Source organism: Pristiophorus japonicus, unplaced genomic scaffold (genome assembly GCF_044704955.1).
Source record: "Pristiophorus japonicus isolate sPriJap1 unplaced genomic scaffold, sPriJap1.hap1 HAP1_SCAFFOLD_30, whole genome shotgun sequence".
Classification (NCBI taxonomy): Eukaryota; Metazoa; Chordata; class Chondrichthyes; family Pristiophoridae; genus Pristiophorus; species Pristiophorus japonicus.
In genome coordinates, this window is record NW_027252779.1 from 7,032,099 (window position 1) to 7,176,277 (window position 144,179).

Consider the following 144,179-nt stretch of genomic DNA (forward strand, 5'->3'; position numbering starts at 1 on the left):
GAGACCCTTTACTCTGAGACATCAAATGCAGGGACACCTTACACTGAGGCATCAAATCCAGGACTACTTGCACTGAGACATCAAATTCAGGGACCCCTAACACTGAGGCACCAAATCCAGGGACCCCTAACACTGAGACATCAAATGAAGGGACGCCTTACACTGAGGCAACAAATCCAGGGACACCTGACACTGAGACATCAAATCCAGGGAACCCTTACACTGAGGCATCAAATCCAGGGGCCTTTTACACTGATGATCAAATCCAGGGACCCCTTACAGTGAGGCATCAAATCCAGGAAGCCCATACACTGAGGCATAAAATCCAGGGAGCCCATACACTGAGGCACCAAATCTACGGAACCCTTAATCTGAGGCACCAAATCCAGGGACACCATTACACTGAGGCATCAAATCTCAGGGACGACTTACACTGACGCACCAAGTGCAGGGACCCATTACACTGAGACACCAAATCCTGGGATCCCTTGCACTGCGGCATCAAATCCAGGGACCCCTTACACTGAGGCTTCAAATGCAGGTACCCCTACACTGAGGCACCAAATCCAGCGACCCCTTAGTGAGAAACCAAATCCAGGGAACCCTTGCACTGAGACATCAAATGCAGGGACACCTTACACTGAGGCATCATATCCAGGACTACTTGCACTGAGACATCAAATCCAGGGACCCCTTAAACTGAGGCATCAAATCCAGGGACACCTTACACTGAGGCATCAAATCCAGGCATCCCTTACACTGAGACACCAAATCCAGGGAACCCTTACACTGAGGCATCAAAACAGGAGCCTTTTACACTGATGCATGAAATCCAGGGACCCCTTACACTGAGGCATCAAATCCAGGGAGTCCATAGACTGAGGCATCAAATCCAGGGAGCCCTTACACTGAGACACCAAATCCAGGGACCACATTACACTGCGACATCAAATCCAGGGGCCCCTTGCACTGAGGGATCAAATCCAGGGACTCCTTACACTGTGGCATCAAATCCAGGGACCACTTACACTGAGACACCAAATCCAGGGACCTGACACTGAGGCAACAAATCCAGGGATCACTTACATTTAGGCATCAAATGCAGGTACCCCTTACCCTGAGGCATCATATCTAAGAGCCCTTACAATGAGTCATCAAATCCTGGGACCCCTTACAATGAGGCTTCAAATCCTGGGACCCCTCACACTGAGGCATCAAATCCAGGGACCCCTTACACTGAGGCTTCAAATGCAGGTACCCCTACACTGAGGCACCAAATCCAGCGACCCCTTAGTGAGAAACCAAATCCAGGGAACCCTTGCACTGAGACATCAAATGCAGGGACACCTTACACTGAGGCATCAAATCCAGGGACCCCTTACAATGAGGCGTCAAATCCAGGGAACATTTACACTGAGACACCAAATCAAGGGACAACTTACACTGAGGCATCAAATCCAGGGACTCCTTTCACTGAGGCATCAAATCGAGAAACCCCTTACGAAGAGGCACCAAATCTAGTGACCCCTACATTGCTACACCAAATCCAGGGACCCTTTACACTGAGGCATCAAATCCAGGGAACCCTTAAACCGAGGCATCAAATCCAGGGAACCCTAACACCGAGGCATCAAATCCAGGGACCACTGACACTGAGACATCAAATCCAGGGACCATTTACACTGAGGCATCAAATCCAGGGACCACTTACACTGAGACGTCAAATCCAGGGACCCCTTGCACTGAGACTCCAAATCCAGGGCCCCCTTGCACTGAGACACCAAATCCAGAGACCCTTTACTCTGAGACATCAAATGCAGGGACACCTTACACTGAGGCATCAAATCCAGGACTGCTTGCACTGAGACATCAAATCCAGGGACACCTTACACTGAGGCATCAGATCCAGGGACACCTTACACTGAGGCATCAAATCCAGAGAACCCTTACACTGAGGCATCAAAACAGGGGCCTTTTACACTGATGCATGAAATCCAGGGACCCCTTACACTGAGGCATCAAATCCAGGGAGCCCATACACTGAGGCATCAAATCCAGGGAGCCCATACACTGAGGCATCAAATCCAAGGACCCCTTACACTGAGGCATCAAATCCAGGGAGCCCTTACACAGAGGCAACACATCTAGGGACCCCTTACACTGATGCATCAAATGCAGGGACCTCTTACACCGACATCAAATCAAGGGAACCCTTACACTGAGACATCAAATACAGGAACCCCTGAGTCTGAGGCATCAAATCCAGGGATCCCATTACACTGAGGCATCAAATCCTGGGACCCCTTACACTGAGATACCACATCCAGGGACCCCTTACAGTGAGGCATCAAATCCACGGACCACTTACACTGAGGCACAAAATCCAGGGACCCCTTACACTGAGGCATGATAACCTGGACCGCTTACACTGAGGCACCAAATCCAGGGACCCTTTACAACGAGGCACCAAACCCAGGGACCCCTTAAAATGTGGCATTAAATCAAGGGACCCGTTACTCTGAGCATCATATCAATGGGCCCCTTACACAGAAGCATCAAATCCAGGGACGCCTTACACTGAGACATCAAATCCAGAGACCCCTTACACTGATGCATCAAATCCAGGGACCCCTGACGCTGAGGCACCAAATCTAGTGACCCCTACATTGCGACACCAAATCTAGGGACCCTTTACACTGAGGCAGCAAATACAGGGAGCCCATACACTGAGACACCAAATCCAGGTACCCCATTACACTGATGCATCAAATCCTGGGACCCCTTACACTGAGGCATCAAATTCAGGGACCCCTTACACTGAGGCATCAAGTGCAGGGACCCCTTACACTGAGACATCCAATCCAGGGACCCCTTACACTGAGGCATCAAATCCAGGGAACCCTTAAACCGAGGCATCAAATCCAGGGAACCCTAACACCGAGGCATCAAATCCAGGGACCACTGACACTGAGACATCAAATCCAGGGACCATTTACACTGAGGCATCAAATCCAGGGACCCCTTGCACTGAGACACCAAATCCAGGGAACTCTTACACTGAGACATCAAATCCAGGGACCACTTACACTGAGGCACAAAATCAAGGGACCCCTTAAACTGAGACATCAAATCCAGGGACCCATTACACTGAGGCATCAAATCCAGTGACCCCTTACACTGAGGCAACAAATCGAGGGACACCTTACATTGAGACACCAAATCAAGGGGCAATTGACACTGAGGCATCAAATGCAGGGACCCTTTCCGAGGCATCAAATCCAGGACCCCTTACACTGAGGCAACAAATCCAGGGACCCCTTACACTCAGGCACCTAATCCAGGGAGCCCATACACTGAGGCACCAAATCGATGGAACCCTTAATCTGAGGCACCAAATCCAGGGACACCATTACACTGAGGCATCAAATCTCAGGGACGACTTACACTGACGCACCAAGTGCAGGGACCCATTACACTGAGACACCAAATCCTGGGACCCCTTGCACTGCGGCATCAAATCCAGGGACCACTTACACTGAGGCACAAAATCAAGGGACCCCTTAAACTGAGACATCAAATCCAGGGACCACTTACACTGGGCATCAAATCCACAGACCCCTTACACTGAGGCACCAAATCCAGGGACTCCTTACACTGAGACACCAAATCCAGGGATCCCTGAGACTGAGACACCAAATCCATGGACAACTTACACTGAGGCATAAAATCCAGGGACTTCTTATACTGAAGCATCAAATCCAGGGACCCCTTACATTGCGACACAAAATCAAGGGAACCTGAACATTGAGGCAGCAAGTCCAGGGACCCCTTACAATGAGGCATCAAATCCAGGGACCATTTATACTGAAGCATCAAATCCAGGGACCCCTTACACTGAGGCATCAAATCCAGGGATCCGTTACACTGAGACACCAAAACAAGGGACAACTTACACTGAGGCATCAAATCCAGGGAGCCCTTACACTGAGGCATCAAATGGAGGGAACCCTTACCCTGAAGCATCAATTCCAGGCACCCATTACACTGAGGGATCAAATCCAGGGACCACTACACTAATGCATCAAATCCAGGGACCACTTACACTGAGGCACCAAATCCAGGGACTCCTTTCACTGAGGCATCAAATCGAGAAACCCCTTACACTGATGCATCAAATCCAGGGACCCCTTACGCAGAGGCACCAAATCTAGTGACCCCGACATTGCTACACCAAATCCAGGGTCCCTTTACACTGAGGCAGCAAATCCAGGGAGCCCTTACACTGAGACACCAAATCCAGGGACCCCTTACACTGAGGCATAAAATTCAGGGACCCCTTACACTGAGGCATCAAGTGCAGGGACCCCTTAAACTGAGACATCCAATCCAGGGACCCCTTACACTGAGGCATCAAATCCAGGGAACCCTTAAACCGAGGCATCAAATCCAGTGAACCCTTAAACCGAGGCATCAAATCCAGGGACCACTGACACTGAGACATCAAATCCAGGGACCATTTACACTGAGGCATCAAATCCAGGGACACCTTGCACTGAGACACCAAATCCAGGGCCCCCTTGCACTGAGACACCAAATCCAGAGACCCTTTACACTGAGACATCAAATCCAGGGACCCCTGACACTGAGACATCAAATCCAGGGAGCACTTGCACTGAGACATCAATCCAGGGACCCCTTACACTGAGACATCAAATTCAGGGACCCCTAACACTGAGGCACCAAATCCAGGGACCGCTAACACTGATACATCAAATGAAGGGACGCCTTACACTGAGGCAACAAATCCAGGGACCCCTTACACTGAGGCATCAAATCCAGGGGCCTTTCACACTGATGCATCAAATCCAGGGACCCCTTACACTGAGGCATCAAATCCAGGAAGCCCATACACTGAGGCATAAAATCCAGGGAGCCCATACGCTGAGGCATCAAGTCCAGGGAGCCCTTACACTGAGATACCAAATCCAGGGACCCCATTACACTGCGACATCAAATCCAGGGACCCCTTACACTGAGGCACAAAATCCAGGGACCCCTTACACAGAGGCAGCATATTCAGGGACCCCTTACACTGAGGCATCAAATCGAGGGACCACTTCCACTGAGACAGAAAACCCAGGGACCACTGACACTGATGCATCAAATCCAGGGACCCCTTACACTAAGACACCTAATGGAGGGACCCCTTATACTGAGGCATCAAATCCAGGGACCCCTTACTCTGAGCATCATATCAATCAATGGGCCCCTTACACAGACGCATCAAATCCATGGACCCCTTTCACTGAGACATCAAATCCAGGGTCCCCTTGCACTGAGACTTCAAATCCAAGGACCCCTGACACTGAGACAGCAAATCCAGGGACTCCTTTCACTGAGGCATCAAATCTAGGGAACCCTTACACTGAGGCATCAAATCAATGGAACCCTTACACTGAGGCTTCAAATCCACGGACCACTACACTGTGGCACAAAATCCAGGGACCCTTTACACTGATATATCAAATCAAGGGAACACTTACACTGAGGCACCAAATCCAGGGACCCCATTACACTGATGCATCAAATCCTGGGACCCCTGACACTGAGGCATCAAATCCACGGACTACTTACACTGAGGCACAAAATCCAGGGACCACTTACACTGATGCATCAAATCCAGGGACCCCTTACACTGAGTCATCAAGTAAAGGGAACCCTTACACTGAGGCACCAAATCCAGGGACCCCTTACACTGAGGCATTAAATCCAGGGACCCCTTACACTGAGGCATCAAATCTAGGGAACCCTTACACTGGGGCATCAAATCCAGGGGCCTTTTACACTGAGACATCAAATCCAGGTACACCTTACATTGAGACACCAAATCCAGGGACCCCTTCCACTGAGGCATCAAATCCAGCGACCACTTACACTGAGACACTAAATCCAGGGACCACTTACATTGAGACATCAATCCAGGGAACCCTGACACTGAGGCATCAAATTCAAAAATCCCTTACACTGAGACATCAAATCCAGGGACCCCTTAAACTGAGGCACCAAATCCAGAGACCCCTTACACCGAGGCATCAAATCCAGCGATCCCTTACACTGAGCCATCATATCCAGCGACCTCTTACACTGAGGCATCAAATTCAGGGACCACTTACACTGAAGCATCAAATTCAAGGACCCCTTACACTGAGGCACCAAATCCAGGGACCCCTTACACTGACACATCAAATCCAGGGAGCCCTCACACTGAGGCATCAAATGCAGGGACACCTTACATTGAGACACCAAATCCAGGGACCCCTTTCACTGAGGGATCAAATCCAGGGATCACTTACACGAAGGCACCAAATCCAGGGAGCCCTGACACTGAGACACCAAATCCAGTAACCCCTTACACAGCGACACCAAATCCAGGGACCCTTTACACTGAGGCATCAAATCCAGTGACCAGTTACAATGATGCACCAAATCCAGGGACCACTTACAATGAGGCAACACATGCTGGGACCCCTTAAACTGAGACATCAAATCCAGGGACCCCTTACACTGAGACACCAAATCCAGGGAACCCTCACACTGATGCATCAAATCCAGGGACACCTTACATTGAGACACCAAATCCAGGGACCCCTTTCACTGAGGCACAAAATCCAGTGACCCCTTACACTGATGCATCAGATCCAGGGACCCCTTACACTGAGGCATCAAATCCAGGGAATCCTTACACTGAGGCATCAAATCCAGGGACAACTTACACTGAGGCATCAAATCCAGGGACCCTTTACAACGAGGCACCAAATCCATGGACCCCTTACTCTGAGGATCATATCAATGGGCCCCTTACACAGAGGCACCATATCCAGGGATCACTTTCACTGAAGCATCAAATCCAGCGACCCCTTACTCTGAGACACCAAATCAAGGGAAAACTTACACTTAGGCATCAAATCCATGGACCACTTACATTGAGGCATCAAATCCTGGAACCCCTTACTCTGATGCATCAAATCCAGGGACCCCTTACGCCGAGGCACCAAATCCAGTGACCCCTACATTGCCACACCAAATTCAGGCACCCCATTACATTGATGCATCAAATCCAGGGACCCCTTACACTGAGGCATCAAATTCAGGGACCCCTTAAACTGAGACATCCAATCCAGGGACACCTTACACTGAGGCATCAAATCCAGCAAACCCTTAAACCGAGGCATCAAATCCAGGGAACCCTAACACCGAGGCATCAAATCCAGGGACCACTGACACTGAGACATCAAATCTAGGGACCATTTACACTGAAGCATCAAATCCGGGGACCCCTTACACTGAGGCATCAAATTCAGGGACCCCTTAAACTGAGACATCCAATCCAGGGACACCTTACACTGAGGCATCAAACCCTTAAACCGAGGCATCAAATCCAGGGAACCCTAACACCGAGGCATCAAATCCAGGGACCACTGACACTGAGACATCAAATCTAGGGACCATATACACTGATGCATCAAATCCAGGGACCCCTTACGCTGAGGAAACAAATCTAGTGACCCCTACATTGCGACACCAAATCCAGGGACCCTTTACACTGAGGCAGCAAATCCAGGGAGCCCTTACACTGAGACACCAAATCCAGGCACCCCATTACACTGATGCATCAAATTCAGGGACCCCTTAGACTGAGGCATCAAGTGCAGAGAACCCTTAAACTGAGACATCCAATCCAGGGACCCCTTACACTGAGGCATCAAATCCAGGGAACCCTAACACCGAGGCATTAAATCCAGGGACCACAGACACCGAGACATCAAATCCAGGGACCCCTTACATTGTGGCATCAAATCCAGGGACCCCTTACATAGACATCAAATCCAGGGACCCCGAACACTGAGACATCAAATCCAGGGACGCCTTACACTGAGGCACAAAATCCAGGGACCCCTTACACTGAGGTATCAAATCCAGGGACCCCTTACACTGAGACATCAAATCAAGGGACCCCTTACACTGAGGCATCAAATCCTGGGACCGCTTACACTGAGGCACCAAATCCAGGGACCCTTTCCAACGAGGCACCAAATCCAGGGAACCCTTATAATTTGTCATTAAATCCAGGGACCCCTTACTCTAAGCATCATATCAATGGGCCCCTTACACAGACGCATCAAATCCAGGGATCCCTTACACTGAGACACCAAATCAAGGGACACCTTACACAGAGGCACCAAATTCAGGGACCCCTTACACTGAGGCATCAAATCGAGGGACCACTTCCACTGAGACAGAAAACCCAGGGACCACTGACACTGATGCATCAAATCCAGGGACCCCTTACACTGAGACACCTAATGGAGGGACCCCTTACACTGAGACACCAAATCCAGTGACCCTTACACTGAGGCAACAAATCCAAGGACCCGTTACCCTGAGGCATCAAATCCAGGACCCCTTACAATGAGGCTTCAAATCCTGGGACCACTCACACTGAGGCATCAAATCCAGGGACCCCTTACACTGTGACATCAAATCCAGGTACACCTTACATTGAGACACCAAATCCAGGGAACCCTTCCACTGAGGCATCAAATCCAGCGACCACTTACACTGAGACACTAAATCCGGGGACCACTTACATTGAGACATCAATCCAGGGAACCCTGACACTGAGGCATCAAATTCAGAGATCCCTTACACTGAGACATCCAATCCAGGGACCCCTTAAACTGAGGCATCAAATCCAAGGACCCCTTACACCGAGGCATCAAATCCAGCGATCCCTTACACTGTGCCATCAAATCCAGGAGACACTTACACTGAGGCATCAAATCCAGGTGCCCCTTACACTGAGGGATCAAATCCAGGGATCACTTACACGAAGGCACCAAGTCCAGGGACCCCTTACACTGAGGCATCAAATCCAGTGACCAGTTACAATGATGTACCAAATCCAGGGACCACTTACAATGAGGCAATAAATGCTGGGACCCCTTACACTGAGACATCAAATCCAGGGACCCCTTACACTGAGGCTTCAAATCCTGGGACAACTCACACTGAGACATCAAATCCAAGGACCCCTTACACTGAGGCATCAAATCCAGGGACCCCTTACACTCAGACACCAAATCCAGTGACACCTTACATTGAGACACCAAATCCAGGGACCCCTTTCACTGAGGCACAACATCCAGTGACCCCTTACACTAATGCATCAAATCCAGGGACCCCTTACACTGAGGCATCAAATCCAGGGAATCCTTACACTGAGGCATCAAATCCTGGGACCGCTTACACTGAGGCATCAAATCCTGGGAACGCTTACACTGAGAAACCAAATCCAGGGAACCTTTACAACGAGGCACCAAATCCAGGGACCCCCTTAAAATTTGGCATCAAATCCAGGGACCCCTTATTCTGAGCATCATATCAATGGGCCCCTTACACAGACGCATCAAATCCAGGGACCCCTTTCACTGAGACATCAAATCCAGGGACCCCTGACACTGAGACAGCAAATCCAGGGACCCCTTTCACTGAGGCATCAAATCAAGGGAACCCTTATACTGAGGCATCAAATCAAGGGAACCCTTACACTGAGGCTTCAAATCCACGGACCACTACACTGTGGCACAAAATCCAGGGACCCTTTACACTGATGTATCAAATCCAGGGAACCCTTACACTGAGAGACCAAATCCAGGGACCCCATTACACTGATGCATCAAATCCTGGGACCCCTGACACTGAGGCATCACGTAAAGGGAACCCTTACACTGAGGCACCAAATCTAGGGACTCCTTACACTGAGACACATAATCGAGGGACCCCTTATACAGAGTCATCAAATCCAGGGACCCGTTACACTGAGACACCAAATACAGGGAACCCTTACACTGAGGATTCAAATCCAAGGGCCTTTTACACTGATGCATCAAATCCAGGGCCATTTAACACTGATGCATCAAATCCAGGGACCCCTTACACTGAGGCATCAAATCCAGGGAGCCCTTACACTGAGACACCAAATCCAGGGACCCCATTGCACTGCGACATCAAATCCAGGGGCCACATACACTGAGGCATCAAATCGAGGGACCCCTTACACTGAGACACATAATCGAGGGACCCCTTATACAGAGTCATCAAATCCAGGGACCCGTTACACTGAGACACCAAATACAGGGAACCCTTACACTGAGGATTCAAATCCAAGGGCCTTTTACACTGATGCATCAAATCCAGGGCCATTTAACACTGATGCATCAAATCCAGGGACCCCTTACACTGAGGCATCAAATCCAGGGAGCCCTTACACTGAGACACCAAATCCAGGGACCCCATTGCACTGCGACATCAAATCCAGGGACCCCTTACACTGAGGCATCAAATCGAGGGACCCCTTACACTGAGACACATAATCGAGGGACCCCTTATACAGAGTCATCAAATCCAGGGACCCGTTACACTGAGACACCAAATCCAGTGACCCTTACACTCAGGCATCCAATCCTGGGACCGCTTGTACTGAGACACCAAATCCAGGGAACCCTTACTCTGAGGCATCAAATCCAGGGGCCTTTTACACTCAGACATCAAATCCAGGTACACCTTACATTGAGACACCAAATCCAGGGACCCCTTCCACTGAGGCATCAAATCCAGCAACCACTTACACTGAGACACTAAATCCAGGGACCACTTACATTGAGACATCAATCCAGTGAACCCTGACACTGAGGCATCCAATTCCGAAATCCCTTACACTGAGACATCAAATCCAGGGACCCCTTAAACTGAGGCACCAAATCCAGAGACCCCTTACATCGAGGCATCAAATCCAGCGATCCCTTACACTGAGCCATCAAATCTAGCGACCCCTTACACTGAGGCATCAAATTCAGGGACCACTTACACTGAAGCATCAAATTCAAGGACCCCTTACACTGAGGCACCAAATCCAGGGACCCCTTACACTGAGACACCAAATCCAGGGAACCCTCACACTGATGCATCAAATCCAGGGACCACTTACACTGAGACACCAAATCCAGGGACCACTAACACTGAGGCATCAAATCCAGGGACCCTTTACAACGAGGCACCAAATCCAGGGACCCCTTACTCTGAGCATCATATCAATGGGCCCCTTACACAGAGGCACCATATCCAGGGACCACTTTCACTGAAGCATCAAATCCAGGGACCCCTTACACTGAGACAACAAATCAAGGGAAAACTTACACTGAGGCATCAAATCCATGGACCACTGACATTGAGGCATCAAATCCAGGAACCCCTTACTCTGATGCATCAAATCCATGGACGCCTTACACTGAGGGCTCAAATCCAGGGACCCCTTACCCTGAGACATCAAATCCATGGAGGCCTTACACTGAGGCATCAAATCCAGGGACCCCTTACCCTGAGACATCAAATCCAGGGAACCCTTACACTGAGGCATCAAATCCAGGGAACCCTTACACTGAGGCAGCAAATCCAGGGACCCCTTACACTGAGGCATTATAAGCAGCGACCCCTTACAATGAGACATCAAATTCAGGGACCCCTTATACTGATGCATGGAACCCTGACACTGAGCCTTCAAATGCAGGGAACCCTTAAACCGAGGCATCAAATCCAGTGAACCCTAACACCGAGGCATCAAATCCAGGGACCACTGACACCGAAACATCAAATCCAGGGACCATTTACACTGAGGCATCAAATCCGGGGAACCCTGACACTGAGGCATCAAATCCAGGGACCCCTTACACTGAGACATCAAATCCAGGGACCCCTTGCACTGAGATACCAAATCCAGGGACCCCTTGCACTGAGACATCAAATCCAGGGAGCACTTACACTGAGACATCAATCCAGGGACCCCTTGCACTGAGACATCAAATCCAGGGACCCCGAACACTGAGGAACCAAATCAAGGGACCCCTAACACTGAGACATCAAATACATGGACGCCTTACACTGAGACATCAAATCCTCGGATCCCTTACACTGAGACATCAAATCCAGGGAGCACTTACACTGAGACATCAAATCCAGGGACCCCTTACACTGAGGCATCAAATCCAGAGAACCCTTACACTGAGGCATCAAATCCAGGGACCCCTTACACTGAGACATCAAATCCAGGGAGCACTTACACTGAGACATCAATCCTGGGACCCCTAACCCTGAGGCATCAAATCCATGGACGCCTTACACTGAGGCATCAAATCCAGGGACCCCTTACACTGAGACATCAAATCCAGGGACCCCTAACCCTGAGACATCAAATCCAGGGAACCCTTACACTGAGGCATCAAATCCAGGTACCCCTTACACTGAGGCATTATAAGCAGCGACCCCTTACACTGAGAAATCAAATTCAGGGACCCATTATACTGATGCATGGAACCCTTACACTGAGCCTTCAAATGCAGGGAGCCCTTACACTGAGACATAAAATCCAGGGACTCCTTACCCTGAGTCATCAAAAACAGGGACCCCTTACAATGAGGCATAAAATCCAGGGAGCCCTTACACTGAGACACCACATCTCGAAACCCCTTCCACAGATGCATCAAATCCAGGGACCCCTTACAATGAGGTACGAAATCCAGGGATCCCATTACACTGAGGCATCAAATCCTGGGACCCCTTACACTGAGGCATCAAATCAACGGACCCTTTACAACGAGGCACAAAATCCAGGGACCCCTTACACTGAGACATCAAATCAAGGGAAAACGTACACTGAGGCATCAAATCCATGGACCACTTATACTGAGACACCAAATCCAGGGACCACTAACACTGAGGCATCAAATCCAGGGACCCCTTACGCTGAGGAACCAAATCTAGTGACCCCTACATTGCGACACCAAATGCAGGGACCCTTTACACTGAGGCAGCAAATCCAGGGAGCCCTTACACTGAGACACCAAATCCAGGCACCCCATTACATTGATGCATCAAATTCAGGGACCCCTTAGACTGAGGCATCAAGTGCAGAGACCCCTTAAACTGTGGCATCAAATCCACGGAACCCGAACACCGAGGCATCAAATCCAGGGACCCCTTACACTGAGGCATCAAATCCAGGGACCCCGAACACTGAGACATCAAATCCAGGGACGCCTTACACTGAGGCACCAAATCAATGGACCACTTACACTGAGGCACAAAATCCAGGGACCCCTTACACTGAGGTATCAAATCCAGGGACCCCTCACACTGAGATATCAAATCCAGGGACCCCTGACACTGAGGCATCAAATCCAGGGAATCCTTACACTGAGGCATCAAATCCTGGGATCGCTTACACTGAGGCACCAAATCCAGGGACCCTTTCCAACGAGGCACCAAATCCAGGGACCCCTTAAAATTTGGCATCAAATCCAGGGACCCCTTACTCTGAGCATCATATCAATGGGCCCCTTACACAGACGCATCAAATCCAGGGATCCCTTACACTGAGACACCAAATCAAGGGAAAACTTACACTGAGGCATCAAATCCATGGACCACTTGCACTGAGACACCAAATCCAGGGACCACTAACACTGAGGCATCAAATCCAGGGGACCCTTTCACTGTGGCATCAAATCCAGGGACCCCTTACACTGATGCATCAAATCCTGGGACCCCTTACGGTGAGGCACCAAATCTAGTGACCCCTACATTGCGACACCAAATCCAGGGACCCTTTACACTGAGGCAGCAAATCCAGGGAGCCCTTACACTGAGAGAACAAATCCAGGCACCCCATTACACTGAAGCTTCAAATCCAGGGACCCCTTACACTGAGGCATCAAATTCAGGGACCCCTTACACCGAGGCATCAAGTGCAGGGACCCCTTAAACTGAGACATCCAATCCAGGGACCCCTTACACTGAGGCATCAAATCCAGGGAACCCTTAAACCGAGGCATCAAATCCAGTGAAACCTAACACCGAGGCATCAAATCCAGGGACCACTGACACTGAAACATCAACTCCACGGACCATTTACACTGAGGCATCATATCCGGGGAACCCTGACACTGAGGCATCAAATCCAGGGACCCCTTACACTGAGACATCAAATCCAGGGACCCCTTGCACTGAGATACCAAATCCAGGGACCCCTTGCACTGAGACATCAAATCCAGGGAGCACTTACACTGAGACATCAATCCAGGGACCCCTTACACTGAGACATCAAATCCAGGGACCCCGAACACTGAGGAACCAAATCCAGGGACCCCTAACACTGAGACATCAAATACATGGACGCCTTACACTGAGACATCAAATCCAGGGACCCCTTACACTGAGACATCAAATTCAGGGAGCACTTACACTGAGACATCAAATCGAGGGACCCCTTATACTGAGGCATCAAATCCAGAGAACCCTTACACTGAGGCATCAAATCCAGGGACCCCTTACACTGAGACATCAAATCCAGGGAGCACTTACACTGAGACATCAATCCAGGGACCCCTAACCCTGAGGCACCAAATCCAGGGAACCCTAACACTGAGACATCAAATCCATGGACGCCTTACACTGAGGCATCAAATCCAGGGACCCCTTACACTGAGACATCAAATCCAGGGACCCCTTACCCTGAGACATCAAATCCAGGGACCCCTTACACTGAGGCATCAAATCCAGGGAACCCTGAGACTGAGGGATCAAATCCAGGTACCCCTTACACTGAGGCATTATAAGCAGCGACCACTTACACTGAGAAATCAAATTCAGGGACCCATTATACTGATGCATGGAACCCTCACACTGAGCCTTCAAATGCAGGGAGCCCTTACACTGAGACATAAAATCCAGGGACCCCTTACCCTGAGGCATCAAATACAGGGACCCCTTACAATGAGGAATAAAATCCAGGGAGCCCTTACACTGAGACACCACATCTCGAAACCCCTTCCACAGATGCATCAAATCCAGGGACCCCTTACAATGAGGCACCAAATCCAGGGATCCCATTACACTGAGGCATCAAATCCTGGGACCCCTTACACTGAGACACCACATCCATGAAACCCTTACACTGAGGCATCAAATCAACGGACCCTTTACAACGAGGCACAAAATCCAGGGACCCCTTACACTGAGACATCAAATCAAGGGAAAACTTACACTGAGGCATCAAATCCATGGACCACTTATACTGAGAAACCAAATCCAGGGACCACTAACACTGAGGCATCAAATCCAGGGACCCCTTACACTGATGCATCAAATCCAGGGACCCCTTACGCTGAGGAACCAAATCTAGTGACCCCTACATTGCGACACCAAATCCAGGGACCCTTTACACTGAGGCAGCAAATCCAGGGACCCCTTACACTGAGACACCAAATCCAGGCACCCCATTACATTGATGCATCAAATTCAGGGACCCCTTAGACTGAGGCATCAAGTGCAGAGACCCCTTAAACTGAGACATCCAATCCAGGGACCCCTTACACTGAGACATCAAATCCAGGGAACCCTTAAACCGAGGCATAAAATCCACGGAACCCTAACACCGAGGCATCAAATCCAGGGACCCCTTACACTGAGGCATCAAATCCAGGGACCCCGAACATTGAGACATCAAATCCAGGGACGCCTTACACTGAGGCACCAAATCCAGGGATCCCATTACACTGAGGCATCAAATCAACGGACCACTTACACTGAGGCACAAAATCCAGGGACCCCTTACACTGAGGTATCAAATCCAGGGACCCCTCACACTGAGATATCAAATCCAGGGACCCCTTACACTGAGGCATCAAATCCAGGGAATCCTGACACTGAGGCATCAAATCCTGGGACCGCTTACACTGAGGGACCAAATCCAGGGACCCTTTCCAACGAGGCACCAAATCCAGGGACCCCTTAAAATTTGGCATCAAATCCAGGGACCCCTTACTCTGAGCATCATATCAATGGGCCCCTTACACAGACGCATCAAATCTAGGGATCCCTTACACTGAGACACCAAATCAAGGGAAAACTTACACTGAGGCATCAAATCCATGGACTACTTGCACTGAGACACCAAATCCAGGGACCACTAACACTGAGGCATCAAATCCAGGGGCCCCTTTCACTGTGGCATCAAATCCAGGGACCCCTTACACTGATGCATCAAATCCAGGGACCCCTTACGGTGAGGCACCAAATCTAGTGACCCCTACATTGCGACACCAAATCCAGGGACCCTTTACACTGAGGCAGCAAATCCAGGGAGCCCTTACACTGAGAGAACAAATCCAGGCACCCCATTACACTGAAGCTTCAAATCCAGGGACCCCTTACACTGAGGCATCAAATTCAGGGACCCCTTACACCGAGGCATCAAGTGCAGGGACCCCTTAAACTGAGACATCCAATCCAGGGACCCCTTACACTGAGGCATCAAATCCAGGGAACCCTTAAACCGAGGCATCAAATCCAGTGATCCCTAACACCGAGGCATCAAATCCAGGGACCACTGACACTGAAACGTCAAATCCACGGACCATTTACACTGAGGCATCAAATCCGGGGAACCCTGACACTGAGGCATCAAATCCAGGGACCCCTTACACTGAGACATCAAATCCAGGAACCCCTTGCACTGAGATACCAAATCCAGGGACCCCTTGCACTGAGACATCAAATCCAGGGAGCACTTACACTGAGACATCAATCCAGGGACCCCTTACACTGAGACATCAAATCCAGGGACCCCGAACACTGAGGAACCAAATCCAGGGACCCCTAACACTGAGACATCAAATACATGGACGCCTTACACTGAGACATCAAATCCAGGGACCCCTCACACTGAGACATCAAATTCAGGGAGCACTTACACTGAGACATCAAATCGAGGGACCCCTTACACTGAGGCATCAAATCCAGAGAACCCTTACACTGAGGCATCAAATCCAGGGACCCCTTACACTGAGACATCAAATCCAGGGAGCACTTACACTGAGACATCAATCCAGGGACCCCTAACCCTGAGGCACCAAATCCAGGGAACCCTAACACTGAGACATCAAATCCATGGACGCCTTACACTGAGGCATCAAATCCAGGGACCCCTTACACTGAGACATCAAATCCAGGGACCCCTTACCCTGAGACATCAAATCCAGGGACCCCTTACACTGAGGCATCAAATCCAGCGAACCCTTAGACTGAGGGATCAAATCCAGGTACCCCTTACACTGAGGCATTATAAGCAGCGACCCCTTACACTGAGAAATCAAATTCAGGGACCCATTATACTGATGCATGGAACCCTTACACTGAGCCTTCAAATGCAGGGAGCCCTTACACTGAGACATAAAATCCAGGGACCCCTTACCCTGAGGCATCAAATACAGGGACCCCTTACAATGAGGAATAAAATCCAGGGAGCCCTTACACTGAGACACCACATCTCGAAACCCCTTCCACAGATGCATCAAATCCAGGGACCCCTTACAATGAGGCACCAAATCCAGAGATCCCATTACACTGAGGCATCAAATCCTGGGACCCCTTACACTGAGACACCACATCCATGGAACCCTTACACTGAGGCATCAAATCAACGGACCCTTTACAACGAGGCACAAAATCCAGGGACCCCTTACACTGAGACATCAAATCAAGGGAAAACTTACACTGAGGCATCAAATCCATGGACCACTTATACTGAGACACCAAATCCAGGGACCACTAACACTGAGGCATCAAATCCAGGGACCCCTTACACTGATGCATCAAATCCAGGGACCCCTTACGCTGAGGAACCAAATCTAGTGACCCCTACATTGCGACACCAAATCCAGGGACCCTTTACACTGAGGCAGCAAATCCAGGGAGCCCTTACACTGAGGCACCAAATCCAGGGATCCCATTACACTGAGGCATCAAATCAACGGACCACTTACACTGAGGCACAAAATCCAGGGACCCCTTACACTGAGTTATCAAATCCAGGGACCCCTTACACTGAGGCATCAAATCCAGGGAATCCTTACACTGAGGCATCAAATCCTGGGACCCCTTACACTGAGGCATCAAATCCAGGGACCCTTTCCAAAGAGGCACCAAATCCAGGGACCCCTTAAAATTTGGCATCAAATCCAGGGACCTCTTACTCTGAGCATCATATCAATGGGCCCCTTACACAGACGTATCAAATCCAGGGAGCCCTTACACTGAGACACCAAATCCAGGCACCCCATTACACTGAAGCTTCAAATCCAGGGACCCCTTACACTGAGGCTTCAAATTCAGGGACACCTTGCACTGAGGCATCAAGTGCAGGGACCCCTTAAACTGAGACATCCAATCCAGGGACCCCTAACACTGAGGCATCAAATCCAGGGAACCCTTAAACCGAGGCATCAAATCCAGTGAACCCTAACACCGAGGCATCAAATCCAGGGACCACTGACACTGAAACTGAAACATCAAATCCAGGGACCATTTACACTGAGGCATCAAATCCGGGGAACCCTGACACTGAGGCATCAAATCCAGGGACCCCTTACACTGAGACATGAAATCCAGGGACCCCTTGCACTGAGACACCAAATCCAGGGCCCCCTTGCACTGAGACACCAAATCCAGAGAACCTTTACACTGAGACGTCAAATCCAGGGACCCCTTTCACTGAGACATCAAATCCAGGGAGCACTTACACTGCGACATCAATCCAGGGACCCCTTACACTGAGACATCAAATCCAGGGACCCCTAACACTGAGGTACCAAATCCAGGGACCCCGAACATGAGACATCAAATCCAGGCCCCCTTACACTGAGGGATGAAATCCAGGGACCCCTTACACTGAGGGATCAAATCCAGGGACCCCTTAACTGAGACATCAAATCCAGGGACCCCTGACACTGAGACAGCAAATCCAGGGACTCCTTACACTGAGGCATCAAATCTAGGGAACACTGACGTGAGGCATCAAATTCAGGGAACCCTTACACTGAGGCTTCAAATTCACGGACCACTACACTGAGGCACAACATCCAGGGACCCTTTACACTGATGCATCAAATCCAGGTACCCCTTGCACTGGAGCATCAAATCCAGGGACCACTAACACTGAGGCATCAAATCCGGGGACCCCTTACATTGAGGCACCAACTGCAGGGACCTCTTACACTGAGAAATCAAATCCAGGGATCCCATACACTGAGGCACCAAATCCAGGGACACGTTACATTGAGACACCAAATCCAGGGACACCTCACATTGAGACACCAAATCCAGGGACCCCATTACACTGAGGCATCCAATCCAGGGACCCCTTACACTGAGACATCAAATCCAGGGACCCCTTACCCTGAGATATCAAATCCAGGGACCCCTTCCACTGAGGCATCAAATGCAGGGACCCCTTACACTGAGGCTTCAAATCCAGGGCACCCTTGCACTGAGGCATCAAATCCAGGGACACCTTAACTGAGACATTCAATTCCAGTGACCCCTTGCACTGAGACATCAAATCCAGGGACCCGTTACACTGAGACAGCAAATCCAGGTACCGCTTACACTGAGGCATCAAATCAAGGGACTCCTTATACTGAGGCATCAAATCCAGGGACCCCAAATCCAGGGGCCCCTCATCAAATCCAGGGACCACTTACACTGAGACATCAATCCAGGGACCCCTTACACTGAGACATCAAATCCAGGGACCCCTAACACGGACATCAAATCCAGGGACCCCTTACATTGAGACATCCAAAACCAGGGACCACTTACACTGAGACAACAAATCCAGGGCCCCTTAACTTAGAAATCAAATCCAGGGATCCCTGGCACTGAGACATCAAATCCAGGGACCCCTTACTCTGAGACACCAAATCAAAAGAAAACTTACACTGAGGCATCAAATCCATGGACCACTTACATTGAGGCATCAAATCCAGTGACCCCTACATTGCCACACCAAATCCAGTGAACCTTTACACTGAGGCAGCAAATCCAGGGAGCCCTTACACTGAGACACCAAATTCAGGCACGCCATTACATTGATGCATCAAATCCAGGGACCCCTTACACTGAGGCATCAAATTCAGGGATCCCTTACACTGAGGCATCAAGTGCACGGACCCCTTAAACTGAGACATCCAATCCAGGGACACCTTACACTGAGGCATAAATCCAGCAAACCCTTAAACCGAGGCATCAAATCCAGGGAACCCTAACACCGACGCATCAAATCCAGGGACCACTGACACTGAGACATCAAATCTAGGGACCATTTACACTGAGGCATCAAATCCGCGGACCCCTTACACTGAGGCATCAAATCCAGGGACCCCTTACACTGAGACATCAAATCCAGGGACCCCTTGCACTGAGACACCAAATCGAGAGACCCTTTACACTGAGACATCAAATCCAGGGACCCCTTACACTGAGACATCAAATCCAGGGAGCACTTTCACTGAGACATCAATCCAGGGACTCCTTACACTGAGACATCAAATCCAGGGACCCCTAACACTGAGGCACCAAATCCAGGGACCCCTAACACTGAGACATCAAATCCATGGACGCCTTACACTGAGGCATCAAATCCAGGGACCCCTTACATTGAGACATCAAATCCAGGGACCCCTTACACTGAGGCATCAAATCCAGGGAACCCTTACACTGAGGCATCAAATCCAGGGACCCCTTACACTGAGGCATTATAATCAGCGTCCCCTTACACTGAGACATCAAATTCAGGGACCCCTTATATTGATGCATGGAACCCTTACACTGAGCCTTCAAATGCAGGGAGCCCTTACACTGAGGCATCAAATCCTGGGATCACTTAGACTGAGGCATCAAATCCAGGTTCCTCTTACAATGAGGCACCAAATTCAGGGACGCCTTACACTGAGACATCAAATACAGGGACCCCTTACACTGAGGCATTATAATCAGCGACCCCTTACACTGAGACGCCACATCTCTAAACCCCTTACACTGATGCATCAAATCCAGGGACCCTTTACAACGAGGCACAAAATCCAGGGACCTTTTACTCTGAGCATCATATCAATGTGCCCCTTACACAGAGGCATCAAATCCAGGGATCCCTTACACTGAGACACCAAATCCAGGGACCACTAACACTGAGGCATCAAATCCATGGACCCCTTACACTGATGCATCAAATCCAGGGACCCCTGACGCTGAGGCACCAAATCCAGGGACCCTTTACACTGAGGCAGCAAATCCAGGGTGCCCTTACACTGAGACACCAAATCCAGGCACCCCATTACACTGATGCATCAAATCCACGGAACCCTAACACCGAGGCATCAAATCCAGGGACCCCTTACACTGAGGCATCAAATCCAGGGACCCCTTACATAGACATCAAATCCAGGGACCCCGAACACTGAGACATCAAATCCAGGGACGCCTTACACTGAGGCATCAAATCCAAGGAAACCCTTACACTGAGGCACCAAATTCAGGGATCCCATTACACGGAGGCATCAAATCAACGGACCACTTACACTGAGGCACAAAATCCAGGGACCCCTTACACTGAGGTATCAAATCCAGGGACCCCTTACACTGAGACATCAAATCCAGGGATCCCTTACACTGAGGCATCAAATCCAGGGAATCCTTACACTGAGGCATCAAATCCATGGGACCGCTTACACTGAGGCATCAAATCCAGGGACCCTTTCCAACGAGGCACCAAATCCAGGGACCCCTTAAAATTTGGCATCAAATCCAGGGACCCCTTACTCTGAGCATCATATCAATGGGCCCCTTACACAGACGCAGCAAATCCAGGGATCCCTTACACTGAGACACCAAATCAAGGGAAAACATACACTGAGGCATCAAATCCATGGACCCCTTACACTGAGACATCAAATCCAGGGATCCCTTACACTGAGGCATCAAATCCATGGAATCCTTACACTGAGGCATCAAATCCATGGGACCGCTTACACTGAGGCATCAAATCCAGGGACCCTTTCCAACGAGGCACCAAATCCAGGGACCCCTTAAAATTTGGCATCAAATCCAGGGACCCCTTAATCTGAGCATCATATCAATGGGCCCCTTACACAGACGCAGCAAATCCAGGGATCCCTTACACTGAGACACCAAATCAAGGGAAAACATACACTGAGGCATCAAATCCATGGACCACTTGCACTGAGACACCAAATCCAGGGACCAGGAACACTGAGGCATCAAATCCAGGGACCCCGTTCACTGAGGCATCAAATCCAGGGACCCCTTACACTGATGCATCAAATCCATGGACCCCTTACGCTGAGGCATCAAATCTAGTGACCCCTACATTGCGACACCAAATCCAGGGACCCTTCACACTGAGGCAGCAAATTCAGGGAGCCCTTACACTGAGACACCAAATCCAGGCACCCCATTACACTGAAGCTTCATATCCAGGGACCCCTTACTCTGAGGCATCAAATTCCGGGACCCCTTACACTGAGGCATCAAGTGCAGGGACCCCTTAAACTGAGACATCCAATCCAGGGACCCCTTACACTGAGGCATCAAATCCAGGGAACCCTTAAACCGAGGCATCAAATCCAGGGAACCCTAACACCGAGGCATCAAATCCAGGGACCACTGACACTGAAACATCAAATCCGGGGAGCCCTGACACTGAGGCATCAAATCCAGGGACCCCTTACACTGAGACATGAAATCCGGGGACCCCTTGCACTGAGACACCAAATCCAGGGCCCCCTTGCACTGAGACATCAAATCCAGGGACCCCTTACACTGAGTCATCAAATCCAGGGACCCCTGACACTCAATCAAATCCAGGGACCCCTGACACGGAGACATCAAATCCAGGGACCACTAACACTGAGACATCAAATCCAGGGACCACTAACACTGAGACATCAAATCCAGGGACCCCTTACACTGAGGCACCAAATACAGGGACCCCTTACACTGAGACATCAAATCCAGGGACCCCTTACCCTGAGATATCAAATCCAGGGACCCCTTCCACTGAGGCATCAAATGCAGGGACCCCCTACACTGAGGCATCAAATCCAGGGATCCCTTAACTGAGACATTCAATTCCAGGGACCCCTTGCACTGAGACATCAAATCCAGGGTTCCTTTACACTGAGACAGCAAATCCAGGTACCGCTTACACTGAGGTACCAAATCCAGGGACCCCAAATCCAGGGGCCCCTCATCAAATCCAGGGACCACTTACACTGAGACATCAATCCAGGGACCCCTTACACTGAGACATCAAATCCAGGGACCCCTTACAATGAGGCATTAATCCAGGGACCCCTAACACGGACATCAAATCCAGGGACCCCTTACATTGAGACATCAAAACCAGGGACCCCTTACACTGAGACAACAAATCCAGGGCCCCTTAACTTAGAAATCAAATCCAGGGACCCCTGGCACTGAGACATCAAATCCAGTGACCCTTTACACTGAAACAGCAAATCCAGGGACCCCTTACACTGAGGCACCAAATCCATAGACCCCTTACACTGAGGCATCAAATCAAGAGACCACTTACACTGAGGTCCCAAATCCAGGGGCCCCTCACAATGAGACACCAAATCCAGCGACACTTTACACTGAGGCATCAAATCCAGTGACCCCTGACACTGAGGCAACAAATACAGGGACCCCTTACACTGAGGCACCAAATCCAGGGATCACTTACATTGAGGCATCAAATCCAGTGACCCTTTACAATGATGCACCAAATCCAGGGACCCCGAACAGTGAGGCATCACATTTAGGTACCCCTTGCACTGAGAAATCAAATGCAGGGACCCCTTGCATTGAGACATCAAATCCAGGGACCCTTACACTGAGACATCAAATCCAGGTTCCCCTTATACTAAGACACCAAATCCAGGGACCCCTTCCACTGAGGCATCAAATGAAGGGACCCCTTACACTGAGGTATCAATTCCAGGGTCCCCTTACACTGAGGCATCAAATCCAGGGACCCCTTAACTGAGACACCAAATCCAGGGACCCTTACACTGAGGCACTAAATCCAGGGACCCCATTTCACTGATGCATCAAATCCTGGGACCCCTTACACTGAGGCATCAAATCCAGGGACCACTTACATTGAGGCATCAAATCCAGGGACCACTTACAATGAGGCACCAAATGCAGGGACACCTGACACAGAGACACCAAATCCAGGAGAGCTGACACTGAGACACCACATCCAGGGTCCCCTTACACTGAGGCATCAAATCCACTGACCACTTACACTGAGGCACAAAATCCAGGGACCTCTTGCACTGAGGCACCAAATTCAGGGACCCGTTACACTGAGGCATTATAATCAGCGACCCCTTACACTGAGACACCACATCTAGCGACCCCTTACACAGACATCAAATACAGGAACCCCTGAGACTGAGGCATCAAATCCAGGGACCCCTTACACTGAGGCACCAAATCCAGGGACCGCTTACACTGAGGCACCAAATCCAGGGACCACTTAAAATGTGGCATCAAATCCAGGGTCCCCTTACACTGAGACATCAAATCCAGGGACCCCTAACACGGACATCAAATCCAGGGACCCCTTACATTGAGACATCCAAAACCAGGGACCACTTACACTGAGACAACAAATCCAGGGCCCCTTAACTTAGAAATCAAATCCAGGGATCCCTGGCACTGAGACATCAAATCCAGGGAATCCTTACACTGAGGCATCAAATCCTGGGACCGCTTACACTGAGGCACCAAATCCAGGGACCACTTACACTGAGACATCAAATCCAGGGACCCCTAACACGGACATCAAATCCAGGGACCCCTTACATTGAGACATCCAAAACCAGGGACCACTTACACTGAGACAACAAATCCAGGGCCCCTTAACTTAGAAATCAAATCCAGGGATCCCTGGCACTGAGACATCAAATCCAGGGAATCCTTACACTGAGGCATCAAATCCTGGGACCGCTTACACTGAGGCACCAAATCCAGGGACCACTTACACTGAGGCATCAAATCCAGGGACCCCTTACTCTGAGACACCAAATCAAAAGAAAACTTACACTGAGGCATCAAATCCATGGACCACTTACATTGAGGCATCAAATCCAGTGACCCCTACATTGCCACACCAAATCCAGGGACCCTTTACACTGAGGCAGCAAATCCAGGGAGCCCTTACACTGAGACACCAAATTCAGGCACGCCATTACATTGATGCATCAAATCCAGGGACCCCTTACACTGAGGCATCAAATTCAGGGATCCCTTACACTGAGGCATCAAGTGCACGGACCCCTTAAACTGAGACATCCAATCCAGGGACACCTTACACTGAGGCATCAAACCCAGCAAACCCTTAAACCGAGACATCAAATCCAGGGAACCCTAACACCGAGGCATCAAATCCAGGGACCACTGACACTGAGACATCAAATCTAGGGACCATTTACACTGAGGCATCAAATCCGCGGACCCCTTACACTGAGGCATCAAATCCAGGGACCCCTTACACTGAGACATCAAATCCAGGGACCCCTTGCACTGAGACACCAAATCCAGGGACCCCTTGCACTGAGACACCAAATCCAGAGACCCTTTACACTGAGACATCAAATCCAGGGACCCCTTACACTGAGACATCAAATCCAGGGAGCACTTACACTGAGACATCAATCCAGGGACTCCTTACACTGAGACATCAAATCCAGGGACCCCTAACACTGAGGCACCAAATCCAGGGACCCCTAACACTGAGACATCAAATCCATGGACGCCTTACACTGAGGCATCAAATCCAGGGACCCCTTACACTGAGACATCAAATCCAGGGACCCCTTACACTGAGGCATCAAATCCAGGGAACCCTTACACTGAGGCATTATAATCAGCGTCCCCTTACACTGAGACATCAAATCCTGGGACCACTTAGACTGAGGCATCATATCCAGGTTCCTCTTACAATGAGGCACCAAATTCAGGGACGCCTTACACTGAGACATCAAATACAGGGACCCCTTACACTGAGGCATTATAATCAGCGACCCCTTACACTGAGACACCACATCTCTAAACCCCTTACACAAATGCATCAAATCCAGGGACCTTTTACAACGAGGCACAAAATCCAGGGACCCTTTACTCTGAGCATCATATCAATGTGCCCCTTACACAGAGGCATCAAATCCAGGGATCCCTTACACTGAGACACCAAATCCAGGGACCACTGACACTGAGGCATCAAATCCATGGACCCCTTACACTGATGCATCAAATCCAGGGACCCCTTACGCTGAGGCACCAAATCCAGGGACCCTTTACACTGAGGCAGCAAATCCAGGGTGCCCTTACACTGAGACACCAAATCCAGGCACCCCATTACACTGATGCATCAAATCCACGGAACCCTAACACCGAGGCATCAAATCCAGGGACCACTTACACTGAGGCATCAAATCCAGGGACCCCTTACATAGACATCAAATCCAGGGACCCCGAACACTGAGACATCAAATCCAGGGACGCCTTACACTGAGGCATCAAATCCAGGGACCCCTTACACTGAGGCACCAAATTCAGGGATCCCATTACACGGAGGCATCAAATCAACGGACCACTTACACTGAGGCACAAAATCCAGGGACCCTTTACTCTGAGCATCATATCAATGTGCCCCTTACACAGAGGCATCAAATCCAGGGATCCCTTACACTGAGACAGCAAATCCAGGAACCACTGACACTGAGGCATCAAATCCATGGATCCCTTACACTGATGCATCAAATCCAGGGACCCCTTACACTGAGGCACCAAATCCAGGGACCCTTTACACTGAGGCAGCAAATCCAGGGTGCCCTTACACTGAGACACCAAATCCAGGCACCCCATTACACTGATACATCAAATCCACGGAACCCTAACACCGAGACATCAAAACCAGGGACCTCTTACACTGAGACAACAAATCCAGGGCCCCTTAACTTAGAAATCAAATCCAGGGACCCCTGGCACTGAGACATCAAATCCAGTGACCCTTTACACTGAAACAGCAAATCCAGGGACCCCTTACACTGAGGCACCAAATCCATAGACCCCTTACACTGAGGCATCAAATCAAGAGACCACTTACACTGAGGTCCCAAATCCAGGGGCCCCTCACAATGAGACACCAAATCCAGCGACACTTTACACTGAGGCATCAAATCCAGTGACCCCTGACACTGAGGCAACAAATACAGGGACCCCTTACACTGAGGCACCAAATCCAGGGATCACTTACATTGAGGCATCAAATCCAGTGACCCTTCACAATGATGCACCAAATCCAGGGACCCCGAACAATGAGGCATCACATTTAGGTACCCCTTGCACTGAGAAATCAAATGCAGGGACCCCTTGCATTGAGACATCAAATCCAGGGACCCCTTACACTGAGACATCAAATCCAGGTTCCCCTTATACTAAGACACCAAATCCAGGGACCCCTTCCACTGAGGCATCAAATGAAGGGACCCCTTACACTGAGGTATCAATTCCAGGGTCCCCTTACACTGAGGCACCAAATCCAGGGACCCTTACACTGAGGCACTAAATCCAGGGACCCCATTACACTGATGCATCAAATCCAGGGACCACTTACATTGAGGCATCAAATCCAGGGACCACTTACAATGAGGCACCAAATGCAGGGACACCTGACACAGAGACACCAAATCCAGGGAGAGCTGACACTGAGACACCACATCCAGGGTCCCCTTACACTGAGGCATCAAATCCACTGACCACTTACACTGAGGCACAAAATCCAGGGACCTCTTGCACTGAGGCACCAAATTCAGGGACCCGTTACACTGAGGCATTATAATCAGCGACCCCTTACACTGAGACACCACATCTAGCGACCCCGTACACAGACATCAAATACAGGAACCCCTGAGACTGAGGCATCAAATCCAGGGACCCCTTACACTGAGGCACCAAATCCAGGGACCGCTTACACTGAGGCACCAAATCCAGGGACCACTTACACTGAGGCATCATATCCAGGGACCCTTTACAACGAGGCACCAAATCCAGGGACCCCTTAAAATGTGGCATCAAATCCAGGGTCCCCTTACACTGAGACATCAAATCCAGGGACCCCTAACACGGACATCAAATCCAGGGACCCCTTACATTGAGACATCCAAAACCAGGGACCACTTACACTGAGACAACAAATCCAGGGCCCCTTAACTTAGAAATCAAATCCAGGGACCGCTTACACTGAGGCACCAAATCCAGGGACCACTTACACTGAGGCATCAAATCCAGGGACCCCTTACTCTGAGACACCAAATCAAAAGAAAACTTACACTGAGGCATCAAATCCATGGACCACTTACATTGAGGCATCAAATCCAGTGACCCCTACATTGCCACACCAAATCCAGGGACCCTTTACACTGAGGCAGCAAATCCAGGGACCCCTAACACTGAGACATCAAATCCATGGACGCCTTACACTGAGGCATCAAATCCAGGGACGCCTTACACTGAGACATCAAATCCAGGGACCCCTTACACTGAGGCATCAAATCCAGGGAACCCTTACACTGAGGCATCAAATCCAGGGACCCCTTACACTGAGGCATTATAATCAGCGTCCCCTTACACTGAGACATCAAATTCAGGGACCCCTTATATTGATGCATGGAACCCTTACACTGAGCCTTCAAATGCAGGGAGCCCTGACACTGAGGCATCAAATCCTGGGACCACTTAGACTGAGGCATCAAATCCAGGTTCCTCTTACAATGAGGCACCAAATTCAGGGACGCCTTACACTGAGACATCAAATACAGGGACCCCTTACACTGAGGCATTATAATCAGCGACCCCTTACACTGAGACACCACATCTCTAAACCCCTTACACTGATGCATCAAATCCAGGGGCCCTTTACAACGAGGCACAAAATCCAGGGACCCTTTACTCTGAGCATCATATCAATGTGCCCCTTACACAGAGGCATCAAATCCAGGGATCCCTTACACTGATGCATCAAATCCAGGGACCCCTTACGCTGAGGCACCAAATCCAGGGACCCTTTACACTGAGGCAGCAAATCCAGGATGCCCTTACACTGAGACACCAAATCCAGGCACCCCATTACACTGATGCATCAAATCCACGGAACCCTAACACCGAGGCATCAAATCCAGGGACCCCTTACATAGACATCAAATCCAGGGACCCCGAACACTGAGACATCAAATCCAGGGACGCCTTACACTGAGGCATCAAATCCAGGGAACCCTTACACTGAGGCACCAAATTCAGGGATCCCATTACACGGAGGCATCAAATCAACGGACCACTTACACTGAGGCACAAAATCCAGGGACCCCTTACACTGAGGTATCAAATCCAGGGACCCCTTACACTGAGATATCAAATCCAGGGACCCCTTACACTGAGGCATCAAATCCAGGGAATCCTTACACTGAGGCATCAAATCCATGGGACCGCTTACACTGAGGCATCAAATCCAGGGACCCTTTCCAACGAGGCACCAAATCCAGGGACCCCTTAAAATTTGGCATCAAATCCAGGGACCCCTTACTCTGAGCATCATATCAATGGGCCCCTTACACAGACGCATCAAATCCAGGGATCCCTTACACTGAGACACCAAATCAAGGGAAAACATACACTGAGGCATCAAATCCATGGACCACTTGCACTGAGACACCAAATCCAGGGACCACTAACACTAAGGCATCAAATCCAGGGACCCCGTTCACTGAGGCATCAAATCCAGGGACCCCTTACACTGATGCATCAAATCCAGGGACCCCTTACGCTGAGGCACCAAATCTAGTGACCCCTACATTGCGACACCAAATCCAGGGACCCTTTACACTGAGGCACCAAATCCATAGTCCCCTTACACTGAGGCATCAAATCAAGAGACCACTTATACTGAGGTACCAAATCCAGGGACCCCTTACACTGAGACATCAAATCCAGGGACCCCTTACAATGAGGCATTAATCCAGGAACCCCTAACACGGACATCAAATCCAGGGACCCCTTACATTGAGACATCAAAACCAGGGACCCCTTACACTGAGACAACAAATCCAGGGCCCCTTAACTTAGAAATCAAATCCAGGGACCCCTGGCACTGAGACATCAAATCCAGTGACCCTTTACACTGAAACAGCAAATCCAGGGACCCCTTACACTGAGGCACCAAATCCATAGACCCCTTACACTGAGGCATCAAATCAAGAGACCACTTACACTGAGGTACCAAATCCAGGGACCCCAAATCCAGGGGCCCATCACAATGAGACACCAAATCCAGCGACACTTTACACTGAGGCATCAAATCCAGTGACCCCTGACACTGAGGCAACAAATACAGGGACCCCTTACACTGAGGCACCAAATCCAGGGATCACTTACATTGAGGCATCAAATCCAGTGACCCTTTACAATGATGCACCAAATCCAGGGACCCCGAACAGTGAGGCATCACATTTAGGTACCCCTTGCACTGAGAAATCAAATGCAGGGACCCCTTGCATTGAGACATCAAATCCAGGGACCACTTACACTGAGACATCAAATCCAGGTTCCCCTTATACTAAGACACCAAATCCAGGGACCCCTTCCACTGAGGCATCAAATGAAGGGACCCCTTACACTGAGGTATCAATTCCAGGGTCCCCTTACACTGAGGCATCAAATCCAGGGTCCCCTTAACTGAGACACCAAATCCAGGGACCCTTACACTGAGGCACTAAATCCAGGGACCCCATTACACTGATGCATCAAATCCTGGGACCCCTTACACTGAGGCATCAAATCCAGGGACCACTTACATTGAGGCATCAAATCCAGGGACCACTTACAATGAGGCACCAAATCCAGGGACACCTGACACAGAGACACCAAATCCAGAAAGAGCTGACACTGAGACACCACATCCAGGGTCCCCTTACACTGAGGCATCAAATCCACTGACCACTTACACTGAGGCACAAAATCCAGGGACCTCTTGCACTGAGGCACCAAATTCAGGGACCCGTTACACTGAGGCATTATAATCAGCGACCCCTTACACTGAGACACCACATCTAGCGACCCCTTACACAGACATCAAATACAGGAACCCCTGAGACTGAGGCATCAAATCCAGGGACCCCTTACACTGAGGCACCAAATCCAGGGACCGCTTACACTGAGGCACCAAATCCAGGGACCACGTACACTGAGGCATCATATCCAGGGACTCTTTACAACGAGGCACCAAATCCAGGGACCCCTTAAAATGTGGCATCAAATCCAGGGACCCCTTACACTGAGACACCAAATCCAGGGACCCCTTACACTGATGCATCAAATCCAGGGACCCCTTACACTGAGGCAGCAAATCTAGGGAGCCCTTACACTCAGGCATCAAGTGCAGGGACCCCTTAAACTGAGACATCCAATCCAGCGACCCATTACACTGAGGCATCAAATCCAGGGAACCCGTAAACCGAGGCATCAAATCCAGGGAACCCTAACACCGAGGCATCAAATCCAGGGACGCCTTACACTGAGGCATCAAATCCAGGGAACCCTTACACTGAGGCATGAAATCCAGGGAACCCTTAAACTGAGCCTTCAAATCCAGGGAGCCCATATACTGAGGCATCAAAATCAGGGACCCCTTACACTGATGCATGAAATCCAGGGAGCCCTTACACTGAGACACCAAATCCAGAGACCACTTAAACTGTGGCATTAAATCTAAGGACTCCTTGCACTGAGGCACCAAATCCAGCGACGCCCGACACTGAGACACCAAATCCAGGGACCCGTAACACTGAGGCATCAAATCCAGCGACCCGTTGCACTGAGACACCAAATCCAGGGACCCCTTACACAGAGGCACAAAATCCAGTGACCCCTTACACTGAGACATCTAATCAAGGGAACCCTTACACTGAGGCATCAAATCCAGGGACCCCTAACACTGAGGCACCATCCCAGGGAACCCTTACACTGAGGCACCAAATCCAGGGACCCCATTACACTGATGCATCAAATCCTGGGATCCCTTACACTGAGGCATCAAATCCAGGGACCACTTACATTGAGGCATCAAATCCAGGGATCACTTACAACGAGGCACCAAATCCTGGGACACCTGACACAGAGACACCACATCCAGGGTCCCCTTACACTGAGGCATCAAATCCACGGACCATTGCACTGAGGCACCAAATCCAGGGACCACTTACACTGAGAAATCAAATCCAGGGACCCCTTACACTGAAGCATCAAATTCAAGGACCCCTTACACTGAGGCATCAAATCCAGGGAGCCCTTACACTGATGCATCAAATCCAGGGACCCCTGAGACTGAGGCATGAAATCCTGGGACCGCTTACACTGAGGCACCATATCCAGGGACCAATTACACTGAGGCATCAAATCCAGGGACCCTTTACAACGAGGCACCAAATCCAGGGACCCCCTTACTCTGAGCATCATATCAATGGGCCCCTTACACAGAGGCATCAAATCCAGGGACCCCTTACACTGAGACACCAAATCAAGGGAAAACTTACACTGAGGCATCAAATCCAGGGACCCCTTACACTGATGCATCAAATCCAGGTACCCCTTACGCTGAGCACCAAATCTAGTGACCCCTACATTGCGACACCAAATCCAGGGACTCTTTACACTGAGGCATCAAATTCAGGGACCCCTTAAACTGCGACATCCAATCCAGGGACCCCTTACACTGAGGCATCAAATCCAGGGAACCCTTAAACCGAGGCATCAAATCCAGGGAACCCTAACACCGAGGCATCAAATCCAGGGACCACTGACACTGAGACATCAACTCCACGGACCATTTACACTGAGGCATCAAATCCGGGGAACCCTTACACTGATGCATCAAATCCAGGGATCCCTAACACTGAGACATCAAATCAAGGGACGCCTTACAGTGAGGCATCAAATCCAGGGACCCCTTACACTGAGGCATTATAATCAGCGACCCCTTACACTGAGATATCAAATTCAGGGAACCCTTATACTGATGCATCAAATCCAGGGACCCCTTACACTGAGCCTTCAAATCCAGGGAGCCCATACACTGAGGCATCAAAATCAGGGACCCCTTACACTGAGGCATGAAATCCAGGGAGCCCTTACACTGAGACACCAAATCCAGAGACCCCTTAAACTGTGGCATTAAATCCAAGGACCCCTTGCACTGAGACACCAAATCCAGGGATTCCTTACACTGAGGCACGAAATCCAGGGATTTCTTACACTGAGACACCAAATCCAGGGACCCCTTACACTGAGGCATCAAATCCAGGGAGCCGAGACAGTGAGGCATCAAATCCAGCGACCCCTTACACTGAAACACCAAAACCAGGGACCGCATTACACTGAGGCATCAAATCCAGGGACCACTTACACTGAGGCACCAAATCCAGGGACCACCACACTGAGGCACAAAATCCATGGACCCCTTACACTGAGGCACAAAATCCAGTGACCCCTTACACTGATGCATCAAATCCAGGGACCCCTTACACTGAGACATCAAATCAAGGGAACCCTTACACTGAGACATCAAATCCAGGGACCCCTAACACTGAGGCACCAAATCCAGGGAACCCTTACACTGAGGCACCAAAACCAGGGACCCCATTACACTGATGCATCAAATCCTGGGACCCCTTACATTGAGGCATTAAATCCAGGGACCACTTACAATGAGGCACCAAATCCAGGGACCCCTTACACTGAGGCATCAAATCCACGGACCACTTACACTGAGGCACAAAATCCAGGGACCTCTTACACTGAGGCAGCAAATTCAGGGACGCCTTGCACTGAGACATCAAATCCAGGGATCCCTTTCACTGAGGCATTATAATCAGCGACCCCTTACACTGAGACATCAAATACAGGAACCCCTGAGTCTGAGGCATCAAATCCAGGGAACCCTTACACTGAGGCACCAAATCCAGGGACCCCATTACACTGATGCATCAAATCCAGGGACCCCTTACACTGAGACATCAAATCCAGGGACACCGTAGACTGAGGCATCAAGTCCAGGGACCCCTAACACTGAGGCACCAAATCCTGGGACCCCTTACATTGAGGCATCAAATCCAGGGACCACTTACAATGAGGCACCAAATCCAGGGACACCTGACACTGAGACACCACATCCAGGGTCCCGTTACACTGAGGCATCAAATCCACTGACCACTTACACTGAGGCATAAAATCCAGGGACCTCTTACACTGAGGCAACAAATTCAGGGACGCCTTCCACTGAGACATCAAATCCAGCGATCCCTTACACTGAGACATCAAATACACGAACCCCTGAGTCTGAGGCATCAAATCCAGGGATCCCATTACAACGAGGCACCAAATTCAGCGACCCCTTAAAATGTGGCATCAAATCCAGGGACCCCTTACACTGATGCATCAAATCCAGGGGCCCCTTAAACCGAGGCATCAAATCCAGGGACCACTGACACTGAGACATCAAATCCAGGGACCACTGACACTGAGACATCAAATCCAGGGACCCCTTACACTGAGGCATCAAATGCAGGGACCCCTTACACTGAGGGATCAACTCAAGAGACCCCTTACACTGAGGCATCAAATCTAGGGAACCCATACACTGAGGCATCAAATCCAGGGACCCCTGACACTGAGGCATCAAATCCACGGACCGCTTACACAGAGGCACAAAATCCAGGGACCACTTACACTGATGCATCAAATCCATGGACCCCTTACACTGAGGCATCAAATTCAGGGACCCCTTACACTGAGACATCAAATCCAGGGACCCCATTACACTGAGACATCTAATCATGGGACCCCGTACACTGAGATATCAAATCCAGAGAACCCGTACACTGAGATATCAAATCCAGGGACCCCTAACACTGAGGCATCAAATCCAAGGACCCCTTACACTGAGGCACCAAATCCAGAGACGCCTTGCACTGAGGCATCAAATCCAGGGACCACTTGCACTGCGACACTAAATCAAGGGATCCTTTGCACTGAGGCATCAAATCCAGGGAGCCCTTACACTGAGACATCAAATCCAGGGACCCCTTACACTGAGGCACTTAATCCAGGGAACCCATACACTGAGGCACCAAATCAAGGGAAAACTTACACTGAGACACCAAATCCAGGGACCCCTTACACTGATGCATCAAATCCAGGGACCCCTTAAACCGAGGCATCAAATCCAGGGAACCTTAACACCGAGGCATCAAATCCAGGGACCACTGACACTGAGACATCAAATCCAGGGACCACTGACACTGAGACATCAAATCCAGGGACCCCTTACACTGAGGCATCAAATTCAGGGACCCCTTACACTGAGACATCAAATCCAGGGACCCCATTACACTGAGGCATCTAATCATGGGACCCCGTACACTGAGATATCAAATCCAGAGACCCCGTACACTGAGATAACAAATCCAGGGACCCCTGACACTGAGGCATCAAATCCAAGGACCCCTTACACTGAGGCACCAAATCCAGAGACGCCTTGCACTGAGGCATCAAATCCAGGGACCACTTACACTGCGACACTAAATCAAGGGATCCTTTGCACTGAGGCATCAAATCCAGGGAGCCCTTACACTGAGACATCAAATCCAGGGACCCCTTTCACTGAGGCACTTAATCCAGGGAACCCATACACTGAGGCACCAATGCCAGGGACCACTTAAACTGAGGCACCAAATGCAGGGACCCCTTTCACTGAGACACCAAATCCAGGGACCCTTTGCACTGAGACACCACATCCAGGGACCCCTTATAGTGCGGCATCAAATCCAGGGACCAGTTACACTGAGGCACAAAATCAAGGGACACCTTAAACTGAGACATCAAATCCAGGGGCCCCTTAAACAGAGGCATCAAATCCAGGGACCCATTACACTGAGGCATCAAATCCAGTGACCAGTTACAATGATGCACCAAATGCAGGGACCCCTTACACTGAGACATCAAATCCAGGGACCCCTTACACTGAGGCACCAAACCCAGGGACCACTGACACTGATGCATAAAATCCAGTGACCCCTTACACTGAGACACCAAATCGAGGGACCCCTTATACTGAGGCATCAAATTCAGGGAGCCCTTACAGTGAGGCATCAAATCCAGGGACCCCTTACACTGAGGCATCAAATCCAGGGACCACTTACACTGACACACCAAATCCAGGGACACCTTACACTGGGACACCAAATCCAGGGACCACTTAGCGAGGCATCACATCCAGGAACCCCTTATACTCAGGCACCTAATCCAGGGAGCCCATACACTGAGGCACCAAATCTACGTAACCCTTAATCTGAGGCACCAAATCCAGCGACCCCATTACACTGATGCATCAAATCCTGTGACCACTTACACTGAGGCATCAAATCTCAGGGACCACTTACACTGACGCACCAAGTGCAGGGACCCATTACACTGAGGCACCAAATCCAGGAACCACTTAAACTGAGGCACAAAATCAAGGGACCCCTTAAACTGATGCATCAAATCAAGGGATCCATTACACTGAGGCACCAAATCCAGGGACCCCTGAGACTGAGACACCAAAGCCATGGACCCCTTACACTGAGGCATAAAATCCAGGGACTTCTTACACTGAAGCATCAAATCCAGGGACCCCTTACATTGCGACACAAAATCAAGGGAACCTGAACATTGAGGCATCAAATACAGGGAGCCCTTACACTGAGGCATCAAATCCAGGGACCCCTTAACCTGAGCCATCATATCCAGGGACCCCTAACACTGAGGAATCAAATCCAGTGACCACTTACACTGAGGCATCAAATCCAGGGACACTTTACAATGAGGCAGCAAGTCCAGGGACCCCTTACAATGAGGCATCAAATCCAGGGACCAGTTATACTGAAACATCAAATCCAGGGACCCGTTACACTGAGACACCAAATCAAGGGACAACTTACACTGAGGGATCAAATCCAGGGACCCCTGAAACTGAGACACCAAATCCTTGAGCCCTTACACTGCGACACCAAATCCAGGGACCCTTTACACTGAGACATCAAATCCAGGGACCACTTACACTGAGGCACAAAATCAAGGGACCTCTTAAACTGAGACATCAAATCCAGGGACCCCTTACACTGAGGCATCAAATCCACAGACCCCTTACACTGAGGCATCAAATCCAGGGACCCCTTAAATTGATGCATCAAATCAAGGGATCCCTTACACTGAGGCACCAAATCCAGGGACTCCTTACACTGAGACACCAAATCCAGGGACCCCTTACACTAAGGCTCCAAATCCATGGACCCCTTACACTGAGGCATACAATTCAGCGACTTCTTACACTGAAGCATCAAATCCAGGGACCACTTACATTGCGACACAAAATCAAGGGAACCTGAACATTGAGGCATCAAATCCAGGGACCACTTACACAAATGCATCAAATCCAGGCACCCATTAAACTGAGGGATGAAATCCAGGGACCACTTACACTAATGCATCAAATCCAGGGACCACTTTCACTGAGGCATCAAATCCAGTGACCAGTTACAATGATGCACCAAATCCAGCGACCACTTGCACTGAGGCATCAAATCCAGGGACCTCTTACACTGAGACACAAAATCCAGGGAACCCTTACACTGAGGCATCAAATCCAGGGAGCCGATACACTGAGGCATCAAATCCAGGGAGCCCATACACTGAGGCATCAAATTCAGGGACCCCTTACACTGAGGCATCAAATCTAGGGACCCCATTACACTCATGCATCAAATCCAGGGAGCCCTTACACGGATGCATCAAATCCAGGGACCCCTATCAGAGACATCAAATCAAGGGAACCCTTAAACTGAGACATCAATTACAGGAACCCCTGAGACTGAGGCATGAAATCCTGGGACCGCTTACACTGAGGCACCATATCCAGGGACCAATTACACTGAGGCATCAAATCCAGGGACCCTTTACAACGAGGCACCAAATCCAGGGACCCCCTTACTCTGAGCATCATATCAATGGGCCCCTTACACAGAGGCATCAAATCCAGGGACCCCTTACACTGAGACACCAAATCAAGGGAAAACTTACACTGAGGCATCAAATCCAGGGACCCCTTACACTGATGCATCAAATCCAGGTACCCCTTACGCTGAGCACCAAATCTAGTGACCCCTACATTGCGACACCAAATCCAGGGACTCTTTACACTGAGGCATCAAATTCAGGGACCCCTTAAACTGCGACATCCAATCCAGGGACCCCTTACACTGAGGCATCAAATCCAGGGAACCCTTAAACCGAGGCATCAAATCCAGGGAACCCTAACACCGAGGCATCAAATCCAGGGACCACTGACACTGAGACATCAACTCCACGGACCATTTACACTGAGGCATCAAATCCGGGGAACCCTTACACTGATGCATCAAATCCAGGGACCCCTAACACTGAGACATCAAATCAAGGGACGCCTTACAGTGAGGCATCAAATCCAGGGACCCCTTACACTGAGGCATTATAATCAGCGACCCCTTACACTGAGACATCAAATTCAGGGACCCCTTATACTGATGCATCAAATCCAGGGACCCCTTACACTGAGCCTTCAAATCCAGGGAGCCCATACACTGAGGCATCAAAATCAGGGACCCCTTACACTGAGGCATGAAATCCAGGGAGCCCTTACACTGAGACACCAAATCCAGAGACCCCTTAAACTGTGGCATTAAATCCAAGGACCCCTTACACTGAGACACCAAATCCAGGGACCCCTTACACTGAGGCATCAAATCCAGGGAGCCGAGACAGTGAGGCATCAAATCCAGCGACCCCTTACACTGAAACACCAAAACCAGGGACCGCATTACACTGAGGCATCAAATCCAGGGACCACTTACACTGAGGCACCAAATCCAGGGACCACCACACTGAGGCACAAAATCCATGGACCCCTTACACTGAGGCACAAAATCCAGTGACCCCTTACACTGATGCATCAAATCCAGGGACCCCTTACACTGAGACATCAAATCAAGGGAACCCTTACACTGAGACATCAAATCCAGGGACCCCTAACACTGAGGCACCAAATCCAGGGAACCCTTACACTGAGGCACCAAAACCAGGGACCCCATTACACTGATGCATCAAATCCTGGGACCCCTTACATTGAGGCATTAAATCCAGGGACCACTTACAATGAGGCACCAAATCCAGGGACCCCTTACACTGAGGCATCAAATCCACGGACCACTTACACTGAGGCAGCAAATTCAGGGACGCCTTGCACTGAGACATCAAATCCAGGGATCCCTTTCACTGAGGCATTATAATCAGCGACCCCTTACACTGAGACATCAAATACAGGAACCCCTGAGTCTGAGGCATCAAATCCAGGGAACCCTTACACTGAGGCACCAAATCCAGGGACCCCATTACACTGATGCATCAAATCCAGGGACCCCTTACACTGAGACATCAAATCCAGGGACACCGTAGACTGAGGCATCAAGTCCAGGGACCCCTAACACTGAGGCACCAAATCCTGGGACCCCTTACATTGAGGCATCAAATCCAGGGACCACTTACAATGAGGCACCAAATCCAGGGACACCTGACACTGAGACACCACATCCAGGGTCCCGTTACACTGAGGCATCAAATCCACTGACCACTTACACTGAGGCATAAAATCCAGGGACCTCTTACACTGAGGCAACAAATTCAGGGACGCCTTCCACTGAGACATCAAATCCAGGGATCCCTTACACTGAGACATCAAATACACGAACCCCTGAGTCTGAGGCATCAAATCCAGGGATCCCATTACAACGAGGCACCAAATTCAGCGACCCCTTAAAATGTGGCATCAAATCCAGGGACCCCTTACACTGATGCATCAAATCCAGGGACCCCTTAAACCGAGGCATCAAATCCAGGGAACCCTAACACCGAGGCATCAAATCCAGGGACCACTGACACTGAGACATCAAATCCAGGGACCATTGACACTGAGACATCAAATCCAGGGACCCCTTACACTGAGGCATCAAATGCAGGGACCCCTTACACTGAGGGATCAACTCAAGAGACCCCTTACACTGAGGCATCAAATCTAGGGAACCCATACACTGAGGCATCAAATCCAGGGACCCCTGACACTGAGGCATCAAATCCACGGACCGCTTACACAGAGGCACAAAATCCAGGGACCACTTACACTGATGCATCAAATCCATGGACCCCTTACACTGAGGCATCAAATTCAGGGACCCCTTACACTGAGACATCAAATCCAGGGACCCCATTACACTGAGACATCTAATCATGGGACCCCGTACACTGAGATATCAAATCCAGAGAACCCGTACACTGAGATATCAAATCCAGGGACCCCTAACACTGAGGCATCAAATCCAAGGACCCCTTACACTGAGGCACCAAATCCAGAGACGCCTTGCACTGAGGCATCAAATCCAGGGACCACTTGCACTGCGACACTAAATCAAGGGATCCTTTGCACTGAGGCATCAAATCCAGGGAGCCCTTACACTGAGACATCAAATCCAGGGACCCCTTACACTGAGGCACTTAATCCAGGGAACCCATACACTGAGGCACCAAATCAAGGGAAAACTTACACTGAGACACCAAATCCAGGGACCCCTTACACTGATGCATCAAATCCAGGGACCCCTTAAACCGAGGCATCAAATCCAGGGAACCTTAACACCGAGGCATCAAATCCAGGGACCACTGACACTGAGACATCAAATCCAGGGACCACTGACACTGAGACATCAAATCCAGGGACCCCTTACACTGAGGCATCAAATGCAGGGACCCCTTACACTGAGACATCAAATCCAGGGACCCCATTACACTGAGGCATCTAATCATGGGACCCCGTACACTGAGATATCAAATCCAGAGACCCCGTACACTGAGATAACAAATCCAGGGACCCCTGACACTGAGGCATCAAATCCAAGGACCCCTTACACTGAGGCACCAAATCCAGAGACGCCTTGCACTGAGGCATCAAATCCAGGGACCACTTACACTGCGACACTAAATCAAGGGATCCTTTGCACTGAGGCATCAAATCCAGGGAGCCCTTACACTGAGACATCAAATCCAGGGACCCCTTTCACTGAGGCACTTAATCCAGGGAACCCATACACTGAGGCACCAATGCCAGGGACCACTTAATCTGAGGCACCAAATGCAGGGACCCCTTTCACTGAGACACCAAATCCAGGGACCCTTTGCACTGAGACACCACATCCAGGGACCCCTTATAGTGCGGCATCAAATCCAGGGACCAGTTACACTGAGGCACAAAATCAAGGGACACCTTAAACTGAGACATCAAATCCAGGGACCCATTACACTGAGGCATCAAATCCAGTGACCAGTTACAATGATGCACCAAATGCAGGGACCCCTTACACTGAGACATCAAATCCAGGGACCCCTTACACTGAGGCACCAAACCCAGGGACCACTGACACTGATGCATAAAATCCAGTGACCCCTTACACTGAGACACCAAATCGAGGGACCCCTTATACTGAGGCATCAAATTCAGGGAGCCCTTACAGTGAGGCATCAAATCCAGGGACCCCTTACACTGAGGCATCAAATCCAGGGACCACTTACACTGACACACCAAATCCAGGGACACCTTACATTGGGACACCAAATCCAGGGACCACTTAGCGAGGCATCACATCCAGGAACCCCTTATACTCAGGCACCTAATCCAGGGAGCCCATACACTGAGGCACCAAATCTACGTAACCCTTAATCTGAGGCACCAAATCCAGCGACCCCATTACACTGATGCATCAAATCCTGTGACCACTTACACTGAGGCATCAAATCTCAGGGACCACTTACACTGACGCACCAAGTGCAGGGACCCATTACACTGAGGCACCAAATCCAGGAACCACTTAAACTGAGGCACAAAATCAAGGGACCCCTTAAACTGATGCATCAAATCAAGGGATCCATTACACTGAGGCACCAAATCCAGGGACCCCTGAGACTGAGACACCAAAGCCATGGACCCCTTACACTGAGGCATAAAATCCAGGGACTTCTTACACTGAAGCATCAAATCCAGGGACCCCTTACATTGCGACACAAAATCAAGGGAACCTGAACATTGAGGCATCAAATACAGGGAGCCCTTACACTGAGGCATCAAATCCAGGGACTTCTTACACTGAAGCATCAAATCCAGGGACCCCTTACATTGCGACACAAAATCAAGGGAACCTGAACATTGAGGCATCAAATACAGGGAGCCCTTACACTGAGGCATCAAATCCAGGGACCCCTTAACCTGAGCCATCATATCCAGGGACCCCTAACACTGAGGAATCAAATCCAGTGACCACTTACACTGAGGCATCAAATCCAGGGACACTTTACAATGAGGCAGCAAGTCCAGGGACCCCTTACAATGAGGCATCAAATCCAGGGACCAGTTATACTGAAACATCAAATCCAGGGACCCGTTACACTGAGACACCAAATCAAGGGACAACTTACACTGAGGGATCAAATCCAGGGACCCCTGAAACTGAGACACCAAATCCTTGAGCCCTTACACTGCGACACCAAATCCAGGGACCCTTTACACTGAGACATCAAATCCAGGGACCACTTACACTGAGGCACAAAATCAAGGGACCTCTTAAACTGAGACATCAAATCCAGGGACCCCTTACACTGAGGCATCAAATCCACAGACCCCTTACACTGAGGCATCAAATCCAGGGACCCCTTAAATTGATGCATCAAATCAAGGGATCCCTTACACTGAGGCACCAAATCCAGGGACTCCTTACACTGAGACACCAAATCCAGGGACCCCTTACACTAAGGCTCCAAATCCATGGACCCCTTACACTGAGGCATACAATTCAGCGACTTCTTACACTGAAGCATCAAATCCAGGGACCACTTACATTGCGACACAAAATCAAGGGAACCTGAACATTGAGGCATCAAATCCAGGGACCACTTACACAAATGCATCAAATCCAGGCACCCATTAAACTGAGGGATGAAATCCAGGGACCACTTACACTAATGCATCAAATCCAGGGACCACTTTCACTGAGGCATCAAATCCAGTGACCAGTTACAATGATGCACCAAATCCAGCGACCACTTGCACTGAGGCATCAAATCCAGGGACCCCTTACACTGAGACACAAAATCCAGGGAACCCTTACACTGAGGCATCAAATCCAAGGAGCCGATACACTGAGGCATCAAATCCAGGGAGCCCATACACTGAGGCATCAAATTCAGGGACCCCTTACACTGAGGCATCAAATCTAGGGACCCCATTACACTCATGCATCAAATCCAGGGACCCCTTACACTAATGCATCAAATCCAGGGACCCCTTACACTGAGACATCAAATCCAGGGGCCCCTTACACTGAGGCATCAAATCCTTGTACCCCTCACACTAAGGCATAAAATCCAGTGACCCCTAAGACTGAGGCACCAAATCCAGCGACACCTTACAGTGAGACACCAAATCCAGGGACACCTTGCACTGAGGCATCAAATCCAGGGACCCCATACACTCAGGCAACAAATCCAGGGACCTCATACACTGAGGCATCAAATGCAGGGACCCTTTACCCTGGGGCATCAAATCCAGGTCCACTTACACTGAGACACCAAATCCAGGGTCCCTTATACTGACGGACCAAATCCAGGGACCCCTTACACTGAGGTAGCAAATCCAGGGACCACTTACCATGACACATCAAATTCAGGTACCCCTTACACTGATGCATCAAATCAGCGACTCCTTATACTGAGACATCAAATCCAGGGAACCCTTATACTGAGAAACCAAATCCAGGGAACCCTTACACTGATGCATCAAACCAAGTGACCAGTTACAATGATGCACCAAATCCAGTGATCCCTTACACTGAGGCATCAAATCCAGGCACCCCTAACACTGAGACACAAAATCCATGGAGCCCTTACACTGAGGCACCAAATCCAGGGACCCCTTACACTGAGGCACCAAATCTAGGGACCGCTTACAATGAGGCATCACATCCAGGGACCATTTGAATTGTGGCACCAAATCCACGGATCACTTACACAGACATCAGATCTAGGGAGCCCTTCCACTGAGACATCAAATCCAGGGAGCCCTTCCACTGAGACATCAAATCCAGGGACCCCTTGTACTGAGACATCAAATCCAGGGACCACTGACACTGATGCACCAAATCCAGGAACACCTTACATTGAGACACCAAATCAAGGGACAACTTACACTGAGGCATCAATTGCAGGTACCCTCTTACCCTGAGACATCAAATCCGGGACCCCTTAAACTGACGCATCAAATTCAGGTACCCCTTACACTGATGCATCAAATCCAGCGACTCCTTATAATGAGGCATCAAATCCAGGACCCCTTACACTGAGACATGAAATCCAGGGAGCACTGACACTGAGGCATTAAATGCAGGGAACCCTTACCCTGAGGCATCAAATCCAGGGAATCCTTACACTGATGCATCAAATCCAGGTACCACTTACACTGAGACACCAAATCCAGTGACCCCTTACACTGCGACACCAAATCCAGGATCCCTTTACACTGAGGCATCAAATCCAGTGACCAGTTACAATGATGCACCAAATCCAGGGACCCCTTACACTGAGGCATCACATCCAGGGACCACTTACACTGAGACACCAAATTCAGGGAACCCTTACACTGAGGCATTAAATCCAGGCACCCCAAACACTGAGACAATAAATCCAGGGAGCCCTTACACTGAGGCATCAAATCCAGGACCACTTACACTGAGACACCAAATCCAGGGACCCTTTCACTGAGGCAACAAATCCAGGGACCCCTTACACTGCGGCATCAATTGCAGGTACCCCTTACCCTGCGACATCAAATCCAGGGACCCCTTAAACTGACGCACCAAATCCAGGGACCCCTTACACTGAGGTAGCAAATCCAGGACCCCTTACACTGAGACATGAAATCCAGGGAGCACTTACACTGAGGCACCAAATCCAGGGAACCCTTACACTGAGGCATCAAATTCAGGCACCCCTAACACTGAGACACAAAATCCAGGGAGCCCTTACACTGAGGCACAAAATCCAGGGACCCCTTACACTGAGGCAACAAATCCAGGGACCACTTCCACTGAGACACCAATACCAGGGACCACTGACACTGAGGCATCAAATCCATGGACCCCTTACACTGAGGCATCAAATGCAGTGAGCTCTTACACTGAGACATCTAATCCAAGGACCCCTTACACGGAGGCATCAAATCCAGGGACACCTTACATTGAGACACCAAATCCAGGGACCCCTTACACTGAGGCACCAAATCCAGGGACCACTTACATTGAGACATCAATCCAGGGACCCCTGACACTGAGGCATCAAATTCACAGATCCCTTACACTGAGACATCAAATCCAGGGACCCCTTAAACTGATGCACCAAATCCAGGGACCCCTTACACTGAGGGAACAAATCCAGGGACCACTTACACTGATGCATCAAATCCAGGGAGGTCTTACACTGAGACACCAAATCCAGGGACCCCTTACGCTGAGGCATCAAATCCAGCGACCACTTACACTGAGACACCAAATCCAGGGACCACTTACATTGAGACATCAATCCAGGGACCCCTGACACTGAGTCATGAAATTCAGAGATCCTTCACACTGAGACATCAAATCCAAAGACCCCTTAAACTGAGGCACCAAATCCAAGGACCCTTTACACTGAGGCATCAAATCCAGTGACCAGTTACAATGATGCACCAAATCCAGGGACCCCTTGTACTGCGAAACCAAATCAAGGGAACCTTTGCACTGAGGCATCAAATCCAGTGAGCCCTTACACTGAGACATCAAATCCAGGGACCCCTTACAATGAGACATCAAATCCAGGGACCACTTCCACTGAGACACCAAACCCAGGGACCACTGACACTGAGGCATCAAATCCAGTGACCCCTTAGACTGAGACACCAAATCAAGGGACCCTTTCTACTGAGGCATCAAATTCAGGGAGCCCTTACAGTGAGGCATCAAATCCAGGGACCCCTTGCACTGAGGGATCAAATCCAGGGACCACTTACAATGAGACACCAAATCCAGGGACCCTGACACTGAGGCAACAAATCCAGGGAACCCTTACACTGAGGCATCATATCCAGGACCCCTTACACTGAGTCATCAAATCCTGCGACCCCTTACACTGAGGCATCAAATCCAGGGACCCCTTACACTGAGGCTTCAAATCCAGGACCCGATACACTGAGGCACCAAATCCAGCGACCTCTTACAGTGAGACAACAAATACAGGCAACCCTTGCACTGAGACATCAAATGCAGGGACACCTTACACTGAGACACCAAATCCAGGGAGCCCATTACACTGAGGCATCCAATGCTGGGACCCCTGACACTGAGACATCAAATCCAGGACTCCTTACACTGAGACATCAAATCCAGGGACCCCTTAAACTGAGGCATCAAATCCAGGGACCCCTTACACTGACGCATCAAATCCAGCGACCCCTTACACTGAGACAACAAATCGAGGGAACCCTTACACTGAGGCATCAAATCCAGGCATCGCTTACACTGAGACACCAAATCCAGGGAACCCTTACACTGAGGCATCAAATCCAGGGAACCCTTACACTGAGGCATCAAATCCAGGGAGCCCATACACTGAGGCATCAAATCCAGGGAGCCCTTACACTGATGCATCAAATCCAGGGACCCCTTACACAGACATCAAATCAAGGGAACCCTTACTCTGAGACATCAAATACAGGAACCGCTGAGTCTGAGGCATTAAATCCAGGGACCACTTACACTGAGGCACCAAATCCAGGGAACCCTTACACTGAGGCACCAAATCCAGGAATCCCATTACACTGAGGCATCAAATTCTGGGACCCCTTACACTGAGACACCACATCCAGGGACCCTTTACAACGAGGCATCAAATCCACGGACCACTTACACTGAGGCACAAAATCCAGGGACCCCTTACTCTGAGCATCATATCAATGGGCCCCTTACACAGAGGCATCAAATCCAGGGACCCCTTACACTGATGCATCAAATCCAAGGACCCCTTACGCTGAGGCACCAAATCTAGTGACCCCTACATTGCGACACCAATTCCAGGGACCCTTTACACTGATGCATCAAATCCAGGCACCGCTTACACTGAGGCATCAAATCCAGGGACCACTTACACTGAGACACCAAATCCAGTGACCCCTTACACTGCGACACCAAATCCAGGGTCCCTTCACACTGAGGCATCAAATCCAGTGACCAGTTACAATGATGCATCAAATCCAGGGACCACTTACACTGAGACACCAAATCCAGGGACCCCATTTCACTGAGGCATCAAATCCAGGGACCACTTACACTGCGACACCAAATCAAGGGACCCTTTGCACTGAGGCACCAAATCCAGGGACCGCTTACAATGAGGCATCACATCCAGGGACCCCTTGAATTGAGGCACCAAATCCACAGACTACTGACACTGAGACATCAAATCCAGGGACCCCTTGCACTAAGGCAACAAATCCAGGGACCACTTCCACTGAGACACCAATACCAGGGACCACTGACACTGAGGCATCAAATCCAGGGACCCCTTACACTGAGGCATCAAATGCAGTGAGCTCTTACACTGAGACATCTAATCCAAGGACCCCTTACACGGAGGCATCAAATCCAGGGACATCTTACATTGAGACATCAATCCAGGGAAGCCTGACACTGAGGCATCAAATTCACAGATCCCTTCCACTGAGACATCAAATCCAGGGATCCCTTAAACTGAATCATCAAATCCAGGAACCCATTACACTGAGGGAACAAATCCAGGGACCACTTACACTGATGCATCAAATCCAGGGACCACTTACACTGAGACACCAAATCCAGGGACCACTTACATTGAGATATCAATGCAGGGACCCCTGACACGGAGACATCAAATCCAAAGACCCCTTAAACTGAGGCATCAAATCCAGTGACCAGTTACAATGATGCACCAAATCCAGGGACCCCTTGCACTGCGAAACCAAATCAAGTGACCCTTTCCCCTGAGGCATCAAATCCAGGGACCCCTTACACTGAGACATCAAATCCAGGGACCACTGACACTGAGGCATCAAATCCAGTGAACCCTTAGACTGAGACACCAAATCGAGGGACCCTTTATACTGAGGCATCAAATTCAGGGATCCCTTACAATGAGGCATCAAATCCAGGGACCCCTTGCACTGAGGCATCAAATGCAGGGACACCTTACACTGAGACAGCAAATCCAGGGAGCCCATTACACTGAGGCATCCAATCCTGGGACCCCTAGCACTGAGACATCAAATCCAGGACCACTTGCACTGAGACACCAAATCCAGGGACCCTTACCCTGAGGCATCAAATCCAGGACTCCTTACACTGAGACATCAAATCCAGGGACCCCTTAAACTGAGGCATCAAATCCAGGGACCCCTTAAACTGAGGCATCAAATCCAGGGACCCCTGACACTGAGGCATCAAATGCAGGGAACCCTTACCCTGAGGCATCAAATCAAGGGAACCCTTACACTGAGACAACAAATCCAGGGACCCCTTACACTGAGGCATCAAATCCAGGGACCGCTTACACTGAGACATCAAATCCAGGGACCACTTACACTGAGACACCAAATCCAGTGACCCCTTCACACTGAGGCATCAAATCCAGTGACCAGTTACAATGATGCACCAAATCCAGGGACCCCTTGCACTGAGGCATCAAATCCAGGGACCACTTACACTGAGACACCAAATCCAGGGACCCCATTTCACTGAGGCATCAAATCCAGGGACCTCTTACACTGCGACACCAAATCAAGGGACACTTTGGACTGAGGCAACAAATCCAGGGAGCCCTTACACTGAGGCACCAAATCCAGGGACCGCTTACAATGAGGCATCACATCCAGGGATCCCTTGAATTGAGGCATCAAATCCAGGGACCACTTCCACTGAGACACCAATACCAGGGACCACTGACACTGAGACATCAAATCCAGGGACCCCTTACACTGAGGCCTCAAATGCAGTGAGCTCTTACACTGAGACATCTAATCCAAGGACCCCTTACACGGAGGCATCAAATCCAGGGACACCTTACATTGAGACACCAAATCCAGGGACCTCTTACACTGAGGCACCAAATCCAGGGACCACTTACATTGAGACATCAATCCAGGGACCCCTGACACTGAGGCATCATATTCACAGATCCCTTACACTGAGGGAACAAATCCAGGGACCACTTACACTGATGCATCAAATCCAGGGACCACTTACACTGAGACAGCAAACCCATGGAACCCCTTACGCTGAAGCATCAAATTCAGAGATCCCTTACACTGAGACATCAAGTCCAAAGACCCCTTAAACTGAGGCACCAAATCCAAGGACCCTTTGCACTGAGGCATCAAATCCAGTGACCAGTTACAATGATGCACCAAATCCAGGGACCCCTTGCACTGCGAAACCAAATCCAGGGACCACTTCCACTGAGACACCAAACCCAGGGACCACTGACACTGAGGCATCAAATCCAGTGACCCCTTAGACTGAGACACCAAATCGAGGGACCCTTTATACTGAGGCATCAAATTCAGGGAGCCCTTACAGTGAGGCATCAAATCCAGCGACCCCTTGCACCGAGGCATCAAATGCAGGGACACCTTACACTGAGACACCAAATCCAGGGAGCCCATTACACTGAGGCATCCAATCCTGGGACCCCTAGCACTGAGACATCAAATCCAGGACCACTTGCACTGAGACACCAAATCCAGGGACCCTTACCCTGAGGCATCAAATCCAGGACTCCTCACACTGAGACATCAAATCCAGGACCCCTTAAACTGAGGCATCAAATCCAGGGACCCCTTACAGTGAGGCATCAAATCCAGGGACCCCTTACACTGAGGCATCAAATGCAGGGAACCCTTACCCTGAGGCATCAAAACCAGGGAACCCTGACACTGAGACAACAAATCCAGGGAACCCTTACACTGTGGCATCAAATCCAGGTATCCCTTACACTGAGACACCTAATCCAGGGAACCTTACACTGAGGCATCAAATGCAGGGACCCCTTACACTGAGGCATCAAATCCAGGGAGCTCTTACACTGATGCATTAAATCCAGGGACCCCTTACACAGACATCAAATCAAGGGAACACTTACACTGAGACATCAAATATAGGAACCCCTGAGTCTGAGGCATCAAATCCAGGGACCCCTTACACTGAGGCACCAAATCCAGGGAACCCTTGCACTGAGACACCACATCCAGGTACCCCTTACACTGAGGCATCAAATCCACGGACCACTTACACTGAGGCACAAAATCCAGGGACCCCTTACACTGAGGCATCAAATCCAGGGACCCTTTACAACGAGGCACCAAATCCAGGGACCACTAACACTGAGGCATCAAATCCAGGGACCCCTTACGCTGAGGCACCAAATCTAGTGACCCCTACATTGCGACACCAAATCCAGGGACCCTTTACACTGAGGCAGCAAATCTAGGGAGCCCTTACACTGAGACACCAAATCCAGGCACCCCATTGCACTGATGCATCAAATCCAGGGACCACTTACACTGAGGCATCAAATCCAGGGAACCCTTACGCTGAGACGTCAAATCCAGGGAGCACTTACACTGAGACATCAAATCCAGGGACCACTTACACTGAGACACCAAATCCAGTGACCCCTGACACTGCGACACCAAATCCAGGGTCCCTTCACACTGAGGCATCAAATCCAGTGACCAGTTACAATGATGCACCAAATCCAGGGACCCCTTACACTGAGGCATCAAATCCAGGGACCACTTACACTGAGACACCAAATCCAGGGAACACTTACACTGAGGCATCAAATCCAGGAACCCCTAACATTGAGACACAAAATCCAGGGAGCCCTTACACTGAGGCACCAAATCCAAGGACCCCTTACACTGAGGCACCAAATCTAGGGACCGCTTACAATGAGGCATCACATCCAGGGACCATTTGAATTGTGGCACCATATCCACGGAACACTTACACTGAGACATCAAATCCAGGGAGCCCTTCCACTGAGACATCAAATCAGGGACCCCTTACACTGAGACATCAAATCCAGAGAGCCCTTCCACTGAGACATCAAATCCAGGGACCCCTTGTACTGAGACACCAAATCAAGGGACAACTTACACTGATGCACCAAATCCAGGGACCCCTTACACTGAGGCATCAAATGCAGGGACCCCTGAGGCATCAATCCAGGACCACTTACACTGAGACACCAAATCCAGGGACCCTTTCACTGAGGCAACAAATCCAGGGACCCCTTACACTGAGGCATCAATTGCAGGTACCCCTTACCCTGAGACATCAAATCCAGGACCCCTTGCACTGAGACATCAAATCCAGGGACCCCTTAAACTGACGCACCAAATCCAGGGACCATTTACACTGAGGTGGCAAATCCAGGGACCCCTTACCATGACACATCAAATTCAGGTACCCCTTACACTGATGCATCAAATCCAGCGACTCCTTATACTGAGGCATCAAATCCAGGACCCCTTACACTGAGACATCAAATGCAGGGAACCCTTACCCTGAGGCATCAAATCCAGGGAACCCTTATACTGAGACACCAAATCCAGCGAACCCTTACACTGATGCATCAAATCCAGGGACCACTTACACTGAGACACCAAATCCAGGGACCCTTGACACTGACACACCAAATCCAGTGACCCCTTACACTGCGACACCAATTCCAGGATCCCTTCACACTGAGGCATCAAATCCAGTGACCAGTTACAATGATGCACCAAATCCAGGGACCCCTTACACTGAGGCATCAAATCCAGGGACCACTTACACTGAGACACAAAATCCAGGGAACCCTTACACTGAGACATCAAATCCAGGCACCCCTAACACTGAGACACAAAATCCAGGGAGCCCTTACACTGAGGCACCAAATCCAGGGACCGCTTACAATGAGGCATCACATCCAGGGACCCCATTACACTAAGGCATCCAATCCTGGGACCCCTTGTACTGAGACATCAAATCCAGGGACCACTGACACAGATGCACCAAATCCAGGGACACCTTACATTGAGACACCAAATCAAGGGACAACTTACACTGAGGCATCAAATCCAGGGACCCCTTACTATGAGAAATCAAATCCAGGGATCCATTAAACTGACGCACCAAATCCAGGGAGCCCTTACACTGAGACACAAATCCAGGGAGCCCTTACACTGAGGCACCAAATCCAGGGACACCTTACAGTGAGGCATCACATCCAGGGACCATTTGAATTATGGCACCAAATCCACGGACCACTTACACTGAAACATCAAATCCAGGGAGCCTTACACTGAGACATCAAATCCAGAGAGCCCTTCCACTGAGACATCAAATCCAGGGACCCCTTACACTGAGACATCAAATCCAGGGAGCCCTTACACTGAGACATCAAATCCAGGGAGCAATTCCACTGAGACATCAAATCCAGGGACCCCTTGTTCTGAGACATCAAATCCAGGGACCACTGACACTGATGCACCAAATCCAGGGACCCCTTACACTGAGGCATCAATTGCAGTTACCCCTTATCCTGAGACATCAAATCCAGGACCCCTTACACTGAGAAATCAAATCCAGGGACCCCTTAAACTGACGCACCAAATCCAGGGACCCCTTACGCTGAGGCATCAAATTATGCGACCACTTACACTGAGACACCAAATCCAGGGACCACTTACATTGAGAAATCAAATTCAGAGATCCCTTACACTGAGACATCAAATCCAAAGACCCCTTAAACTGAGGCACCAAATCCAGGGACCCTTTACACTGAGGCATCAAATCCAGTGACCAGTTACAATGATGCACCAAATCCAGGGACCCCTTGCACTGTGAAACCAAATCAAGAGACCCTTTCCACTGAGACATCAAATCAAGGGAGCCCTTACACTGAGACATCAAATCCAGGGACCACTTCCACTGAGACACCAAACCCAGGGACCACTGACACGGAGGCATCAAATCCAGTGACCCCTTAGACTGAGACACCAAATCGAGGGACTCTTTATACTGAGGCATCAAATCCAGGACCACTTGCACTGAGACAGCAAATCGAGGGACCCTTACACTGAGGCAACAGATCCAGGGACCCCTTACCCGGAGGCATCAAATCCAGGGAACCCTTAAACTGAGGCATCAAATCCAGGGACCCCTTACACAGACATCAAATCAAGGGAACCCTTACACTGACAAATCAAATACAGGAACCCCTGAGTCTGAGGCATCAAATCCAGGGACCCCTTACACTGAGGCACCAAATCCAGGGAACCCTTACACTGAGGCACCAAATCCAGGAATCCCATTACACTGAGGCATCAAATCCTGGGACCCCTTACACTGAGACACCACATCCAGGGACCCCTTACACTGAGGTATCAAATCCAGGGACCCATTACACTGAGAAATCAAATCCAGATACCCCTTACACTGAGGCATCAATTCCAGGGAATCCTTACACTGAGGCATCAAATCCTGGGACCGCTTACACTGAGGCACCAAATCCAGGGACCACTTACACTGAGGCATCAAATCCAGGGACCCTTTACAACGAGGCACCAAATCCAGGGACCCCTTAAAATGTGGCATCAAATCTAGGGACCCCTTACTCTGAGCATCATATCAATGGGCCCCTTACACAGAGGCATCAAATTCAGGGACCCCTTACACTGAGACACCATATCCAGCGACCACGAACACTGAGACATCAAATCCAGGGACCCCTTACGCTGAGGCACCAAATCTAGTGACCCCTACATTGCGACATCAAATCCAGGGACCCTTTACACTGAGGCAGCAAATCCAGGGAGCCCTTACACTGAGACACCAAATCCAGGCACCCCATTACACTGATGCATCAAATCCAGGGACGGCTTACACTGAGACGTCAAATCCAGGGAACCCTTACACTGAGACATCAAATCCAGTGAGCACTTACACTGAGACATCAAATCCAGGGACCACTTACACTGAGACACCAAATCCAGTGACCCCTTACACTGAGGCACAAAATCCAGGGACCCCTTACACTGAGGTATCAAATCCAGGGACCCCTTGCACTGAGACATCAAATCCAGGGACCCCTTACACTGATGCATCAAATCCTGGGACCGCTTACACTGAGGCACCAAATCTAGGGACCACTTACACTGAGGCATCAAATCCAGGGACCCTTTACAACGAGGAACCAAATCCAGGGACCCCTTAAAATGTGGCATCAAATCCAGGGACGCCTTACTCTGAGCATCATATCAATGGGCCCCTTACACAGAGGCATCAAATCCAGGGACCTCTTACACTGATGCATCAAATCCAGGGACCCCTTACGCTGAGGCACCAAATCTAGTGACCCCTACATTGCGACACCAAATCCAGGGACCCTTTACACTGAGGCATCAAATCCAGGGACCCCTTACACTGAGACGTCAAATCCAGAGACCCCTTGCACTGAGACACCAAATCCAGGGCCCCCTTGCACTGAGACACCAAATCCAGAGACCCTTTACACTGAAACTTCAAATCCAGTGACCCCTTACACTGAGACATCAAATCCAGGGAGCACTTACACTGAGGCACCAAATCCAGGGACCCCTGACACTGAGACATCAAATCCAGGGAACACTTACACTGAGGCTTCAAATCCACAGACCACTACACTGAGGCACAAAATCCAGGGACCCCTTAAACTGAGGCACCAAATCCAGGGACCCCTTACACTGAGGCATCAAATCAAGGGAACCCTTACACTGAGACATCAAATCCAGGGACCACTTACACTGAGGCACAAAATCAAGGGACCCCTTAAACTGAGACATCAAATCCAGGGACCCATGACACTGAGGCATCAAATCCAGTGACCCCTTACACTGAGGCAACACATCCAGGGACACCTTACATTGAGACACCAAATCCAGGGACAATTGACACTGAGGCATCAAATCCAGGGACCCCATTCACTGAGGCAACAAATCCACGGACCACTTACACTAAGGCATCAAATGCAGGGACCCCTTACCGAGGCATCAATCCAGGACCACATACACTGAGACACCAAATCCAGGGACCCTTACACCGAGGCAACAAATCCAGGGACACCTTACATTGAGACACCAAATCAATGGACAATTGACACTGAGGCATCAAATCCAGGGACCCCATACACTGAGGCATCAAATGCAGGGACCCCATTACACAGAGGTATCCAAACCTGGGACCCCTTACACTGAGACATCAAATCCAGGGACCCCTTACACTCAGGCACCTAATCCAGGGAGCCCATACACTGAGGCACCAAATCTACGTAACCCTTAATCTGAGGCACCAAATCCAGCGACCCCATTACACTGATGCATCAAATCCTAGGAACACTTACACTGAGGCATCAAATCTCAGGGACCACTTACACTGACGCACCAAATGCAGGGACCCATTACACTGAGACACCAAATCCAGGGACCCCTTAAACTGAGACATCAAATCCAGGGATCACTTACACTGAGGCATCAAATCCACAGACCCCTTACACTGAGGCATCAAATGCAGGGACCCCTTACACTGAGACATCAAATTCAGGGACCCCTTTAATTGATGCATCAAATCAAGGGATCCCTTACACTGAAGCATCAAATCCAGGGACCCCTTACATTGCGACACAAAATCAAGGGAACCTGAACATTGAGGCATCAAATCCAGGGAGAACTTACATTGAGGCATCAAATCCAGGGACCCCTTAACCTGAGCCATCATATCCAGCGACCCGTAACACTGAGGCACCAAATCCAGGGACCACTTACACTGAGGCATCAAGTCCAGGGTCCCCTTACAATGAGGCATCAAATCCAGGGACTACTTATACTGAAGCCTCAAATCCAGGGACCCCTTACACTGAGGCATCAAATCCAGGGACCCGTTACACTGAGACACCAAATCAAGGGACAACTTACACTGAGGCATCAAATCCAGGGAGCCCTTACACTGAGGCATCAAATGCAGGGAACCCTTACCTTGAGGCATCAAATCCAGGCACCCATTACACTGTGGGATCAAATCCAGGGACCACTTACACTAATGCATCAAATCCAGGGACCACTTACACTGAGGCACCAAATACAGGGACCCCTGACACTGAGACACCAAATCCAGGGACCGTTTATACTGAGGCATCAAATCCAGTGACCAGTTACAACGATGCACCAAATCCAGGGACCACTTACACTGAGGCATCCAATCCAGGGAGCCCTTACAATGAGGCATCAAATCCAGGGAGCACATACACTGATGCATCAAATTCAGCGACCCCTTACACTGAGACATCAAATCCAGGGACCCCTGACACTGAGACACCAAATAAAGGGACAACTTACACTGAGGCATCAAATCCACGGACCCCATACACTGAGGCAACAAATCCAGGGACCCCATACACTGAGGCAACAAATCCAGGGACCCCTTACACTGAGGCATCAAATGCAGGGACCCCTTACCCTGAGGCTTCAAATCCAGGACCCCTTACACTGAGACATCAAATCCAGGGACTCCTTACACTGAGGCAGGAAATCCAGCGACCCCTTACAATGACACACCAAATTCAGTGACCCCTTACACTGAGGCATCAAATGCAGCACCCCTTACAATGAGGCTTCAAATCCTGGGACCCCTCACACTGAGGCATCAAATCCAGGGACTCCTTACACTGAATCATCAAATCCAGCTACCCCTTACACTGAGACACCAAATCCAGGGACCCCATTACACTGAGACATCAAATCCAGGGACCCCTTAAACTGACGCAGCAAATCCAGGGACACCTTACACTGAGGTAGCAAATCCAGGGAACCCTTACACTAACACATCAAATTCAGGTACCCCTTACACTGAGGCATCAAATCCAGGGAGCACTTACACTGAGGCATCAAATGCAGGGAACCCTTACCCTGAGGCATCAAATCCAGGGAACCCTTATAATGAGACACCAAATCCAGGGAACCCTTACACTGATGCGTCAAATCCAGGGACCACTTACACTGAGACACCAAATCCAGGGACCCCTGACACTGAGACACCAAATCCAGTGACCCCTTACACTGCGACACCAAATCCTGGATCCCTTCACACTGAGGCATCAAATCCAGTGACCAGTTACAATGATGCAACAAATCCAGGGACCCCTTACACTGAGGCATCAAATCCAGGGACCACTTAGACTGAGACACCAAATCCAGGGAACCCTTACACTGAGGCATCAAATCCAGGCACCCCTAACATTGAGACACAAAATCCAGGGAGCCCTTACACTGAGGCACCAAATCTAGGGACCGCTTACAATGAGGCATCATATCCAGGGACCCTTGAATTGAGGCACCAAATCCACGGACCCCATTACACTAAGGCATCAAATCCAGGGACACCTTACATTGAGACACCAAATCACCGGACAACTTACACTGAGGCATCAAATCCAGGACCCCTTACACTGAGACAAGAAATCCAGGGAGCACTTACACTGAGACACCAAATCCAGGGAACCCTTACACTAATGCATCAAATCCAGGGACCCCTGACACTGCGACACCAAATCCAGGGTCCTCTTGCACTGAGGCATCAAATCCAGGGACCACTTACACTGAGGCATCAAATGCAGGGAGCCCTTACAATGAGACACCAAATCCAGGGACCCCTTATACTGCGACACCAAATCAAGGGACCCTTTGCACTGAGGCAACAAATCCAGGGAGCCCTTACACTGAGGCACCAAATCCAGGGACCGTTTACAATGAGGCATCACATCCTGGGACCCCTTGAATTGAGGCACCAAATCCACGGACCACTTACACTGAGACATCAAATCCAGGGAGCCCTTCCACTGAGACATCAAATCCAGGGACCCCTTAGACTGATACACCAATCGAGGGACCACTTATACTGAGACATCAAATCCAGGGACCCCTGACACTGAGGCATCAAATGCAGTGAGCTCTTACACTGAGACATCTAATCCAAGGACCCCTTACAATGAGGCATCAAATCCAGGGACACCTTACATTGAGTCACCAAATCCAGGGACCCCTTACACTGAGGCACCAAATCCAGGGACCACTTACATTGAGACATCAATCCAGGGACCCCTGACACTGAGGCATCAAATTCACAGATCCCTTACACTGAGACATCAAATCCAGGTACCCCTTAAACTGAGGCACCAAATCCAGGGACCCCTTACACTGAGGCATCAAATCCAGGCACCCATTGCACCGAGGGAACAAATCCAGGAACCACTTACACTGATGCATCAAATCCAGGGACCACTTACACTGAGACACCAAATCCAGGGACCCCTTGCGCTGAGGCATCAAATCAAGCGACCACTTACACTGAGACACCAAATCCAGGGACCACTTCCATTGAGACATCAATCCAGGGACCCCTGACACTGTGTCATCAAATTCAGAGATCCCCTACACTGAGACATCAAATCCAAAGACCCCTCAAACTGAGGCACCAAATCCAGGGACCACTTACATTGAGGCATCAAATGCAGTTACCCCTTAGCCTGAGGCATCATATCCAGGACCCCTTACAATGAGTCATCAAATCCTGCGACCCCTTACAATGAGACTTCAAATCCTGGGACCCCTTACACTGAGGCTTCAAATCCAGGGAACCCTTACATTGAGGCATCAAATCCATGGAGCACTTACACTGAGGCACAAAATCCAGGGACCCCTTACACTGAGGTATCAAATCCAGGGACCCCTTACACTGAGGCATGAAATCCAGGGAATCCTTACACTGAGGCATCAAATCCAGTGACCAGTTACAATGATGCACCAAATCCAGGGACCCCTTGCACTGCAAAACCAAATCAAGGGACCCTTTGCACTGAGGCATCAAATCCAGTGAGCCCTTACACTGAGACATAGAATCCAGGGACCCCTTACACTGAGACACCAAATCCAGGGACCATTTACATTGAGGCATCAAATGCAGGTACCCCTTAGCCTGAGACATCATATCAAGGACCCCTTACAATGAGTCATCAAATCCTGCGACCCCTTACAATGAGACTTCAAATCCTGGGACCCCTTACACTGAGGCTTCAAATCCAGGGACCCCATACACTGAGGCACCAAATCCAGGGAGCCCTTACACTGAGGCACCAAATCCAGGAATCCCATTGCACTGAGGCATCAAATCCTGGGACCCCTTACACTGAGACACCACATACAGGGACCCCTTACATTGAGGCATCAAATCCAGGGAACCCTTACACTGAGGCACCAAATCCAGGAATCCCATTACACTGAGGCATCAAATCCTGGGACCCCTTACACTGAGACACCACATCCAGGGACCCCTTACATTGAGGCATCAAATCCACGGAGCACTTACACTGAGGCTTCAAATCCAGGGACCCCATACACTGAGGCGCCAAATCCAGCGACCCCTTACAGTGAGACACCAAATCCAGGGAACCCTTGCACTGAGACATCAAATGCAGGGACACCTTACACTGAGACACCAAATCCAGGGAGCCCATTACACTGAGACATCCAATCCTGGAATCCCTTATCTGAGACATCAAATCCAGGACCACTTGCACTGAGACACCAAATCCAGGGACAGCCTTAACCTGAGGCATCAAATCCAGGACTCCTTACACTGAGGCATCAAATCCAGGGGCCTTTTACACTGATGCATCAAATCCAGGGAACCCTTACACTGTGACATCAAATACAGGAACCCCTGAGTCTGAGGCATCAAATCCAGGGACCCCTTACACTGAGGCACCAAATCCAGGAATCCCATTACACTGAGGCATCAAATCTTGGGACCCCTTACACTGAGACACCACATCCAGGGACCCCTTACACTGAGGCATCAAATCCACGGACCACTTACACTGAGGCACAAAATCCAGGGACCCCTTACACTGAGATATCAAATCCAGGGACCCCTTACACTGAGACATCAAATCCAGGGACCCCTTACACTGAGGCATCAAATCCAGGGAATCCTTACACTGAGGCATGAAATCCTGGGACCCCTTACACTGAGGCACCAAATCCAGGGACCACTTACACTGAGGCATCAAATCCAGGGACCCTTTACAACGAGGCACCAAATCCAGTGACCCCTTAAAATGTGGCATCAAATCCAGGGACCCCTTTCTCTGAGCATCATATCAATGGGCCGCTGACACAGAGGCATCAAATCCAGGCACTCCTTACACTGTGACACCAAATACAGGGACCACTAACACTGAGGCATCAAATCCAGGGACCCCTTACACTGATGCATTAAATCCAGGGACCCCTTACGCTGAGACACCAAATCCAGGCACCCCATTACACTGATGCATCAAATCCAGGAACCGCTTACACTGAGGCATCAAATCCAGGGACCCCTTACACTGAGACGTCAAATCCAGGGACCCCTTGCACTGAGAAACCAAATCCAGGGCCCCCTTGCAGTGAGACACGAAATCCAGAGACCCTTTACACTGAGACATCAAATCCAGGGACCCCTTACACTGAGACATCAAATCCAGGGAGCAATTACACTGAGACATCAAATCCAAGGGACCCCTATCACTGAGGCACCAAATCCAGGGACCCCTGACACTGAGACATCAAATCCAGGGACCCCTGACACTGAGACATCAAATCCAGGGACCCCTTACACTGAGGCATCAAATCTAGGGAACCCTTACACTGAGGCATCAAATCCAGGGAACCATTACGCTGAGGCTTCAAATCCACAGACCACTACACTGAGGCACAAAATCCAGGGACCCTTTAAACTGAGGCACGAAATCGAGGGACCCCTTACACTGAGGCATCAAATCAAGGGAACCCTTACACTGAGACATCAAATACAGGGACCACTTACACTGAGGCACAAATCAAGGGACCCCTTAAACTGAGACATCAAATCCAGGGACCCCATTACACTGAGGTATCCAAACCAGGACCACTTACACTGAGACACCAAATCCAGGGACCCTTTACACTGAGGCATCAAATCCAGTGACCAGTTACAACGATGCACCAAATCCAGGGACCACTTACACTGAGGCATCAAATCCAGGGACCCCTTACACTGAGACACAAAATCCAGGGAATCCTTACACTGAGGCATCAAATCCAGGGAGCCCATACACTGAGGCATCAAATCCAGGGAGCACATACAATGAGGCATCAAATCCAAAGACCCCTTAAACTGAGGCACCAAATCCAGGGACCCTTTACACCGAGGGAACAAATCCAGGGACCACTTACACTGATGCATCAAATCCAGGGACCACTTACACTGAGACACCAAATCCAGGGACCCCTTGCGCTGAGGCATCAAATCCAGCGACCACTTACACTGAGACACCAAATCCAGGGACCACTTCCATTGAGACATCAATCCAGGGACCCCTGACACTGTGTCATCAAATTCAGAGATCCCTTACACTGAGACATCAAATCCAAAGACCCCTTAAACTGAGGCACCAAATCCAGGGACCCTTTACACTGAGGCATTAAATCCAGTGACCAGTTACAATGATGCACCAAATCCAGGGACCCCTTGCACTGCGAAACCAAATCAAGGGACCCTTTGCACTGAGGCATCAAAACCAGTGAGCCATCAAATCCAGTGAGCCCTTACACTGAGACATAAAATCCAGGGACCCCTTACACTGAGACACCAAATCCAGGGACCACTTACACTAAGGCATCAAATCCAGGGACCCCTTACACTGAGACACAAAATCCAGGGAATCCTTACACTGAGGCATCAAATCCAGGGACCCCTTACACTGAGACATAAATCCAGGGACCCCTTACACTGAGACACCAAATCCAGGGACCACTTACATTGAGGCATCAAATGCAGGTACCCCTTAGCCTGAGGCATCATATCCAGGACCCCTAACAATGAGTCATCAAATCCTGCGACCCCTTACAATGAGACTTCAAATCCTGGGACCCCTTACACTGAGGCTTCAAATCCAGGGACCCCATACACTGAGGCACCAAATCCAGGGACCCCTTACACTGAGGCACCAAATCCAGGAATCCCATTACACTGAGGCATCAAATCCTGGGACCCCTTACACTGAGACACCACATCCAGGGACCCCTTACATTGAGGCATCAAATCCACGGAGCACTTACACTGAGGCACAAAATCCAGGGACCCCTTACACTGAGGTATCAAATCCAGGGACCCCTTACACTGAGGCATCAAATCCAGGGAATCCTTACACTGAGGCATCAAATCCAGTGACCAGTTACAATGATGCACCAAATCCAGGGACCCCTTGCACTGCGAAATCAAATCAAGGGACCCTTTGCATTGAGGCATCAAATCCAGTGAGCCCTTACACTGAGACATAGAATCCAGGGACCCCTTACACTGAGACACCAAATCCAGGGACCATTTACATTGAGGCATCAAATGCAGGTACCCCTTAGCCTGAGGCATCATATCAAGGACCCCTTACAATGAGTCATCAAATCCTGCGACCCATTATCAATGAGGCTTCAAATCCTGGGACCCCTCACACTGAGGCATCAAATCCAGGGACCCCTTACACTGAGGCTTCAAATCCAGGGACCCCATACACTGAGGCGCCAAATCCAGCGACCCCTTACAGTGAGACACCAAATCCAGGGAACCCTTGCACTGAGACATCAAATGCAGGGACACCTTACACTGAGACACCAAATCCAGGGAGCCCATTACACTGAGACATCCAATCCTGGGACCCCTTACACTGAGACAACAAATCCAGGACCACTTGCACTGAGAATCCAAATCCAGGGACCCCTTACCCTGAGGCATCAAATCCAGGACTCCTTACACTGAGACATGAAATCCAGGGACCTCTGAGTCTGAGGCATCAAATCCAGGGACCCCTTACACTGAGGCACCAAATCCAGGGAACCCTTACACTGAGTCAACAAATCCAGGGAACCCTTACACTGAGGCATCAAATCCAGGCATCCCTTACACTGAGACACCAAATCCAGGGAACCCTTACACTGAGGCATCAAATCCAGGGGCCTTTTACACTGAGGCAACAAATCCAGGGACTCCTTACACTGAGGCATCAATTGCAGGTACCCCTTACCCTGAGGCATCAAATCCAGGACCCCTTACACTGAGGCACCAAATCCAGGAATCCCATTACACTGAGGCATCAAATCTTGGGACCCCTTACACTGAGACACCACATCCAGGGACCACTTACACTGAGGCATCAAATCCAGGGACCCTTTACAACGAGGCACCAAATCCAGGGACCCCTTAAAATGTGGCATCAAATCCAGGGACCCCTTTCTCTGAGCATCATATCAATGGGCCGCTGACACAGAGGTATCAAATCCAGGCACCCCTTACACTGAGACACCAAATCCAGGGACCACTAACACTGAGGCATCAAATCCAGGGACCCCTTACACTGATGCATCAAATCCAGGGACCCCTTACGCTGAGACACCAAATCCAGGCACCCCATTACACTGATGCATCAAATGCAGGAACCGCTTACACTGAGGCATCAAATCCAGGGACCCCTTACACTGAGACGTCAAATCCAGGGACCCCTTGCACTGAGAAACCAAATCCAGGGCCCCCTTGCACTGAGACACGAAATCCAGAGACCCTTTACACTGAGACATCAAATCCAGGGACCCCTTACACTGAGACATCAAATCCAGGGAGCAATTACACTGAGACATCAAATCCAGGGACCCCTAACAATGAGGCACCAAATCCAGGGACCCCTGACACTGAGACATCAAATCCAGGCACCCCTTACACTGAGGCATCAAATCTAGGGAACCCTTACACTGAAGCATCAAATCCAGGGAAACCTTACACTGAGGCTTCAAATCCACAGACCACTACACTGAGGCACAAAATCCAGGGACCCTTTAAACTGAGGCACGAAATCCAGGGACCCCTTACACTGAGGCATCAAATCAAGGGAACCCTTACACTGAGACATCAAATACAGGGACCACTTACACTGAGGCACAAAATCAAGGGACCACTTAAACTGAGACATCAAATCCAGGGACCCATTACACTGAGGCATCAAATCCAGTGACCCCTTACACTGAGGCATCAAATCAAGGGAACCCTTACACTGAGACATCAAATCCAGGGACCACTTACACTGAGGCACAATATCAAGGGACCCCTTAAACTGAGACATCAAGTCCAGGGACCCATTACACTGAGGCATCAAATCCAGTGACCCCTTACACTGAGGCAACAAATCCAGGGACAGCTTACATTGAGACACCAAATCCAGGGACAATTGACACTGAGGCATCAAATCCAGGGACCCCATATACTGAGGCAACAAATCCAGGGATCCCTTACACTGAGGCATAAAATGCAGGGACCCCATTACACTGAGGTATCCAATCCAGGACCACTTAGACTGAGGCACCAAATCCAGGGAGCCCTTACATGAAGGCACCAAATCCAGCGACCCCTGACACTGAGACACCAAATCCAGGGACCCCTGACACTGAGACACCAAATCCAGGGACCCTTTACACTGAGGCATCAAATCCAGTGACCAGTTACAACGATGCACCAAATCCAGGGACCACTTACACTGAGGCATCAAATCCAGGGACCCCTTACACTGAGACACAAAATCCAGTGAATCCTTACACTGAGGCATCAAATCCAGGGAGCCCATACGCTGAGGCATCAAATCCAGGGAGCACATACAATGAGGCATCAAATTCAGCGACCCCTTACACTGAGACATCAAATCCAGGGACCCCTGACACTGAGACACCAAATCCAGGGACACCTTACATTGAGACACCAAATCCAGGGACCCCTTGCACTGAGACACCAAATCAAGGGACAACTTACACTGAGGCATCAAATCCAGGGACCCCATACACTGAGGCAACAAATCCAGGGACCCCTTACACTGAGACATCAATTCCAGGGACCCTTATACTGAGGCAACAAATCCAGGGACTCCTTACACTGAGGCATCAATTGCAGGTACCCCTTACCCTGAGGCATCAAATCCAGGACCCCTTACACTGAGGCACCAAATCCAGGAATCCCATTACACTGAGGCATCAAATCTTGGGACCCCTTACACTGAGACACCACATCCAGGGACCACTTACACTGAGGCATCAAATCCAGGGACCCTTTACAACGAGGCACCAAATCCAGGGACCCCTTAAAATGTGGCATCAAATCCAGGGACCACTTTCTCTGAGCATCATATCAATGGGCCGCTGACACAGAGGCATCAAATCCAGGCACCCCTTACACTGAGACACCAAATCCAGGGACCACTAACACTGAGGCATCAAATCCAGGGACCCCTTACACTGATGCATCAAATCCAGGGACCCCTTACGCTGAGACACCAAATCCAGGCACCCCATTACACTGATGCATCAAATGCAGGAACCGCTTACACTGAGGCATCAAATCCAGGGACCCCTTACACTGAGACGTCAAATCCAGGGACCCCTTGCACTGAGAAACCAAATCCAGGGCCCCCTTGCACTGAGACACGAAATCCAGAGACCCTTTACACTGAGACATCAAATCCAGGGACCCCTTACACTGAGACATCAAATCCAGGGAGCAATTACACTGAGAAATCAAATCCAGGGACCCATAACAATGAGGCACCAAATCCAGGGACCCCTGACACTGAGACATCAAATCCAGGCACCCCTTACACTGAGGCATCAAATCTAGGGAACCCTTACACTGAAGCATCAAATCCAGGGAAACCTTACACTGAGGCTTCAAATCCACAGACCACTACACTGAGGCACAAAATCCAGGGACCCTTTAAACTGAGGCACGAAATCCAGGGACCCCTTACACTGAGGCATCAAATCAAGGGAACCCTTACACTGAGACATCAAATACAGGGACCACTTACACTGAGGCACAAAATCAAGGGACCCCTTAAACTGAGACATCAAATCCAGGGACCCATTACAATGAGGCATCAAATTCAGCGACCCCTTACACTGAGACATCAAATCCAGGGACCCCTGACACTGAGACACCAAATCCAGGGACACCTTACATTGAGACACCAAATCCAGGGACCCCTTGCACTGAGACACCAAATCAAGGGACAACTTACACTGAGGCATCAAATCCAGGGACCCCATACACTGAGGCAACAAATCCAGGGACCCCTTACACTGAGGCATCAAATGCAGGGACCACTTACCCTGGGGCATCAAATCCAGGACCACTTACACTGAGACATCAAATCCAGGGACCCTTATACTGAGGCAACAAATCCAGGGACTCCTTACACTGAGGCATCAATTGCAGGTACCCCTTACCCTGAGGCATCAAATCCAGGACCCCTTACACTGAGACATCAAATCCAGGGACTCCTTACACTGAAGCAGGAAATCCAGCGACCCCTTACACTGACACATCAAATTCAGGGACCCCTTACACTGAGGCATCAAATCCAGGGACCCTGACACTGAGGCAACAAATCCAGGGACTCCTTACACTGAATCATCAAATACAGCACCCCTTACAATGAGGCTTCAAATCCTGGGACCCCTCACACTGAGGCATCAAATCCAGGGACCGCTGACACTGAGGCACCAAATCCAGCGACCCCTTGCACTGAGACATGAATTGCAGGTACCCCTTACCCTGAGACATCAAATCCAGGACCCCTTACACTGAGACATCAAATCCAGGGACCCCTTAAACTGACGCAGCAAATCCAGGGACACCTTACACTGAGGTAGCAAATCCAGGGACCCCTTACACTGACACATCAAATTCAGGTGCCCCTTACACTGATGCATCAAATCCAGGGACCCCTTACACTGAGGCATCAAATCCAGGACCCCTTACACTGAGACATCAAATCCAGGGAGCAATTACACTGAGGCATCAAATGCAGGGAACCCTTACCCTTAGGTATCAAATCCAGGGAACCCTTACACTGATGCATCAAATCCGGGGACCACTTACACTGAGACACCAAATCCAGGGACCCCTGACACTGCGACACCAAATCCAGGTTCCCTTCACACTGAGGCATCAAATCCAGTGACCAGTTACAATGATGCACCAAATCCAGTGACCCCTTACACTGAGGCATCAAATCCAGGGACCACTTACACTGAGACACCAAATCCAGGGAACCCTTACACTGTGGCATCAAATCCAGGCATCCCTTACACTGAGACACCAAATCCAGGGAACCCTTACACTGAGGCATCAAATCCAGGGAGCCCTTACACTGAGACACCAAATCCAGGGACCCCATTTCACTGAGGCATCAAATCCAGGGACCCCTTTCACTGCGACACCAAATCAAGGGACCCTTTGCAATGAGGCCCCAAATCCAGGGAGCACTTACACTGAGACATCAAATCCAGGGAGCCCTTCCACTGAGACATCAAATCCAGGGACCCCTTACACTGAGGCAACAAATCCAGGGACCACTTACACTGAGGCATCAAATCCAGGGACCCCTTCCACTGAGGCATCAAATGCAGTGAGCTCTTACACTGAGACATCAAATCCAAGGACCCCTTACAGGGAGGCATCAAATCCAGGGACACCTTACACTGAGACATTAAATCCAGGGACACCTTACATTGAGACACGAAATCCAGGGACCCCTTACACTGAGGCATCAAATCCAGCGACCACTTACACTGAGACAGCAAATCCAGGGACCACTTACATTGAGACATCAATCCAGGGACCCCTGACACTGAGTCATCAAATTCAGAGATCCCTTATTCTGAGACATCAAATCCAAACACCCCTTAAACTGAGGCACCAAATCCAGGGACCCTTTACACTGAGGCATCAAATCCAGTGACCAGTTACAATGATGCACCAAATCCAGGGACCCCTTGCACTGCGAAAACAAATCAAGGGACCCTTTGCACTGAGGCATCAAATCCAGGGAGACCTTACACTGAGACATCAAATCCAGGGACCCCTTACACTGAGACATCTAATCCAGGGACCACTTCCACTGAGACACCAAACCCAGGGACCACTGACACTGAGGCATCAAATCGAGGGACCCTTTATAGTGAGGCATCAAATTCAGGGAGCCCTTATAGTGAGGCATCAAATCCAGGGACCACTTACACTGAGACACCAAATCCAGGGACCCCTGACACTGAGGCAACAAATCCAGGGATCACTTACACTGAGGCTTCAAATGCAGGTACCCCTACACTGAGGCACCAAATCCAGCGACCCCTTACAGTGAGACACCAAATCCAGGGAACCCTTGCACTGAGACATCAAATGCAGGGACACCTTACAATGAGGCATCAAATCCAGGACTACTTACACTAGAACATCAAATCGAGTGACCCTTTATACTGAGGCATCACATTCAGGAGCCCTTACAGTAGGCATCAAATCCAGGGACCCCTTGCACTGAGGGATCAAATCCAGGGACTCCTTACACTGAGGCATCAAATCCAGGGACCCCTTACACTGAGACACCAAATCCAGGGACCCTGACACTGAGGCAACAAATCCAGGGACCAATTACATTGAGGCACCAAATGCAGGTACCCCTTAGCCTGAGGCATCATATCCAGGACCCCTTACAATGAGGCTTCAAATCTGGGACCCCTCACACTGAGGCATCAAATCCAGGTAGCCCATACACTGAGGAATCAAATCCAGGGACCCCTTACACTGAGGCATCAAATCCAGGGAGCCCTTACACTGAGGCAACACATCTAGGGACCCCTTACACTGATGCATCAAATACAGGGACCCCTTACACAGACATCAAATCAAGGGAACCCTTACCCTGAGATATCAAATACAGGAACCCCTGAGTCTGAGGCATCAAATCCAGGGACCCCTTACACTGAGGCACCAAATCCAGGGAACCCTTACACTGAGGCACCAAATCCAAGGATCCCATTACACTGAGGCATCAAATCCAAGGACCCCTTACACTGAGACACCACATCCAGGGACCCCTTACAGTGAGGCATCAAATCCACGGACCACTTACACTGAGGCACAAAATCCAGGGACCCCTTACACTGAGGCATCAAATCCAGGGAATCCTTACACTGAGGCATCAAATCCTGGGACCGCTTACACTGAGGCACAAAATCCAGGGACCACTTACACTGAGGCTTCAAATCCAGGGACCCTTTACAACGAGGCACCAAATCCAGGGACCCCTTAAATGGGGCATTCAATCCAGGGACCCCTTACTATGAGCATCATATCAATAGGCCCCTTACAGAAAGACATCAAATCCAGGGACCCCTTACACTGAGACACCAAATCAAGGGAAAACTTACACTGAGGCATCAAATCCATGGACCACTTACACTGAGACACCAAATCCAGGGACCACTAACACTGAGGAACCAGATCTAGTGACCCCGACATTGCGACACCAAATCTAGGGACCCTTTATACTGAGGCAGCAAATCCAGGGACCCCTTACACTGAGGCATCAAATCCACGGACCACTTACACTGAGGCACAAAATCCAGGGACCCCTTACACTGAGATATCAAATCCAGGGACCCCTTACACTGAGACATCAAATCCAGGGACCCCTTACACTGAGGCATCAAATCCAGGGAATCCTTACACTGAGGCATGAAATCCTGGGATCCCTTACACTGAGGCACCAAATCCAGGGACCACTTACACTGAGGCATCAAATCCAGGGACCCTTTACAACGAGGCACCAAATCCAGGGACCCCTTAAAATGTGGCATCAAATCCAGGGACCCCTTTCTCTGAGCATCATATCAATGGGCCGCTGACACAGAGGCATCAAATCCAGGCACCCCTTACACTGAGACACCAAATCCAGGGACCACTAACACTGAGGCATCAAATCCAGGGACCCCTTACACTGATGCATCAAATCCAGGGACCCCTTACGCTGAGACACCAAATCCAGGCACCCCATTACACTGATGCATCAAATCCAGGAACCGCTTACACTGAGGCATCAAATCCAGGGACCCCTTACACTGAGACGCCAAATCCAGGGACCCCTTGCACTGAGAAACCAAATCCAGGGCCCCCTTGCACTGAGACACGAAATCCAGAGACCCTTTACACTGAGGCTTCAAATCCACAGACCACTACACTGAGACATCAAATCCAGGGACCCCTTACACTGAGGCATCAAATCTAGGGAACCCTTACACTGAGGCATCAAATCCAGGGAACCCTTACACTGAGGCTTCAAATCCACAGACCACTACACTGAGGCACAAAATCCAGGGACCCTTTAAACTGAGGCACGAAATCCAGGGACCCCTTACACTGAGGCATCAAATCAAGGGAACCCTTACACTGAGACATCAAATACAGGGACCACTTACACTGAGGCACAAAATCAAGGGACCCCTTAAACTGAGACATCAAATCCAGGGACCCATTACACTGAGGCATCACATCCAGTGACCCCTTACACTGAGGCATCAAATCAAGGGACCCCTTAAACTGAGACATCAAATCCAGGGGCCCATTACACTGAGGCATCAAATCCAGTGACCCCTTACACTGATGCAACAAATCCAGGGACACCTTACATTGAGACACCAAATCCAGGGACAATTGACACTGAGGCATCACATCCAGGGACCCCATATACTGAGGCAACAAATCCAGGGATCCCTTACACTGAGGCATAAAATGCAGGGACCCCATTACACTGAGGTATCCAATCCAGGACCACTTACACTGAGGCACCAAATCCAGGGAGCCCTTACATGAAGGCACCAAATCCAGGGACCCCTGACACTGAGACACCAAATCCAGGGACCCTTTACACTGAGGCATCAAATCCAGTGACCAGTTACAACGATGCACCAAATCCAGGGACCACTTACACTGAGGCATCAAATCCAGGGACCCCTTACACTGAGACACAAAATCCAGGGAATCCTTACACTGAGGCATCAAATCCAGGGAGCCCATACACTGAGGCATCAAATCCAGGGAGCACATACAATGAGGCATCAAATCCAAAGACCCCTTAAACTGAGGCACCAAATCCAGGGACCCTTTACACCGAGGGAACAAATCCAGGGACCACTTACACTGAGACACCAAATCCAGGGACCACTTCCATTGAGACATCAATCCAGGGACCCCTGACACTGTGTCATCAAATTCAGAGATCCCTTACACTGAGACATCAAATCCAAAGACCCCTTAAACTGAGGCACCAAATCCAGGGACCCTTTACACTGAGGCATTAAATCCAGTGACCAGTTACAATGATGCACCAAATCCAGTGACCCCTTGCACTGCGAAACCAAATCAAGGGACCCTTTGCACTGAGGCATCAAATCCAGTGAGCCATCAAATCCAGTGAGCCCTTACACTGAGACATAAAATCCAGGGACCCCTTACACTGAGACACCAAATCCAGGGACCACTTACACTGAGGCATCAAATCCAGGGACCCCTTACACTGAGACACAAAATCCAGGGAATCCTTACACTGAGGCATCAAATCCAGGGACCCCTTTCACTGAGGCATCAAATCCAGGCACCCATTACACCGAGGGAACAAATCCAGGGACCACTTACACTGATGCATCAAATCCAGGGACCACTTACACTGAGACACCAAATCCAGGGACCCCTTGCGCTGAGGCATCAAATCCAGCGACCACTTACACTGAGACACCAAATCCAGGGACCACTTCCATTGAGACATCAATCCAGGGACCCCTGACACTGTGTCATCAAATTCAGAGATCCCTTAAAATGAGACATCAAATCCAAAGACCCCTTAAACTGAGGCACCAAATCCAGGGACCCTTTACACTGAGGCATTAAATCCAGTGACCAGTTACAATGATGCAACAAATCCAGGGACGCCTTGCACTGCGAAACCAAATCAAGGGACCCTTTGCACTGAGGATTCAAATCCAGTGAGCCATGAAATCCAGTGAGCCATTACACTGAGACATAAAATCCAGGGACCCCTTACACTGAGACACCAAATCCAGGGACCACTTACATTGAGGCATCAAATGCAGGTACCCCTTAGCCTGAGGCATCATATCCAGGACCCCTAACAATGAGTCAGCAAATCCTGCGACCCCTTACAATGAGACTTCAAATCCTGGGACCCCTTCCACTGAGGCTTCAAAACCAGGGACCCCATACACTGAGGCACCAAATCCAGGGACCCCTTACACTGAGGCACCAAATCCAGGAATCCCATTACACTGATCAAATCCTGGGACCCCTTACACTGAGACACCACATCCAGGGACCCCTTACATTGAGGCATCAAATCCACGGAGCACTTACACTGAGGCACAAAATCCAGGAACCCCTTAAACTGAGGTATCAAATCCAGGGACCCCTTACACTGAGGCATCAAATCCAGTGACCAGTTACAATGATGCAACAAATCCAGGGACGCCTTGCACTGCGAAACCAAATCAAGGGACCCTTTGCACTGAGGATTCAAATCCAGTGAGCCATGAAATCCAGTGAGCCATTACACTGAGACATAAAATCCAGGGACCCCTTACACTGAGACACCAAATCCAGGGACCACTTACATTGAGGCATCAAATGCAGGTACCCCTTAGCCTGAGGCATCATATCCAGGACCCCTAACAATGAGTCAGCAAATCCTGCGACCCCTTACAATGAGACTTCAAATCCTGGGACCCCTTCCACTGAGGCTTCAAATCCAGGGACCCCATACACTGAGGCACCAAATCCAGGGACCCCTTACACTGAGGCACCAAATCCAGGAATCCCATGACACTGATCAAATCCTGGGACCCCTTACACTGAGACACCACATCCAGGGACCCCTTACATTGAGGCATCAAATCCACGGAGCACTTACACTGAGTCACAAAATCCAGGGACCCCTTAAACTGAGGTATCAAATCCAGGGACCCCTTACACTGAGGCATCAAATCCAGGGAATCCTTACACTGAGGCATCAAATCCAGTGACCAGTTACAATGATGCACCAAATCCAGGGACCCCTTGCACTGCGAAACCAAATCAAGGGACCCTTTGCACTGAGGCATCAAATCCAGTGAGCCCTTACACTGAGACATAGAATCCAGGGACCCCTTACACTGAGACACCAAATCCAGGGACCATTTACATTGAGGCATCAAATGCAGGTACCCCTTAGCCTGAGGCATCATATCAAGGACCCCTTACAATGAGTCATAAAATCCTGCGACCCCTTACACTGAGGCTTCAAATCCAGGGACCCCATACACTGAGGCGCCAAATCCAGCGACCCCTTACAGTGAGACACCAAATCCAGGGAACCCTTGCACTGAGACATCAAATGCAGGGACACCTTACACTGAGACACCAAATCCAGGGAGCCCATTACACTGAGACATCCAATCCTGGGACCCCTTACACTGAGACATCAAATCCAGGACCACTTGCACTGAGACACCAAATCCAGGGACCCCTTACCCTGAGGCATCAAATCCAGGACTCCTTACACTGAGACATCAAATCCAGGGACCTCTGAGTCTGAGGCATCAAATCCAGGGACCCCTTACACTGAGGCACCAAATCCAGGGAACCCTTACACCGAGTCAACAAATCCAGGGAACCCTTACACTGAGGCATCAAATCCAGGCATCGCTTACACTGAGACACCAAATCCAGGGAACCCTTACACTGAGGCATCAAATCCAGGGGCCTTTTACACTGATGCATCAAATCCAGGGAACCCTTACACTGTGACATCAAATACAGGAACCCCTGAGTCTGAGGCATCAAATCCAGGGACCCCTTACACTGAGGCACCAAATCCAGGAATCCCATTACACTGAGGCATCAAATCTTGGGACCCCTTACACTGAGACACCACATCCAGGGACCCCTTACACTGAGGCACAAAATCCAGGCACACCTTACACTGAGATATCAAATCCAGGGACCCCTTACACTGAGACATCAAATCCAGGGACCCCTTACACTGAGGCATCAAATCCAGCGAATCCTAACACTGAGGCATGAAATCCTGGGACCCCTTACACTGAGGCACCAAATCCAGGGACCACTTACACTGAGGCATCAAATCCAGGGACCCTTTACAACGAGGCACCAAATCCAGGACCCCTTAAAATGTGGCATCAAATCCAGGGACCCCTTTCTCTGAGCATCATATCAATGGGCCGCTGACACAGAGGCATCAAATCCAGGCACCCCTTACACTGAGACACCTAATCCAGGGACCACTAACACTGAGGCATCAAATCCAGGGACCCCTTACACTGATGCATCAAATCCAGGGACCCCTTACGCTGAGACACCAAATCCAGGCACCCCATTACACTGATGCATCAAATCCAGGAACCGCTTACACTGAGGCATCAAATCCAGGGACCCCTTACACTGAGACGTCAAATCCAGGGACCCCTTGCACTGAGAAACCAAATCCAGGTCCCCCTTGCAATGAGACACGAAATCCAGAGACCCTTTACACTGAGACATCAAATCCAGGGACCCCTTACACTGAGACATCAAATCCAGGGAGCAATTACACTGAGACATCAAATCCAGGGACCCCTAACACTGAGGCACCAAATCCAGGGACCCCTGACACTGAGACATCAAATCTAGGGACCCCTTACACTGAGGCATCAAATCTAGGGAACCCTTACACTGAGGCATCAAATCCAGGGAACCCTTACACTGAGGCTTCAAATCCACAGACCACTACACTGAGGCACAAAATCCAGGGACCCTTTAAACTGAGGCACGAAATCCAGGGACCCCTTACACTGAGGCATCAAATCAAGGGAACCCTTACACTGAGACATCAAATACAGGGACCACTTACACTGAGGCACAAAATCAAGGGACCCCTTAAACTGAGACATCAAATCCAGGGACCCATTACACTGAGGCATCAAATCCAGTGATCCCTTACACTGAGGCATCAAATCAAGGGAACCCTTACACTGAGACATCAAATCCAGGGACCACTTACACTGAGGCACAATATCAAGGGACCCCTTAAACTGAGACATCAAGTCGAGGGACCCATTACACTGAGGCATCAAATCCAGTGACCCCTTACATTGAGACACCAAATCCAGGGACAAATGACACTGAGGCATCAAATCCAGGGACCCCATATACTGAGGCAACAAATCCAGGGAGCCCTTACACTGAGGTATAAAATGCAGGGACCCCATTACACTGAGGTATCCAATCCAGGACCACTTACACTGAGGCACCAAATCCTGGGAGCCCTTACATGAAGGCACCAAATCCAGGGACCCCTGACACTGAGACACCAAATCCAGAGAGCCCATACACTGAGGCATCAAATCCAGGGAGCACAGACAATGAGGCATCAAATTCAGCGACCCCTTACACTGAGACATCAAATCCAGGGACCCCTGACACTGAGACACCAAATCCAGGTACACCTTACATTGAGACACCAAATCCAGGGACCCCTTGCACTGAGACACCAAATCAAGTGACAACTTACACGGAGGCATCAAATCCAGGGACCCCATACACTGAGGCAACAAATCCAGGGATCCCATACACTGAGGCAACAAATCCAGGGACCCCTTACACTGAGGCATCAAATCCAGGGACTCCTTACACTGAATCATCAAATACAGCACCCCTTACAATGAGGCTTCAAATCCTGGGACCCCTCACACTGAGGCATCAAATCCAGGGAACCCTGACACTGAGGCACCAAATCCAGCGACCCCTTGCACTGAGACATGAATTGCAGGTACCCCTTACCCTGAGACATCAAATCCAGGACCCCTTACACTGAGACATCAAATCCAGGGACCCCTTAAACTGACGCAGCAAATCCAGGGACACCTTACACTGAGGTAGCAAATCCAGGGACCCCTTACACTGACACATCAAATTCAGGTACCCCTTACACTGATGCATCAAATCCAGGGACCCCTGACACTGAGGCACCAAATCCAGCGACCCCTTGCACTGAGACATGAATTGCAGGTACCCCTTACCCTGAGACATCAAATCCAGGACACCTTACACTGAGACATCAAATCCAGGGAGCACTTACACTGAGGCATCAAATGCAGGGAACCCTTACCCTTAGGTATCAAATCCAGGGAACCCTTACACTGATGCATCAAATCCAGGGACCACTTACACTGAGACACCAAATCCAGGGACCCCTGACACTGCGACACCAAATCCAGGTTCCCTTCACACTGAGGCATCAAATCCATTGACCAGTTACAATGATGCACCAAATCCAGTGACCCCTTTACACTGAGGCATCAAATCCAGGGACCACTTACACTGAGACACCAAATCCAGGGAACCCTTACACTGTGGCATCAAATCCAGGCATCCCTTACACTGAGACACCAAATCCAGGGAACCCTTACACTGAGGCATCAAATCCAGGGAGCCCTTACACTGAGACACCAAATCCAGGGACCCCATTTCACTGAGGCATCAAATCCAGGGACCCCTTTCAATGCGACACCAAATCAAGGGACCCTTTGCAATGAGGCACCAAATCCAGGGAGCACTTACACTGAGACATCAAATCCAGGGAGCCCTTCCACTGAGACATCAAATCCAAGGACCCCTTACAGGGAGGCATCAAATCCAGGGACCCCTTACACTGAGACATTAAATCCAGGGACACCTTACATTGAGACACGAAATCCAGGGACCCCTTACACTGAGGCATCAAATCCAGCGACCACTTACACTGAGACAGCAAATCCAGGGACCACTTACATTGAGACATCAATCCAGGGACCCCTGACACTAAGGCATCAAATTCAGAGATCCCTTACACTGAGACATCAAATCCAGGGACCCCTTAAACTGAGGCACCAAATCCAGGGACCCCTTACACTGAGGCATCAAATCCAGGCACCCATTACACTGAGGGAACAAATCCAGGGACCACTTACACTGATGCATCAAATCCAGCGACCACTTACACTGAGACACCAAATCCAGGGACCACTTACATTGAGACATCAATCCAGGGACCCCTGACACTGAGTCATCAAATTCAGAGATCCCTTATTCTGAGACATCAAATCCAAAGACCCCTTAAACTGAGGCACCAAATCCAGGGACCCTTTACACTGAGGCATCAAATCCAGAGACCAGTTACAATGATGCACCAAATCCAGGGACCCCTTGCACTGCGAAAACAAATCAAGGGACCCTTTGCACTGAGGCATCAAATCCAGGGAGCCCTTACACTGAGACATCAAATCCAGGGACCCCTTACACTGAGACATCAAATCCAGGGACCACTTCCACTGAGACACCAAACCCAGGGACCACTGACACTGAGGCATCAAATCCAGTGACCCATTAGACTGAGACACCAAATCGAGGGACCCTTTATAGTGAGGCATCAAATTCAGGGAGCCCTTATAGTGAGGCATCAAATCCAGGGACCACTTACACTGAGACACCAAATCCAGGGACCCTGACACTGAGGCAACAAATCCAGGGATCACTTACATTGAGGCATCATATCTAGGAGCCCTTACAATGAGTCATCAAATCCTGGGACCCCTTACAATGAGGCTTCAAATCCTGGGACCCCTCACACTGAGGCATCAAATCCTGGGACCCCTCACACTGAGGCATCAAATCCAGGGACCCCTTACACTGAGGCTTCAAATGCAGGTACCCCTACACTGAGACACCAAATCCAGCGACCCCTTACAGTGAGACACCAAATCCAGGGAACCCTTGCACTGAGACATCAAATGCAGGGACACCTTACAATGAGGCATCAAATCCAGGACTACTTACACTAGAACATCAAATCGAGTGACCCTTTATACTGAGGCATCACATTCAGGAGCCCTTACAGTAGGCATCAAATCCAGGGACCCCTTGCACTGAGGGATCAAATCCAGGGACTCCTTACACTGAGGCATCAAATCCAGGGACCACTTACACTGAGACACCAAATCCAGGGACCCTAACACTGAGGCAACAAATCCAGGGACCACTTACATTGAGGCACCAAATGCAGGTACCCCTTACCCTGAGGCATCATATCCAGGACCCCTTACAATGAGTCATCAAATCCTGGGACCCCTTACAATGAGGCTTCAAATCTGGGACCCCTCACACTGAGGCATCAAATCCAGGGAGCCCATACACTGAGGCATCAAATCCAGGGACCCCTTACACTGAGGCATCAAATCCAGGGAGCCCTTACACTGAGGCAACACATCTAGGGACCCCTTACACTCATGCATCAAATACAGGGACCCCTTACACAGACATCAAATCAAGGGAACCCTTACCCTGAGATAACAAATACAGGAACCCCTGAGTCTGAGGCATCAAATCCAGGGACCCCTTACACTGAGGCACCAAATCCAGGGAACCCTTACACTGAGGCACCAAATCCAGGGATCCCATTACACTGAGGCATCAAATCCAAGGACCTCTTACACTGAGACACCACATCCAGGGACCCCTTACAGTGAGGCATCAAATCCACGGACCACTTACACTGAGGCACAAAATCCAGGGACCCCTTACACTGAGGCATCAAATCCAGGGAATCCTTACACTGAGGCATCAAATCCTGGGACCGCTTACACTGAGGCACAAAATCCAGGGACCACTTACACTGAGGCTTCAAATCCAGGGACCCTTTACAACGAGGCACCAAATCCAGGGACCCCTTAAAATGGGGCATTAAATCCAGGGACCCCTCACTATGAGCATCATATCAATAGGCCCCTTACAGAAAGACATCAAATCCAGGGACCCCTTACACTGAGACACCAAATCAAGGGACCACTAACACTGAGGCACCAAATCTAGGGACCCTTTACACTGAGGCAGCAAATCCAGGGAGCCCTTACAATGAGTCACCAAATCCAGGCACCCCATTACACTGATGCATCAAATCTAGGGACCCCTTACACTGAGGCATCAAATTCAGGGACCCCTTACACTGAGGCATCAAGTGCAGGGACCCCTTAAACTGAGACATCCAATCCAGGGACCCCTTACACTGAGGCATCAAATCCAGGGAACCCTTAAACCGAGGCATCAAATCCAGGGAACCCTAACACCGAGGCATCAAATCCAGGGACCACTGACACTGAGGCATCAAATCCAGGGAACCCTTAAACCGAGGCATCAAATCCAGGGAACCCCAACACCGAGGCATCAAATCCAGGACCACTTACACTGAGACACCAAATCCAGGGACCCTTACACTAAGGCAACAAATCGAGGGACACCTTACATTGAGACACCAAATCAATGGACATTTGACACTGAGGCATTAAATCCAGGGACCCCATACACTGAGGCATCAAATGCAGGCACCCCATTACACTGAGGTATCCAATCCTGGGACCTCTTACACTGAGTCATCAAATCCAGGGACCCCTTACACTCAGGCACCTAATCCAGGGAGCCCATGCACTGAGGCACCAAATCTACGTAACCCTTAATCTGAGGCACCAAATCCAGCGACACCATTACACTGATGCATCAAATCTCAGGGACCACTTACACTGACGCACCAAGTGCAGGGACCCATTACACTGAGACACAAAATCCTGGGACCCCTTGCACTGCGGCATCAAATCCAGGGACCACTTACACTGAGGCACAAAATCAAGGGACCCCTTAAACTGAGACATCAAATCCAGGGACCACTTACACTGAGGCATCAAATCCACAGACCCCTTATACTGAGGCATCAAAACCAGGGACCCCTTACACTGAGACATCAAATTCAGAGACCCCTTAAATTGATGCATCAAATCAAGGGATCCCTTACACTGAGGCACCAAATCCAGTGACTCTTTGCACTGAGACACCAAATCCAGGGATCCATGAGACTGAGACACCAAATCCATGGATCCCTTACACTGAGGCATAAAATCCAGGGACCCCTTTTACTGCGACACCAAATCAAGGGACCCTTTGCAATGAGGCAACAAATCCAGGGAGCCCTTACACTGAGGCACCAAATCCAGGGACCAGAAACACTGAGGCACCAAATCCAGGGAGCACTTACACTGTGACATCAAATCCAGGGAGCCCTTCCACTGAGACAACAAACCCAGGGACCACTTACAGTGAGGCATCAAATCCAGGGACCCCTTACACTGAGGCATCAAATACAGTGAGCTCTTACACTGAGACATCAAATCCAAGGACCACTTACAGGGAGGCATCAAATCCAGGGACCCCTTACACTGAGACACCAAATCAAGGGAAAACTTACACTGAGGCATCAAATCCATGGACCACTTACACTGAGACACCAAATCCAGGGACCACTAACACTGAGGCACCAAATCTAGTGACCCCGACATTGCGACACCAAATCTAGGGACCCTTTACACTGAGGCAGCAAATCCAGGGAGCCCTTACAATGAGTCACCAAATCCAGGCACCCCATTACACTGATGCATCAAATCTAGGGACCCCTTACACTGAGGCATCAAATTCAGGGACCCCTTACACTGAGGCATCAAGTGCAGGGACCCCTTAAACTGAGACATCCAATCCAGGGACCCCTTACACTGAGGCATCAAATCCAGGGAACCCTTAAACCGAGGCATCAAATCCAGGGAACCCTAACACCGAGGCATCAAATCCAGGGACCACTGACACTGAGGCATCAAATCCAGGGAACCCTTAAACCGAGGCATCAAATCCAGGGAACCCCAACACCGAGGCATCAAATCCAGGACCACTTACACTGAGACACCAAATCCAGGGACCCTTACACTAAGGCAACAAATCCAGGGACACCTTACATTGAGACACCAAATCAATGGACATTTGACACTGAGGCATTAAATCCAGGGACCCCATACACTGAGGCATCAAATGCAGGGACCCCATTACACTGAGGTATCCAATCCTGGGACCTCTTACACTGAGACATCAAATCCAGGGACCCCTTACACTCAGGCACCTAATCCAGGGAGCCCATGCACTGAGGCACCAAATCTACGTAACCCTTAATCTGAGGCACCAAATCCAGCGACACCATTACACTGATGCATCAAATCTCAGGGACCACTTACACTGACGCACCAAGTGCAGGGACCCATTACACTGAGACACCAAATCCTGGGACCCCTTGCACTGCGGCATCAAATCCAGGGACCACTTACACTGAGGCACAAAATCAAGGGACCCCTTAAACTGAGACATCAAATCCAGGGACCACTTACACTGAGGCATCAAATCCACAGACCCCTTACACTGAGGCATCAAAACCAGGGACCCCTTACACTGAGACATCAAATTCAGGGACCCCTTAAATTGATGCATCAAATCAAGGGATCCCTTACACTGAGGCACCAAATCCAGGGACTCTTTGCACTGAGACACCAAATCCAGGGATCCATGAGACTGAGACACCAAATCCATGTATCCCTTACACTGAGGCATAAAATCCAGGGACCCCTTTCACTGCGACACCAAATCAAGGGACCCTTTGCAATGAGGCAACAAATCCAGGGAGCCCTTACACTGAGGCACCAAATCCAGGGACCAGAAACACTGAGGCACCAAATCCAGGGAGCACTTACACTGTGACATCAAATCCAGGGACCCCTTACACTGAGGCATCAAATGCAGTGAGCTCTTACACTGAGACATCAAATCCAAGGACCACTTACAGGGAGGCATCAAATCCAGGGAACCCTTACACTGAGACATCAAATCCAGGGACCCCTTACACTGAGACATTAAATCCAGGGACACCTTACATTGAGACACCAAATCCAGGGACCCCTTACACTGAGGCATCAAATCCAGCGACCACTTACACTGAGACAGCAAATCCAGGGACCACTTACATTGAGACATCAATCCAGGGACCCCTGACACTGAGGCATCAAATTCAGAGATCCCTTACACTGAGACATCAAATCCAGGGACCCGTTACACTGAGGCACCAAATCCAGGGACCCCTTACACTGAGGCATCAAATCCAGGCACCCATTACACTGAGGGAACAAATCCAGGGACCACTTACACTGAGGCATCAAATCCAATGACCAGTTACAATGATGCACCAAATCCAGGGACCCCTTGCACTGCGAAAACAAATCAAGGGACCCTTTGCACTGAGGCATCAAATCCAGGGAGCCCTTACACTGAGACATCAAATCCAGGGACCCCTTACACTGAGAAAACAAATCCAGGGACCACTTCCACTGAGACACCAAACCCAGAGACCACTGACACTGAGGCATCAAATCCAGTGACCCATTAGACTGAGACACAAAATCGAGGGACCCTTTATAGTGAGGCATCAAATTCAGGGAGCCCTTATAGTGAGGCATCAAATCCAGGGACCACTTACACTGAGACACCAAATCCAGGGACCCCTTAACCTGAGCCATCATAACCAGGGACCCCTAACACTGAGGCACCAAATCCAGGGACACTTTATAATGAGGCAGCAAGTCCAGGGACCCCTTACAATGAGGCATCAAATCCAGGGACCACTTATACTGAAGCATCAAATCCAGGGACCCGTTACACTGAGACACCAAATCAAGGGACAACTTACACTGAGGCATCAAATCCAGGGAGCCCTTACACTGAGGCATCAAATGGAGGGAACCCTTCCCCTGAGGCATCAAATCCAGGCACCCATTACACTGAGGGATCAAATCCAGGGACCACTTACACTAATGCATCAAATCCAGGGACCACTTACACTGAGGCGCCAAATCCAGGGACTCCTTTCACTGAGGCGCCAAATCCAGGGACTCCTTTCACTGAGGCATCAAATCCAGGGACCCCTTACACTGATCCATCAAATCCAGGGATCCCTTACGCTGAGGCACAAAATCTAGTGACCCCGACATTGCAACACCAAATCTAGGGACCCTTTACACTGAGGCAGCAAATCCAGGGAGCCCTTACACTGAGACACCAAATCCAGGGACCCCTTACACTGAGGCATAAAATTCAGGTACCGCTTACACTGAGGCATCAAGTGCAGGAACCCCTTAAACTGAGACATCCAATCATGGGACCCCTTACACTGAGGCATCAAATCCAGTGAACCCTTAAACCGAGGCATCAAATCCAGGGAACCCTAACACCAAGGCATCAAATCCAGGGACCACTGACACTGAGACATCAAATCCAGGGACCATTTACACTGAGGCATCAAATCCAGGAACCCCTTACACTGAGACGTCAAATCCAGGGACCCCTTGCACTGAGACACCAAATCCAGGGCTCTCTTGCATTGAGACACCAAATCCAGAGAACCTTCACACTGACACATCAAATCCAGGGACCCCTTACACTGAGACATCAATCCAGGGACCCCTTACACTGAGACATCAAATCCAGGGACCCCTAACACTGAGGCACCAATCCAGGGACTCCTAACACTAAAACATCAATCCAGGGACCCCTTACACTGAGACATTAAATCCAGGGACCCCTAACACTGAGGCACCAAATCCAGGGACCCCGAACACTGAGACATCAAATCCAGGGACCCCTTACACTGAGACATCAAATCCAGGGACCCCTTACCCTGAGACATCAAATCCAGGGACCCCTTACACTGAGGCATCAAATGCAGGGACCATTTACACTGAGGGATCAAATCTAGGGACCCCTTAACTGAGACATCAAATCCAGGGACCCCTTGCACTGAGACATCAAATCCAGTGACCCCTGACACTGAGACAGCAAATCCCTGGACCCCTTACACTGAGGCATCAAATCTAGGGAACCCTTACACTGAGGGATCAAATCCAGGGAACCCTTACACTGAGGCTTGAAATCCACGGACCACTACACTGAGGCACAAAATCCAGGGACCCTTTACACTGATGCATCAAATCCAGGGAACTCTTACACTGCGGCATCACATCCAGGGACCACTTACACTGGAGGCACAAAATCAAGGGACCCCTTAAACTGAGACATCAAATCCAGGGACCCCTTACACTGAGGCATCAAATCCAGGGACCCCTTACACTGAGGCATCAAATCTAGGGAACCCTTACACTGAGGCATCAAATCCAGGCATCCCTTACACTGAGGCATCAAATCCAGGGAGCCCTTACACTGAGACACCAAATCCAGTGACCAGTTACAATGATGCACCAAATCCAGGGACCCCTTACACTGAGGCTTCAAATCCTGGGACAACTCACACTGAGACATCAAATCCAAGGACACCTTACACTGAGGCATCAAATCCATGGACCCCTTACACTCAGACACCAAATCCAGGGACACCTTACATTGAGACACCAAATCCAGGGACCCCTTTCACTGAGGCACAAAATCCAGTGACCCCTTACACTGATGCATCAAATCCAGGGACCCCTTACACTGAGGCATCAAATCCTGTGACCGCTTACACTGAGAAACCAAATCCAGGGACCCCTTAAAATTTGGCATCAAATCCAGGGACCCCTTACTCTGAGCATCATATCAATGGGCCACTTACACAGACGCAGCAAATCCAGAGATCCCTCACACTGAGACACCAAATCAAGGGAAAACTTACACTGAGGCATCAAATCCATGGACCACTTGCACTGAGACATCAAATCCAGGGACCCCTTATACTGAGGCATCAAATCCAGGGACCCCTTACACTGAGACACCTAATCGAGGGACCCCTTATACTGAGGCATCAAATCCAGGGACCCCTTACACTGAGACACCAAATCCAGTGACCCTTACACTGAGGCAACAAAATCAAGGGACCCCTTAAACTGAGACATCAAATCCAGGGACCCCTTACACTGAGGCATCAAATCCAGGGACCCCTTACACTGAGGCATCAAATCCAGGGACCCCTTACACTGAGGCATCAAATCTAGGGAACCCTTACACTGAGGCATCAAATCCAGGCATCCCTTACACTGAGGCATCAAATCCAGGGAGCCCTTACACTGAGACACCAAATTCAGTGACCAGTTACAATGATGCACCAAATCCAGGGACCCCTTACACTGAGGCTTCAAATCCTGGGACAACTCACACTGAGACATCAAATCCAAGGACACCTTACACTGAGGCATCAAATCCATGGACCCCTTACATTCAGACACCAAATCCAGGGACACCTTACATTGAGACACCAAATCCAGGGACCCCTTTCACTGAGGCACAAAATCCAGTGACCCCTTACACTGATGCATCAAATCCAGGGACCCCTTACACTGAGGCATCAAATCCTGGGACCGCTTACACTGAGAAACCAAATCCAGGGACCCCTTAAAATTTGGCATCAAATCCAGGGACCCCTTACTCTGAGCATCATATCAATGGGCCACTTACACAGACGCAGCAAATCCAGAGATCCATCATACTGAGACACCAAATCAAGGGAAAACTTACACTGAGGCATCAAATCCATGGACCACTTGCACTGAGACATCAAATCCAGGGACCCCTTATACTGAGGCATCAAATCCAGGGACCCCTTACACTGAGACACCTAATCGAGGGACCCCTTATACTGAGGCATCAAATCCAGGGACCCTTTACACTGAGACACCAAATCCAGTGACCCTTACACTGAGGCAACAAATCCAGGGACCCCTTATACTGAGGCATCAAATCCAGGAACCCTTACAATGAGACACCAAATCCAGGGACCCCATTACGCTGAGGCATCCAATCATGGGACCGCTTGTACTGAGACACCAAATCCAGGGAACCCTTACTTTGAGGCAACAAATTCAGGGGCCTTTTACACTGATGCATCATATCCAGGGAGCCCATACACTGAGGCATCAAATCCAGGGAGCCCATAGACTGAGGCAATAAATCCAGGGACCCCTTACACTGAGGCATCAAATCCAGGGAGCCCTTACACTGAGACACCAAATCCAGGGACCACATTACACTGAGACATCAAATCCAGGGACCCCTTACACTGAGGCACCAAATCCAGGGACCCCTTTCACAGAGGCACCAAATTCAGGGACACCTTACACTGATGCATCAAATCGAGGGACCACTTACACTGAGACAGAAAACCCAGGGACCACTGACACTGATGCATCAAATCGAGGGACCCCTTACACTGAGACACCTAATGGAGCGACCCCTTATACTGAGGCATCAAATCCAGGGACCCCTGACACTGAGGCATAAAATCCAGGGACTTCTTACACTGAAGCATCAAATCCAGTGACCCCTTACATTGCGACACAAATCAGGGGAAGCTGAATATTGAGGCATCAAATCCAGGGAGCCCTTACACTGAGGCATCAAATCCAGGGACACTTTACAATGAGGCAGCAAGTCCAGGGACCCCTTACAATGAGGCATCAAATCCAGGGACCACATATGCTGAAGCATCAAATCCAGGGACCCCTTACATTGAGGCATCAAATCCAGGGACCCGTTACACTGAGACACCAAATCAAGGGACAACTTACACTGAGGCATCAAATCCAGGGACCCCTTAACCTGAGCCATCATATCCAGGGACCCCTTACACTGATGCATCAAATCCAGAGACCCCTTACGCTGAGGCACCAAATCTAGTGACCCCTACATTGCGACACAAAATCAAGGGACCCTTCACACTGAGGCAGCAAATCCAGGGAGCCCTTACACTGAGGCATCAAATCCAGTGACCAGTTACAATGATGCACCAAATCCAGGGACCCCTTGCACTGCGAAAACAAATCAAGGGACCCTTTGCACTGAGGCATCAAATCCAGGGAGCCCTTACACTGAGACATCAAATTCAGGGACCCCTTACACTGAGACATCAAATCCAGGGACCACTTCCACTGAGACACCAAACCCAGGGACCACTGACACTGAGGCATCAAATCCAGTGACCCATTAGACTGAGACACCAAATCGAGGGACCCTTTATAGTGAGGCATCAAATTCAGGGAGCCCTTATACTGAGGCATCAAATGCAGGGACCCCTTACATTGAGACACCAAATCCAGTGACCCTTACACTGAGGCAACAAATCCAGGGACCCCTTATACTGAGGCATCAAATCCAGGACCCCTTACAATGAGACACCAAATCAAGGGACCCCATTACACTGAAGCATCCAATCCTGGGACCGCTTGTACTGAGACACCAAATCCAGGGAACCCTTACTCTGAGGCATCAAATCCAGGGGCCTTTTACACTGATGCATCAAATCGAGGGACCCCTTACACTGAGGCATCAAATCCAGGGATCCCATACACTGAGGCATCAAATCCAGGGAGCCCATAGACAGAGGCATCAAATCCAGGGTCCCCTTACACTGAGGCATCAAATCCAGGGAGCCCTTACACAGAGACATCAAATCCAGGTACACCTTACATTGAGACACCAAATCCAGCGACCCCTTAAACTGAGGCATCAAATCCAGCGACCACTTACACTGAGACACTAAATCCAGGGACCACTTACATTGAGACATCAATCCTGGGAACCCTGACACTGAGGCATCAAATTCAGAGATCCCTTCCGCTGAGACATCAAATCCAGGGACCCCTTAAACTGAGGCACCAAATCCAAGGACCCCTTACACCAAGGCATCAAATCCAGCGATTCCTTACACTGAGCCATCAACTGCAGCGACCCCTCACAATGAGGCATCAAATCCAGGGACCACTTATGCTGAAGCATCAAATCCAGGGACCCCTTACACTGAGGCATCAAATCCAGGGACCCATTACACTGAGGGATCAAATCCAGGGACAACGTACACTAATGCATCAAATCCAGGGACCACTTAAACGGAGGCACCAAATCCAGGGACTCCTTTCACTGAGGCATCAAATCCAGGAACCCCTTACACTGATGCATCGAATCCAGAGACTCCTTACGCTGAGGCACCAAATCTAGTGACCCCTACATTGCGACACAAAATCCAGGGACCGTTTACACTGAGGCAGCAAATCCAGGGAGCCCTTACACTGAGACACCTAATCGAGGGAACACTTATACTGAGGCATCAAATCCAGGGACCCCTTACACTGAGACACCAAATCCAGTGACCCTTACACTGAGGCAACAAATCCAGGGACCCCTTATACTGAGGCATCAAATCCAGGACCCCTTACAATGAGACACAAAATCCAGGGACCCCATTACACTGAAGCATCCAATCCTGGGACCGCTTGTACTGAGACACCAAATCCAGGGAACCCTTACTCTGAGGCATCAAATCCAGGGGCCTTTTACACTGATGCATCAAATCGAGGGACCCCTTACACTGAGGCATCAAATCCAGGGATCCCATACACTGAGGCATCAAATCCAGGGACCACATTAGACTGCGACATCAAATCCAGGGACCCCTCACACTGAGGCACCAAATCCAGGGACCCCTTACACAGAGACATCAAATCCAGGTACACCTTACATTGAGACACCAAATCCAGGGACTCCTTAAACTGAGGCATCAAATCCAGCGACCACTTACACTGAGACACTAAATCCAGGGACCACTTACATTGAGACATCAATCCAGGGAACCTTGACACTGAGGCATCAAATTCAGAGATCCCTTCCGCTGAGACATCAAATCCAGGGACCCCTTAAACTGAGGCACCAAATCCAAGGACCCCTTACACCAAGGCATCAAATCCAGCGATTCCTTACACTGAGCCATCAAATGCAGCGACCCCTTACACTGAGGCATCAAATTCAGGGACCACTTACACTGAAGCATCAAATTCAGGGACCCCTTACACTGAGATATCAAATCCAGGGATCCCTTACACTGAGACATCAAATCCAGGGACACCTTTACTGAGACACCAAATCCAGGGACCCCTTTACTGAGGCAACAAATCCAGGGACCCCTTACATTTTTCCAAATCCAAGGACCCCTTACACTGAGGGACGAAATCCAGGGACCGCTTACACTGAGACACCAAATCCAGGGACCCTTTACACTGAGACATCAAATCCAGGGACTCCTTACACTGAGGCATCAAATCCAGGGACCACTTACACTGCGGCATCAAATCCAGGGACCACTTACACTGAGGCATACAATTCAGGGAATGCTTACACTGAGGCACCAAATCCAGGGACCCCTAACACAGAGGCATCAAATCCAGGGACCCCTTACACTGAGGCACCAAATCCAGTGACCCCTGACACAGACATAAAATCCAGGGACCCCTTACACAGTGAAATAAAATCCAGGGACCCCTTACACTGAGACATCAAATCCAGGGACCCCTTACACTGAGATATCAAATCCAGGGACCCCTTACACTGAGAAACCCCTTACACTGAGACTTCAAATCCATGGACCCCTGACACTGAGGCACCAAATCCAGGGACAACTTAACACTGAGGCATCGAATCCAGGGACCCCTTACTCTGAGAAATCAAATCCAGGGACCACTTTCACTGAGTCATCATAACTAGGGACCCCTTATAGTGAGGCATAAAATCCAGGGACGCCTTACACTGAGGCATCAAATCCAGGGACCCCTTACACTGAGACATCAAATCCAGGGACCCCTGACACTGAGACATCAAATCCAGGGACCACTTACACTGAGTCTTCAATCCAGGGACCCCTTACACTGAGGCATCAAATCCAGGGAACCCTTACACTGAGACACCAAATCCAGGGAATCCTTACACTGAGACAACAAATCCAGGTACCCCTGACACTGAGACATCAAATCCAGGCACCCCTTACCCTGAGATATCAAATCCAGTAACCCTTACTCTGAGGTATCAAATGCAGGGACCCCTTACACTGAGGCATCAAATCCAGGGACTCCTTGCACTGAGGCATCAAATCCAGGGACCCCTTAACTGAGACATCAAATCCAGGGACCCCTTACACTGAGACATCAAAGCCAGGGACCCCTTTACTGAGACATCAAAGCCAGGGACCCCTTTACTGTGACACCAAATCCAGGGACCCCTTACAGTGAGACATCAAATCCAGGGACCCCTTAAACTGAGGCATCAAATCCAGGAACCACTTACACTGAGACACCAAATCCAGAGACCCCTTACACTGTGACATCAAATCCAGGATCCCCTTACACTGAGACATCAAATCCAGGGACCCCTTACACTGAGACACAAAATCCAGGGAATCCTTACACTGAGACACCAAATACAGGGACCCCTTACACTGAGACATCAAATCGAGGGACCCCTTACACTGAGATATCAAATCCAGGGACCCCTTCCACTGAGGCATCAAATGCAGGGACCCCTTACACTGAGGCATCAAATCCAGGGGACCCTTAACTGAGACATTCAATTCCAGGGACCCCTTGTAATGAGACATCAAATCAAGGGACCACTTACACTGAGGCACCAAATCCAGGGACCACTCACAATGAGACAGCAAATCCAGCGACCCCTTACACTGAGGAATCAAATCCAGTGACCCCTGGCAGTGACACATCAAATCCAGTGACCATTGACACTGCGCCATCAAATCCAGGGACCACTTACACTGAGGCATCAAATTTAGTGTCCCCGTGCAATGAGGATTCAAATCTAGCGACCCCTGACACTGAGACATCAAATCCAGGGACCCCAGACACTGAGACATCAAATCCAGGGACCCTTACACTGAGACATCACATCCAGGGACCACTGACACTGAGGCCCCAAATCCAGGGACCCCTAACACTGAGAAATCAAATACAGGGACCCCTCACACTGAGGCATCAAATCCAGGGACCACTTAAACTGAGTCATCAAATCCTGGGACCCCTTTCACTGAGAGTTCAAATCCAGGGACCCCTAACACTGACATCAATTCCAGGGACCCCTTACATTGAGACATCAAATCCTGGGACCCATTACAGTGAGACAAAAATCCAGGGACCTCTTACACTGAGACATCAAATCCAGGGACACCTGACACTGAGACATCAAAATCCAGGGATCAATTACACTAAGACATCAATCCAGGGACCCTGTACACTGAAGCATCAAATCCAGGGACCCCTTACACTGAGACACCAAATCCAGGGAATCCTTACACTGAGACATCAAATCCAGGGACCCCTTACACTGAGGCATCAAATAAAGGGACCACTTACAATGAGGCAACAAATCCAGGGACCCCACACATTCAGACACCAAATCCAGCGACCCCTTACAATGAGGCATCAAAATCAGTGACCCCTGACACTGAGACATCAAATCCAGGGACCACTTACACTGAGTCATCAAATTTAGGGTCCCCGTGCAATGAGGAATCAAATGCAGGGACCCCTTACATTGCGACATCAAATCCAGGGACCCCTTTCACTGAGGCATCAAATCCTGTGACCCCTCACACTGAGGCATAAATCAAGGGACCCCTTACACTGAGGCATCAAATCCAGGGACCCCTAACACTGACATCAATTCCAGGGACCCCTTACACTGAGACATCAAATCCTGGGACCCCTTACACTGAGACAAAAATCCAGGGACACCTTACACTGAGTTATCAAATCCAGGGACCCCTGACACTGAGACATGAAATCCAGGGACCACTTGCACTGAGTCTTGAATCCAGGTACCCCGTTACTGAGGCATCAAATCCAGGGACCCCTTACACTGAGACACCAAATCCAGGGAATCCTTACACTGAGACATCAAAACTAGGGACCCCTTTACTGAGACACCAAATCCAGGGACCCCTTACACAGAGACATCAAGTTCAGGGACCTCTGACACTGAGACATCAAATCCAGGGACCCCTTACACTGAGGCATCAAATCCAGCGAACCCTTACACTGAGACATCAAATCCATGGACCGCTTACACTGAGACACTAAATCCAGGGATCCATTACACTGAGGCATCAAATTCAGATACCCCTTACACTGTGACATCAAATCCAGGAACCCCTTGCACTGAGGCACCAAATCCAGGGACCCCTTACACTGAGAAACCCCTTACACTGAGACTTCAAATCCATGGACACCTGACACTGAGGCACCAAATCCAGGGACCCCTTACACTGAGGCATCTAATCCAGGGACCCCTTAATCTGCGAAATCAAATCCAGGGACCACTTTCACTGAGTCATCATAACTATGGACCCCTTACACTGAGGCATAAAATCCAGGGACCCCTTACACTGAGGCACCAAATCCAGGGACCCGTTACACTGAGGCACCAAATCCAGGGACCCCTTACACTGAGAAACCCCTTACACTGAGACATCAAATCCAGGGTCCCCTAATACTGAGACATCAAATCCAGGGACCCCTTACTCTGAGACATCAAATCCAGTGACCGCTTACAGTGAGGCATCAAATTCAGGGACCCCTTACACTGAGACATCAAATCAAGGGACTCTTACTCTGAGAATTCAAATCCAGGGATCCCTTACACTGATGCACCAAATCCAGGGACCCCTTACACTGATGCATCAAATCCAGGGAGCCCTTACACTGATGCATCAAATCAGGGACCAGTTACACTGAGACACAAAATCCAGGGACCCCTTACAATGGGACATCAAATCCAAGGACCCCTTACACTGAGACACCTATTCGAGGGACCACTTACACTGAGAGATCAAATCCTGGGACCCCTTACACTGACACACCAAATCCATGGACCCCTTACACTGAGGCATCAACTCCAGGGACCGCTTACACTGAGACACCAAATCCAGGGACCCCTTACACTGAGACATCAAATCAAGGGACTCTTACTCTGAGAATTCAAATCCAGGGATCCCTTACACTGATGCACCAAATCCAGGGACCCCTTACACTGATGCATCAAATCCAGGGAGCCCTTAAACTGATGCATCAAATCAGGGACCAGTTACACTGAGACACAAAATCCAGGGACCCCTTACAATGAGACATCAAATCCAAGGACCCCTTACACTGAGACACCTATTCGAGGGACCACTTACACTGAGAGATCAAATCCAGGGACCCCTTACACTGGCACACCAAATCCATGGACCGCTTACACTGAGGCATCAACTCCAGGGACCCCTTACACTGAGACACCAAATCCAGGGACCCCTTACACTGAGGCATCAAATCAAGGCACCCCTAACTCTGAGGTATCAAATCCAGGGTACCCTTACACTGAGGCATCAAATCAAGGGAACACTTGCACTGAGGCACCAAATCCAGGGACCCCACACAATCAGACACCAAATCCAGCGACCCCTTACAATGAGGCATCAAATCCAGTGACCCCTGACACTGAGACATCAAATCCAGGGACCACTTACACTGAGGCATCAAATTTAGCGTCCCCATGCAATGAGGAATCAAATGCAGGGACCCCTTACATTGAGACATCAAATCCAGGGACCCCTTACACTGAGGCATCAAATCCTGTGACCCCTCACACTGAGGCATCAAATCAAGGGACCCCGAACACTGAGACATCAAATCCAGGGATCCCTTACACTGAGTCATCAAATCCAGGGACCCCTAACACTGACATCAATTCCAGGGACCCCTTACACTGAGACATAAAATCCTGGGACCCCTTACACTGAGACAAAAATCCAGGGACCCCTGACACTGAGACATCAAATCCAGGGACCCCTGACACTGAGACATGAAATCCAGGGACCACTTGCACTGAGTCTTCAATCCAGGGACGCCTTTCACTGAGGTATCAAATCCAGGGACCCCTTGCACTGAGGCATCAAATCCAGCGAACCCTCACACTGAGACATCAAATCCATGGACCGCTTACACTGAGACACCAAATCCAGGGATCCCTTACACTGTGACATCAAATCCAGGAACCCTTTGCACTGAGGCACCAAATCCAGGGACCCCTTACACTGAGAAACCCCTCACACTGAGACTTCAAATCCATGCACGCCTGACACTGAGGAACCAAATCCAGGGACCCCTTACACTGAGGCATCTAATCCAGGGACCCCTTACTCTGAGAAAACAAATCCAGGGACCACTTTCACTGAGTCATCATAACTAGGGACCCCTTACACTGAGGCATAAAATCCAGGGACCCCTTACACTGAGACAGCTAATCGAGGGACCACTTACACTGAGAGATCAAATCCAGGGACCCCTTACACTGACACACCAAATCCATGGACCCCTTACACTGAGGCATCAACTCCAGGGACCCCTTACACTGAGAAACCAAATCCAGGGACCCCTTAAACTGAGGCTTCAAATCCAGGCACCCCTTACACTGAGGCATCAAATCAAGGGACCACTTACACTGAGGCACAAAATCCAGGGACCCCACACAATCAGACACCAAATCCAGCGACCCCTTACAATGAGGCGTCAAATCCAGTGACCCCTGACACTGAGATATCAAATCCAGGGACCACTTACATTGAGACATCAAATCCAGGAACCCCTTACACTGAGGCATCAAATCCTGTAACCCCTCACACTGAGGTATCAAATCAAGGGACCCCGAACACTGAGACATCAAATCCAGTGACCCCTTACACTGAGACATCAAATCCAGGGATCCCTTACACTGAATCATCAAATCCAGGGACCCCTAACAATGACATCAATTCCAGGGACCCCTTACACTGAGACATAAAATCCTGGGACCCCTTACACTGAGACAGAAATCCAGGGACCCCTGACACTGAGACATCAAATCCAGGGACCCCTGACACTGAGACATGAAATCCAGGGACCACTTGCACTGAGTCTTCAATCCAGGGACCCCTTTCACTGAGGCATCAAATCCAGAGACCCCTTACACTGAGACACCAAATCCAGGGAATCCTTACACTGAGACATCAAAACTAGGGACCCCTTTACTGAGACACCAAATCCAGGGACCCCTTACACTGAGGCACCAAATCCAGGGAGCCCTAACACTGAGACATCAAATCCAGGGACCCCTTACAATGAGACATCAAATCCAGGGACCCCTTACACTGAGGCATCAAATCCAGCGAACCCTTACACTGAGACATCAAATCCATGGACCCCTGACACTGAGACACCAAATCCAGGGACCCATTACACTGAGGCATCAAATCCAGGGACCACTTTCACTCAGTCATCATAACTAGGGACCCCTTACACTGAGGCATAAAATCCAGAGACCCCTTACACTGAGACACCTAATCGAGGGACCACTTACACTTAGAGATCAAATCCAGGGACCCCTTACACTGACACACCAAATCCATGGACCGCTTACACTGAGGCATCAACTCCACGGACCCCTTACACTGAGACACCAAATCCAGGGACCCCTTACACTGAGGCTTCAAATCCAGGCACCCCTTACACTGAGGCATCAAATCAAGGGACCACTTACACTGAGGCACCAAATCCAGGGACCCCACAGAATCAGACACCAAATCCAGCGACCCCTTACAATGAGGCATCAAATCCAGTGACCCCTGACACTGAGACATCAAATCCAGGGACCACTTACACTGAGGCATCAAATTTAGGGTCCCCGTGCAATGAGAAATCAAATGCAGGGACCCCTTACATTGAGACATCAAATCCAGGAACCCCTTACACTGAGGCATCAAATCCTGTGACCCCTCACACTGAGGCATCAAATCAAGGGACCCCGAACACTGAGACATCAAATCCAGTGACCCCTTACACTGAGACATCAAATCCAGGGATCCCTTACACAGAATCATCAATTCCAGGGACCCCTAACACTGACATCAATTCCAGGGACCCCTTACACTGAGACATAAAATCCTGGGACCCCTTACACTGAGACAGAAATCCAGGGACCCCTGACACTGAGACATCAAATCCAGGGACCCCTGACACTGAGACATGAAATCCAGGGACCACTTGCACTGAGTCTTCAATCCAGGGACCCCTTTCACTTAGGCATCAAATCCAGGGACCCCTTACACTGAGACACCAAATCCAGGGAATCCTTACACTGAGACATCAAAACTAGGGACCCCTTTACTGAGACACCAAATCCAGGGACACTTTACACTGAGACATCAAGTGCAGGGACCTCTGACACTGAGACACAAAAATCCAGAGACCCCTTACACTGAGGCACCAAATCCAGGGAGCCCTTACACTGAGACATCAAATCCAGGGACCCCTTACAATGAGACATCAAATCCAGGGACCCCTTACACTGAGGCATCAAATCCAGCGAACCCTTACACTGAGACATCAAATCCATGGACCGCTTACACTGAGACACCAAATCCAGGGATCCCTTACACTGTGACATCAAATCCAGGAACCCCTTGCACTGAGGCACCAAATCCAGGGACCCCTTACACTGAGAAACCCCTCACACTGAGACTTCAAATCCATGCACGCCTGACACTGAGGCACCAAACCCAGGGACCCCTTACATTGAGGCATCTAAACCAGGGACCCCTTACTCTGAGAAAACAAATCCAGGGACCACTTTCACTGAGTCATCATAACTAGGGACCCCTTACACTGAGGCTGAAAATCCAGGGACCCCTTACACTGAGGCACCAAATCCAGGGACCCCTTGCACTGAAGCATCCAATGCAGGGACCCCTAACACTGAGACATCTAATCCAGGGACCCCTAATACTGAGACACCAAATCCAGGGACCCCTTACACTGAGAAACCCCTTACACTGAGACATCAAATCCAGGGACCCCTAATACTGAGACATCAAATGCAGGGACCCCTTACTCTGAGACATCAAATCCAGGGACCGCTTACAGTGAGGCATCAAATTCAGGGACCCCTTACACTGAGACATCAAATCAAGGGACTCTTACTCTGAGACTTCAAATCCATGGATTCCTTACACTGATGCACCAAATCCAGGGACCCCTTACACTGATGCATCAAATCCAGGGAGCCCTTACACTGATGCATCAAATCAGGGACCAGTTACACTGAGACACAAAATCCAGGGACCTCTTACACTGAGAGATCAAATCCTGGGACCTCTTACACTGACACACCAAATCCATGGACCCCTTACACTGAGGCATCAACTCCAGGGACGCCTTACACTGAGACACCAAATCCAGGGACCCCTTACACTGAGACACCAAATCCAGGGACCCCTTACACTGAGACACCAAATCCAGGGACCCCTTACACTGATGCATCAAATCCATGGACCCCTGACACTGTGACATAACATCCTGGAACCCCTTACACTGAGGCACCAAATCTAGGGACCCCTTACACTGAGGTATCAAATCCAGGGACCTCTTACACTGAGACACCAAATCCAGAGAACCCTTACACTGAGACACCAAATCCATGGAACCCTTACACTGAGACACCAAATCCAGTGAGCCCATACACTGAGACACCAAATCTAGGGAGCCCTTACACTGATGCACCAAATCCATGGCCCCCTTACACTGACACATCAAATCCAGGGACGCCTTACACTGAGACATCAAATCCAGGCAGCCCTTACACAGGGACACCAAATCCAGGAACCACTTACACTGAGACATCAAATCCAGGGACCCCTTACACTGAGATATCAAATCCAGGGACCCCTTACACTGAGGCATCAAATCCAGGGACCCCTTAACTGAGACATCAAATCCAGGGACCCCTTGCACTGAGACATCAAATCCAGGGACCCTTTACACTGAGACAGCAAATCCAGGGACCCCTTACACTGAGGCATCAAATCAAGGGACCACTTACGCTGAGGCACCAAATCCAGGGACCCCTCACAATGAGACACCAAAGCCAGCGACCCCTTACACTGAGGCATCAAATTTAGGGTCCCCGTGCAATGAGGAATCAAATGCAAGGACCACTTACATTGAGACATCAAATCCAGGAACCCCTTACACTGAGGCATCAAATCCACGGACCCCTTACACTGAGGCATCAAATCCTGTGAACCCTTACACTGAGGCATCAAATCAAGGGACCCCGAACATTGACGTCAAATCCAGGGACCCCTTACACTGAGACATCAAAATCCAGGGACCCCTTACACTGAGACACCAAATCCAGGGACCCCCTAACACTGAGACATCAAATCGAGGGACCCCTTACACTGAGGCATCATCTCCAGGGACCCCTTAAACTGACGAAATACAATCCAGGGACCCCTTACACTGAGACATCAAATCCAGGGACCCCTTACACTGAGACACCAAATCCAGGGACCACTTACACTGAGACATCAAATCCAGGGACCCCTTACACTGAGAGACCCCTTACACTGAGATATCAAATCCAGGGACCCCTTACACTGAGGCACCAAATCCAGGAATCCCTTACACTGAGGCATCAAATCCAGGGACCCCTTATTCTGAGGTATCAAATTCAGGGACCCCTGACACTGGGACACCAAATCCAGGGACCCCGAACAAAGGGACATCAAATCCAGGGACCCCTAACACTGAGACATCAAATCCAGGGACCCCTTGCACTGAGAAATCAATTCCAGGGACGCCTTTCTCTGAGACTTCAAATCCATGGACCGCTTACACTGAGGATTCAAATCCAGGGACCCCTTACACTGAGGCATCAAATCCAGGGACCCCTTACACTGAGGCATCAAATCCTGTGACCCCTTACACTGAGGCATCAAATCAAGGGACCCCGAACATTGACGTCAAATCCAGGGACCCCTTACACTGAGACATCAAATACAGGGATCCCTTACACTGAGACACCAAATCCAGGGACCCCCTAACACTGAGACATCAAATCGAGGGACCCCTTACACTGAGGCATCATCTCCAGGGACCCCTTAAACTGACGAAATACAATCCAGGGACCCCTTACACTGAGACATCAAATCCAGGGACCCCTTACACTGAGACACCAAATCCAGGGACCACTTACACTGAGACATCAAATCCAGGGACCCCTTACACTGAGAGACCCCTTACACTGAGATATCAAATCCAGGGACCCCTTACACTAAGGTACCAAATCCAGGAATCCCTTACACTGAGGCATCAAATGCAGGGACCCCTTATTCTGAGGTATCAAATTCAGGGACCCCTGACACTGGGACACCAAATCCAGGGACCCCGAACAAATGGACTTCAAATCCAGGGACCCCTAACACTGAGACATCAAATCCAGGGACCCCTTGCACTGAAAAATCAATTCCAGGGACGCCTTTCTCTGAGACTTCAAATCCATGGACCGCTTACACTGAGGATTCAGATCCAGGGACCCCTTACACTGAGGCATCAAATCCAGGGACCCTGTACACTGTGACACCAAATCCAGGGACCCCTTACAATGAGGCATCAAATACAAGGACCCCTTACACTGAGACACCAAATCCAGTGACCCCTTACACTGAGGCATCAACTCCAGGGACCCCTTACACTGAGACACCAAATCCAGGGACCCCTTACACTGAGGCATCAACTCCAGGGACCCTTTACTGAGACATCAAATCCAGGGACCCCTGACACTGTGACATCAAATCCATGGACCCCTTACACTGAGACACCAAATCCATGGACCCCTTACACTGAGGCACCAAATCCAGGGAGCCCTTACACTGAGACACCAAATCTTGGGAGCCCTTACACTGATGCACCTAATCCATGGAATCCTTACACTGACACATCAAATCCAGGGACCCCTTACCCTGAGACACCAAATTCAGGCAGCTCTGACACTGAGACACCAAATCAAGGGACCCTTTACACTGAGACACCAAATCCAGGGACCCCTTACACTGAGACTTCAAATCCAGGGACCCCTTACACTGAGGCATCAAATCCAGGAACCAGTTACACTGAGACACCAAATCCAGAGACCCCTTACACTGAGACATCAAATCCAGGGACCCCTGACACTGTGACATCAAATCCAGGTTCCCCTTACACTGAGACACCAAATCCAGGGACCCCTAACACAGAGACATCAAATCCAGGGACCCCTTACACTGAGGCATCAAATCCACGGACCCCTTACACTGAGACACCAAATCCAGGGAATCCTTACACTGAGACACCAAATACAGGGACCCCTTACACTGAGACATCAAATCCAGGGACCCCTTACCCTGAGATATCAAATCCAGGGACCCCTTCCACTGAGGCATCAAATGCAGGGACCCCTTACACTGAGGCTTCAAATCCAGGGACCCCTTAAACTGAGGCATCAAATCCAGGGACCCCTTAACAGAGACATTCAATTCCAGGGACTCCTTGCACTGAGACATCAAATCCAGGGAACCTTTACACTGAGACAACAAATCCAAGGACCCCTTACACTGAGGCATCAAATCAAGCGACCACTTACACTGAGGCGCCAAATCCAGGGACCCCTTACAATGAGACACCAAATCCAGCGACCCCTTACACTGAGGCATCAAATCCAGTGACCCCTGACACTGAGACATCAAATCCAGTGACCACTTACACTGAGACATCAAATCCAGGGACCACTTATACTGAGGCATCAAATTTAGGGTCCCCGTGCAATGAGAAATCAAATGCAGGGACCCCTTACTTTGAGACATCAAATCCAGCGACCCCTTACACTGAGGCATCAAATCCAGGGACCCCTGACACTGAGACACCTAATCCATGGACCGCTTACACTGAGGCACCAAATCCAGGGAGCCCTTGCACTGAGACACCAAATCTAGGGAGCCCTTACACTGATGCACCTAATCCATGGACCACTTACACTGACACATCAAATCCAGGGACCCCTTACCCTGAGACACCAAATCCAGGCAGCCTTGACACTGAGACACCAAATCCAGTGACCCTTTACACTGAGACATCAAATCCAGGGGCCCCTTACACTGAGACATCAAAGCCAGGGACCCCTTACACTGAGACATCAAAGCCTGGGACCCCTTTACTGAAACACCAAATCCAGGGACCCGGCACACTGAGACATCAAATCCAGGGACCCCTTACACTGAGACATCAAATCCAAGGACCCCTGACACTGAGACACCAAATACAGGGACCCCTTACACTGAGACATCAAATCTAGGGACCCCTTACCCTGAGATATCAAATCCAGGGACCCCTTCCACTGAGGCATCAAATGCAGGGACCCCTTACACTGAGGCTTCAAATCCAGGGACCCCTTAAACTGAGGCATCAAATCCAGGGACCCCTTAACTGAGACATTCAATTCCAGGGACCCCTTGCACTGAGGCACCAAATCCAGGGACCCCTCACAATGAGACACCAAATCCAGCGACCCCTTACACTGAGGCATCAAATCCAGTGACCCCTGACACTGAGTCATCAAATCCAGTGAACACTTACACTGAGACATCAAATCCAGGGACCACTTACACTGAGGCATCAAATTTAGGGTCCCCGTGCAATGAGAAATCAAATGCAGGGACCCCTTACTTTGAGACATCAAATCCAGCGAACCCTTACACTGAGGCATCAAATCAAGGGACCCCGAACATTGACGTCAAATCCAGGGACCCCTTACACTGAGACATCAAATCCAGGGACCCCTTATACTGAGACACCAAATCCAGGGACCCCCTAACACTGAGACATCAAATCGAGGGATCCCTTACACTGAGGCATCATCTCCAGGGACCCCTTAAACTGACGAAATACAATCCAGGGACCCCTTACACTGAGACATCAAATCCAGGGACCCCTTACACTGAGACACCAAATCCAGGGACCCCTTACACTGAGACATCAAATCCAGGGACCCCTTACCCTGAGATATCAAATCCAGGGACTCCTTCCACTGAGGCATCAAATGCAGGGACCCCTTACACTGAGGCTTCAAATCCAGGGACCCCTTAAACTGAGGCATCAAATCCAGGGACCCCTTAACTGAGACATTCAATTCCAGGGACCCCTTGCACTGAGACATCAAATCCAGGGACCCCTTACACTGAGGCATCAAATCAAGGGACCACTTTCACTGAGGCACCAAATCCAGGGACCCCTCACAATGAGACACCAAATCCAGCGACCCCTTACACTGAGGCATCAAATCCAGTGGCCCCTGACACTGAGACATCAAATCCAGTGAACACTTACACTGAGACATCAAATCCAGGGACCACTTACACTGAGGCATCAAATTTAGGGTCCCCGTGCAATGAGAAATCAAATGCAGGGACCCCTTACTTTGAGACATCAAATCCAGCGAACCCTTACACTGAGGCATCAAATCAAGGGACCCCGAACATTGACGTCAAATCCAGGGACCCCTTACACTGAGACATCAAATCCAGGGACCCCTTATACTGAGACGCCAAATCCAGGGACCCCCTAACACTGAGACATCAAATCGAGGGATCCCTTACACTGAGGCATCATCTCCAGGGACCCCTTAAACTGACGAAATACAATCCAGGGACCCCTTACACTGAGACATCAAATCCAGGGACCCCTTACACTGAGACACCAAATCCAGGGACCACTTACACTGAGACATCAAATCCAGGGACCCCTTACACTGAGAGACCCCTTACACTGAGATATCAAATCCAGGGACCCCTTATTCTGAGGTATCAAATTCAGGGACCCCTGACACTGGACCACCAAATCCAGGGAACCCTAACAAAGGGACATCAAATCCAGGGACCCCTAACACTGAGACATCAAATCCAGGGACCCCTTCCACTGAGACATCAATTCCAGGGACGCCTTCCTCTGAGACTTCAAATCCATGGACCGCTTACACTGAGGATTCAAATCCAGGGACCCCTTACACTGAGGCATCAAATCCAGGGACCCTGTACACTGAGACACCAAATCGAGGGACCCCTTACAATGAGGCATCAAATACAAGGACCCCTTACACTGAGACACCAAATCCAGTGACCCCTTACACTGAGGCATCAACTCCAGGGACCCCTTACACTGAGACACCAAATCCAGGGACCCCTTACACTGAGGCATCAACTCCAGGGACCCCTTTACTGAGACATCAAATGAAGGGACCCCTGACACTGTGACATCAAATCCATGGACCCTTACACTGAGATACCAAATCCATGGACCCCTTACACTGAGGCACCAAATCCAGGGAGCCCTTACACTGAGACAACAAAGCTTGGGAGCCCTTACACTGATAGACCTAATCCATGGACCCCTTACACTGACACATCAAATCCAGGGACCCCTTACCCTGAGACACCAAATCCAGGCAGCTCTGACACTGAGACACCAAATCAAGGGACCCTTTACACTGAGACACCAAATCCAGGGTCGCCTTACACTGAGGCTTCAAATCCAGGGACCCCTTAAACTGAGGCATCAAATCCAGGGACCCCTTAACTGAGACATTCAATTCCAGGGACTCCTTGCACTGAGACATCAAATCCAGGGACCCTTTACACTGAGACAGCAAATCCAAGGACCCCTTACACTGAGGCATCAAATCAAGGGACCACTTACACTGAGGCGCCAAATCCAGGGACCCCTCACAATGAGACACCAAATCCAGCGACCCCTTACACTGAGGCATCAAATCCAGTGACCCCTGACACTGAGACATCAAATCCAGTGACCACTTACACTGAGACATCAAATCCAGGGACCACTTACACTGAGGCATCAAATTTAGGTTCCCCGTGCAATGAGAAATCAAATGCAGGGACCCCTTACTTTCAGACATCAAATCCAGCGACCCTTACATTGAGGCATCAAATCCAGTGACCCCTTACACTGAGACACCTAATCCATGGACCCCTTACACTGAGGCACCAAATCCAGGGAGCCCTTACACTGAGACACCAAATCTAGGGAGCCCTTACACTGATACACCTAATCCATGGACCCCTTGCACTGACACATCAAATCCTGGGACCCCTTCCCCTGAGACACCAAATCCACGCAGCCTTGACACTGAGACACCAAATCCAGTGACCCTTTACACTGAGACATCAAATCCAGGGGCCCCTTACACTGAGACATCAAAGCCAGGGACCCCTTACACTGAGACATCAAAGCCAGGGACCCCTTTACTGAGACACCAAATCCAGGGACCCCTTACACTGAGACATCAAATCCAGGGACCCCTTACACTGAGGCATCAAATCCAGGAACCACTTACATAGAGACACCAAATCCAGAGACCCCTTACACTGAGACATCAAATCCAGGGACCCCTGACACTGTGACACCAAATACAGGGAACCCTTACACTGAGACATCAAATCCAGGGACCCCTTACCCTGAGATATCAAATCGAGGGACCCCTTCCACTGAGGCATCAAATGCAGGGACCCCTTACACTGAGGCTTCAAATCCAGGGACCCCTTAAACTGAGGCATCAAATCCAGGGACCCCTTAACTGAGACATTCAATTCCAGGAACCCTTTGCACTGAGACATCAAATCCAGGGACCCCTTACACTGAGGCATCAAATCAAGGGACCACTTACACTGAGGCACCAAATCCAGGGACCCCTCACAATGAGACACCAAATCCAGCGACCCCTTACACTGAGGCATCAAATCCAGTGACCCCTGACACTGAGACATCAAATCCAGATAACACTTACACTGAGACATCAAATCCAGGGACCACTTACACTGAGGCATCAAATTTAGGGTCCCCGTGCAATGAGAAATCAAATGCAGGGACCCCTTACTTTGAGACATCAAATCCAGCGAACCCTTACACTGAGGCATCAAATCCAGGGACCCCTTACACCGAGGCATCAAATCCAGGGATCCCTAACACTGAGGCATCACGTCCAGGGACCACTTACACTGAGGCATCAAATCCTGTGACCCCTTGCACAGAGGCATCAAATCAAGGGAACCCTAACACTGAGAAATCAAATCCAGGGACCCCTAACACTGAGGCATCAAATCCAGCGACCCCTTACACTGAGGCATCAAATCCAGGGACCCCTGACACTGAGACATCAAATCCAGGGACCCCTGACACTGAGGCATCAAATACAGATACCCCTAACACTGAGACATCACATCCAGGGACCCCTTACACTGAGGCACCAAATCCAGGGACCCCTAACACTGAGAAATCAAATCCAGAGACCCCTAACACTGAGGCATCAAATCCAGGGACCCCTTACACTGAGACATCAAATCCAGGGACCCCTTATACTGAGACACCAAATCCAGGGACCCCCTAACACTGAGACATCAAATCGAGGGATCCCTTACACTGAGGCATCATCTCCAGGGACCCCTTAAACTGACGAAATACAATCCAGGGACCACTTACACTGAGACATCAAATCCAGGGACCCCTTACACTGAGACACCAAATCCAGGGACCCCTTACACTGAGACATCAAATCCAGGGACCCCTTACCCTGAGATATCAAATCCAGGGACCCCTTCCACTGAGGCATCAAATGCAGGGACCCCTTACACTGAGGCTTCAAATCCAGGGACCCCTTAAACTGAGGCATTAAATCCAGGGACCCCTTAACTGAGACATTCAATTCCAGGGACCCCTTGCACTGAGACATCAAATCCAGGGACCCCTTACCCTGAGACACCAAATCCAGGCAGCTCTGACACTGAGACACCAAATCAAGGGACCCTTTACACTGAGACACCAAATCCAGGGTCGCCTTACACTGAGGCTTCAAATCCAGGGACCCCTTAAACTGAGGCATCAAATCCAGGGACCCCTTAACTGAGACATTCAATTCCAGGGACTCCTTGCACTGAGACATCAAATCCAGGGACCCTTTACACTGAGACAGCAAATCCAAGGACCCCTTACACTGAGGCATCAAATCAAGGGACCACTTACACTGAGGCGCCAAATCCAGGGACCCCTCACAATGAGACACCAAATCCAGCGACCCCTTACACTGAGGCATCAAATCCAGTGACCCCTGACACTGAGACATCAAATCCAGTGACCACTTACACTGAGACATCAAATCCAGGGACCACTTACACTGAGGCATCAAATTTAGGGTCCCCGTGCAATGAGAAATCAAATGCAGGGACCCCTTACTTTCAGACATCAAATCCAGCGACCCCTTACAGTGAGGCATCAAATCCAGTGACCCCTTACACTGAGACACCTAATCCATGGACCCCTTACACTGAGGCACCAAATCCAGGGAGCCCTTACACTGAGACACCAAATCTAGGGAGCCCTTACACTGATGCACCTAATCCATGGACCCCTTGCACTGACACATCAAATCCAGGGACCCCTTCCCCTGAGACACCAAATCCACGCAGCCTTGACACTGAGACACCAAATCCAGTGACCCTTTACACTGAGACATCAAATCCAGGGGCCCCTTACACTGAGACATCAAAGCCAGGGACCCCTTACACTGAGACATCAAAGCCAGGGACCCCTTTACTGAGACACCAAATCCAGGGACCCCTTACACTGAGACATCAAATCCAGGGACCCCTTACACTGAGGCATCAAATCCAGGAACCACTTACATAGAGACACCAAATCCAGAGACCCCTTACACTGAGACATCAAATCCAGGGACCCCTGACACTGAGACACCAAATACAGGGAACCCTTACACTGAGACATCAAATCCAGGGACCCCTTACCCTGAGATATCAAATCGAGGGACCCCTACCACTGAGGCATCAAATGCAGGGACCCCTTACACTGAGGCTTCAAATCCAGGGACCCCTTAAACTGAGGCATCAAATCCAGGGACCCCTTAACTGAGACATTCAATTCCAGGGACCCTTTGCACTGAGACATCAAATCCAGTGACCCCTTACACTGAGACATCAAATCAAGGGACCACTTACACTGAGGCACCAAATCCAGGGACCCCTCACAATGAGACACCAAATCCAGCGACCCCTTACACTGAGGCATCAAATCCAGTGACCCCTGACACTGAGACATCAAATCCAGTGAACACTTACACTGAGACATCAAATCCAGGGACCCCTGACACTGAGGCATCAAATACAGGTACCCTTACACTGAGACATCACATCCAGGGACCCCTTACACTGAGGCACCAAATCCAGGGACCCCTAACACTGAGAAATCAAATCCAGAGACCCCTAACACTGAGGCATCAAATCCAGGGACCCCTTACACTGAGACATCAAATCCAGGGACCCCTTTGACTGAGACACCAAATCCAGGGACCCCCTAACACTGAGACATCAAATCGAGGGATCCCTTACACTGAGGCATCATCTCCAGGGACCCCTTAAACTGACGAAATACAATCCAGGGACCCCTTACACTGAGACATCAAATCCAGGGACCCCTGACACTGAGACACCAAATACAGGGAACCCTTACACTGAGACATCAAATCCAGGGACCCCTTACCCTGAGATATCAAATCGAGGGACCCCTTACAATGAGGCATCAAATAGAAGGACCCCTTACACTAAGACACCAAATCCAGTGACCCCTTACACTGAGGCATCAACTCCAGGGACCCCTTACACTGAGACACCAAATCCAGGGACCCCTTACACTGAGGCATCAACTCCAGGGACCCCTTTACTGAGACATCAAATGAAGGGACCCCTGACACTGTGACATCAAATCCATGGACCCCTTACACTGAGATACCAAATCCATGGACCCCTTACACTGAGGCACCAAATCCAGGGAGCCCTTACACTGAGACACCAAAGCTTGGGAGCCCTTACACTGATGGACCTAATCCATGGACCCCTTACACTGACACATCAAATCCAGGGACCCCTTACCCTGAGACACCAAATCCAGGCAGCTCTGACACTGAGACACCAAATCAAGGGACCCTTTACACTGAGACACCAAATCCAGGGTCGCCTTACACTGAGGCATCAAATCAAGGGACCACTTGCACTGAGGCGCCAAATCCAGGGACCCATCACAATGAGACACCAAATCCAGCGACCCCTTACACTGAGGCATCAAATCCAGTGACCCCTGACACTGAGACATCAAATCCAGTGACCACTTACACTGAGACATCAAATCCAGGGACCAATTACACTGAGGCATCAAATTTAGGGTCCCCGTGCAATGAGAAATCAAATGCAGGGACCCCTTACTTTCAGACATCGTATCCAGCGACCCCTTACAGTGAGGCATCAAATCCAGTGACCCCTTACACTGAGACACCTAATCCATGGACCCCTTACACTGAGGCACCAAATCCAGGGAGCCCTCACACTAAGACACCAAATCTAGGGAGCCCTTACACTGATGCACCTAATCCATGGACCCCTTGCACTGACACATCAAATCCAGGGACCCCTTCCCCTGAGACACCAAATCCACGCAGCCTTGACACTGAGACACCAAATCCAGTGACCCTTTACACTGAGACATCAAATCCAGGGGCCCCTTACACTGAGACATCAAAGCCAGGGACCCCTTTACTGAGACACCAAATCCAGGGACCCCTTACACTGAGACATCAAATCCAGGGACCCCTTACACTGAGGCATCAAATCCAGGAACCACTTACATAGAGACACCAAATCCAGAGACCCCTTACACTGAGACATCAAATCCAGGGACCCCTGACACTGAGACACCAAATACAGGGAACCCTTACACTGAGACATCAAATCCAGGGACCCCTTACCCTGAGATATCAAATCGAGGGACCCCTTCCACTGAGGCATCAAATGCAGGGACCCCTTACACTAAGGCTTCAAATCCAGGGACCCCTTAAACTGAGGCATCAAATCCAGGGACCCCTTAACTGAGACATTCAATTCCAGGGACCCTTTGCACTGAGACATCAAATCCAGGGACCCCTTACACTGAGGCATCAAATCAAGGGACCACTTACACTGAGGCACCAAATCCAGGGATCCCTCACAATGAGACACCAAATCCAGCGACCCCTTACACTGAGGCATCAAATCCAGTGACCCCTGACACTGAGACATCAAATCCAGTGAACACTTACACTGAGACATCAAATCCAGGGACCACTTACACTGAGGCATCACATTTAGGGTCCCCGTGCAATGAGAAATCAAATGCAGGGACCCCTTACTTTGAGACATCAAATCCAGCGAACCCTTACACTGAGGCATCAAATCCAGGGACCCCTTACACCGAGGCATCAAATCCAGGGATCCCTAACACTGAGGCATCACGTCCAGGGACCACTTACACTGAGGCATCAAATCCTGTGACCCCTTGCACAGAGGCATCAAATCAAGGGAACCCTAACACTGAGAAATCAAATCCAGGGACCCCTAACACTGAGGCATCAAATCCAGCGACCCCTTACACTGAGGCATCAAATCCAGGGACCCCTGACACTGAGACATCAAATCCAGGGACCCCTGACACTGAGGCATCAAATACAGGTACCCTTACACTGAGACATCACATCCAGGGACCCCTTACACTGAGGCACCAAATCCAGGGACCCCTAACACTGAGAAATCAAATCCAGAGACCCCTAACACTGAGGCATCAAATCCAGGGACCACTTACACTGAGTCATCAAATCTTGGGAGCCCTTACACTGAGGCATCAAATCCAGGGACCCCTAACACTGACATCAATTCCAGGGACCCCTTACATTGAGACATCAAATCCAGGGACCCCTTACACTGAGACATCAAATCCAGAGACACCTGACACTGAGACATCAAATCCAGGGACCACTTACACTGAGACATCAATCCAGGGACCCCTTACACTGAGGCACCAAATCCAGGGACACTTTACACTGAGACACCAAATCCAGGAAATCCTTACACTGAGACATCAAATCCAGGGACCCCTTACACTGAGGCAACAAATCCAGGGACCCCTTAACTGAGACATCAAATACAGGGACCCCTTGCACTGAGACATCAAATCCAGGGACCCTTTACACTGAGACTGCAAATCCAGGGACCCCTTACACTGAGGCATCAAATCAAGGGACCACTTACACTGAGGCACCCAATCCAGGGCCCCCTCACATGATACACAAAATCCAGCGACCCCTTACACTGAGGCATCAAATTTAGGGTCCCCGTGCAATGAGAAATCAAATGCAGGGACCCCTTACATTGAGACATCAAATCCAGGAACCCCTTACACTGAGGCATCAAATCCAGGGACCCCTTACACTGAGGCATCAAATCCTGTGACCCCTTACACTGAGCAATCAAATCAAGGGACGCCGAACACTGACATCAAATCCAGGGACCCCTTACACTGAGACACCAAATCCAGGGACCCCTAACACTGAGACATCAAATCGAGGGACCCCTTCCACTGAGGCACCAAATCCAGTGACCCCTTACACTGAGACATAAAATCCAGGGACCCCTTACACAGTGACATAAAATCCAGGGACCTCTTACACTGAGGCATCAACTCCAGGGACCCCTTACACTGAGAAATAAAATCCAGGGACCCCTTACACTGAGACATCAAATCCAGGGACCCCTTACACTGAGACACCAAATCCAGGGACCACTTACACTGAGACATCAAATCCAGGGACCCCTGACACTGAGAGACCCCTTACACTAAGATATCAAATCCAGGGACCCCTTACACTGAGGCACCAAATCCAGGGATCCCTTACACTGAGGCATCAAATCCAGGGACCCCTTACTCTGAGGTATCAAATTCAGGGACCTCTTACACTGGGACACCAAATCCAGGGACCCCTAACACAGGGACATCAAATCCAGGGACCCTTTGCACTGAGACATCAAGTCCAGGGAAGCCTTACTCTGAGACATCAAATCCATGGACCGCTTACACTGAGGATTCAAATCCAGGGACGCCTTACACTGAGGCATCAAATCCAGGGACCCTTTACACTGAGACACCAAATCGAGGGACCCCTTACACTGAGGCATCAAATCCAGGGACCCCTTACACCGAGGCATCAAATCCAGGTACCCCTAACACTGAGGCATCAAATCCTATGACCCCGTACACTGAGGCATCAAATCAAGGGGCCCCTAACACTGACATCAAATGCAGGGACCACTTACACTGAGGCGTCAAATCCAGGGACCCCTTACACTGAGGCACCAAATCCAGGGACCCCTAACACTGAGAAATCAAATCCAGAGACCCCTAACACTGAGGCATCAAATCCAGGGACCCCTTACACTGAGACATCAAATCCAGGGACCCCTTATACTGAGACACCAAATCCAGGGACCCCCTAACACTGAGACATCAAATCGAGGGATCCCTTACACTGAGGCATCATCTCCAGGGACCCCTTAAACTGACGAAATACAATCCAGGGACCCCTTACACTGAGACATCAAATCCAGGGACCCCTTACACTGAGACACCAAATCCAGGGACCCCTTACACTGAGACATCAAATCCAGGGAACCCTTACCCTGAGATATCAAATCCAGGGACCCCTTCCACTCAGGCATCAAATGCAGGGACCCCTTACACTGAGGCTTCAAATCCAGGGACCCCTTAAACTGAGGCATCAAATCCAGGGACCCCTTAACTGAGACATTCAATTCCAGGGACCCCTTGCACTGAGACATCAAATCCAGGGACCCCTTACACTGAGGCATCAAATCAAGGGACCACTTACACTGAGGCACCAAATCCAGGGACCCCTCACAATGAGACACCAAATCCAGCGACCCCTTACACTGAGGCATCAAATCCAGTGGCCCCTGACACTGAGACATCAAATCCAGTGAACACTTACACTGAGACATCAAATCCAGGGACCACTTACACTGAGGCATCAAATTTAGGGTCCCCGTGCAATGAGAAATCAAATGCAGGGACCCCTTACTTTGAGACATCAAATCCAGCGAACCCTTACACTGAGGCATCAAATCAAGGGACCCCGAACATTGACGTCAAATCCAGGGACCCCTTACACTGAGACATCAAATCCAGGGACCCCTTATACTGAGACACCAAATCCAGGGACCCCCTAACACTGAGACATCAAATCGAGGGATCCCTTACACTGAGGCATCATCTCCAGGGACCCCTTAAACTGACGAAATACAATCCAGGGACCCCTTACACTGAGACATCAAATCCAGGGACCCCTTACACTGAGACACCAAATCCAGGGACCACTTACACTGAGACATCAAATCCAGGGACCCCTTACACTGAGAGACCCCTTACACTGAGATATCAAATCCAGGGACCCCTTACACTGAGGCACCAAATCCAGGAATCCCTTTCACTGAGGCATCAAATCCAATGACCCCTTATTCTGAGGTATCAAATTCAGGGACCCCTGACACTGGACCACCAAATCCAGGGAACCCTAACAAAGGGACATCAAATCCAGGGACCCCTAACACTGAGACATCAAATCCAGGGACCCCTTCCACTGAGACATCAATTCCAGGGACGCCTTCCTCTGAGACTTCAAATCCATGGACCGCTTACACTGAGGATTCAAATCCAGGGACCCCTTACACTGAGGCATCAAATCCAGGGACCCTGTACACTGAGACACCAAATCGAGGGACCCCTTACAATGAGGCATCAAATACAAGGACCCCTTACACTGAGACACCAAATCCAGTGACCCCTTACACTGAGGCATCAACTCCAGGGACCCCTTACACTGAGACACCAAATCCAGGGACCCCTTACACTGAGGCATCAACTCCAGGGACCCCTTTACTGAGACATCAAATGAAGGGACCCCTGACACTGTGACATCAAATCCATGGACCCCTTACACTGAGATACCAAATCCATGGACCCCTTACACTGAGGCACCAAATCCAGGGAGCCCTTACACTGAGACACCAAAGCTTGGGAGCCCTTACACTGATAGACCTAATCCATGGACCCCTTACACTGACACATCATATCCAGGGACCCCTTACCCTGAGACACCAAATCCAGGCAGCTCTGACACTGAGACACCAAATCAAGGGACCCTTTACACTGAGACACCAAATCCAGGGTCGCCTTACACTGAGGCTTCAAATCCAGGGACCCCTTAAACTGAGGCATCAAATCCAGGGACCCCTTAACTGAGACATTCAATTCCAGGGACTCCTTGCACTGAGACATCAAATCCAGGGACCCTTTACACTGAGACAGGAAATCCAAGGACCCCTTACACTGAGGCATCAAATCAAGGGACCACTTACACTGAGGCGCCAAATCCAGGGACCCCTCACAATGAGACACCAAATCCAGCGACCCCTTACACTGAGGCATCAAATCCAGTGACCCCTGACACTGAGACATCAAATCCAGTGACCACTTACACTGAGACATCAAATCCAGGGACCACTTACACTGAGGCATCAAATTTAGGGTCCCCGTGCAATGAGAAATCAAATGCAGGGACCCCTTACTTTCAGACATCAAATCCAGCGACCCCTTACAGTGAGGCATCAAATCCAGTGACCCCTTACACTGAGACACCTAATCCATGGACCCCTTACACTGAGGCACCAAATCCAGGGAGCCCTTACACTGAGACACCAAATCTAGGCAGCCCTTACACTGATGCACCTAATCCATGGACCCCTTGCACTGACACATCAAATCCAGGGACCCCTTCCCCTGAGACACCAAATCCACGCAGCCTTGACACTGAGACACCAAATCCAGTGACCCTTTACACTGAGACATCAAATCCAGGGGCCCCTTACACGGAGACATCAAAGCCAGGGACCCCTTACACTGAGACATCAAAGCCAGGGACCCCTTTACTGAGACACCAAATCCAGGGACCCCTTACACTGAGACATCAAATCCAGGGACCCCTTACACTGAGGCATCAAATCCAGGAACCACTTACATAGAGACACCAAATCCAGAGACCCCTTACACTGAGACATCAAATCCAGGGACCCCTGACACTGAGACACCAAATACAGGGAACCCTTACACTGAGACATCAAATCCAGGGACCCCTTACCCTGAGATATCAAATCGAGGGACCCCTTCCACTGAGGCATCAAATGCAGGGACCCCTTACACTGAGGCTTCAAATCCAGGGACCCCTTAAACTGAGGCATCAAATCCAGGGACCCCTTAACTGAGACATTCAATTCCAGGGACCCTTTGCACTGAGACATTAAATCCAGGGACCCCTTACACTGAGGCATCAAATCAAGGGACCACTTACACTGAGGCACCAAATCCAGGGACCCCTCACAATGAGACACCAAATCCAGCGACCCCTTACACTGAGGCATCAAATCCAGTGACCCCTGACACTGAGACATCAAATCCAGGGACCACTTACACTGAGGCATCAAATTTAGGGTCCCCGTGCAATGAGAAATCAAATGCAGGGACCCCTTACTTTGAGACATCAAATCCAGCGAACCCTTACACTGAGGCATCAAATCCAGGGACCCCTTACACCGAGGCATCAAATCCAGGGATCCCTAACACTGAGGCATCACGTCCAGGGACCACTTACACTGAGGCATCAAATCCTGTGACCCCTTGCACAGAGGCATCAAATCAAGGGAACCCTAACACTGAGAAATCAAATCGAGGGACCCCTAACACTGAGGCATCAAATCCAGCGACCCCTTACACTGAGGCATCAAATCCAGGGACCCCTGACACTGAGACATCAAATCCAGGGACCCCTGACACTGAGGCATCAAATACAGGTACCCTTACACTGAGACATCACATCCAGGGACCCCTTACACTGAGGCACCAAATCCAGGGACCCCGAACACTGAGAAATCAAATCCAGAGACCCCTAACACTGAGGCATCAAATCCAGGGACCACTTACACTGAGTCATCAAATCTTGGGAGCCCTTACACTGAGGCATCAAATCCAGGGACCCCTAACACTGACATCAATTCCAGGGACCCCTTACATTGAGACATCAAATCCAGGGACCCCTTACACTGAGACATCAAATCCAGAGACACCTGACACTGAGACATCAAATCCAGGGACCACTTACACTGAGACATCAATCCAGGGACCCCTTACACTGAGGCACCAAATCCAGGGACACTTTACACTGAGACACCAAATCCAGGAAATCCTTACACTGAGACATCAAATCCAGGGACCCCTTACACTGAGGCAACAAATCCAGGGACCCCTTAACTGAGACATCAAATCCAGGGACCCCTTGCACTGAGACATCAAATCCAGGGACCCTTTACACTGAGACTGCAAATCCAGGGACCCCTTACACTGAGGCATCAAATCAAGGGACCACTTACACTGAGGCACCCAATCCAGGGCCCCCTCACAATGATACACAAAATCCAGCGACCCCTTACACTGAGGCATCAAATTTAGGGTCCCCGTGCAATGAGAAATCAAATGCAGGGACCCCTGACATTGAGACATCAAATCCAGGAACCCCTTACACTGAGGCATCAAATCCAGGGACCCCTTACACTGAGGCATCAAATCCTGTGACCCCTTACACTGAGGCATCAAATCAAGGGACGCCGAACACTGACATCAAATCCAGGGACCCCTTACACTGAGACACCAAATCCAGGGACCCCTAACACTGAGACATCAAATCGAGGGACCCCTTCCACTGAGGCACCAAATCCAGTGACCCCTTACACTGAGACATAAAATCCAGGGACCCCTTACACAGTGACATAAAATCCAGGGACCTCTTACACTGAGGCATCAACTCCAGGGACCCCTTACACTGAGAAATAAAATCCAGGGACCCCTTACACTGAGACATCAAATCCAGGGACCCCTTACACTGAGACAGCAAATCCAGGGACCACTTACACTGAGACATCAAATCCAGGGACCCCTGACACTGAGAGACCCCTTACACTAAGATATCAAATCCAGGGACATCTTACACTGAGGCACCAAATCCAGGGATCCCTTACACTGAGGCATCAAATCCAGGGACCCCTTACTCTGAGGTATCAAATTCAGGGACCTCTTACACTGGGACACCAAATCCAGGGACCCCTAACACAGGGACATCAAATCCAGGGACCCTTTGCACTGAGACATCAAGTCCAGGGAAGCCTTACTCTGAGACATCAAATCCATGGACCGCTTACACTGAGGATTCAAATCCAGGGACGCCTTACACTGAGGCATCAAATCCAGGGACCCTTTACACTGAGACACCAAATCGAGGGACCCCTTACACTGAGGCATCAAATCCAGGGACCCCTTACACCGAGGCATCAAATCCAGGTACCCCTAACACTGAGGCATCAAATCCTATGACCCCGTACACTGAGGCATCAAATCAAGGGGCCCCTAACACTGACATCAAATGCAGGGACCACTTACACTGAGGCGTCAAATCCAGGGACCCCTTACACTGAGGCACCAAATCCAGGGACCCCTAACACTGAGAAATCAAATCCAGAGACCCCTAACACTGAGGCATCAAATCCAGGGACCCCTTACACTGAGACATCAAATCCAGGGACCCCTTATACTGAGACACCAAATCCAGGGACCCCCTAACACTGAGACATCAAATCGAGGGATCCCTTACACTGAGGCATCATCTCCAGGGACCCCTTAAACTGACGAAATACAATCCAGGGACCCCTTACACTGAGACATCAAATCCAGGGACCCCTTACATTGAGACACCAAATCCAGGGACCCCTTACACTGAGACATCAAATCCAGGGACCCCTTAACCTGAGATATCAAATCCAGGGACCCCTTCCACTCAGGCATCAAATGCAGGGACCCCTTACACTGAGGCTTCAAATCCAGGGACCCCTTAAACTGAGGCATCAAATCCAGGGACCCCTTAACTGAGACATTCAATTCCAGGGACCCCTTGCACTGAGACATCAAATCCAGGGACCCCTTACACTGAGGCATCAAATCAAGGGACCACTTACACTGAGGCACCAAATCCAGGGACCCCTCACAATGAGACACCAAATCCAGCGACCCCTTACACTGAGGCATCAAATCCAGTGGCCCCTGACACTGAGACATCAAATCCAGTGAACACTTACACTGAGACATCAAATCCAGGGACCACTTACACTGAGGCATCAAATTTAGGGTCCCCGTGCAATGAGAAATCAAATGCAGGGACCCCTTACTTTGAGACATCAAATCCAGCGAACCCTTACACTGAGGCATCAAATCAAGGGACCCCGAACATTGACATCAAATCCAGGGACCCCTTGCACTGAGACATCAAATCCAGGGACCCCTTATACTGAGACACCAAATCCAGGGACCCCCTAACACTGAGACATCAAATCGAGGGATCCCTTACACTGAGGCATCATCTCCAGGGACCCCTTAAACTGACGAAATACAATCCAGGGAACCCTTACACTGAGACATCAAATCCAGGGACCCCTTACACTGAGACACCAAATCCAGGGACCACTTACACTGAGACATCAAATCCAGGGACCCCTTACACTGAGAGACCCCTTACACTGAGATATCAAATCCAGGGACCCCTTACACTGAGGCACCAAATCCAGGAATCCCTTTCACTGAGGCATCAAATCCAATGACCCCTTATTCTGAGGTATCAAATTCAGGGACCCCTGACACTGGACCACCAAATCCAGGGAACCCTAACAAAGGGACATCAAATCCAGGGACCCCTAACACTGAGACATCAAATCCAGGGACCCCTTCCACTGAGACATCCATTCCAGGGACGCCTTCCTCTGAGACTTCAAATCCATGGACCGCTTACACTGAGGATTCAAATGCAGGGACCCCTTACACTGAGGCATCAAATCCAGGGACCCTGTACACTGAGACACCAAATCGAGGGACCCCTTACAATGAGGCATCAAATACAAGGACCCCTTACACTGAGACACCAAATCCAGTGACCCCTTACACTGAGGCATCAACTCCAGGGACCCCTTACACTGAGACACCAAATCCAGGGACCCCTTACACTGAGGCATCAACTCCAGGGACCCCTTTACTGAGACATCAAATGAAGGGACCCCTGACACTGTGACATCAAATCCATGGACCCCTTACACTGAGATACCAAATCCATGGACCCCTTACACTGAGGCACCACATCCAGGGAGCCCTTACACTGAGACACCAAAGCTTGGGAGCCCTTACACTGATAGACCTAATCCATGGACCCCTTACACTGACACATCAAATCCAGGGACCCCTTACCCTGAGACACCAAATCCAGGCAGCTCTGACACTGAGACACCAAATCAAGGGACCCTTTACACTGAGACACCAAATCCAGGGTCGCCTTACACTGAGGCTTCAAATCCAGGGACCCCTTAAACTGAGGCATCAAATCCAGGGACCCCTTAACTGAGACATTCAATTCCAGGGACTCCTTGCACTGAGACATCAAATCCAGGGACCCTTTACACTGAGACAGCAAATCCAAGGACCCCTTACACTGAGGCATCAAATCAAGGGACCACTTACACTGAGGCGCCAAATCCAGGGACCCCTCACAATGAGACACCAAATCCAGCGACCCCTTACACTGAGGCATCAAATCCAGTGACCCCTGACACTGAGACATCAAATCCAGTGACCACTTACACTGAGACATCAAATCCAGGGACCACTTACACTGAGGCATCAAATTTAGGGTCCCCGTGCAATGAGAAATCAAATGCAGGGACTCAGACATCAAATCCAGCGACCCCTTACAGTGAGGCATCAAATCCAGTGACCCCTTACACTGAGACACCTAATCCATGGACCCGTTACACTGAGGCACCAAATTCAGGGAGCCCTTACACTGAGACACCAAATCTAGGGAGCCCTTACACTGATGCACCTAATCCATGGACCCCTTGCACTGACACATCAAATCCAGGGACCCCTTCCCCTGAGACACCAAATCCACGCAGCCTTGACACTGAGACACCAAATCCAGAGACCCCTTACACTGAGACATCAAATCCAGGGACCCCTGACACTGAGACACCAAATACAGGGAACCCTTACACTGAGACCTCAAATCCAGGGACCCCTTACCCTGAGATATCAAATCGAGGGACCCCTTCCACTGAGGCATCAAATGCAGGGACCCCTTACACTGAGGCTTCAAATCCAGGGACCCCTTAAACTGAGGCATCAAATCCAGGGACCCCTTAACTGAGACATTCAATTTCAGGGACCCTTTGCACTGAGACATCAAATCCAGGGACCCCTTACACTGAGGCATCAAATCAAGGGACCACTTATATTGAGGCACCAAATCCAGGGACCCCTCACAATGAGACACCAAATCCAGCGACCCCTTACACTGAGGCATCAAATCCAGTGACCCCTGACACTGAGACATCAAATCCAGTGAACACTTACACTGAGACATCAAATCCAGGGACCACTTACACTGAGGCATCAAATTTAGGGTCCCCGTGCAATGAGAAATCAAATGCAGGGACCCCTTACTTTGAGACATCAAATCCAGCGAACCCTTACACTGAGGCATCAAATCCAGGGACCCCTTACACCGAGGCATCAAATCCAGGGATCCCTAACACTGAGGCATCACGTCCAGGGACCACTTACACTGAGGCATCAAATCCTGTGACCCCTTGCACAGAGGCATCAAATCAAGGGAACCCTAACACTGAGAAATCAAATCCAGGGACCCCTAACACTGAGGCATCAAATCCAGCGACCCCTTACACTGAGGCATCAAATCCAGGGACCCCTGACACTGAGACATCAAATCCAGGGACCCCTGACACTGAGGCATCAAATACAGGTACCCTTACACTGAGACATCACATCCAGGGACCCCTTACACTGAGGCACCAAATCCAGGGACCCCTAACACTGAGAAATCAAATCCAGAGACCCCTAACACTGAGGCATCAAATCCAGGGACCACTTACACTGAGTCATCAAATCTTGGGAGCCCTTACACTGAGGCATCAAATCCAGGGACCCCTAACACTGACATCAATTCCAGGGACCCCTTACATTGAGACATCAAATCCAGGGACCCCTTACACTGAGACATCAAATCCAGAGACACCTGACACTGAGACATCAAATCCAGGGACCACTTACACTGAGACATCAATCCAGGGACCCCTTACACTGAGGCACCAAATCCAGGGACTCTTTACACTGAGACACCAAATCCAGGAAATCCTTACACTGAGACATCAAATCCAGGGACCCCTTACACTGAGGCAACAAATCCATGGACCCCTTAACTGAGACATCAAATCCAGGGACCCCTTGCACTGAGACATCAAATCCAGGGACCCTTTACACTGAGACTGCAAATCCAGGGACCCCTTACACTGAGGCATCAAATCAAGAGACCACTTACAATGAGGCACCCAATCCAGGGCCCCCTCACAATGATACACAAAATCCAGCGACCCCTTACACTGAGGCATCAAATTTAGGGTCCCCGTGCAATGAGAAATCAAATGCTGGGACCCCTTACATTGAGACATCAAATCCAGGAACCCCTTACACTGAGGCATCAAATCCAGGGACCCCTTACACTGAGGCATCAAATCCTGTGACCCCTTACACTGAGGCATCAAATCAAGGGACGCCGAACACTGACATCAAATCCAGGGACCCCTTACACTGAGACACCAAATCCAGGGACCCCTAACACTGAGACATCAAATCGAGGGACCCCTTCCACTGAGGCACCAAATCCAGTGACCCCTTACACTGAGACATAAAATCCAGGGACCCCTTACACAGTGACATAAAATCCAGGGACCTCTTACACTGAGGCATCAACTCCAGGGACCCCTTACACTGAGAAATAAAATCCAGGGACCCCTTACACTGAGACATCAAATCCAGGGACCCCTTACACTGAGACACCAAATCCAGGGACCACTTACACTGAGACATCAAATCCAGGGACCCCTGACACTGAGAGACCCCTTACACTAAGATATCAAATCCAGGGACCCCTTACACTGAGGCACCAAATCCAGGGATCCCTTACACTGAGGCATCAAATCCAGGGACCCCTTACTCTGAGGTATCAAATTCAGGGACCTCTTACACTGGGACACCAAATCCAGGGACCCCTAACACAGGGACATCAAATCCAGGGACACTTTGCACTGAGACATCAAGTCCAGGGAAGCCTTACTCTGAGACATCAAATCCATGGACCGCTTACACTGAGGATTCAAATCCAGGGACGCCTTACACTGAGGCATCAAATCCAGGGACCCTTTACACTGAGACACCAAATCGAGGGACCCCTTACACTGAGGCATCAAATCCAGGGACCCCTTACACCGAGGCATCAAATCCAGGTACCCCTAACACTGAGGCATCAAATCCTATGACCCCGTACACTGAGACATCAAATCAAGGGGCCCCTAATACTGACATCAAATGCAGGGACCACTTACACTGAGGCGTCAAATCCAGGGACCCCTTACTCTGAGGTATCAAATTCAGGGACCCCTTACACTGAGACACCAAATCCAGGGACCCCTAACACTGAGACATCAAATCCAGGGACCCAGTGCAATGAGGAATCAAATGCAGGGACCCCTCACATTGAGACATCAAATCTAGGGACGCCTTACACTGAGGCATCAAATCCAGTGACCCCTTACACTGAGGCATCAAATCCTGTGACCCGTTACACTGAGGCATCAAATCAAGGAACCCCTAACACTGACATCAAATCCAGGGACCCCTTACACTAAGACATCAAATTCAACGACACCTTACACTGAGACACCAAATCCAGGGACCACTGACACTGAGGCATCAAATCCAGGGACCCCTTACACTGAGATACCCCTGACACTGAGACTTCAAATCCATGGACCCCTGACACTGAGGTACCAAATCCAGGGACCCCTTACACTGAGGCATCAAATTCAGGGACCCTTTACACTGAGACACCAAATCCAGGGAATCCTTACACTGAGACACCAAATACAGGGACCCCTTACAATGAGATATCAAATCCAGGGACCCCTTCCACCGAGGCATCAAATCCAGGGACCCCTTAACTGAAAAATTCAATTCCAGGGACCCCTTGCACTGAGACATCAAATCCAGGCACCCTTTACACTGAGACAGCAAATCCAGGGACCCCTTACACTGACGCATCAAATCAAGGGACTACTTACACTGAGGCACCAAATCCAGGGACCCCTTACCCTGAGATATCAAATCCAGTAACCCTTACTCTGAGGCATCAAATGCAGGGACCCCTTACACTGAGGCATCAAATCCAGGGACTCCTTACACTGAGGCATCAAATCCAGGGACCCCTTACACTGAGGCATCAACTCCAGGGACCCCTTACACTGAGACATCAAAACCAGGGACCCCTTTACTGAGACACCATATCCAGGGACCCCTTACACTGAGACATCAAATACAGAGACCCCTTACACTGAGACACCAAATCCATGGACCCCTTGCACTCAGGCACCAAATCCAGGGAGCCCTTACCCTGAGACACCAAATCTCGGGAGCCCTTACACTGAGGCACCTAATCCATGGACCCCTGACACTGAAACATCAAATCCAGGGACCCCTTACAATGAGACCTCAAATCCAGGGACCACTTACACTGAGGCACCAAATCCAGGGAACCCTTACACTGAGGCATCAAATCCAGCGAACCCTTACTCTGAGACATCAAATCCAGGAACCCCTTAAAATGAGGCACCAAATCCAGGGACCCGTTCCATTTGTGCACCAAATCCAAGGACCCCTTACACTGAGGGACCAAATCCAGGGACCGCTTACACTGAGACATCAAATCCAGGGACCCCGTGCAATGAGGAATCAAATGCAGGGACCCCTTACATTGAGACATCAAATCCAGGGACGCCTTACACTGAGGCATCAAATCCAGTGACCCCTTACACTTAGGCATCAAATCCTGTGACCCGTTACACTGAGGCATCAAATCAAGGAACCCCTAACACTGACATCAAATTCAGGGACCCCTTACACTGAGAAATGAAATCCAGGGACCCCTAACACTGAGGCATCAAATCCAGGGAATCCTTACACTGAGACACCAAATACAGGGACCCCTTACACTGAGACATCAAATCCAGGGACCCCTTACCCTGAGATATCAAATCCAGGGACCCCTTCCACTGAGGCATCAAATGCAGGGACCCCTTACACTGGGGCTTCAAATCCTGGGACCCTTTACGCTGAGACATCAAATCCAGGGACCCCTTACACTGAGAGACCCCTTACACTGAGATATCAATTCCAGGGACCCCTTACACTGAGGCACCAAATCCGGGGATCCCTTACACTGACGCATCAAATTCAGGGACCCCTTACTCTGAGGTATCAAATTCAGGGACCCCTTACACTGAGACACCAAATGCAGGGACCCCTAACACAGGGACATCAAATCCAGGGACCCCTAACACTGAGACATCAAATCCAGGGACACCGTGCAATGAGGAATCAAATGCAGGGACCCCTTACATTGAGACATCAAATCCAGGGACGCCTTACACTGAGGCATCAAATCCAGTGACCCCTTACACTGAGGCATCAAATCCTGTGACCCGTTACACTGAGGCATCAAATCAAGGAACCCCAAACACTGACATCAAATCCACGGACCCCTTACACTAAGACATCAAATCCAGGGACCCCTTACACTGAGACACCAAATCCAGGGACCACTTACACTGAGACATCAAATCCAGGGACCCCTTACACTGAGATACCCCTTACACTGAGACTTCAAATCCATGGACCCGTGACACTGAGGTACCAAATCCAGGGACCCCTTACACTGAGGCATCAAATCCAGGGACCCTTTACACCGAGGCATCAAATCCAGGGACACCTTAACTGAGACATTCAATTCCAGGGAACCCTTGCACTGAGACATCAAATCCAGGCACCCTTTACACTGAGACAGCAAATCCAGGGACCCCTCACAATGAGACACCAAATCCAGCGATCCCTTACACTGAGGCATCAAATCCAGTGACCCCTGACACTGAGACATCAAATCCAGTGACCCCTTACACTGAGGCATCAAATCCAGTGACCCCTTACACCGAGGCATCAAATCCAGGGACCCCAAACACTGAGGCATCAAATCCTATGACCCCGTACACTGAGGCATCAAATCAAGGGACACCTAACACTGACATCAAATGCAGGGACCACTTACACTGAGGCATCACATTTAGGGTCCCCGTGCAATGAGGAATCAAATGCAGGGACCCCTTACATTGAGACATCAAATCCAGGGACGCCTTACACTGAGGCATCAAATCCAGTGACCCCTGACACTGAGGCATCAAATCCTGTGACCCGTTTCACTGAGGCATCAAATCAAGGGTCCCCTAACACTGACATCAAATCCAGGGACGCCTTACACTGAGGCATCAAATCCAGGGACGCCTTACACTGAAACACAAAATCCTGGGACCCCTATCACTGAGAAATCAAATCCAGGGACCCCTAACACTGAGGCATCAAATCCAGGGACCACTTACACTGAGTCATCAAATCCAGGAACCCCTTACACTGCCATCAATTCCAGGGACCCCTTAGACTGAGTCTTCAATCCAGGGACCCCTTTCACTGAGGCATCAAATCCAGGGACCCCTTACACTGAGACACCAAATCCAGGGAATCCTTACACTGAGACAACAAATCCAGGGACCCCTTACACTGAGACATCAAATCCAGGCACCCCTTATCCTGAGATATCAAATCCGGTAACCCTTACTCTGAGGCATCAAATGCAGGGATCACTTACACTGAGGCATCAAATCCAGGGACTCCTTACACTGAGGCATCAACTCCAGGGACCCCTTACACTGAGACATTTCAAAACCAGGGACCCCTTTACTGAGACACCATATCCAGGGACCCCTTACACTGAGACATCAAATCCAGAGACCCCTTACACTGAGACACCAAATCCATGGACCCCTTACACTCAGGCACCAAATCCAGGGAGCCCTTACTCTGAGACACCAAATCTAGGGAGCCCTTACACTGAGGCAAATAATCCATGGGCCCCTGACACTGACACATCAAATCCAGGGACCCCTTACAATGAGACCTCAAATCCAGGGACCACTTACACTGAGGCACCAAATCCAGGGACCCCTTACACTATGGCATCAAATCCAGCGAACCCTTACAATGAGATATCAAATCCAGGGACCCGTTACATTTGTGCACCAAATCCAAGGACCCCTTACACTGAGGGACCAAATCCAGGGACCGCTTACACTGAGACATCAAATCCAGGGACCCCGTGCAATGAGGAATCAAATGCAGGGACCCCTTACATTGAGACATCAAATCCAGGGACGCCTTACACTGAGGCATCAAATCCAGTGACCCCTTACATTGAGGCATCAAATCCTGTGACCCGTTACACTGAGGCATCAAATCAAGGAACCCCTAACACTGACATCAAATCCAGGGACCCCTTACACTAAGACATCAAATCCAGGGACCCCTTACACTGAGACACCAAATCCAGGGACCACTTATACTGAGACATCAAATCAAGGGACCCCTTACACTGAGATACCCCTTACACTGAGACTTCAAATCCATGGACCCCTGACACTGAGGTACCAAATCCAGGAACCCCTTACCCTGAGATATCAAATCCAGGAACCCCTTCCACCGAGGCATCAAATCCATAGACCCCTTACACTGAGGCATCAAATGCAGGGACCCCTTAACTGAGACATTCAATTCCAGGGACCCCTTGCACTGAGACATCAAATCCAGGCACCCTTTACACCGAGACAGCAAATCCAGGGACCCCTTACACTGACGCATCAAATCAAGGGACCACTTACACTGAGGCACCAAAGCCAGGGACCCCTCACAATGAGACACCGAATCCAGCGACCCCTTACACTGAGGCATCAAATCCAGTGACCCCTGACACTGAGACATCAAATCCAGTGACCACTTACACTGAGACATCAAATCCAGGGACCACTTACACTGAGGCATCAAATTTAGGGTCCCCGTGCAATGAGGAATCAAATGCAGGGACCCCTTACATTGAGACATCAAATCCAGCGACCCCTTACACTGAGGCATCAAATCCAGGGACCCCTTACGTGAGGCATCAAATCCAGGGACCCCTAACACTGAGGCATCAAATCCTATGACCCCGTACACTGAGGCATCAAATCAAGGGAACCCTAACACTGACATCAAATGCAGGGACCACTTGCACTGAGGCATCAAATTTAGGGTCCCCGTGCAATGAGGAATCAAAGGCAGGGACCCCTTACATTGAGACATCAAATCCAGGGACCACTTACATTGAGACATCAATCCACGGACCCCTGACACTGAGTAATCAAATTCAGAGATCCCTCACACTGAGGCATCAAATCCAGTGACCAGTTACAATGATGCACCAAATTCAGGGACCCCTTACACTGAGGCATCAAATCCAGGGACCACTACCACTGAGACACCAAACCCAGGGACCACTGACACTGAGGCATCAAATCCTGTGACCCGTTACACTGAGGCATCAAATCAAGGGACGCCTGACACTGAAACACAAAGTCCTGGGACCCCTAACACTGAGAAATCAAATCCAGGGACCCCTAACACTGAGGCATCAAATCCAGGGACCACTTACACTGAGGCATCAAATCCAGGGACCACTTACACTGAGTCATCAAATCCAGGGACCCCTTACACTGCCATCAATTCCAGGGAGCCCTTACACTGAGTCTTAAATCCAGGGACCCCTTTCACTGAGGCATCAAATCCAGGGACCCCTTATCCTGAGATTTCAAATCCAGTAACCCTTAATCTGAGGCATCAAATGCAGGACCCCTTACACTGAGGCATCAAATCCAGGGACCCCTTACACTAAGGCATCAACTCCAGGGACCCCTTACACTTAGACATCAAAACCAGGGACCCCTTTACTGAGACACCATATCCAGGGACCCCTTACACTGAGACATCAAATCCAGAGACCCCTTACACTGAGACACCAAATCCATGGACCCCTTACACTCAGGCACCAAATCCTGGGAGCCCTTACCCTGAGACACCAAATCTAGGGAGCCCTTACACTGAGGCACCTAATCCATGGACCCCTGACACTGACACATCAAATCCAGGGACCCCTTACAATGAGACCTCAAATCCAGGGACCACTTACACTGAGGCACCAAATCCAGGGACCCCTTACACTGAGGCATCAAATCCAGCGAACCCTTACATTGAGACATCAAATCCAGGAACCCCTTACACTGAGGCACCAAATCCAGGGACCCGTTACATTTGTGCACCAAATCCAAGGACCCCTTACACTGAGGCACCAAAGCCAGGGACCCCTCACAATGAGACACCGAATCCAGCGACCCCTTACACTGAGGCATCAAATCCAGTGACCCCTGACACTGAGACATCAAATCCAGTGACCACTTACACTGAGACATCAAATCCAGGGACCACTTACACTGAGGCATCAAATTTAGGGTCCCCGTGCAATGAGGAATCAAATGCAGGGACCCCTTACATTGAGACATCAAATCCAGCGACCCCTTACACTGAGGCATCAAATCCAGGGACCCCTTACGTGAGGCATCAAATCCAGGGACCCCTAACACTGAGGCATCAAATCCTATGACCCCGTACACTGAGGCATCAAATCAAGGGAACCCTAACACTGACATCAAATGCAGGGACCACTTGCACTGAGGCATCAAATTTAGGGTCCCCGTGCAATGAGGAATCAAAGGCAAGGACCCCTTACATTGAGACATCAAATCCAGGGACCACTTACATTGAGACATCAATCCACGGACCCCTGACACTGAGTAATCAAATTCAGAGATCCCTTACACTGAGGCATCAAATCTAGTGACCAGTTACAATGATGCACCAAATCCAGGGACCCCTTACACTGAGGCATCAAATCCAGGGACCACTACCACTGAGACACCAAACCCAGGGACCACTGACACTGAGGCATCAAATCCTGTGACCCGTTACACTGAGGCATCAAATCAAGGGACCCCTAACACTGACATCAAATCCAGGGACGCCTTACACTGAGACATCAAATCCAGGGACGCCTGACACTGAAACACAAAGTCCTGGGCCCCCTAACACTGAGAAATCAAATCCAGGGACCCCTAACACTGAGGCATCAAATCCAGGGACCACTTACACTGAGGCATCAAATCCAGGGACCACTTACACTGAGTCATCAAATCCAGGGACCCCTTACACTGCCATCAATTCCAGGGACCCCTTACACTGAGTCTTAAATCCAGGGACCCCTTTCACTGAGGCATCAAATCCAGGGACCCCTTATCCTGAGATTTCAAATCCAGTAACCCTTAATCTGAGGCATCAAATGCAGGGACCCCTTACACTGAGGCATCAAATCCAGGGACCCCTTACACTAAGGCATCAACTCCAGGGACCCCTTACACTTAGACATCAAAACCAGGGACCCCTTTACTGAGACACCATATCCAGGGACCCCTTACACTGAGACATCAAATCCAGAGACCCCTTACACTGAGACACCAAATCCATGGACCCCTTACACTCAGGCACCAAATCCTGGGAGCCCTTACCCTGAGACACCAAATCTAGGGAGCCCTTACACTGAGGCACCTAATCCATGGACCCCTGACACTGACACATCAAATCCAGGGACCCCTTACAATGAGACCTCAAATCCAGGGACCACTTACACTGAGGCACCAAATCCAGGGACCCCTTACACTGAGGCATCAAATCCAGCGAACCCTTACATTGGGACATCAAATCCAGGAACCCCTTACACTGAGGCACCAAATCCAGGGACCCGTTACATTTGTGCACCAAATCCAAGGACCCCTTACACTGAGGGACCAAATACAGGGACCGCTTACACTGAGACATCAAATCCAGGGACCCCTTACACTGATGCACCAAATCCAGGGACGCTTTACACTGATGCATCAAATCCAGGGACCCCTTACACTGAGACACCAAATCCAGGGACCCTTTACACTGAGGCACCAAATCCAGGGACCCTTTGCACTGCGACACCAAATCAAGGGACCACCTACACTGAGATGTCAAATCCAGGGATCCCTTGCACTGAGACATCAAATCCAGGGACCCCTTACACTGAGACATCAAATCCAGGGACCCCTTTACTGAGGCAAAAAATTCAGGGACCCCTTACATTTTTCCAAATACAAGGACCCCTTACACTGAGGGATGACATCCAGGGACCGCTTACACTGAGACACCAAATCCAGGGACCCTTTACACTGAGGCACCAAATCCAGGGACCCCTTACACTGAGGCATCAAATCCAGCGAACCCTTACATTGAGACATCATATCCAGGAACCCCTTACACTGAGGCACCAAATCCAGGGACCCGTTACATTTGTGCACCAAATCCAAGGACCCCTTACACTGAGGCACCAAAGCCAGGGACCCCTCACAATGAGACACCGAATCCAGCGACCCCTTACACTGAGGCATCAAATCCAGTGACCCCTGACACTGAGACATCAAATCCAGTGACCACTTACACTGAGACATCAAATCCAGGGACCACTTACACTGAGGCATCAAATTTAGGGTCCCCGTGCAATGAGGAATCAAATGCAGGGACCCCTTACATTGAGACATCAAATCCAGCGACCCCTTACACTGAGGCATCAAATCCAGGGACCTCTTACGTGAGGCATCAAATCCAGGGACCCCTAACACTGAGGCATCAAATCCTATGACCCCGTACACTGAGGCATCAAATCAAGGGAACCCTAACACTGACATCAAATGCAGGGACCACTTGCACTGAGGCATCAAATTTAGGGTCCCCGTGCAATGAGGAATCAAAGGCAGGGACCCCTTACATTGAGACATCAAATCCAGGGACCACTTACATTGAGACATCAATCCACGGACCCCTGACACTGAGTAATCAAATTCAGAGATCCCTTACACTGAGGCATCAAATCCAGTGACCAGTTACAATGATGCACGAAATCCAGGGACCCCTTACACTGAGGCATCAAATCAAGGGACCACTACCACTGAGACACCAAACCCAGGGACCACTGACACTGAGGCATCAAATCCTGTGACCCGTTACACTGAGGCATCAAATCAAGGGACCCCTAACACTGACATCAAATCCAGGGACGCCTTACACTGAGACATCAAATCCAGGGACGCCTGACACTGAAACACAAAGTCCTGGGCCCCCTAACACTGAAAAATCAAATCCAGGGACCCCTAACACTGAGGCATCAAATCCAGGGACCACTTACACTGAGGCATCAAATCCAGGGACCACTTACACTGAGTCATCAAATCCAGGGACCCCTTACACTGCCATCAATTCCAGGGACCCCTTACACTGAGGCACCAAATCCAGGGACCCCTTACACTGAGGCATCAAATCCAGCGAACCCTTACATTGAGACATCAAATCCAGGAACCCCTTACACTGAGGCACCAAATCCAGGGACCCGTTACATTTGTGCACCAAATCCAAGGACCCCTTACACTGAGGGACCAAATACAGGGACCGCTTACACTGAGACATCAAATCCAGGGACCCCTTACACTGATGCACCAAATCCAGGGACGCTTTACACTGATGCATCAAATCCAGGGACCCCTTACACTGAGACACCAAATCCAGGGACCCTTTACACTGAGGCACCAAATCCAGGGACCCTTTGCACTGCGACACCAAATCAAGGGACCACCGACACTGAGATGTCAAATCCAGGGATCCCTTGCACTGAGACATCAAATCCAGGGACCCCTTACACTGAGACATCAAATCCAGGGACCCCTTTACTGAGGCAAAAAATTCAGGGACCCCTTACATTTTTCCAAATACAAGGACCCCTTACACTGAGGGATGAAATCCAGGGACCGCTTACACTGAGACACCAAATCCAGGGACCCTTTACACTGAGGCACCAAATCCAGGGACCCCGAACACAGAGGCATCAAATCCAGGGATCCCTTACACTGAGATAAAATCCAGGGACCCCTAACACAGTGACATAAAATCCAGGGACCCCTTACACTAAGACATCAAATCCAGGGAACCCTTGCACTGAGACACCAAATCCAGGGACCACTTACACTGAGACATCAAATCCAGGGACCCCTTACACTGAGATACCCCTTACACTGAGACTTCAAATCCATGGACCCCTGACACTGAGGCACCAAATCCAGGGCCCCCTACATTGAGACATCAAATCCAACGACCCCTTACACTGAGGCATCAAATCCAGGGACCCCTTACACCGAGGCATCAAATCCAGGGACCCCTTACACGAGGCATCAAATCCTATGACCCCGTACACTGAGGCATCAAATCAAGGGACCCCTAACACTGACATCAAATGCAGGGACCACTTCCACTGAGGCATCAAATTTAGGGTCCCCGTGCAATGAGGAATCAAATGCAGGGACCCCTTACATTGAGACGTCAAATCCAGGGATGCCTTACACTGAGGCATCAAATCCAGTGACCCCTTACACTGAGGCATCAAATCATGTGACCCGTTACACTGAGGCATCAAATCAAGGGACCCCTAACACTGACATTAAATCCAGGGACGCCTGACAGTGAGACATCAAATCCAGGGACGCCTGACACTGAAACACAAAATCCTAGGATCCCTAACACTGAGCAATCAAATCCAGGGACCACTTACACTGAGTCTTAAATCCAGGGACCCCTTCCCCTGAGATATCAAATCTAGGGAGCCCTTACACTGAGGCACCTAATCCATGGACCCCTGACACTGACACATCAAATCCAAGCACCCCTTACAATGAGACCTCAAATCCAGTGACCACTTACACTGAGGCACCAAATCCAGGGACCCCATACACTGAGGCATCAAATCCAGCGAACCCTTACAGTGAGACATCAAATCCAGGAACCCCTTACAATGAGGCACCAAATCCAGGGACCCGTTACATTTGTGCACCAAATCCAAGGACCCCTTACACTGAGAGACCACATACAGGGACCGCTTACACTGAGACATCAAATCCATGGACCCCTTTAACTGATGCACCAAATCCAGGGACCCCTTACACTGATGCATCAAATCCAGGGACCCCTTACACTGATGCATCAAATCCAGAGACCCTTTACACTGAGGAACCAAATCCAGGGACCCTTTGCTCTGAGACACCAAATCAAGTGACCACTTACACTGAGATGTCAAATCCAGGGATCCCTTGCACTGAGACATCAAATCGAGGGACCCCTTACACTGAGACATCAAATCCAGGGACTCCTTTACTGAGGCAAAAAACCAGGGACCCCTTACATTTTTCCAAATACAAGGACCCCTTACACTGAGGGATGTAATCCAGGGACCGCTTACACTGAGACACCAAATCCAGGGACCCTTTACACTGAGGCACCAAATCCAGGGACCCCTAACACAGAGGCATCAAATCCAGTGATCCCTTACACTGAGGCACCAAATCCAGTGACCCCTTACACAGAGATAAAATCCAGGGACCCCTAACACAGTGACATAAAATCCAGGGACCCCTTACACTAAGACATCAAATCCAGGGACACCTTACACTGAGACACCAAATCCAGGGACCCCTTACACTGAGATACCCCTTACACTGAGACTTCAAATCCATGGACCCCTGACACTGAGGCACCAAATCCAGGGACCCCTTACACTGAGGCATCTAATCCAGGGACCCCTTCCTCTGAGAAATCAAATCCTGGGACCACTTTCACTGAGTCATCATAACTAGGGAACCCTGACACTGAGGCATAAAATCCAGGTACCCCTTACACTGAGGCATCAAATCCAGGGACCCCTTACACTGAGACATCAAATCCAGGAACCCCTAATACTGTGACATCAAATCCAGGGACGCCTTCCACTGAGGCATCAAATGCAGGGACCCCTTACACTGAGGCTTCAAATCCAGGGACCCTTTACACTGAGACATCAAATCCAGGGACCCCTTACACTGAGAGACCCCTTACGCTGAGATATAAAATCCAGGGAGCCCTTACACTGAGGCACCAAATACGGGATCCCTTACACTGAGGCATCAAATCCAGGGACCCCTTACTCTGAGGTATCAAATTCAGGGACCCCTTATACTGAGACACCAAATCCAGGGACCCCTAACACAGGGACATCAAGTCCAGGGACCCCTAACACTGAGACATCAAATCCAGGGACCCCGTGCAATGAGGAATCAAATTAAGGGAGCCCTTACATTGAGACATCAAATCCAGGAACGCCTTACTCTGAGGCATCAAATCCACTGACCCCTTACACTGGGGCATCAAATCCTGTGACCCGTTACACTGAGGCATCAAATCAAGGAACCCCTAACAATGACATCAAATCCAGGGGCCCCTTACACTAAGACACCAAATCCAGGGACCACTTACACTGAGACATCAAATCCAGGGACCCCTTGCACTGAGATACCCCTTACACTGAGACTTCAAATCCATGGACCGCTGACACTGAGGTACCAAATCCAGGGACCCCTTACACTGAGGCATCAAATCCAGGGACCCTTTACACTGAGACACCAAATCCGGGGAATCCTTACTCTGAGACACCAAATACAGGGACCCCTTACAATGAGATATCAAATCCAGGGACCCCTTCCACCGAGGTATCAAATCCAGGGACCCCTGACACTGAGGCATCAATTCCAGGGACCCCTTAACTGAGACATTCAATTCCAGGGACCCCTTGCACTGTGACATCAAATCCAGGCACCCTTTGCACTGAGACAGCAAATCCAGGGACCCCTTACACTGACGCATCAAATCAAGGGACCACTTACACTGAGGCACCAAATCCAGGGACCCCTCACAATGAGACACCAAATCCAGCGACCCCTTACACTGAGGCATCAAATCCAGTGACCCCTGACACTGAGACATCAAATCCAGTGACCACTTACACTGAGACATCAAATCCAGGGACCACTTACACTGAGGCATCAAATTATGGGTCCCCGTGCAATGAGGAATCAAATGCAGGGAACCCTTACATTAAGATATCACATCCAGCGACCCCTTACACTGAGGCATCAAATCCAGGGACCCCTTACACCGAGGCATCAAATCCAGGGACCCCTAACACTGAGGCATCAAATCCTATGACCCCGTACACTGAGGCATCAAATCAAGGGACCCCTAACACTGACATCAAATGCAGGGACCACTTACACTGAGGCATCAAATTTAGGGTCCCCGTGCAATGAGGAATCAAATGCAGGGACCCCTTACATTGAGACATCAAATCCAGGGACGCCTTACACTGAGGCATTAAATCCAGTGACCCCTTACACTGAGGCATCAAATCCTGTGACCCGTTACACTGAGGCATCAAATCAAGGGACCCCTAACACTGACATCAAATCCAGGGTGGCCTTACACTGAGATATTAAATCCAGGGACGCCTTACACTGAAACCCAAAATCCTGGGACCCCTAACACTGAGAAATCAAATCCAGGGACCCCTAACACTGAGGCATCAAATCCAGGGACCACTTGCACTGAGTCATCAAATCCAGGGACCCCTTACACTGCCATCAATTCCAGGGACCCCTTACACTGAGTCTTCAATCCAGGGACCACTTACACTGAGGCATCAAATCCAGGGACCCCTTACACTGAGACACCAAATCCAGGGAATCCTCACACTGAGACAACAAATCCAGGGACCCCTTACACCGAGACATCAAATCCAGGCACCCGTTACCCTGAGATATCAAATCCAGTAACCCTTACTCTGAGGCATCAAATGCAGGGACCCCTTACACTGAGGCATCAAATCCAGGGACTCCTTACACTGAGGCATCAAATCCAGGGACCACTGACACTGAGGCATCCACTCCAGGGACCCCTTACACTGAGTCATCAAAACCAGGGACCCCTTTACTGAGACACCATATCCAGGGACGCCTTACACTGAGACATCAAATCCAGAGACCCCTTACACTGAGACACCAAATCCAGGGACTCATTACACTGAGACATCAAATTAGGGACCCCTTACTCAGACGCATCAAATCCAGGGACCACTTATACTGAGACATCAAATCCAGGGAGCCCTTACACTGAGACATCAAATCCAGGGAGCCCTTACACTGAGAGACCAAATCCAGGGACCCCTTACACTGAGACATCAAATCCATGGTCCCTTTACACTGAGGCATCAAATCCAAGTACCCCTTACACTGAGGCATCAACTCCAGTGATCACTTACACTGAGGCACCAATCCAGGGACCACTTACACTGAGGCACCAAATCTAGGGACCCCTTACACTGAGGCACAAAATCCAGGGAGCCCTTACACTGAGGCACCAAATCCAGGGAGTCCTTACACATACACCCCAAATCCATGGACCCCTTACACTGAGACATCAAATCGAGATACCCCTTACACTGAAACATCAAATCCAGGGACCCCTTACACTGAGACACCAAATCGAGGGAACACTTAGAATGAGACATCAAATCCAGGGACTCCTTACACTGAGAGACCCCTTACACTGAGGCACAAAATCCAGGGACCCCTTACACTGAGTAATCAAATCCAGGAAACCCTTACACTGAGACATCAAATCCAGAGACCCCTTACACTGAGACATTAAATCAAGGGACCCCTTACACTGAGACACCAAATCCAGGGACCACTTAGACTGAGACATCAAATCCAGGGACTCCTTACACTGAGACATCAAATCCAGGGACCCATTACACTGAGGCATTAAATCCAGGGACCACTTACACTGAGACATCAAATCCAGCGACCCCTTCCACTGAGGCATCAAATCCAGGGACCCCTTACACTGAGGCATCAAATCCAGGAAGTCCTTGCACTGAGGCATCAAATCCAGAGACCCCTTACACTAAGTCATCAAATCCAGTGACCCCTTACACTGAGTGACCCCTTACACTGAGACATCAAATCCAGCGACCCCTTACACAATGCCATCAATTCCAGGGACCCCTTACACTGAGGCACCATATCCAGGGAAACCTTACACTGAGACATCAAGTCCAGGGACCCCTTACACTGAGGCATCAAATCCAGAGAGCCCTTACACTGAGTCATCAAATCCAGGGACCCCTTACACTGAGACACCAAATCCAGGGAGCAATTACACTGAGGCATCAAATCCAGGGACCCCTTACACTGAGACAGGAAATCCAGGGATCCGTTACACTGAGGCATCAAATCCAGGGACCACTTTCACTGAGACATCAAATCCAGAGACCTCTTACACTGAGGCACCAAATCCAGGGACCCCTTACACTGAGACATCAAATCCAGGGAGCCCTTACACTGAGACATCAAATCCAGGGACCCCTTACACTGACGCATCAAATCAAGGGACCACTTACACTGAGGCACCAAATCCAGGGACCCCTCACAATGAGACACCAAATCCAGCGACCCCTTACACTGAGGCATCAAATCCAGTGACCCCTGACACTGAGACATCAAATCCAGTGACCACTTACACTGAGGCATCAAATCCAGGGACTCCTTACACTGAGGCATCAAATCCAGGGACCACTGACACTGAGGCATCCACTCCAGGGACCCCTTACACTGAGTCATCAAAACCAGGGACCCCTTTACTGAGACACCATATCCAGGGACGCCTTACACTGAGACATCAAATCCAGAGACCCCTTACACTGAGACACCAAATCCAGGGACTCATTACACTGAGACATCAAATTAGGGACCCCTTACTCAGACGCATCAAATCCAGGGACCACTTATACTGAGACATCAAATCCAGGGAGCCCTTACACTGAGACATCAAATCCAGGGAGCCCTTACACTGAGAGACCAAATCCAGGGACCCCTTACACTGAGACATCAAATCCATGGTCCCTTTACACTGAGGCATCAAATCCAAGTACCCCTTACACTGAGGCATCAACTCCAGTGATCACTTACACTGAGGCACCAATCCAGGGACCACTTACACTGAGGCACCAAATCTAGGGACCCCTTACACTGAGGCACAAAATCCAGGGAGCCCTTACACTGAGGCACCAAATCCAGGGAGTCCTTACACATACACCCCAAATCCATGGACCCCTTACACTGAGACATCAAATCGAGATACCCCTTACACTGAAACATCAAATCCAGGGACCCCTTACGCTGAGACACCAAATCGAGGGAACACTTAGAATGAGACATCAAATCCAGGGACTCCTTACACTGAGAGACCCCTTACACTGAGGCACAAAATCCAGGGACCCCTTACACTGACTAATCAAATCCAGGAAACCCTTACACTGAGACATCAAATCCAGAGACCCCTTACACTGAGACATTAAATCAAGGGACCCCTTACACTGAGACACCAAATCCAGGGACCACTTAGACTGAGACATCAAATCCAGGGACTACTTACACTGAGACATCAAATCCAGGGACCCATTACACTGAGGCATTAAATCCAGGGACCACTTACACTGAGACATCAAATCCAGCGACCCCTTCCACTGAGGCATCAAATCCAGGGACCCCTTACACTGAGGCATCAAATCCAGGAAGTCCTTGCACTGAGGCATCAAATCCAGAGACCCCTTACACTGAGTCATCAAATCCAGTGACCCCTTACACTGAGTGACCCCTTACACTGAGACATCAAATCCAGCGACCCCTTACACAATGCCATCAATTCCAGGGACCCCTTACACTGAGGCACCATATCCAGGGAAACCTTACACTGAGACATCAAGTCCAGGGACCCCTTACACTGAGGCATCAAATCCAGAGAGCCCTTACACTGAGTCATCAAATCCAGGGACCCCTTACACTGAGGCAGCAAATCCAGGGACCCCTTACACTGAGACACCAAATCTAGGGACCCCTTACACTGAGACACCAAATCCAGGGAGCCCTTACACTGAGACATCAAATCCAAGGACCCCTGACACTGAGACACCAAATCTAGGGAGCCCTTACGCTGAGACACCAAATCTAGAGACGCCTGACACTGAGGCACCAAATCTGTGGATCGCTTACACTGAGGCACCAAATCCGGGGATCCCTTACACTGAGGCACCAAATCCGGGGATCCCTTACACTGAGGCAACAAATCCATGGACCCCTGACACTGAGACATCAAATCCAGAGACACCTCACACAGTGACATAAAATCCAGGGACCCCTTATACTGAGGCACCAAATCCAGGGACCCCTTACACTGAGACATCAAAGCCAGGGACCCCTGACAGTGAGACACCAAATCCAGGGACTCCTTACAGTGAGCGAACAAATCCAGGGACCCTTTACACTGAGGCATCAAATCCAGTGACCCCATACACTGAGAGACCCCTTACACTGAGACATCAAATACAGCGACCCCTTACACTGTGACATCAATTCCAGGGAACCCTTACACTGAGACATCAAATCCAGGGTCCCCTTAGACTGAGGCATCAAATCCAGAGAGCCCTTACACTGAGTCATCAAATTCAGGAAACCCTTACACTGAGACACCAAATCCAGGGACCACTTACACTGAGACATCAAATCCAGGGAACCCTTACACTGAGACATCAAATCCAGGGACCCCTTGCACTGAGACACCAAATCCAGGGACCCCTTGCACTGAGGCACCAAATCCAGTTTACCCTTGCATTGAGGCATCAAATCCAGGGACCACTTACACTGATACATCAAATCCAGGGAGCCCTTACACTGAGAGACCAAATCCAGGGAGCCCTTACACTGAGAGACCAAATCCAGGGACCCATTGCACTGAGACATCAAATCCAGGGACCACTTACACTGAGACATCAAATCTAGGGACCCCTTACACTGAGACACCAAATCCAGGGAGCCCTTACACTGAGACATCAAATCCAAGGACCCCTGACACTGAGACACCAAATCTAGGGAGCCCTTACGCTAAGACACCAAATCTAGGGACGCCTGACACTGAGGCACCAAATCTGTGGATCCCTTACACTGAGGCACCAAATCCGGGGATCCCTTACACTGAGGCACCAAACCCGGGGATCCCTTACAATGAGGCACCAAATCCATGGACCCCTGACACTGAGACATCAAATCCAGAGACCCCTCACACAGTGACATAAAATCCAGGGACCCCTTATACTGAGACATCAAAGCCAGGGACCCCTGACATTGAGACACCAAATCCAGTGACCCCTTACACTGAGACATGATATCCAGAGACCCCTTACACTGAGACACCAAATCCACGGACTCCTTACAGTGAGCGAACAAATCCAGGGACCCCTTACACTGAGGCATCAAATCCAGTGACCCCATACACTGAGAGACCCCTTACACTGAGACATCAAATACAGCGACCCCTTACACTGTGACATCAATTCCAGGGAACCCTTACACTGAGACATAAAATCCAGGGTCCCCTTAGACTGAGGCATCAAATCCAGAGAGCCCTTACACTGAGTCATCAAATTCAGGGAACACTTACACTGAGACACCAAATCCAGGGACCCTTTACACTGAGGCATCAAATCCAGGGACCCCTTACACTGAGACATGAAATCCAGGGACCCGTTACACTGAGGCATCAAATCCAGGGACCACTTTCACTGAGACATCAAATCCAGAGACCCCTTACACTGAGGCACCAAATCTAGGGAATCCTTACAATGAGACACCAAATCCAGGGACTCCTTACAGTGAGGGAACAAATCCAGGGACCCCTTACACTGAGACATCAAATCCAGGGACCCCTTAAACTGAGACATCAAATTCAGCAACCCTTTCCACTGAGGCATCAAATCCAGAGAGCTCTTACACTGAGTCATCAAATCCAGGGACCCCTTACACTGAGACACCAAATCCAGGGACGCTTTACACTGAGGCATCAAATCCAGGGACCCCTTACACTGAGACATGAAATCCAGGGATCCGTTACACGGACGCATCAAATCCAGGGATCACTTTCACTGAGACATCAAATCCAGAGACCCCTTACACTGAGGCACCAAATCCAGGGACCCTTTACACTGAGACATCAAATCCAGGGAGCCCTTACATTGAGACACCAAATCCAGGGACTCCTTACACTGAGACACCTTATCCAGGAACTCATTACACTGTGACATCAAATCCAGGGAGCCCTTACACTGAGACATCAAATCCAGGGACCCCTTACACTGAGGCACCAAATCCAGGGACTCCTTACACTGAGACATCAAATCCATGGACCCTTTAAACTGAGGCATCAAATCCAAGTACCCCTTACACTGAGGCATCAACTCCAGTGATCACTTGCACTGAGGCACCAAATCCAGGGAGCCCTTACACAGAGACACCAAATGCAGGGACCCCTTACACTGAGGCACCAAATCCAGGGAGCCCTTACACAGACACCCCAAATCCATGGACCCCTTACACTGAGACATCAAATCCAGGGACCCCTTACACTGAGACACCAAATCGAGGGAACACTTAGAATGAGACATCAAATCCAGGGACTCCTTACACTGAGAGACCCCTTACACTGAGGCACCAAATCCAGGGACCCCTTACACTGAGTAATCAAATCCAGGGAATCCTTACACTGAGACATCAAATCCAGAGACCCCTTACACTGAGACATCAAATCCAGGGACCCCTTACACTGAGACACCAAATGCAGGGACCACTTAGACCAAGACATCAAATCCAGGGACTCCTTACACTGAGATATCAAATCCAGGGACCCGTTACACTGAGGCATTAAATCCAGTGACCACTTACACTGAGACATCAAATCCAGGGACCGCTTACACTGAGACACCAAATCCATGGAGCCCTTACACTGAGACACCAAATCCAGGGACCCCTGACACTGAGACACCAAATCTAGGGAGCCCTTGCACTGAGACACCAAATCTCGGGACTCCTGACACTGAGGCACGATATCCGGGGATCCCTTACACTGAGGCACCAAATCCGGGGATCCCTTACACTGAGGCACCAAATCCATGGACCCCTTACACTGAGACATCAAATCCAGAGACCCCTCACACAGTGACATAAAATCCAGGGACCCCTTACACTGAGGCACCTAATCCAGGGACCCCTTACACTGAGACATCAAAGCCAGGGACCGCTGACACTGAGACACCAAATCCAGTGACCCCTTACACTGACACATCAAATCCAGAGATCCCTTACACTGAGACACCAAATCCAGGGACTCCTTACAGTGAGGGAACAAATCCAGGGACCCCTTACACTGAGACATCAAATCCAGGGACCCCTTAAACTGAGACATCAAATCCAGCGACCCCTTCCACTGAGGCATCAAATCCAGGGACCCCTTACACTGAGGCATCAAATCCAGGATGCCCTTGCACTGAGGCATCAAATCCAGAGACCCCTTACACTGGGTCATCAAATCCAGTGACCCCTTACACTGAGTGACCCCTTACACTGGGACATCAAATCCAGCGACCCCTTACACTATGACATCAATTCCAGGGACCCCTTACACTGAGGCACCATATCCAGGGAACCCTTACACTGAGACATCAAATCCAGGGACCCCTTACAATGAGGCATCAAATCCAGAGAGCCCTTACACTGCGTCATCAAATCCAGGGACCCCTTACACTGAGACACCAAATCCAGGGTGCCCCACACCCCCAAAGCTATCCTACCCCGCAAAGCCCACCTGCCCTCCAAGCTCTCCTACACCCCAAGCTCTCCTAATCCCCAAGCATTCCTACCCACCAATCTCTCCCATCCATGCAAGCTCTCCTTCCCCCCAAAGCTGTCCTACCTCTGCTAACTCTCCTACCCCTCAAACTCTCCTCCCCGCAAGCTCTCCTACACCCCACAAGCTCTTGTATACCCCAAGCTCTCAACCAATATGCTCGCCGACTTCCCCCAAACTGTCCTACCCATAAATCTCCCCTGCCCCCAAGCTCACCTATCCCTCAAATCTCTCCTGCCCTCCCAAGACCTCCGAGCGCCCGAGCTCTCCTACCTCCGCAAGCTCTCCTACCACCATCACTCCAAACCCCTCCAAGCTCTCCAACCGCCCCAATCTCTCCTACCCCTCAAGATTTCCTGCGCTGCAAGCTCTCCTACCACTCAAGCTCTCCAACTCCGCCAAGCTCTACTCCCCCTCCAAACCTCTCCGACCCCCCGTGATCTCCTACCCGCCCTCGTTCTCCTACCCCAACAAACTCTCCTACAACCTCAAGCTCTGCTATACCCGCAAGCTCACCGACCAACCAATCTCTCCTAACTGCCAAGCTCTCCTACCTCCTAAAGCACGCATACCCCACAAAGCTATCCTACCCCGCAAAGCCCTCCTGCCCCCCAAGCTCTACTACACCCCAAGCACTCCGACCCCACAATTTTTCCGAGACCCCAAGCTTTCCTACCCCCCCAAACATTCCAACCACCCAAGCTCTCCGACCCACCAATCTATCCGACACCCCCCCCATGCTCTTCAATCCCCCAAAGCTCTCCGACTTCCCAAGCTCTCCAACTCCGCCAAGCTCTGCTATCCCAAGCTCGTCTACCACTCCCAAACTCCCCGACCCATCAAGCTGCCCTACCATCACAAAGTCCCCTACCCATCTAGTTCACGTACACCCCAAGCTCCCCTGCCCCCAAGCTCTCCGACCCCCCAAAGCTCTCCTACCCGGCACCAAGACCTCCGACCGCATCAGCTCTGCTACCCAACGCTCTCATACCCATCAAGCTCTCCTACGCCGCAAGCTCTCATACCCCCAAACTTACCTGCGCCAAAGCTCTCCGACGCCCACAAGCTCTCCTATGCCCCCAAGGTCGCCTACCGCAACAAGCTCTCCTACCCAGACCAAAGCTCTCCTAACCCCAAGCTCTTCAATACCTCAAGCAGTCTTTCCAGCCAAGCTCTCCTAACGCCCCAAAGCTCTCCCACGCACCCACGCTCTTCTACCCCGCCACATTATCTCTAAATTCCCCCGAAGCTCTCCTAGCCCCAATCCAAATTCTCTGAACCAAAAGTTCTCCAACCTACCTACCCTCAAGCTCTATTGTCACCCGCAAGCTCTCCTACCGCCCCCCAAGCTCTCGTACCGCCCTCAACATCTTCTCCCCGCCACAAGATTTCCTGTCCTAGCCCACTGCCCCAGTTCTCCAACCCCACAAGTACTCCAACATACCCCCACCAGGCTTCCTACCCCCGCAAGCTCTCCTATCACCCCTCCAAGATCTCCTGCCCCCCAAAGCACGCCTACACGCCAAGTTCTCCTAACTGACCTTAAGCTCTCCTACCCCTCAAGCTCTCCAACCCCGCCAAGCTCAACTCCCCCTCCAAACCTCTCTTACCCCCCGAGCTCTCCTACCCGAACAAGCTATCCTACCCCAACAAGCTCTCCTGCAACCTCCAGCTCTGCTACACCCGCAAGCTCACCTACCACACAATCTCTCTTAACTGCCAAGCTCTCCTACCTCCTCAAGCACTCCTACCCCGCAAAGCTATCCAACCCCGCAAAGACCTCCTGCCCTCCAATCTCTCCTACACCCCAAGTTCTCCTATCCCTCAAGCAGTCCTACCCACCAATCTCTCCTGTTCCTGCAAGCTCTCCTTCCCCCCCAAGGGGTCCTACCCCCGCCAAACTCTCCTACCCCTCAAATTCTCCTCCCCACCAAGCTCTCCTACACCCCACAAGCTCTTTTGCACCCCAAGCTCTCCTACCAACATGCTCGCCTGCCACCCCCAAAATGCCCCACCCACTATTCTCCCCTGCCCCCCAAGCTGTACTATCCCGCAAAAGTCTCCTACCCTCCCAAGACCTCAGTGCGCCCGAGCACTCCTAACCCCGCAAGCTCTCCTAACCCCTCCAAGCTCTCCTACCGCCCCAAGCTCTTCTACACCACGAAGCGCTGCTACACCCGGAAGATCACCTACCACCCAATCTCTCCAAACCGCCAAGCTCTCCTACCTCCCCAAGCTCTCCTACCACCTAAAGCTCTCCGACACGCAAAGCCCTCCTACCCGCCAAGCTCTCCAACACCCTAAACTCTCCTACCCCCAAGCACTCCCACCCACCAATCTCTCA